General features: G+C 35.6%; 13 protein-coding genes, 1 long non-coding RNA gene and 1 other non-coding gene across 22 annotated transcripts in view; 3 read left to right on the top strand and 12 right to left on the bottom strand.

The window, feature by feature from the left end:
• LOC130970209 (serine/threonine-protein kinase BRI1-like 2) overlaps nt 1-2,208 on the bottom strand; it is a 3,716-nt gene extending 1,508 nt beyond the window's left edge. The window contains exon 1 of the mRNA XM_057896216.1: nt 1-2,208. This exon is cut by the window's left edge and continues 1,508 nt beyond it. Coding sequence (XP_057752199.1) covers nt 1-1,978 — 1,978 coding nt within the window. The 5' untranslated portion in view covers nt 1,979-2,208.
• A 7,349-nt stretch (nt 2,209-9,557) lies between these two features.
• LOC130968839 (transmembrane 9 superfamily member 3-like) lies at nt 9,558-13,497 on the bottom strand. The gene is made up of 7 exons (XM_057894313.1): nt 13,237-13,497; nt 12,820-12,860; nt 11,864-12,449; nt 11,625-11,762; nt 11,360-11,516; nt 10,774-11,258; nt 9,558-10,089 (listed from the first exon to the last, which is right to left on the bottom strand). The coding sequence occupies exons 1-7, from the start codon at nt 13,392-13,394 to the stop codon at nt 9,870-9,872; spliced, it is 1,785 nt and encodes a 594-aa protein (XP_057750296.1). The 5' UTR covers nt 13,395-13,497; the 3' UTR covers nt 9,558-9,869.
• Nucleotides 13,498-13,890: 393 nt separating this feature from the next.
• LOC130970279 (sodium/hydrogen exchanger 8) lies at nt 13,891-21,053 on the bottom strand. The gene is made up of 23 exons (XM_057896311.1): nt 20,546-21,053; nt 20,121-20,171; nt 19,822-19,913; nt 19,584-19,661; nt 19,348-19,505; nt 19,094-19,195; nt 18,900-19,017; nt 18,648-18,700; nt 18,518-18,583; nt 18,288-18,332; nt 18,124-18,176; nt 17,799-17,983; nt 17,608-17,655; nt 17,421-17,528; nt 16,973-17,204; nt 16,551-16,853; nt 16,217-16,314; nt 15,940-16,071; nt 15,617-15,826; nt 15,312-15,518; nt 14,957-15,218; nt 14,558-14,865; nt 13,891-14,430 (listed from the first exon to the last, which is right to left on the bottom strand). Exons 1-23 carry the CDS (start codon nt 20,832-20,834, stop codon nt 14,110-14,112), a joined length of 3,519 nt encoding a protein of 1,172 aa, XP_057752294.1. The 5' UTR covers nt 20,835-21,053; the 3' UTR covers nt 13,891-14,109.
• A 453-nt stretch (nt 21,054-21,506) lies between these two features.
• Nucleotides 21,507-25,221, bottom strand: LOC130970281 (probable potassium transporter 17). Its single transcript, XM_057896312.1, has 7 exons — nt 24,528-25,221; nt 24,214-24,453; nt 24,076-24,126; nt 23,542-23,802; nt 23,186-23,238; nt 22,710-23,079; nt 21,507-22,592 (listed from the first exon to the last, which is right to left on the bottom strand). The coding sequence occupies exons 1-7, from the start codon at nt 24,811-24,813 to the stop codon at nt 21,742-21,744; spliced, it is 2,112 nt and encodes a 703-aa protein (XP_057752295.1). The 5' UTR covers nt 24,814-25,221; the 3' UTR covers nt 21,507-21,741.
• Nucleotides 25,222-51,226: 26,005 nt separating this feature from the next.
• Nucleotides 51,227-51,330, bottom strand: LOC130971260 (small nucleolar RNA R71). Its single transcript, XR_009082488.1, has one exon. It is a non-coding gene; the product is annotated as a small nucleolar RNA R71 (small nucleolar RNA).
• Nucleotides 51,331-76,276: 24,946 nt separating this feature from the next.
• On the bottom strand, nt 76,277-78,577 carry LOC130969780 (uncharacterized). The gene is made up of 2 exons (XR_009081916.1): nt 78,399-78,577; nt 76,277-76,531 (listed from the first exon to the last, which is right to left on the bottom strand). It is a non-coding gene; the product is annotated as an uncharacterized LOC130969780 (long non-coding RNA).
• Nucleotides 78,578-81,820: 3,243 nt separating this feature from the next.
• On the bottom strand, nt 81,821-83,296 carry LOC130969974 (protein XRI1-like). Its single transcript, XM_057895898.1, has 4 exons — nt 83,071-83,296; nt 82,771-82,985; nt 82,613-82,679; nt 81,821-82,503 (listed from the first exon to the last, which is right to left on the bottom strand). The coding sequence occupies exons 1-4, from the start codon at nt 83,168-83,170 to the stop codon at nt 82,001-82,003; spliced, it is 885 nt and encodes a 294-aa protein (XP_057751881.1). The 5' UTR covers nt 83,171-83,296; the 3' UTR covers nt 81,821-82,000.
• Nucleotides 83,297-85,959: 2,663 nt separating this feature from the next.
• On the bottom strand, nt 85,960-89,438 carry LOC130967536 (histone-lysine N-methyltransferase ASHR2). 3 transcript variants are annotated; one of them, XM_057892437.1, is made up of 4 exons: nt 89,377-89,420; nt 89,078-89,133; nt 87,282-88,640; nt 85,960-86,443 (listed from the first exon to the last, which is right to left on the bottom strand). In XM_057892437.1, the coding sequence occupies exon 3, from the start codon at nt 88,532-88,534 to the stop codon at nt 87,302-87,304; it is 1,233 nt and encodes a 410-aa protein (XP_057748420.1). In that variant the 5' UTR covers nt 88,535-88,640; nt 89,078-89,133; nt 89,377-89,420; the 3' UTR covers nt 85,960-86,443; nt 87,282-87,301. The 3 variants fall into 3 exon arrangements, with proteins under 3 accessions (XP_057748420.1, XP_057748418.1, XP_057748419.1); XM_057892435.1 differs by lacking the exon at nt 89,377-89,420 and having other exon boundaries at nt 89,078-89,361; XM_057892436.1 differs by lacking the exon at nt 89,078-89,133 and having other exon boundaries at nt 85,961-86,443; nt 89,377-89,438.
• A 190-nt stretch (nt 89,439-89,628) lies between these two features.
• LOC130965919 (eukaryotic translation initiation factor 3 subunit I-like) lies at nt 89,629-92,487 on the top strand. The gene is made up of 7 exons (XM_057890677.1): nt 89,629-90,129; nt 90,240-90,367; nt 90,553-90,672; nt 90,794-90,883; nt 90,990-91,076; nt 91,193-91,272; nt 92,211-92,487. Exons 1-7 carry the CDS (start codon nt 89,730-89,732, stop codon nt 92,284-92,286), a joined length of 981 nt encoding a protein of 326 aa, XP_057746660.1. The 5' UTR covers nt 89,629-89,729; the 3' UTR covers nt 92,287-92,487.
• A 1,994-nt stretch (nt 92,488-94,481) lies between these two features.
• Nucleotides 94,482-97,203, bottom strand: LOC130969323 (protein NRT1/ PTR FAMILY 8.3-like). Of its 2 annotated transcripts, none has more exons than XM_057894994.1 (5): nt 97,047-97,203; nt 96,693-96,795; nt 96,354-96,571; nt 95,741-96,246; nt 94,482-95,597 (listed from the first exon to the last, which is right to left on the bottom strand). In XM_057894994.1, exons 1-5 carry the CDS (start codon nt 97,095-97,097, stop codon nt 94,751-94,753), a joined length of 1,725 nt encoding a protein of 574 aa, XP_057750977.1. In that variant the 5' UTR covers nt 97,098-97,203; the 3' UTR covers nt 94,482-94,750. The 2 variants fall into 2 exon arrangements, with proteins under 2 accessions (XP_057750977.1, XP_057750978.1); XM_057894995.1 differs by lacking the exon at nt 97,047-97,203 and adding an exon at nt 96,891-96,993.
• Nucleotides 97,204-98,021: 818 nt separating this feature from the next.
• Nucleotides 98,022-103,509, bottom strand: LOC130969202 (protein NRT1/ PTR FAMILY 8.3-like). Of its 5 annotated transcripts, none has more exons than XR_009081813.1 (7): nt 103,288-103,509; nt 102,605-102,710; nt 102,305-102,522; nt 100,834-101,390; nt 99,753-99,824; nt 99,316-99,670; nt 98,750-98,991 (listed from the first exon to the last, which is right to left on the bottom strand). XR_009081813.1 is itself a non-coding variant. In XM_057894840.1 (6 exons), the coding sequence occupies exons 1-6, from the start codon at nt 103,372-103,374 to the stop codon at nt 98,160-98,162; spliced, it is 1,698 nt and encodes a 565-aa protein (XP_057750823.1). In that variant the 5' UTR covers nt 103,375-103,509; the 3' UTR covers nt 98,022-98,159. The 5 variants fall into 5 exon arrangements, 2 of the variants coding, with proteins under 2 accessions (XP_057750823.1, XP_057750822.1); XR_009081814.1 differs by having other exon boundaries at nt 98,755-98,991; nt 99,600-99,670; XR_009081815.1 differs by having other exon boundaries at nt 98,823-98,991; nt 99,604-99,670.
• Nucleotides 103,510-104,723: 1,214 nt separating this feature from the next.
• Nucleotides 104,724-109,210, bottom strand: LOC130968159 (protein NRT1/ PTR FAMILY 8.3-like). Its single transcript, XM_057893266.1, has 5 exons — nt 108,752-109,210; nt 108,034-108,139; nt 107,732-107,949; nt 106,611-107,167; nt 104,724-105,798 (listed from the first exon to the last, which is right to left on the bottom strand). The coding sequence occupies exons 1-5, from the start codon at nt 108,800-108,802 to the stop codon at nt 104,976-104,978; spliced, it is 1,755 nt and encodes a 584-aa protein (XP_057749249.1). The 5' UTR covers nt 108,803-109,210; the 3' UTR covers nt 104,724-104,975.
• Nucleotides 109,211-124,302: 15,092 nt separating this feature from the next.
• On the top strand, nt 124,303-128,688 carry LOC130970687 (SWR1 complex subunit 2). The gene is made up of 10 exons (XM_057896845.1): nt 124,303-124,599; nt 124,758-124,804; nt 124,900-125,200; nt 125,517-125,598; nt 125,705-125,824; nt 125,915-125,983; nt 126,439-126,481; nt 127,136-127,201; nt 127,835-128,032; nt 128,116-128,688. The coding sequence occupies exons 1-9, from the start codon at nt 124,387-124,389 to the stop codon at nt 128,022-128,024; spliced, it is 1,131 nt and encodes a 376-aa protein (XP_057752828.1). The 5' UTR covers nt 124,303-124,386; the 3' UTR covers nt 128,025-128,032; nt 128,116-128,688.
• A 3,736-nt stretch (nt 128,689-132,424) lies between these two features.
• On the top strand, nt 132,425-136,582 carry LOC130968668 (tobamovirus multiplication protein 3). The gene is made up of 11 exons (XM_057894063.1): nt 132,425-132,807; nt 132,980-133,070; nt 133,166-133,218; nt 133,309-133,401; nt 133,503-133,574; nt 134,182-134,254; nt 134,352-134,397; nt 135,085-135,148; nt 135,258-135,311; nt 135,396-135,473; nt 136,090-136,582. The coding sequence occupies exons 1-11, from the start codon at nt 132,613-132,615 to the stop codon at nt 136,180-136,182; spliced, it is 912 nt and encodes a 303-aa protein (XP_057750046.1). The 5' UTR covers nt 132,425-132,612; the 3' UTR covers nt 136,183-136,582.
• A 1,447-nt stretch (nt 136,583-138,029) lies between these two features.
• Nucleotides 138,030-141,778, bottom strand: LOC130968609 (zinc finger CCCH domain-containing protein 17). The gene is made up of 3 exons (XM_057893966.1): nt 141,358-141,778; nt 140,358-140,468; nt 138,030-140,243 (listed from the first exon to the last, which is right to left on the bottom strand). The coding sequence occupies exons 1-3, from the start codon at nt 141,493-141,495 to the stop codon at nt 138,387-138,389; spliced, it is 2,106 nt and encodes a 701-aa protein (XP_057749949.1). The 5' UTR covers nt 141,496-141,778; the 3' UTR covers nt 138,030-138,386.
• Between the last annotated feature and the right edge of the window lie 456 nt (nt 141,779-142,234).

Raw genomic sequence — 142,234 nt, 5'->3', positions numbered from 1 at the left:
GGCCTAATGTTGAAGGGATTTCTCCAGATAACTGATTGTGAGACAACTCAAGAACCTGCAGGGCCTCCATGTCCCCGAATTCTTGGGGGATTCTTCCTCGGAGCTCGTTGTAGGAGAGATCAAGATACTCCAGAGTCTGATACTTTGTGAAAAGGCTAAGAACAGGACCTGAATACAGCCTTGTGAAATCACAGGTCCTCAGTGTTGGAACCTGCAAGAGTCTCTCAGGCCTTATTCCATAGAATTCCAACAAACCCCCAACACCTTTGCACGAGTTTCCAACATTCCTCACAAACACCAAAGTGTTTCCTGACAAAATTCCAAACAATGACTTTGCTCCTTGCTGTCTTCCAAGTCTTGGTGGAATCTCACCTGTGAGCTTGTTGCTGTTCAAGTCTAACCACACCAAACTGCTGCAATTGGCCAGCTCCCCCGGTATCTGCCCGGTGAAGCTGTTGTTTCCAAGCTGCAGAACAGCCAGCCTTGTCAATAGGCCAAACTCGCGCGGTATCTCGCCGCTGAGCTCATTGCTTGTGAGTGATATCCATTCAAGGTTGCTGCAGTTGAACAACTCACTGGGAATTTCACCAGTTAAGTGATTATTGTTCAGTATAAGATCCTTGAGCTTCTTGCATTTCCCCAACTTTGGTGGAATCTTACCTTCCAAGCCATTGAACCATGCTATCAGCTGCTCAAGATTCTCAAGCTGTCCAAGCTCCTCAGGGATTGAACCATTGAGATAGTTGAGACTAAAATCAAGTGTCTTTAACTGTGAGCATTTTGACAGTTGAGATGGAATTTCCCCAGTTATGAGATTATCTGGCATTCTCAGCTCCTCAAGTGATGCTGCACCTGGACATATATCTCTGGGGATAGATCCATAGAATTTGTTTGAGCTAAAATCCACAATCCTCAGTTTCTTGCAGGAAGATATTGAAGATGGGAATGGCCCTGAGATTGCATTGTTTCCCAGCCTTAATTCCTGCAATGATCCGAGGTTATGAAAGATTGAATCCGGCAATGGACCTGACATGTTGTTGTTGGATATATCAAGAAGCTGCAGCCAAGTGCAAGAAGAGAAACTTGATGGTATTGAACCTGTAAGGTTGTTGAAAGAGAGCCTAAGTTCGACAAGGGAAGCACACACATTTCCAAACTCAAAAGGGATCCAACCAATGAGTTGATTCCTTGAAAGATCCAAAGTCTGTAGGCTGTTCAGATTCCCCAAAGCCTTTGGAATCTCACCAGAAATCAAATTGTTCCCCAAGTTCAAACTCTTGAGGCTGGTGCAGTTTGACAAAGAGATTGGAATTGAATCTGATAAACGGTTCTCAGATAGATCAAGCTGCAACAAGGAGTTGCAATCAATTTTGAGGCCAGATATTGAGCCTGATAAATTGTTGGAAGAGAGATCAAGAGACTGCAGCTTATCAGAATTTTGCAAGAAATTATCAGGGATAGGGCCAGTCATGTTGTTGTAAGAGAGGTTCACAACAACAAGATTTGGACACCTTGAGAAGAAGTTGTCAGGGATTGGACCTGAAACTCCGGCAAAAGAGAGATCAAGCTGTGTCAAACTGTAAGGGAGGGTAAGCAAGGAAGTGGAATTTACAGAGAATGAATTGAGAGAAAGTTTCAGAACAGACAACATGTCTAGAGAAGATAGAGGGTCAAGAGTGATGGTTCCGGATAAACCATGGCCACTGAGATCAAGCTGAGTGACTCTTCCATGAGTGCATGAAACTCCAAACCAGGTGCATGGATTCCTGTTGAGCTGCCAACCTGACAAAGCTCCAGTTTCATCTTTTTGAACCATCTTTTTGAACATGAGAAGGGCCTGTTCATCGGTCTTGATGGAAGAAGAAACTGGTGCTGCAGCTTCTTCAGTCACAGGAAACATCATCGTAATAAGGAAGAGCATGAGTGTAAGACGTGGAAAATGGGGAAGTGGGTTTCTTTTGTTGTTGTTGTTCTCCATTGAGGACAACAAGCTAGCTTGGGAGCAGAGAGATGAGAATGTTGATGAGTGAAGAAGATGAGAATTTGTTATGGGAAAAACCTTTTGGAAAAGAAGTTTGCTGCTTTATTGTGTTTGTTCCTTTTAAGGCCCTGTTTGTTATGTATGGTGGTACTTGTATAGAGTATGATACATAGATAATAAAGGATTGAATTTGACTTTTGGTCAACTGAAGAGGAGTAGTGTTGTTGGGATGATGTGCTTGATCCAAGAGTCACTGTCTCTGTCTCTGTCTGTGTCAGTGAGGCGTGAGAATGTTTCCCTATATATATATATATATATACGGCAGCACACTGTAGCAGTGGAATACAATATTGGCATCATGTGCGCCATATCTGCTTCTTTTTCTGATTTTAAGCAGTGTTTCTCCCAGTTAATGTCTTCTTGTTCTAGACACACATGTCATATATATATATATATATATGTATACTTGTTTCCTATATTAGCATATGTGGAATTTTGCTGATGATAAAACTTAGATACTGAACATTATTATTGTATGTACATGATATGCTGTATTTGTATTTTGTAATGAAGATATTTATTTACAAAGAGAAGAGGTTTTGATTAGCGTGATTGTGCTGTTAAAGAGTTGATTGAAATCATAGTGTGTTATGGGAGAAAGATAAAATTAAAGAAATGAATAATAGGCCCACCATATGAAGCAACATCAATGAGCATGAGAAGTGATGATTGTCACTTTTGCAATTGCACCAGGTGCACAAGGTAGTCCTTCCAAATAAATCAACATTTAACTCTTCAAATAGTGACTTGGTTCAACCCCTCCATATTTTAAATTTTTACTTTTTAGCTGGGTTTTGGGACCATGCTTTGCTTTCTTACATGCTACTCTAATTACCAGATTCTTCAAGTCAATCCCAGTTGAGTTGTTTGCATCACCATCTTAAGATTTTGTGTCTGCAACTGGTCATAAATTTCATTATAGCAGGGAAATTATTCAGTCTCCATTTATTTATTTATTATCATATTATATATTACTTTTACAGTTTTACAGCTTTTTTTTTTAATCTGAAAAGTTATTATTAATTAAGTCAGTTCTATAGTGTCTATTATTTATTAATGCTTAATTTTTGTCTAATTTATCTGTTATAATAAATTTTAAATATTTAAAAATTATTTATTTTATACTTTTTAAATTAAATAATTTTTAATATTTTTGACAAATTAGCCACTATAACAATTACCTTATTATTTTAATAATAAGGAATAATAGGGAGAGTAGCAGGTATTCTAACTTAGGATGTCTACAGTCTATAGACTATACGTGCTTTTTATTAGTATTTTTGGAAAAGTAAAGTTAGTGTAATTAATAAAATATCATAGAATTAAAGTTAAGTTAGTTAGTTATATTAGTAAATCAAAATTCAGCGGCAAGCACAATAAATCTCTCTCGTTTTTTAGTGAAGATATTATTAAACATAACTTAGGATAATAGTCTTGGAGGAAGAGGAGATGAAAATCAAATATAAAATATTCAAAAAATATAAAATCAGTAACGTTAGAAAAAAATGTTTTATTTATTATCTATTAATTGATTTAATTTTTTTTTACTAAAGATAAAGAGATTCAAATTCATGACTTCTAAATGAGTATAGAAAAACTATGTTATTTGAATTATAATTTATTGGCTATTAATTTTATTAGTTATTAATGAAGTAGTAGTGATAAAAGAAAGAATATGAAGCTCGGACACATGAAATGAAGTTACAAGATAGAAAGTCATTAAATTATTTGAAAAGATAGTTATCTCTTTTTAGCAGAAACAATATATGTAAGATGATTTGAGCATGAAGCCACCTATCAGTTGATGTGAAGAATGAGATTATTAAGCTTTTTTTTTTTTTTTTGGTCAAGTGGATTGGACAACCCCCAATCTTAGGTATCACAACTCACCCACACTACACACTCACCCACACACATTTTAAGGGTTCATAATCAATACTTGGTGCACTCACCAAGATTTGAATCCGGGTGCAGCATATTAAGAGGCGCATGGTGTTACCAGTTGAGCTAAGCCTCAGCTGCATGAGATTATTAAGCTAAATATGAATTTTAGTGCCCAAGTTGGACAATATGGTAGGCAATTAGTTTGCAATTAGCACAAATAATCCTAGCTAATTCCATGCATTGGGCCTTTAGATCCATTTCTTGCTTAGTTAACAAACAAAAAACTGTCACAACATCAGAACAAAACAAACCTCTTTGCTGCTCCAGAAAAAATGTTTAAAATAATTTGTATTTATATATAAAAGTTGATTTTTTGTGTGTATATAATATTTTTATTAATTATAATCTAGGACTTAAACAAAATTTAAAAATAAATGATTATTTCTACTCATAAAAAATTCATAATATTAATATATTTAATTGATTATAAACAAATAAAACTAACTTTATATTACGAAAGACGACTAATTTTTACTCATAAACATTTATAATCTAACTTTCAATAAAATCAAGTTTGAGTGTTTTTTTTTTTACAAGAAACCATGTTTTTTAAATAGAAAACTAGTTATATTTATTCATAAATACGAATAATAGCTTAATCTAAATTTAATTTATTTATTGGAGAACTTTTATATATAGTAAGTTAAATCTATAAAGTTCGAATACTTTGTTGAGTTGTCAATTGTCATATTTATGTATCGGATACCTTTCGAACATGACATTCATCGATACTGTCCGATATACGTGTCTGTTTTGTCCTATCGTATTTTAATAAAAAATAAAAAAAATTATTCTTAAACACACCTAAATATTATCATATTATTATTTATTAAAATAAAAAATATTTTAAATATTTTATATAATTAAAATAAAACATTAAAAATAATTAAAAAATTAACTTATATTTTAATATTAATAAAATAATAAAATATCATATGATTTATAAAAAATATCTTAATTTATTATATATGATATATATATATATATAGATTCTTATAAAATTTTAAAATTCTTTTCTCAGCGTGTTCTATGTCCGTATCCGATCTGTATGGCATGATAGTAAGTTATACATTATAATTCACAATAAAATACATTTGACTTCTTCTGATTTAATTCTATGATGAGTGGATGGTACTGAACCAATCACTAGCTCACTGCTATATACGTAAGAAGGAGAAAGATGTAGGGGAGAGGGTGATGTTTTTCTAAGAACAGTAAATGAACTTTTTTACGTCCCCAGAGATGTAGGTTAAAAACGAAGGAGTGGCAAGTAGCTAATAAGAAAATGTGTACTTAGCTTATCATATATACTTAAACGAATATGCAAATTAAATAAAGCTAAGCTTAAATGGTGTAGTTATACCAAATTTGTGGCATAAAGTATTAAACTATTAGGCTATTAAAAGAAAAAGACGAGCTTGAGACAAGTTAGATGAAAAGAAACTACTAATAAATAAAACCAAATTATGGCACACTAAGTGAATACAAATTTAAATATATATTTGTATCAAAGATACCCCTTTTGTCCCATTTGAATAATATTACTGGAGAACCGTTACGATATATTATAGTATAAAAGATGATCGGAAAATCGGCTAGTTGTCTCAAGTATATATATCTGTATATTCATGCGTGCTGCAAATAACTATGCTATAACATTCCATTATTTATCATACCTCATGTATTTTAATAGTGCACAGTAAAAAGCAAAAGAAACAAGGGTTGAAGAGAGAGAATTGAAGGATTGTATTTTGACCGAGAGAGAGAAAGAAGTTTATGTTTAATCATTATGGGTAATGATTCCAAAGGTGCATTGCTAGTTCCTACCACCACAGTAATTCATCTAAACATATATAAGAATTCCCTGAAATTCATTGAGAAATTAAAAAAGATGGAGTGAGTGAGTTTGACTTGGTTGCTGTTGAAACACGCTTTGGGCGAAACTAGCCTTAGCAATTGGGTCGGTGGGACCAACTTGTCGTCCATGGCACGCCGGGACCCACTCACTAATAATAAGTAACATCACATTTTTCACAGAATCCAAGTTATAGCTAAGAATAAGGACTTTTCATTTTTCAAATGATCAAAAGATCATTCCCTTGGCGTGTAATGTATCTACGTCCTTCAATTATTCTTTATCAATTCAATTTGACTCCCTTTCCGTCTCTCATCATGCCATATAGATTGAGAAATACACTAACCGCTTATTTCAGAGAGAATTCTGATTCTCATTCACTGAGAGCAGAAAATGGAATAACAGAATTATCAACTAACTGTAACTCAAGCTAACAAGTTACTCTACATAGCAACTACTCTAACCTCTATCTAACTAGGGTTCTAGCAGCTTTAGTTAACTTCTAACCTGATTAACTACATGTTACTAACTTTAACTACCCGTTACTATCGTTTCCCAACTTCCCATAATACTCAAATTACTCAACGCTATTTACTTGTAAGGGTGTCAAAACTAAACCGCTCAATGAACTAGTAAAATGACTAGTTTAATATTCTAATCGAAATTGAATTAGAATTGAACTGATTTAATTAAATATAAAATAAAATTATTAAAAATATAATATATAATTTTAAATATTTAAATTTAATCATTTTTAAATTAATAAAATTTAAATTTAATAATTTTACATAATAATTTATCTGTAATTTATTATTAAAAATTCACAAACAAATTCAAACATTAAAATTTATAATTAAAAAAAATTAAAACACATAAATGATAAATATATATTTTTCATCGCAAAAAATATAAGGTTTAACTAAACAAAAAATACTACTAATCACAAGTTATAATAATAATCATCATGAAGTGTTCCACATTATATACAAGCCACAATAACATAAATTACATTTAAATCAAATTTTGGATATGCTTTGGCTATCAAAAAATTAGCCGCAGTTGGCATGCAATTGATTTCTTTCTTAATAATAATAATATAACCAACTCACACAAATTTAAAGTTATTGGGTTGTTAACAAAGAGAAAAACTCTGATTTTTTTTTTAAATAAAAGCGTCATTTTAAGAAGATTAACACTGAATCAGAAACTATCAAAAAATCAAATCGGTTCACACAATTTATCAATTAACCGTTAATTTGACCAAATTTTTTATCAAATAAATTTTCATGTCAATTGAACCGATCAAAGAACCAATTCTCAATTAATTCAGTCGAACCAACTAATCCAGTTCCATTTTTAGAATCATGCTATTCATAACTGTACTAACTGTAGAAGCACGGTGTATTGTGATGTGTAAGATTAAATCGAAAAAATTGTAAAAGCTTTTTATTTCTCCTTTTCTTTTTATATAGGAACTTTGTTATGATAGTCCCTACGAGTGGTATTGCTATTTGCTAATTGCTAGGATGAAATCATTGTGGTTCAAGCATGTGAATTGTAAAAGCGATAGTGAAAGATATAATAAAATCATTTAAAGTTGGGTTAAATTATCACCTAGTGTCTCACCAAAAACTATAGCTTCCTATCAAAATAATACGGTTTGAGCTTGCAAGATGTGGACAGCAGAACACTATCTATGCAAACTAGTTCACATTTTAAAATTTGTATATAACTAAAAAATAATTTATGATCATTTCTCTTTAAAAAATAAAGCCAATATATTGAAGTGAATAATAACTTTTCTTTTCCTGATTTTAAATTTGTTTAACTTCTCGACTCCACTTAAATTTTGCTAATTTGAAAAGCATTTTATTCTTACCTGTAGTCTAAATGAGTTTAGATTAGTATTTCTAAAGTGTAGGTATTTTTAAATGTTGATAATAGGTATAGGGCACACTTAAAATCCTAAACAGGATTACTCTGTCCTTCCTAATAGTAAAGTTATGAGACACTATACCCCATAATTGCAATAAGGGTTCACAATTTCAACCATCAAGTGGTGAGAATTTTCTTTCCCATTGTTGACTATAAAAAAGTGCTGACAATTATCTTAATCAATGGAAAAGAAATATTTCCTTGCCTAACAAAGATTACAAATCAATGACCCTCGTATGTATATATATATATATATATATATATATATATATATATATGTGTGTGTGGTGTAGTCTATGGTGGCCACAAGTTTTGGTGCCTATGGTGGCTATAGACTTCACAAAATTATATTTTCAACAAAATAGAATAAAAAATTGAAGCACGTTTTAGTTTTATTAATAAATAATGACATGTTTATGAGTGTAAATAAAAAAAAATTAGACCATTTATCATATTTTTTGACAAAAAAATGATCTATCGTTTTCTCTCGTCGTCGGAAATAAAATCGCTACCAATGCCCAAAATTTAAAAAATGATAGTATCTAAAAATACTTACATTGCATTAATTTTGTTTCTCATGTTAATAAATAATTATTTATATCTTTTATTTTTAATTAAAATAATCATTTTATTCTGCAATAAAAATTTTGAAGTCTAAAGTTACTGTTATTAATTAAATTTTAATATTAGTAAAGTGAAATTTAAAATTAGTAATTACAAAAAAGAAAAGTACAAGTAGATAACGAAAATATTAATGCAATGTAAGTATTTTTAGATACTATCATTTTTTAAATTTTGGACATTAGTAGCGACTTCATTTCCGACGACGAGAGAAAACGATAGATCATTTTTTTTGTCAAGAAATATGATAAATGGTCTAATTTTTTCTTTTATTTACACTCATAAACATATCATTATTTATTAATAGAACTAAAACGTGTTTCAATTTTTTATTTTATTTAGTTGAAAATATCATTTTGTGAAGTTCATAGCTACCATAGGTACTAAAACTTGTGTCCACCATAGACTACACCTCTATATATATATATATATATATATATATATATATACTTGGTAAAAGAATTGATGAATATTGAAGAAGAAGAATCATCAATTTACTTTAGTTACCTTTAAGCCCATACTTCTTTTCTAATTTTTTATCATATCCTCCTTTTCTCCTCAACATGGTTCAAGTAATAAATACGGCTTTGGTTCAAGCAGCGTGAGACTGGCTTAGTAAGAATTTGATTACACATTTCATTTCACTTCCGGCTTCAAATTGGGAGTTCGAATTTTTGATGAAAAATTCTGAAATCTTTAATCTTTGTCAGTCAAAACTTAGTCTCTATTTTTAGTGAGATTATTTGATACTCAACTTATACCCGGCTTATCAACTTAAATTTGGAAGTATTCTCTCATTGTGTCCCACAAAACTAATGGATCTCTTGAACTTGTTTTAGTAAAACTGGAAAATCTTTGTAATTTAAGTGTTATTTTATTTCAGACACAAGTCAATGATTGTGATCCGTTATTTTCCCCTAGACAAAATGACTTAACTTTCTCGTGAAAATAAAACACTGGCGCCAAAATTAATTCATATATTTCTTAATGACAATTATGCAAACCATTTTTTCTGTTAAAATAATTAATAAGGCACCTAGTATTTGCTAGTTAGAATATATTTCCTATATGTTATAAATCATAATTAAATAAGCCCTTCAATAAATATCTATCTGGATTAGCATAAAAAATCATTTCCAGTTTCAGAGAGCTAAGAAGAAATTAACTGAACTGATACAAGATACGTCAAATAAATTTCAGTGAACTACAGTTAATTAATCAAATATTAAAATCCCATGGTTACAAAAAGATTCCTATAGTGCCAAGCCTATGCAGTTAAAGAGCAAAGAGGAACATGACACCATTTCAAGGAAGGAGTCGATGCTTCTCTTGCTCTCAGGTACACTATATATAACCTACCTTATGAAAGAGAAGAAGAGGAGGAAGAAGAAGAAAAATCATAGAACTTTTTTCTCTCTTCAGCTAACAGCAATACTATAAAACTTACCAAAAAGTTAAAGTTCAGCCACATAACTACTCACACTTGATGGACCTGTATATATGGCGGACAAAGAGCAGCGAGGCACGAAAGCCTACGCTGCCAAGCATGAGGAAGAAGCCATAGCAGATGCAGGCCATGTAGCCAAAGAAGAACGAAGTTTGCATGAAACCAGACATATCTGATCGTGCATAGTAGTAGTACAAGCAGTAGCCGTAGATGAACAAACCAGTTGATCCACCACACAGAAAAGACCTAAAAAAACATATATCACCATCCCATCAGGACGAGAAAAGCTAAATAAGGGACTATAATGTTTAAAGTGCTGCTATCTTCAAATGATTTAGAACAGCAAAGATTTCGAAGAAACAGAATAATTGGCAAAAACACACATTTATGTGATTAGCTCCTCAGCTCACCCAATACTAAGGCCTTGACTGGTGGCACTATTGGGTCAATGGGCCTCAGATCAGATCCAATACAAGTGTTAGGCCAAGGCCGAATCAAATCCAAAATGCAAACTAAATAATCAACTAATTCCAAGTTTTGTATGCATTAGTCCAGAATGCCGAAATATCAATCCATCAATGAAAACCTCACAATGCCACCCACAAAAGAATACCAAGGTTAATTTTATATTTATCCTATATTTTCTAAATTTCTATTAGGAAAGTGGAACATTTCCCCGTGGACGGCCCCCGGGGGGGGCGGGGGGAGGGAGGGAGGGAGGGAGGGATTAAGATAGGAAAGCTCTTTCTTGTTCTCTATATTAGTACAAATTTTAATTTTCTACTCTCTTCCTAGTCATTGGCGGTTTCCTTTTAAACTAACTGAACTTCTGATTTATGTAAGATAATATTTATATGTGGTGAAAATCATAATATAATGATATATGAACTGTAAAATTCTTAAATTACAACAGAAGGCAAAATTGCATACCTCCACCACCATTCATGATCTTCAGCAGCAAGTTGAAAGTATGTCAAAGCCACAGTGATGAAAGCAGTGACAATCAAGAGAATAATGAAGACAATGAAAAGTATGCTGTAAATAGTATAAATCCTGTGGCCCCAAACACTAGCGAAAATGTAGTACAGCTCGATGTAGATGGCACTGAATGGTAGAAATCCAGCCATTGCCATCTGGGGGATGGTACTCCTGTACCAAGGCAGAGGAGGAATCTCTCGGGGATATTTTGTAGTGCGGACAGGTGCTTGGAACTCGGCTTTGCTATTTTTCCCTGCAATACCGCCCAAGACAAGTAATGGTGAAGTTACCAATGTCCATATTAGGACAATCACCAAAATTGTGCCAAATGGCAGAGCAGCAGTTGCGCTATAAACAATTGCAACTGTGTTAAGGAAACAGAACATCAGGAACAGAGGGCCACAAAAGAGGCATCCTGTCAGCAGTAAGTTTCTAACCTGTAAAACAAGAAAATAAATTTATAAATAATTTCATTCACAGGTATTTTATCAATAAAATCCAACCATTGGCAACCATCAATGCAGAAATCCATGTGTACCCAATTAGTCCCTTCAAGTTGAATATAGAAGGAAGTAGCAGTGTAGCCAGCAATGCCAGACGTGAGAGCATATATGACCACCAGTGCAGTAAATAAAGCTCCTCGGTTATAGGGATAAAATACACCAACCAGTGCAAGAGTGAAAATGAAAATGGTACTGCACAAACAAATGGAAATAGAAATGACATTCGATAAAGTTTACAACTTATATTGGGCAAACAAGCTTCAACATACACAGGGTAAAAGGGCATTAGAAGATTCTTACAGAGCAAACAATTGAGTACCAGAACCTAAGGCAGCTGCAAACAATGATTTATTCTTCGGAAACCGGAAAACATCACCATGAATATATTTCCACCCTGTCTCCTCTTGATCATCAGCAGCTTCCTCATCTTGTGCATATCTGGGGGAAATTATAGCAGATAAGATACAAGAAAAAGAAAATTAATAGAGCGACGCTCTAAGTAATAAGATTATAATCCGTTGCTCAATAACAAGTCATACTTCATAAAATCATTCTTTAAGACACGCATGAGAATGGTGGCCAGAAAACCAGTCAGAAGAAGAACTGTTACACAGGAGTTTATGATTGAGAACCAATGAATCTCTAAGTGATGTGGCAAAGAAGAAGACTGAGAGTATTTTTCCATTCTCCTCTCAAAAGGAATATCTGTTGGCTTCCATTTTGCAGAATAAAGAAACTCAGTTTCAACTTCCTTGTCCTCAGTAAGGTCCACAACAGAATGAGGATCCATGCGGGCACTGATTTCAATCACACGATCTTTGTTGTATAGAACATCGAACTGAATGTGCTTGTAAAGGAAATACTTATACTCGCTGGGGTCATTTTTCCCTTCTTTGTCAATTGTTCCAATAAATCCCCAGATTGGCAAGTCATCATAGTACATTTGGAAGTAATAATCTTTTTTAACTGCTTCTCGGAACCGAGCAACATCCTTCTTTGTGAGCTTCTTCTTGCAGACAGATATCAAGTCCTTATCCTTATTGAAGTCAAGAACATAAGGAGCACTCACAAGGCGGTCTCCATTCAACACCTCACCAAGTGCTTCAGTCTTTTCTTTCTCACGACCTGGCATGCAAATTTACTCATTTCAGGATACATATATTAAGAATCTAATACAAGCAGGAAAATGACTTAAGAAAGCAGCATATTGCCATATTCCCTGTTCAGATAGATGAATGAATAAGCCTTCCAATTTTTTTTTTTTAAAAAAAGAGGAAACTAACAGGGTCTAACTCATCTCTCACATGCTTACCTTGTTAAGTAATCACATTTGTCATTAATACTTACAGAGAGAGAGAGAGAGAGAGAGAGAGAGAGAGAGAGAGAGAGAGAGAGAGATAATGATGCATAAGCTCTACTAAAACCAGTAAATACAGTAATAAAGGTTAAAGGGAGCAATAAATACCAAGAGCTGAAGAATAAATTCAGCACCTACCTGTTGAACAGAATGGCAGGTCAAAATACCGGTAAGTTTCACTGAAAACCAAACAGATAAATAAAATAAGAAATTAGAATGATAAACATAGACAGACCATAACAACCCATAAGAACTTCACCTCAATACCATAAAAAGCAACAAGAATTCTGAAACAATATCACATTTTGAACACAACCAAACACCGAAAATGGCTCAAACCGTTGAAAAACACAAGAAGCCAAAACAAAACTAAGCATAGAATCAGACACCAACGCCAGTCTCACACAGACACATGCACACTCAAGAAACAGAATCATTTCGCAGTTGACGCCTATGGGATCCTATAAATAAGGAATCTTCAATTTCAGAATCAGAGATTCGAAATGAGGAGATTGAATAGGATCGAAACGGATCGGCGGGGGGGAAGGGCCATACCTAGGGTTGTGAAAGGGACCGACTTTGTTGGCGTAGAGAGGAACAGGGTCACCTTCGTTGTAACGGTGGTTTGAAGCATCGGATCTGACATGAGTTGCGAGGAGAGAGGTTAGAATCGCGAGAGAAAAGAGCAGCGTCGAGAACTGGGCCCTTCCCATGGCGCACACACACCCTGCACTTTCTATCTTCTTGTTTCTCTGCTTTCTTCAAGCTTCACAATCAGATAAGAAATAAATCAGAGAGAGAGAGAGAGAGAGAGAGAGATTTTGGTAAATGACCAAATTAATTAACAAAGAAAAAAATTATAAATTTTTACTAATAAGACAAATTTATAATAGTGTTTTGTCCTTTGTAAGTTTGTATTTTTCATTTTTTCATCTTCTTTGTTTCAATAATTTGTCTTCTATTTTCGAAGGTGACAAAAGGATGTGACGAGTCATGTGACTCAAAAGTCGTAAAATTAAAATTATTTTAATATTTATCCAAGTAAAAAATCTAGTTCACGGTTCACCAATTATGTGATACTTAATTTATATTTGTGCATTTAGTGGTTAAAACATTTGATTGGAAATTAATAAAAGATTTTGCAAAAGGGAAAACAACTAAGAAGAGATTAATAATTAAAAGGAAAGTTCAAGTCAGAATTCAACAAACTAAGATGAACAAGATAGTTTTCTTTTCTTATCAAAATTTTATTCATCTGCACAACAAAACGGTGAAATCAACATTCTTTAGAATTGCAAAGTTTACATGATCAATCATAAGCTTTAATTTCACGCTTACAAATATATTATGTACAAAAATGTTTCTACGAAAGCAGCATTTATTAAACAAAACAACTACATATCTCAGCTACTGTCCCATTCCTTCAAGTCAAGAATGGGGAAAAGATAGGGTGCTTGGAGAATCAATCCTGACAAGAAGATCTTCTTCAACAACTGAATCATCATCACTTGAGTAATCTCCATGATGCTGCACTCTACTTTCAGTGTTTTGTAGAGGTTGGTTTGGAGCATTTTGTTGTGCTAAGTCACTCACTTCACGGCCCTTCTTTGCAGTGACAGCACTTTCTGATTTTACTGACAAGAGTGGACGCCCCTGTTGTGGCACAATGCTTGGGTATGACAAACTAAGAGCCGGTTTAGTCTGATTGCTCGTCGAACTTCGGCTCCGGCCAGGGATCCGTAATTCCACCTTCCATCAAAATAAAATCAAGTTAGACACAACAACATATCAGCATTCCATGTTAATTCTCATTGCTTGCTGATCAAGCAACTACTAAACAATAAATGGCATGTTGAATTGCATGAAACCAACATACCATGCTCCCGTAGATGCTCAACTGCATTGCTCTTGCAGACAAATTAGTTATTTGTCGGCCGTTCCCTTCGGAATTGTGCCGATGGGGCTTCTGCTTGTAGAAGTTTTCAGGCCAGCTCATAAGACCGCTGTGTTCTCTGCTACGTAAGGTTCTATGGGGATGTTCCATGGAATGTGATAATAACGAATTTGATCTTCTAGCAGGAGGAGAATCAGCCTCAAATGCTGCAATGTCAAATATGATTACCCTTGCTCTAGCTTCAACTAGATAAGACGATCCTTGATGAGAAAAACTACTTTCCCTGATACCTGTTTGTATAATTCAAGGTAAAAGATTTATCAAATTCATTTTCTACTTCATCCATAATCACAAAGTTTTCAAGACAGTAAGATCAAATACCTGAACTTGACAAACTGTGGAAGCTTAGATTCCCTTGTGAAGAGAGCAGGACTGCTGGTGCTGTTACCAGTTCTTGACGAGCTTGAGTTTTGACATATCCTTCTAGCAAGAATGCGACCGAATGATTCGGTATTTCTATTGTCTCTCCTCTTATGTATATTGTCATTTGTGATCTTTCAGCAATCATGGCTCTTAGTTCTTGCATAGACATTTTCTCAAATATCTGGGGAAGCAATACTTTGGAAAGGAAAATAGCACTTTCCTGAAAACCATGATAAACTTAGTTTAGCATGGCACCAAAACATATAATAAGGGTGTTAATGATTTAATGTCATAGCAAACTAACTAATCATACCTGCCACAGGAAGTCTTCCACGGAAGGGTCTGATCCAAGGCATGAAACTATCTTGTCGGCTTCGATGAAGACGCAGAACACCACGGAATCTGTGAGGACATCACAGATATACTGCCTTCCTGTCAGCACTTCGTAAAGACCCAATGTGATCCCGTGCGAGAAAGTTGGATTGAAAGAGTGCTTGTTTCTTATCACCTTGCTTTCCCACTGAGAGACCGAAATATTTTCCAAGCATTAATCTTTGGAATGTTTAATCAGATAACATAATGCAAACTTCATGAACATAATGGCTTCTTAGTTATTACCTTTACCACTCCATTAGAAATTAACCAAATTCCATTTGATCTTGATCCTTCCTTGTATAGTGTCAAGCCACGCAATTTCATCATTTCCCTGGTACCACTTATAAGTGATTCACGAACCGGAGAAGGCAGAGCGCCCAACATAGGATGCATACTAGTTATTTTAGGAAGCTTCACCAAAGGAGGATTTCTGAGTAATTTCTTTAAATCAGTCTGAAAAATAAACAAATTCATTAATTGATGAACAACACAATTATAATTCCAGAGAAGAGCGAATCGTTAAGGTAACAGATGAAGAGAAAAGCATGAATATCACCAGAGGATACCTGGACAGCATCATGCAGATGCAACATCTCTTTCTCCTCCAAAATCCCAGCCTTCTCAAGGTCTTGAACATATTCAATTAAGTGATTTAGAACTACATATGTGGCTTGCCTTGTTTTCACAACTCCTAAGACCTGAATGACAGCAATCACATCAAATTGAGCAAAAAAAAAAGAGTTTATTTAACCCTCTTTAACAATAAAAAAAGATGGATTATGAAATTTAAATTGATCTGAAACCAAGATAATATTGGAGGATAATTTTTTTTAACTTGCATACCTGAGGATATGTTAGGCGAACGTCTTCCAGGAACTTCCGTGCTTCTTCTCCTTCTGCAATGCTTTCATTGATAACAGCAGAAGCAACATCACTTTCACCTACACAAGAAGTTTTATGCAGAGAAAATCAGCAACTAACTATATATTGTATATTTTTAAACCAGGGTGCTTGTCACCAGGATTTACAGTGTTTATTAGTACAAGATTTGTATTCTATTTTTCACAGCAAGTTAAGGAGAAGAAACTATATGGAATAGAGGCAACAAAAAGAGTAGAAGCTGCAAATAGTATTTCGTAAGATAAAAAGCCAAAACTTAGTGAGGTAAAAAAACTACCTATGAAGTCATGTAATTGTTGTCGAGCAACTCTGTGTGCACGAAGAAACGCAGCACAAATATTACATGCAGATTCCAACCTTTCCACAGTGAAGTATGTAACTAATTTTGGTGGAAGCATACTAGACTGAAGAAACTTGTAGTAATTTGGAAAGTGAACATTAGTTTTTAAGCCTTTCCAGTCACATAGAGGCTCATGTGAAGCCAAATCTATTGCCTCCTCCACAGATAACATTAGAATATTAGCTGTCGTTTGAGAAATTCGTCCTTCATCAAGCATCTCCCAGTAAGCAGCTTGGACACCTAATATGAGCAACAAGCTCTCAAATTAGTCATGATACTAATGTGGTTGAAGCAATCAAGTTCATAATATTAGAAAACTATCATACTCAGACTATAAGGATAATGTAAAAGTTGCTAACCATTGAGAAGGCGTACTCGTATGTCTTTCAAATTCATAGCATCCAGATTAGTATCATTTTCAGATGTGCCGTGAGGATGAACACGTTCACCTTCAATGTTATTTAAGCAGGAGATATATCTCTTCACTGTGGCCCAATCAGCAGGCCCTAGTTCCTCATCATCTCCAAGTTCACCAAAAGCTTCTAGTGCTTTGTTCAACATTTCATACTTTGTGAAATCAAGGATACGTTTCTGTTAATTATACGATCAAATTATTAGGGCAAAGGCCAAATATAACTTGAAAGACAAGACTTCTGAAGGTATATCCTTATATCAGAGTGGAGATATTGTTTCTCAAGTAAGATAGAAATTGAAGCATTAAGGCACCATTTAATGCATGAGATAACAGAATGTTTTATCCCTTAGAGCAAGAAGATAAGCTGAACTTAGAAGATCTGGAATGCTGACCTTTGCAGCTGTTAACTTGTCCATGTCAAGGTAGTGTAAAACAAACTGTGTTGTCGAACCATTCACTATAAGTGTTAAAAACACAATACCACCAGTGAAGAAAACAAACTGCACAAGCAAAAGGTATTTGAGTGATGAATCTAATGTCCTTGTAAAGTCATAATTAAATCCTAAACCCAGAACATACCAGTGTTCCTGTCTCTGGAGTCAATTCAAGTGATCGGCCACTTGAACGCTGAACAAACCCAAAATTTAATAATTAAAAGATTAAACTAATAATAAGATAGTATGTGCATAAAGAAATTCAGAAAATTAGCAATAAAGGAGAAGAAATTTTTGGCTAAAAAATGCAGCTTTCATTAGTCATTGAATACTTGCCTTGACTGATAATGAAAGTGACAAGGCAACTGCCCCTCGCAATCCTGACCAGATTAGAATACAAGCTTCTTTCCAATCCAAGCCATATCCAAAATACCTTAGCAAGGGAAATAATGCACCAACTACGATGCATCTCGACACTTGAACATAAACATAGAGAAGCAAGAGGTGGGTCCATGATGTTCCTTCAACAGAACCAAGAATTTGCAGTGAGTCTTTTAGACTCAACAAACATACATTTTTATCAAGAGCAACTAAATGGAAAAGTGAGAGTATAATCAATGGCCTACTGAGCAAAGAAGATAATTTAAGAGGTAAATACTACCATGATGGAAGACATTGTCATCACCAAGTACTCCTTCAGCTATAACAACTCCACTGCAAAAAGAAGATAACATAAAAAATAATAATAAAAAAGGGTATGAAAAGCTTGATTCACAAGTTATATCAATTGATTGTTATGATTTCAGAATCCATTTATGATCTTACCTCAAGATGAAAATTAATGTATTAGCAATATATGCAACCATTTCCCTGGAGAAAATAAAGTCAGTCAGTAAAATAAGTATTTACTGTTCTACATAGATTTAGATAATTAGATTCCTTTTATCTATTTCCTATTATCATCACTAGAATGAATGTTGTTGAAAATAAGGAAAATCAGAATGATGTCCTATAAGTATATAATTTATATAAACAAGTAGAAGCAAGAAACATACCAAAAGATATGTAAACTTTGTTGACTTTCACCCTTAAAAGCTGTCCTTGCAAATGCAGAATAGAACCTGTAGAAAAATTTCAATAACTAGATTCCAAATATTAAGAGATAAATGCTAAAGATCGACTTACATTCCCAACGACATGACAGTCAAAACACCAGATAGATCAGCACCCTCTTGAGCCTATAGAAGCATTAAGGACAAAAACCAAAGATGATTGTAAGATTTCAAGTTTTTAACAGATATAACCTCTCATCTTACTTAAAGATGCATCATGCATGCAATAAATTAAGGTATATAAACGATTGGATACCACTTGCATAACTATTCATAGTACAAATACAATCTTTCAACTACTAATCCAAGTTTAAAAGCAACTTACAGTGAAGTAAGCAATGTAGCTAACGGCAAGTGTAAGGGAAATCTCTATCACTGTATCATTAAAAATAAACCCAAGCCATAAAACAGATGCTATCCCAAAAGCAACACCAATTCCTACACTGGTGCAAGAGCAGAGAGGGTCACAGAAGCAAAAATAATTTTTGCTGGTAAAACAATAAAGAAGGTGAAACCTACGCTCCAAATGAGACTTGCACTAGAAATTTGATAACATCAACCCAATTGTAGGTGCTACCAAGAACCATTCGATAGAATAAAGTATAAACCACAATAGCCGTCCTGGAAAAGAATGAAGATACAGCTTAATCAAAGAAAAAACTGAAAAGACTTCTCCAAAAGAATATCATTTATCACTTCATTCTGTGTTAAAGGCTTGAAGCCAGTTCCTATATCCCAATTAAATGAAGAGAAAAGGAACTAAATCAGAATACCCATCATTCATCAAGGATTCGCCTTCAATTATTGTGCTTAGTTTTTTACTGGCACCGAGCTCCTTCAACAAAGCTACAACTGCAACAGGATCAGTTGCGCTCAGAAGTCCCCCAAGCAATAGTGATGTTTTCCAACTCCAATTATATGGAAAAGTTAGCTGCATTATGCCAAGGGGGTTACATAATCATATCAGTATCATATCACCGATGAAATATGAACACATTGGTTCACATACCTTCAAAACAGCTCCAAGACAAAAGGTTGAAATCACAACTCCAGGACCAGCTAGTAAGATCATTTGAGCAATACACCTCTACAACACCAACCAAAACGGAAACTGAGGTTCAGTCAATATTCTGAAAGCAAAATAATATTACAAGCATGCATACATATATGAGCTAGGAACTGGCATAACAGTATCACTTTATAACTAAAGTCAGTTTGTAGTAATACAAAAATTCGGAGAAAAGAACCTTGATTTGGTGAACTTCCATTGAGAATGAGCTCTCAAAAAGGAGAGCAGGAAGAAAAACGGCCAGCAGAAGTTCTGGATTAATCTCTGCCCCTGCATATAAAAAAGTAGAATTCCTAGTTCCTTCAATGAATTTTAAAGAACGAGAAGTGATGATCAAAGCTCTTTAAGTTGGAAGATTTTCAAAATGTCATGTCAATACACATGTTTCAAAGTAGTAAAATGAAAAGCACTTGGTTTTCTTTTAATGGGAAGTGCTTAAATTCCAGAATAAATTGAATAAAAAGAGAACAAACTTACAAATACGAATTCCATCCCCAATCTTTCCCAGCCGATGATGAGTACCATACTCTGTTCAGGAGTTAACAATTAATCAGTCATGCACTTTTTTTCCAAAAAAAAAAAATTGAAAGGCAAACGGGTGCTTATTATATAAACAGTGTATAGATTATTACACCCCCCCCCCCCCCAAAAAAAAAAAAAAAAAAACACCTCCTTAATTTGTCCTGATCGTTTTCATACTGATCCAAATGACATTGCAAAGTAGGCAAATATGTTGTCTCCTCTCTATTTTTCTTTACCCCTTTGTACACAGATAAGGCAGCCTATCCTTATCCAGCAAAGTCAACTTTCCCCATATGGGTTCAAAACCTGATGCTTGAAATTCAATAGATAAATACTGAAAGAGAAAAGGTCAAGTATAATAAGAGAAGAGGGGAAGGTACCTATGGAACCAAGGGCAATGCCAATGATGAGCAAGGCAACAGTGTAAGGGACTCTGGTGCCGCGGAGGAGGTGCCTGCATGCAATCCCAAGTACCATACTGATACCAAAGAAGACGACCGCATCAGATGGATTCCCAGTCTCTGCAAAATTACCAGAAGAAGAAGAAGAAGGAGACGGAGAAGAGGCATCAGCAGCAGCAACAGCAGCAGCAGCAACATCAGCAAGGGAAAAAGGTTGTGGTTCTTCCATGAGCTTGTAAGCAATCACCGATGCTGTGACTGCCGCCATTCAAACCAAACTGAGATGTCAGCTTCAGCAGGCAGCAGAGTCACAGAGAGAAGAGAAGGGGGGTGCCAACTTGTTCAATAATGATGTTTGTGTTGTTTGTATGTGTCATATAGATCCGATTTGCACGTTTCAATGGTTTGAGGGACACTCATGAACCAAGTACACGTACAACTACGACACGGCAATGAATAAATAATAAATAGTGAGTGAGTGAATGAGTGAGCGAATGAGAAGATCGTTGACTGAATTAATACTATAACAACAATCCCAGACCAACGAAGCTTTTTTAAGGTAAAGAAATCGACGTCAATCAATATACATGTTATATGAACATGAGCGTGTGATTCCCTTTCCTGTACAGTGGACACAACTCCATGTGTTTCTGTTTTATTCTAAGAACATATTCTTCATTTATTCTTGCGCTTGATTCCATTTCCCCATCTTCTTCGACTCCCTCCCTATTACTGCTTCAACTTTTTTGTTAGACGGTCCATTTAACACTCTCTCTTGTCTTCTAGTATAAAGCAACTCAAAACACACCATCCTTTTTATCACTAGATCAAAAGTCGTTAACAAAAAGAGTAGTAGTAGTAGCATGTGGTTATCTCATCAACACGGGACTTTAAATAACCGACACCTTAATAGATCATAAGTTGACTTGATTCGAGTAAAATTAGCTCAGCTTCAGTTATTTTTGTATAGATTAGTTGAGCTTCAATAGACTTTTAGGTACCAAGGAAGCAAAAATCAACATACTAAGTTAATGGTTTTGAAAAGAAGAAATACAAGTATATGGGTAATTTTGAGTGACGTACATATTAATCCAATTCAGGTATCTTTTGCCCTGTTTATGTTATGTATGAACAAGTGAAGCTACTGAATAACTGCTTCAATATATTTTAACCCTTCAAGCCTCGTATAGCATTCCAACTTCAATCCTTTGCTGTAATGGAACCCGAAGCGCAGGCAAACCGGATCTACAGTTGCTGTGCATGAATTCATAGAAACCAAGCATGATTTTATCAAACCAACCACAGTTCAGGCCAATGTAGAATCTAGTCTTTCCGCGAACATGAACAACCCCGGCACATCTTGCTTCTTCTAAACTGGAAACTTCTTGCTCAATCTCTTGAGAATCAGGTTCAGCATTACCAGAGCAGTTTTTTATATGTAGTATCAAACTACCAATAACTTGACTTACAAAATCATCTTCAAAATGTAGAGCATCTGCATAGCCATATTGGATTACACAACCATACACCCCTTCGAGATTTGATTTCTTGATTACAATCCTCTCATGTGGATCAACCTTAGGGACTAATAAATATCTGAGAGTTGTGAATATGGTGACCTTATGAAGGGATTTCATGTTCTTAATGTAATGGCCAAGAATAGGAGTCAACCCATCTTGAATGTTAGTATAAAAGAAACATATTCCAGGAACCCTTTGAACACTAGGGTCAGCTAAAAGTTCTTCAAGTCTATGAAAGCTTATCTTCTGGGTTATCTCATACTCGATTTTTCTTTGTCTACCATAAAACCAACCGAACATGATGAATGCAAGGACAAATGATATGGCAAAAGGAATCCATCCACCTTCAGAAAATTTAGTGAAAACAGCACTGACGTAAACCCCTTCCATGATGAAAAACACAACAAAGTAAAGGGTAACCAGCACAACTGGGGTTCTCCATATCATGATCATGACTAATGTAAGTAATATAGTGGTGATAAGCATTACTAGGCTCACAACGACACCTGCAATAGATGTCATATACCAACATCAGAGGACAGACAGCAAGTAGTTTCAGTTACAGATTAGAAGACAGCTTTCAAGTTGTGACATAGTGAAAGCTGAAATAGAAACTGACATACCAAAAGCATTTCCAATATCTTTTCCATCTCCAAAAATGAGTATTACAGCAACACAAAGGACCATCAGGATGTAGTTCACTTCAGGAGAGTATACCTCTCCTTCTTTACTGTGAGATGTATGTACAACCTTTACTCGAGGAAAATAATCCAGTACCACAGATTGCTTGATGATGGAAAATGTAGCTGAGATTAATGACTGGCTAGCAACAACTGCAGCTGATGTAGAAATAATAAAAATAGGCCAGTACACTGAAGTTGGTATAAATTTGTAGAATCCATCATCATGGTCATTGGGATTCTTGATCAAGTATGCTGTCTGTCCCGCATAAGTGAGAACTAAAGATGGGTAGATTGTGAATAGAAAAGCTATCTGTTACCAAATACAAAAGAAGAAAAGGTGAGAATTCTGTTAATTGGCTGAAAAGGAATCATAGCTTTGTAAGGCATACCAAAAAATAAAATGAAACAAAGTTAACCTGAATAGACCTCTGATTGAAATGACCAAGATCAGCAAACATTGCCTCAGAACCTGTCAAAGTGAACAATTAAGAATGAACAAAGGGAAAGATACTACGAAAATACACATTGCACATCCACATACAGAAGAAAGGGAAATCTTTCATCTCAAACATTAAGTTGCAAGTCTCTCTTTGCACAATTCTCATATAGCAAATTTAGGCAATAGCCAATCCAGAGCAAGCCAAGTTGATAATATAATAACATGAATTGACAGAGAAACAAAGAAGTCCTTGAATTGAAAGATAATATTCCTACTTCTGTATCAATGGACAATGATGATGAATATTATCAAGATGATAAGAGACACACATACCTGTAATGCAGAGGACAGTACCACCAAGTAAAAGCCAGCCAGCTTTTCCATTTCTCCAAAAGAAATGGAAAATATAGTGAGGAGATATAGCCTTGAAAATACTAGGATAATGGTGTATGATGCTGTAAATTCCTACAAGTGGGGTACAAAAGGTCCATGCACCCATTATTGGGGAAAAGAGGAAACTCACGCGTGATGTGCCAAATTTTTGCAATAAAAACAAAACAACCAAGACAATTGCAGAGAGTGCTTCCACAAGTGCTGCAGCAGCATGAGCCAAAACAGAAATAATGGTTATATAAACCAGGAGAGCAAATTGTCTGACAATGTCATAAAGCTCTAATCTACTCTGCCAAGCAAAAATCACTTCCTATGTTGCACCATTAAGATGTTATAGCTTTGTATTTCACATAAAAAACCAAAATTTCGACAAAAGAAGCAAACCTTCCAAAGTTTTATTGTACTTTCTAAACTATGGAATCTGCAACTTAAGCTCACAAAGTCACAATAGTACTGTATACATTTAAAACTTACATTTGCTTACTGAGGGAAAAGGTGCTCTTAGTCCATCCATTGCTGATAACACTGAGAATGAATTTACAAAGCTGAGTTAATGAAAACATTTTCAATAAGAAAAGCCACCAAATTATTGGAAAAGATTATTGACCAAACCTGAAATTGCAGGCGTAAGTATGCCATCACCGATAATCATGCAAGTTCCTAGCATAGCAAGAAAGAGCAAAACTCGTCGAGCAACTATGCTTCTTTCAAACAATTTGGCAAGCCAAGATTGTGCTTCAACACCCCTTTCTATGCGTGAATAAGTACTTGAATTAGAATATACCTGATTAGATGGAAGGATTCCAATATTCAATCGTCTGCAAAGTAAAGAATACAAGGCAAAAGTTCCACCTGTACCGAACTCAGATAGGTTAAGATTGAAAAATTGATTGATGTGATGAAAAAGGAGTTGTAGTAAGTAATACCTTCACCGTGATCATCAGCATGGATGGCAATGGTGGCGTACTTGACAAGCGCAATGAGAGTGAGAGTCCAGAACATGATACTGTATATGCCGAGATAGTCATCTTCGGTTGGAGAGTTCAACGGCATTGAAGGATAAACATAAAGCGGTGACGTCACGAGGCCTCCAAAGACGACTCCCAGGGTCCTGTAAGCCAGCAAGAGTGTCTCCCTTATCTCCTTCTCCTTCCCCTGAGAAGAAGGAGGAGTGGCGGCGAAGTGGAGGTTGAGTACGACGCCGTCTGACATGATCGCTTGGAATTTCAAGTTAGCAGTTGCAAAGACGTATTGGCGCTCCTCCGGTCCTCCCTCGTTTTTCTTGTTTTGTCTTGTTTGCCACGTCCCCAAAGATTTATGGACTCTCAAAAAGACTTGTTGGTTGAAAATCGTTATGATTAAATTAATTATTAATTAATATAATAAAAAAGTACTCCATGGCTCCCAAACCAAAGTGATTTCAAGGTATGGAGCTCTATAACGGTCCTTTTCCCAACAATTACTGCCAGTGAATTATACAAGATCTAACGAAGCATGAAGGAGATGAGATATTCTTGCCTTTTAAAACTCAACAAATTTTAGATTTGCCCAGCCCACTTAAGTTTAACAATGTAGCTGACTCATTTCACTAGAAGCACTCTCGATCTCGATGTTGCAAGTTACAACTTACAATGTAGGAGGAAAAGATGAATTAGTTGCAGTCCCATTTTAATTTGTCCGCCATGTTGGGAGAAAATAAGGGATTTTTTATTTAAATAAAATAAATATTTTATTTACAAAAATACATAAATAGTGAGGTATTTATAAAATTGCATTACGAGATATATCTTGGATGCTGAGGGTATAATTCAAAAGCGAATATATGTGGCTGGGTGACGCCGAGTCATAACTTAGGTACATCTGAGATATGTATTAGGACAGAGATTAGGTATTGAACACCTAAGATATGCGCAAAAAGCGAATGGAGTCTCAACACCGCGAGATATGTACATGCGCCGTGATTGAGATCTCAACGTCCGAGATACACTCGCATGTTTATATAATGTCACAGCATTCGAGATTGCTGTGCATAACCATCATTTTTTAAGTTTTTGTGACGTTCTCAACGCTTAAGTTCGAGTTCCTTCAGAAAGTATGGCCTCCCAAAAATATGTCCGCGAAGGAGACATCAACAGACTGAATGTTACTTGGCATGTAGCTGGAGCTTTAGACTTTGAAGTTAGTAATTTTTTATTTTATTTTTAATAAATAATAAGTTTAAATGTTTAGTGTTAATAACTTAGTTAATGGGATATGTATGGTGAGTAAATTAAGTTAAAAGATCTATATTAGTTTCATTGGTATACCTAGTATGGTTTTATAATGTACATAGTTGATTGTAAGTAATTGTTACTTAAGTTAAATAAATAAAATAGATAAAAAATTGTGAGTTAAGTTAAATAAATAAAATAAGTAACTCTCAATTAACATGTTAGTCTAATTAATAGGTATCTGTTGCATTTAATATAATTATTTATTTAGGTGGTTTATAATTTTTAGTAATCTGTAGCAACAATTAACGGTTTAGACGAGATTAATATGCGAGAGTAAATGTTATGGGAATTCAGAGACTACAGTTACAGTTGTCACGCCGTGTGACCTTAGGTCTCCCCCCGTTGGACATCATGTTGCCTTATATAAGAGAGGCTGGATTCAGGCATGCAATAGAGTTCAACGATTTCATATTTGATAATTTTTTTAACTCTGTATTTGTCGAGTGGTGGAGGCCCGTGACTCACATGTTCCACCTTTCATGGAGTGAGGTCAGCATTACGCTCCAGAATGTTGCCTACCACATTGGTCTGCGCATTGGTGGAAAGCCGATCGGGGGTTGCATCAGAGACTTCTAGTGATGGCATAGACACCCCACGTGGGAGTGGGTTAAGGATTTACTTGGTGACAGGCCGCTACCACAGTCAAAAGGAGCGAAGTAGGTTTTTGGGGTGAGGATGACCTGGTTGAGGGATAGGGTTGCACACATTGCAGAAGGTGCAGCTCTGGATACATTCCGTCAATACGCCCGGTGCTATTTGATGATGCTCATTGGGGGTTTCCTGTTTACGGACAAGTCTGTTACACTTGTCCCTTTGAGATGTTGCCACTGTTAGAGGATTTTGACCGTTGCAACTAGTTGTCATAGGGATCTACACTGTTCTGACATACATATCACTCATTGTGCACCGCGGCAAGGCGTGATGTGATTGACATTGCGGGGTGTATGCCGCTTCTTATCTCGTGGATCTACTATAGGTCCCCGTGTTTTAGTCCAAAGGGATACGATCTCGTCAGATTCCGTCCGAAGCATTCTATGTTGAGCATGAGGCCGACATGGCCAGGACTCTTATCCTGGGTACCTCCATCCCCAGTCACCACCTGGCTGATGACACCTCCTGGGACCAGGCCCAGTTCGACATTGGCTCAGATGTTAAGATAAACCTCGATGACATGTTCCAAATCGTTGGTGCGACTGGGGATGCGATGGATGAGTTTGCAGGTCATTATCGATAGCAGAGAGACCATATTGACATACCAGGATCATCGAGCGGTGCATCCGTTCAATATGGGTCAGCACCATCATCGTATTATCAGACTCCACCGCCAAGCCACCACCAGTATGGATCTGTGCCATCATCGTATTACCAGACTCTACCTCCACCACCACAACCACTTTTGTTGGGATCAATCTGGCTACCTCCTCCTCCGCTGCCACCCGTGCATGGGCCACATCCTCCACTTTCACTGTGCATGGACCAGCTCCTACACCACCACCACCACAGCAGACACCCCCCACTACAAGCCACCCAGGTTTTTGTCCTCGTCCAGCTCGTCCTCTGAGGGTTTCTTGTCCTCGTAGATGTGGGACTGGACACCATTTGGATCCAGCAGGAGGACGGCATTAGTGTTTAGTATGGATTAGCTTTTTTTATGTACTGTACATTCTGATTATGTATTACAATCATCAGTTATGCTTTTTTAGTTGATTATTCGTGTATGACTCTAGATATTATGATCATCAGTTATGCTTTTTTAGTTGATTATTCATGTATGCTTTTTACGTTAATGTTTTAAGTTGATTATTCATCAGTCATGCCTAACGTTAATGCTTTAAGTAGATGTGAAAACAATAAGACTAAAGAATAACAGATACACTAAATAAAACGACTGATTGTTTCATTACACATCAGAGATGGACATAATAAGTAAAAACACAGATTGTTTCATTATACATAAAACTTACAACCTTGCAATGCAAAGCCCTAAATCCTAAGCCGCTGGTTTTCATTGATCTGATAGTTGTGCGTTGGGACACCCTCATTTCGTGTGTCCCTCCCCTCAGCATAGCCCACATCTCTTCTCTGTTTACTCAACAACATCCATCTCATTCCATAGCCGAGTAGATACTGGCCTTCCCTTGCCTTCCATCGCATGGTCGGGTGGGACTTCAGGCGTGCACCATCTCATATACGTTGAAAACAGATGCCATCCTGCACAAGGGATCGATGAAATGCCCCTACTTAATGCTCGCAGCTACACATGCCGCCAGGCGTGTCGACATGGGTAATGCAATGACTGGAATAGACTGCAGTCACATGTATGCGTGCTAAGCCAAACGTGATACAAGGATGGGGGACACGAGGATCAAACATGAACTATGCTAGTTTGGTGACAGCAAAATCTACATTCGGTCGGGAGATTGTTAGGTACATCAATCTACCAATGAGTCAGCGATAGGCAGATGGGTCTGCCAAGGTTTCCCGTTCACTTGTGCAAAGCTTCAAATTTGCATCTATGGGAGAGGCAGCAGGCTTACAACCCAAGAAATCAGTGTCCTCTAGTAGTGAAAGGGTGTATTTACGTTGGGACAAAAAAATTTTCATGATGGATTTTGCCAACTCCAAACCAAGGAAGAACTTTAAGTCACCGAGCACCTTAAGCTTGAAGACTACCTTCAGTTTTGCTTCAATTCTTTTGATGATGTCATTGTCAGGTCCAGCTATGATAATGTCATCGACATAGAACAATACAAAAATGGTTGATGGATCGTCACCAAACGAAAATAATGAGTAATCATTTTTACATTGGGTGAATCCATGATGGGTTAGTGTTGTACAAAATTTATTGAACCATTGACGTGAGGCTTGCCTCAAACCATAGAGTGGTTTGGTTAATTTTCACACCAAATCTTGATTTATCTGTGGATGTCCAAGCAGCACTACCATGTAAACTTCTTCAAATAATTCTCATTTAGAAAAGCGTTGTTTATGTCTAGTTGCAGAAGATTCCAATTCTTGGCAACTACTATGCTCAAGAGAATCCTAATTGTGGTGATCTTTATCACGGGGTTGAAAGTGTCTTTGAAATTGATCCCTGCCTGTTGTGTATAGCCTTTTGTAACCAAATGAGCCATGTACCTATCGAGAGTGCCATCAGCCTTCAATTTTGCCTTGTATACCCATTTGAAGTCAATAGTGTGTTTGTTGGATGGTAGAGAAACTAGTTGCCAAGTGTTGTTCATCTCTAAAGTTGTAAGTTCTCCAATCATATTCTGCCTCCATTGCTCATGTTTCACGGCCTGATGATATAATTGTGGTTCAGGTATTTTAGTCACATTGGCAATGGTGGCTTGATAAGTATAGTTAAGTTTGTGGTGCCTAAAGTAGTTGGAAATTGGATATGAAGTGTTGGTGTGATGGACATAATCTCGAAGATAGTGAGGTGTTTGATGGGGTTAGGTAGATCTTCTAAGAAGTTGGTGGGTTCAAGACCAGGTATGACATTATTTTTGGCACGGAGGTGGTAACGTTTGGGTAGCTATATTTTCTGGAAGTGGTTGCATATTAGGGGTGGGTTCAGGATCCGAAGCAGGTATTGGTAGCACTATGTCATTGAATGGATCAGAATCAAGGTCATGATTTGGTTTGTTGGTGAATGGAAGAATGGATTTATGAAAAACATCTCTAGATACGAAAAATTGTTTTGATTTTAAATTGTACAGTTTGTATCCCTTATAACCTATTGGGTAGCCAATGAACATTGATGGGTCAGCTCGAGCATTAAATTTTGGTCTTCTATTCGAATTAGTAGCTGCATATGCTAGGCAGCTAAAGACTCTTAACCTCTCATATGTTGGTTGTTACTTAAAGTTGAGTAGTTTTGATGGTGTTCTATCAAAAACAATCCCATGCTGACACACTCTCCCCACAACCGAATAGGGAATTTGGATTGGAAATAGAGTGATATGGCTACATTGAGGATGTGCTGGTGCTTTTTTTCAATTATTGCATTCTACTGAGGCCTGTATGGGCAGAAGAACTAGTAGAGGACTCCCTTTTCATGTAAGAAATCAGTAATAGCCAACTCTTTTGCATTGTCCGATCTGATGCACTTGATCTTGGTATTAAATTGAGTTTCATTAATGTATAAAACTATATGAGGTAACCTGCAGCTTCACTTTTGTTATGCAAAAAATAAATCTAGCAAAATCTGGTCCAGTCATCAACAATACTCAGAAAATATTTGTAACCATTATATGTTGGCACATGGTAAGGTCCCAAATATCACAATGAACTAAATCAAATGCATTCGGATACACGTTGTTATGTGACTTAAAAGGAAGCTTTTTGAATTTTGCCAAAGGACAAATTGAACAAATAGAATTGGAAGAGGGTTTATTGAATAGGGATAAACTTTGTAAGATCTTATTGGATGCATGGCCTAATCTAAAATACCGAAGGTCAAATTGACAGAAATTGGCTTTAACAAAATCAGTAATTGGAACTGAAACTGGCGTAGTGATCTTAGAAGGTGGCTCAGGTTTTAGGATGTACAGTCCATTGCTTAAATCACCCTTCCCAATCTTCCTCAGTGAACTGGGGTGTTGGATGTCAAAGAAGTTGTGGCCAAATCTGATTGTGATTTGTGTATTTCTTAGAAAAGAGGAAATTGATAGTAGATTAATAAAAAATTCAAGTACATATAGAACATTGTTCAATGTAATTTCAGGACTAATAATTACGGTACCTACATAATTTGCTGTGAAAACATAATTATTTGGGAAGATTATTGAAAAATTTTAAGAGGTATAAAAATTCGAAAAGCGGTTCAAGTCACATACATGCTATGTGAATTGTCGCTCCACTGTCAAGGATCCAACAATTTTGAGGTATTTGTTTTCTTGAAAGTGATGAGTTGAGGACTATACCTGCAGGTGTGGCCACTTCAGCAGAATCAGCTGCTGGTGAATCTAGGATCTGCTGATTGCTAAGTAATGCAATCAGTTGCTATATCTGGTTCTGGTCCAAATTTAGTGTGGACTTTGCCTCTGAGATTGCAACATGATGAACTGATGGTTTGGTTCCACATTCTCTGCCATAACCAGGAAGAAAGTCATGGATCTTGTAGCATTTTTTCATTGTGTGGCCAAGCAATCCACAATGGGAGCACATAAACCTGTCCTTCTTCCGCTGCCCCTTGCCTCGTCTATGAAATTGTTGTTGAGGTTGATTATTCCTTGCCAAGAATGCTACTTGATTTGAGGAGGAGTTAGTGCTAATTGACCTGTGCCTTTCTTCTTCAACTATAAGAGAGAGAGAACCTTGTTGATGGCTGGTAGGAGTTTCATAAGCAGAATTTGAGCACAAATCTGTGCAAAAAAAATCATCAAGACCCATGAGAAAACAATGTACATATTCAGATTGAAGAAAGTCTTGCATTGAGCGGGCATTACCGCAGTTACACGGCACTGAACGATAGGAACTGAGCTCTTCTCACAATATTTTGATCCTGGAGCTGTATTGAGACACAATCATAGCACCTTACTTTAGGTTCATGAGTTCTCTCTTTATCTTGAAAATTCTAGGTCCGTTACCATGTTCGAACCTTTCTTTGAGGTCATGCTAAAGTTTCTCAATCGAATCTGCATAAAAGAGTGAGGTTGCAATTTTTTTTTTGAAACTGAATTAAGGATCCAAGTGCTCACTACATCGTTAACACATTACCAATTTTCAAATTGATCAGGATCTGCAGTTGGATATGGACTTAAAATTGTGCCGCTGATAAATCCAAGCTTTCTCTTGGCATTTAAAGCTTTCTTCATAGCGCGACTCCAAAAGTGGTAGTTTTCCTCAGTGAGTTGTTGAGCGACAAGAATCAAACTCCTGTTGATCTATCATGGAGAGTGCAAATGGATTCACCATTTTAGGATCAATGAATTTTGGGGTAGTAAAATTCAAAATGTCTTTTCTAAACTCGTTGATCAGAACTTCTTGCTTTCACTGCAGATAATTGTAAATCGGTGAAACAATCAAACTCTCATCAAATTTTATTGTGTGAGTTTATGAAAAAAAAATATTCCAGAAAAAAATAAAATTTGTAAAAAAATGTTATAAAAGGAAATATCTTCTAATAATATGTTAGAAGGTGAGAGAGAACGAAAAATTGGAAAAAAAAATGAATTAGTTGTATTGATTCAAACTCTAGCTAGTAATATATATATATATATATATATATATATATATATATATATATATATATATAAGTATAGAACAGTAACTGAATTCTAACTAAATACAATTGCTCTAACTAACTTTAATGAATAATCTAGCTATGCTGATAGTACCTTATCATTCACCCCAAAAAAAAAATCCAAATAGCTTATGATGAAAACAAAAATTCCATCAATCACAAGACAAGACTATATGGTGGGTCTGAGTAACTTTCTACTACTTCAATCATGAATCTTACTTCCTTTTTTTTATTGGTCAATCTTCTATCTTGCTTGCTTCTCTGTTTTTCTATTGAAATGTCTTTCTTGCTTATTTCCGTGGGTAGCATTAACTTCTTTGAATATAGTATTAATTTATGTGGAAATTACGTAAAATTAATAACTGAAAATTATTAAACAAAAATTTAGTCAAATCAATCAAATTATTTAACGACTTTCAATTATTAATTTCACGTGAAATTGATTGCATCTGAATTTTCACCATTAATTTATTATCCTCAACTTATTTTTCATTCTCGCACTTCTCAAATTAAGTCCACAAAAAATAAAAAGGGGTTTATCTTAATTCAAGAGTTAGTAAAATCTAATTATTTTACTTTATCAACCTAGATTTTAAATTTAGTTTAGTTTAAAATAATTAGATTTTACTAATATGTATTCTATAGATGCTAATTAAAAGTATTATAAATTTTTTTAAAGTTATTAAAAAATATAAATTTATTATATTTTTAATGTATTGAATATGTTAAAATTTAAACAAAACACTATTAAATCAAATTTTTTTTATAGGAAATGTATTAAAAACATTCTTTAAGCATACCATAAATAAAAAACTATGAATAAAAATCATAAACTTTTAAAGTTTTCAATATATTAAAAGTATTAAAAAATTTTTATTTTAACTTTCTTAATCAATAACCTTAAAACAAATTTTAGATAATTTCTAAAATAAAAATAATTATTTACATTGATGTGCAAATCGATTATAATAAAGGTGATAATGAAATTTAAATGCATATCATACATTAAAAGTTTAAATTGTGTAACTTTAAGAATAAAAAAGTTAATTAATAACCTACTTATTCTTTAAAAATTCGAACTACAAGCTACCAAAGCTTCTTATTACTAACTTCTCTTATGCCTTCTCCACTACTGTATCACTTTAATCAAACTTTTATTTGAATGGTTAGTCGCCTTAACTATATCTTATTTAATTAGTGGATCTTATATTACCCTTAATTATTGTTTTGATAAGGTTACATTATTGTAGAGTGATATAAGTGGAGAGAGTTAATCAAAGATCCCATTCTCAAGAAAATTGCTCTCTCTTCCAAATCCCATTTTAGTCAAGAGAAATCTTATTCTGCATAAGAATTTATTGTTTTTTATTATTATTTAATTTTTAATTTAATTTTTTAATCTATTAATTTAATAATATATTTTATTTTATATTTTGAATATCGATAATAAATTAATAACTAAAAATAATAAATTTTGATGATCTTCTAGTATTTTTCATTAGTCAATAAAAGTTTGGTAAACTATAATAAAACAAAATATTTAATGTTAAATACTTTTAAACATCATTTTCACTACCTAATGGAACTCTTGAGTGGAGAACGAAAGACACACATGCACTATAACTGGGTGGAGCTTTTAATTAAAATTTGAAAATAAGAATTGCACTCAAGCATTGGCCATCTTTAACATAAATATAAAGTAAGTCATCTTTCAAGATTATTACTCAAAGTAATTAAAGGAATAAAGGTCAATTAGTTTGGTTCATAAAAAATAAGTGCAAGTCTGCATGCTTTATTCTATATTAAATTGACTTGGTGGTCAATTATTAAAGGATGATTGTTCTTGAAGAAGTTCAGAGCAAGCTACGTTTGTTTTTTCTGCAGCATAGGTAGGGCACAATCCAAATTATTAATGATCAAGTTTGGCCATTTGTGTAAATGACAAAAAAAAAAAACTATAATCGTGTCAAAAAAAAATAGTAATTTCAATTCCTAAAAAGAATGTAACTTCTTATTGCGAGAACATTGTATGTGATTAACTTCGTCAAACAAGTTTGTAATTTATTCGTTAAAAAAATTGTTGCAATTTAGGTGTAAAAATAGTAGAAACTTCTTAAAAAAGTAAAATAAAAAAATATATAGGAACTTTTTATAGTAAAAAATAGAATAAAAAAGAAATATGCCTCAAAGGTCCATGAAATTACATTCGACTCAAAGTGATTTCTCAAGTTTATAATTATCTAATTTTGTTTTTAAAATTGCATTCTAAAATTCATAATAATCTTTCAACCAGTTTTTATCTAATATTGGTCATCGAAAAACTGAAATGGCCTAATACCTGCTACGCGTTAATATGCCAATGATTAACGGACATAGTGAAGTAAACTATTTTATTTTTTTTAATGTGGTCCCTATCTCCAATTTAAAACTCTAATCCCCAATTTAAGTTCATCAATTGCAGAACTCTCCTTTCTCTTCTCCTTTTAAAATATCACATAAGAGGTTGTGGTGGAAAACAAGAACGCCACTGCTATAATAAACAAAGCAAAATTATTAATACAATTTGTCATCATTATATATATATATATATGTGTGTGTGGGTTTTTATTTTCAAATTGAAAGAAAAAACTCTTGTATATACAATCAATAAATATGTATGTTTATATGGAATAGCATAATTATATTTATAATTTGCGAGAATGAAAAATGCCATGGTCATGCATGCACAAACACAGTTTTATTATGAAAACTATGCATTCACTTTTAACTTTAAAATTTTTCTATGATATTATGGTTGGTTATTGTGAAAAAATGAATAAAAATGTCAAATGAGCACTACTTGAAAAATAATGGTAGAATCTTTTTGCAATAATGTTAGAATCTTTTTGCAATAATGGTAGAATCTTTTTGCCTCAGTTAATCACTTTTTATTGGAGAAAATATTTGCCAAATGTTACGTATACAATCAGGGACGAAGACAATAAAATAATTTTACTTGAAAATAAAAAATAAAATAAATAAAAAATGCCCCTCCAAAAATGTTTACCTTCAATAGTGGTTGATAAGGTAAGTCAAAATAGATTCCATTTCTGCATTATTTCTTCCAAAAAACTCATATTTTGGATACTTATCTAACACACTAAAAATTGAATACAAACTTCTATTAAATTTTATCTACCTATTTATAATAGGTTCAACAGTTAAGCCAAAGATATCAATCTGTTGCACCAAAAATTCTAAATTCCAGAAGGTATTAAGGATTTGATCCTTGAATATCTTCAAAAGCGGATGCAGATCTGCAATAAAATTGATGGCGATCAAGATCTGCAGTAGCAGTTCATCGAGTTGGTATAAAGTATCTTGTACTTTATTTTAACCAACAGATCAAAAGAGAAGGAAAAAAAAAAAACTCTGCTATTGTGAATATAAATTAGGGATTAGAATTTTAAAATAGGGTTAAGGACCACATTACAAAAGAAAGAGTTTATTTCGCCACATCAACTAGCCTTTGGCATGTCAATGTGGTAGGTATTAGGTCACCTCAGCTTTTTTATGACTATTGGATGAAAATTGTTAAGGGATTACATGAATTTTAAAATATAATTTTAAGAATAAAATTGAGTAATTATAAATTTGAGGGACCACTTAGAGTCTCGAATACAATTTTAAGAATTATTGTGAGGTTTAACTTATAAAAAGGACAGCAAAAATGTTATGTGTGTATTAAAATCAATAATTATGTATTTAATATTTATATATAAATATATATGTAATTTAATTTATTTTTAATATATATTTTATATTTTAATGTATATTATTTATGCTAATAATTAATTTTAATATACTCTCAATATGATTAAAATCACAATTATATGAGTTTTATACTATGATTTATTTTTTTCAATCTCCTTCCCGGTTCTCGATCACATTTATTTGAGGTCTAACTATTTTAAAATGAATTTTACAATTTTTATGGTGTATAGATCAATATTCATTGTGTTCTTAATGTTTAGAGTAAGACTCAAAATTATTCTTAATATTTAAATTATTTTATTTAAATTTCTAATATTTTAAAATGATCTCAATGTTGTATGATCATTATTAGCAATGAAGCACGGATATTTTGCTGAGTTATCGTGTTCGCGTGTCGGACACATTTCGAACACAACACTCATCGACACTCGTCTGACATGCATGTCTGTTATGTCCAACCGAGTCTTAAAAACAATAAAAAAAAAATTTCCGAACACACCTGGACACACCTAAATACTATCACGTGTCTGCGTGTCCAATCTTATTCTTAACATATATTCTTAAAATAAATTTAGATATAGTACATATTATTATTTATTAAAACAAAAAATATTTTAAATACTTGATATAATTAAAATAAGATATTAAAAATAATTAAAAATTTTAATTTATATTTTAATATCAATAAAATATCAAAATATCATTACAACTTATCTAAAAAATACTTTATATTTTATATATATGCGTGCCCTCGTGTCATGTAAGATTTTAAAATTCGCGTGTCGGTGTGTCCCGTGTCGTGTCGTGTCCCATATCCGTATCAGTGTCCGTGCATCATAGATTATTAGTAATATATTAACAGAATTGATATGACAGAAAAATATTGAAATGATTTTAACACATTAAAAACTTAAATGGAAAAAAAATGTAGATGGCAAAAACGATAAATTACTCTTAGAAAAATTATTAAATAAAGTAAAATGATAGAGAATTTAACCAAATGAATTATATTACAAATTTAAAATTTTTATTCAAGGTTGTAGAATAACTAGTAGATAAATTAAAAAAAAAGAGTATAATACATATATAATAAAGTATAAATATAAAACTTCTTTAATATTTAATTTAATTTACTTTTTAAATTTTATCTTAATGAAAAATAAATTTACTTAGAATGAAGTAACATGATTAAGAGTAAACTTAAAAAAATAAATTTATTTAAAATAAAAGTAATGTTATTAAGAGTAATTTACTTAGATTGATTAAAAAATAAATAATTATCTACCATAAAATATTGATATTATTGAAGGATAAAATTAAATTTATTTTAAAGTTAAAAATTAAATTTATTTAAATTAAATATTAAAAAAAATTGATACATTAAAGACAAAAAGATATAATTTATAATTCATTATATATATACCATACTTTTTATTTTTCTGCAAGTTTATGTATTAATTATTCTACAAGCATTGAGTACAAATCTTTAATAGTAAAATTAAAAAAGAATATTTAGAATGAAAGTAATGTGATTAAAAATAATTATTTCAATGTGATTAAAAAATTGAATATTATGACGATAAAAAATTAATATTATTGAATAATAAAATTAAAATTTATTTAAAATTAAAAATCATACTTTTTTTTCTTTTCTAAAAAATTTATCTAAATCATTTTATAAGTATTTTATGATAAATAAAAATTTTGAATTCATAATGCAATTCATTCAATTAAAATTCACTTTTATTTTATTTTATTGAATTTGTTAATTCTTTTAAAAATAATGTATTATTTTTATCATTAACATTTTTGTATTATTTAAATCTCTAATGTTTTAAAATTAATTTAATCTTATTTTATTAGCAACTCTGTTAATATATTATTAATGATAGAACAATATTAAGACAACTTTAAAACATTAAAACTTTAAATTATCAATTTAAATATTAAAAATGATTTTTAAATTTGATACGTGTTTTAAATATTCGTGATATGAATAAATCAAATATTATTTAAAAGTTATTAGTTTATTTTGATGTATTTTTATTTTTGTTATTTAGTTACTAGATTGAGTTTTATGTTTATGAACTTTAGAGTTTTCTTTGTTTTAACCCAAGTTGGTTAGCTAAGAAGATATTTATAACCTCTTATTAGATTAAAATAAAGAAAACCCTAAAACGCATAAACATAAAGCCCAATCTAATAACTAAATAAATAAAAATAAAAATATATCAAAATAAACTAATAACTTTTAAATAATATTTGATTTCTTTTATATCATGAATATTTGAAGCACGTATCATTCTCTTCCTTTTCAAAAAATATTCGTCTTCGAATCTTGTAGCTAAAAAAATAATATATGAAAAGGGACAAATATAATGAAGATAATTTCTTTTTTTGGTGTTTTTCTTTTTTTTCACGGTATGTTTTTTATTAATTTTTTGTAAATATAAAATTAACAAAAAACGATAAGTTAATAATAAAATACAAATAAAAAAGATAAAAATATAAAAAAAGACGTGAAAGACATTAAATTTTTTTTAATTATTTTTTTGGATATAAGAAGAATATACATCTGATATCAAATAATACGAAAAAAATAGACAAAATAATTTGAATTGAAATTAAATAAAAAAGATATATTAAAATTGAAATAGAAAATAAAAGGGATAGATTAAAATTGGATACAAAGAGAATCATTTTATTTTTTATCGAATTTCTTAATGCAACAAGGGACTTCTAAATCTAACTTATTCATACCATAGTTTGAAAATTGAATCGAACGGACTCCTCAACTTTTTATTCAATTCTCCAATGCAATAAAAGAGAGACATACTCAACATCATTTGTCCACATTATAATTTTATCACGAAATCAAACAGAAATTTTCAAACATCTAATCACTGACTACTACGACTATAATAGCTAAAAAAGTATTTATAATCTTTTATTAGATTAAAACAAAAAAAACTCTAAAACCTACGAATATAAAATCTAATTTAATAACTAAATAAATAAAAATTAAAATATATTAAAATAAACTAATAACTTTTAAATAATATATAATTTCTTTATATCACGAATATTTAAAACAATATCACAATTTATCCCGAATATTAATTCAAAAATCATAATTTACTCAAACAAATGTTCTGGACTTTTCAGCTGCTAGTGAATGAGCATACTGCATACAATTTAAAAAAGTTGCCCTGGAGGAGGAGGGAAAGAAGAAGATCAGAATTTAGATGGGTAGGCCAGGAGCGTTGACTAATTCAATATGAACAAATTTATAGTAGTGCCCCTATGGTATCAATATTCGTTTTGGCTACCCATGGATTATTATGTTTTTAAGTTTTAACCGTAGACTAGACCATGTCTAATTAATTACATTACATGTATGTAGATGATTAAAGCAACCGTGTCCCTGAATCGGAAGCTTAAATTAAAGCAAGAGCCATGACTTATTCAAGAGTAAACACAAATTTCGATTTCTATCGCCATTTATTTGAAAAATAAGGTGATTTTTGTTAAAAAAAAAAGACATTTCAACTTTTAATAAAATTATTTAAAAAAATATTATTTTTTATTAAAAATTTGTTAAAAAATAACAATTAACTTTATAAAAACTTTATTTATAATTTATGAGAATTTAAAATTTTCACAAACTATTAATAAAATATTTTAAAAACCTCATTCATCAATAATAATTAAGTGGAGAAGGATTTTTGTAAAAAATAATATCATAAAAAAATTACAATATAAAAATTTAAAAAAAAATTGACGGTGGTACAAGAAACGAGAGAAGAAAATAGTGATGTTGACAGTAGTAGAACAATAAATAATATTGATAAGATATGATTTCACAATTAAAATATTAGAGGTAGAAGTTATTATAACAATAATAATAAAAAAATGATAATAGTGATGATGATAATTGATTCTATTATTAAAAATAATTTTGTAGAAGAATGAGAGTTTAAAAATTTTCACAAATTATAAATACAACTCTCATCATACTAATTTTTTTAATTATTTAATGAAATTTTAAATGAATTGTATTATCCTAAAATAATTTTATTAAGAACCAATATATATATATATATATATATATATATATATATATATATATATATATATATATATATATATATATATTGTTACGGTGGGTAACCGGAGATGGATTGGACGGATGGCGTTGAGTAGCCCAAATGTATGAAGGAAGAAGTTTCCGTCTGGGTATGCAGCTCGGGAGACTCCGTCCGACTTGTGCTCACAAGTGAATGGGGGGTGGTACCTGCAAAGACACTCCGATGCCTAAGTTAGCAAGGGTGTGAGCAGGTCTAGAGAGTATTGGGCTTAGAAATACCTGAGGAGTGTCAGTGTACTTATAGTGGTGAGCCAATAACCACCGTTGAAGTAGTGCCGTATCTTTAGGATAATAACCGTCCCATTATCTTAGGGAGGTTAAGATATGGCTTTGTGAAGCGGTTAGAGAGATTTTAGGGGCGGTTACTCTTTTGAATGAGCGCTTATCTGCCAGCTAATCTCATGTCCGACTTCTTTAGAACAAGTCGTGCTGAACACCGACTTCTTATGTGAAGGTCGGTGCTTAACTAGGCTTAATCTATTGGATTAGGCCTTTTAATTGGACCTGTGCCCTTAACGTTGGGCCAGGGTATGAACAGTGCCCCTACTTGAGCCCAAGATCTTTTTTAAGGCTTGGGTTCAAGTATTTAACTCGGGTCCGTAGCCGACTTTCACGGGTTTTGAAACCGACGTGATTTTCGCGACCTTTTGTTTCTGACAGTTACGTCAATTCAAGCGTCGTGTCCGTTAAGGAAGCATTTAGGGATTGAGGGCTTTGGTAACGGTGCAATCTCATTAATGACTGCCTCGTTTTTACCGTTATGCCCCTTAGTATGTTTATAAATACTTTCCCTCTCTTTCCATTTTCCGTTTCTGCAATCTTTCAAACTTCTTCTTTCTTTGTACGTGTCGTGTTTACTCATACTGCATTCTTGTGCTCCGGAGACTTTCGCTTCTTCCTATCTTCATTTAAAAAGAGGTTAGTTTCTTTCTCCTTTTTCGCACTTTTCATATGACTTTGCTTTTGTAGAGAAATAGGCTTGTAGACTTGCGACTGGTTCTTTTTCCTCCTCTTTTAGAGACCTTCGTTTTTTTTTTTTTCTTTCCCTTTTCTTTTTTTCCTTTGTAGGTTTCTTCGTTTTTCTTAGAGAAAGAAAATGGCCTCCGTAGATTGGGTTGACGTTACTGTTCTGGGGGAGGAGCCGTTGGTAGATGCGGAGTTTATTACTCACCTTCGCACCCATCATCGGCTCTGTACTTCGGATGAGGATGAGCCTAAATATGAGTTGCTGGTTCCTGGTTTAGAGGACCGAGTCTGTCATGGGAGAGCCAACGAAACGGCTCCCCATTTCTTCTTTATGTATGAGTGCATGATCACCCGTCTGGGCGTCTTTCTGCCCTTTTCAGATTTTGAGATGTTGGTTTTGCAGCATTGTCGGGTTGCCCCTACCCAGCTTCACCCCAACTCCTGGGATTTCTTGAAAATTTATCAGTTCATTAGCCAGGCTCTGGATTTCCCGACTTCTCTGAAAATCTTTTTCCATCTTTTTCATATGACCAAGCCTTTTAGTGGGCTGAATAACAAACAACAATGGGTTTCCTTCCGAGCCATACAAGGTCGGAGGGTTTTTACCCTTTTTGATGAATCTTTTCATGACTTTAAAAATTTCTTTTTCAAAGTGCAAGCTGTAGAGGGTCATCACCCCTTTTTTCTGGATGATAATTCTTTTCCTCGCTTTCCTTTATACTGGCTGGAGGCCTTTCCTTGTGAGAAATATGGTCTGGATGACCTGGATGAGGTAGAGGTTGCTGTCGTGGGGTTCCTCCGAGAAGTGTGGGGGTGGGCCCCATATTTGGATACTAAAAAATTTCTCCAAGGGTCTCCGACCTTTGTTCAATCACAGCTAGGTAGTTTTTTCTGATCTGTTAAGTTTCCGACTTGTTAACTGATCATTCCGACTTGTTTGATTCTTTAACTGTTGTTTTTCTTTTTCCAGAAATGGCAAAAACAAACGCTCAAGAATCTTTTCAGAGGGTCCAGGAGGCTAAAGCTAAATCTCGCGCTCGGTCTGGTGGCGCCAAGGCTATCTCTCCTCCTCCTCCCCCTCGCAACATTGGGACTTCTTCCAAGCCTATTGTAATTTCTTCTTCAGCTCCCTCTCAGTCGCTCCCCGTCGTCCGACCTTCCCCCGATCCAAAGAAGCGCAAGACTTTAGAGTCTGGTGCTTCTGAGGCTAGGGCGGATGCCCTTGAGTTTGTCCGAAAGAATATCTATCCCCATGTTCGAATAGGCATGGATGATATGTCTGTTCGGGGTCACCTTACCACTATGGTCGAGGAAAGTCTCAAGGCGGCGGGGGTATGTGGTAAGCTCTTGGATATTTTTGAGAAGGCTCCCCTCAGCTCTTTAGGGACGACCTCGAAGGTCGAGGAGCTGGAGGGGAGGCTTCGCTCATATCAGGAGCATGAGGGGGAGTTGAAGAAAGAAATTGCCAAGTTGAGGGAGGAGATGGATACCTTTCGGGAGAAGGGGAAAGCTTTGCAGGCCCAGTACAACATGGAGGTGGAGCTGAGGAAAACGGCACAGGCCAGTTATCAAAGCTTATTCAAGGACCTTGTGTCTGTGAAGAACGATCTGTTGAACTCTCGGAAGGCATATAATGAGTTGGAGGACTCAATTGCTGATGGTGCCGAGGAGTCTTGGAGGATTTTCTTGGAGCAAGTCAGGGTTATTGCTCCTGACTTGGATCTTTCTCCTTTACATCCTGACAAAGTTGTTATTGATGGTGCCATCGTGGATCCTCCTGCCCCCGTGGTGGTTTCCGAGTCGGAATTGAAGACTCGTGGGCAGAGGATTATTGAGTCCCCTCCACGACCTAAGGACGCTCCGAGTTCTTCAAATGTTCCTCCGATCCCTTCATCTCCCATGGATGCTTCTGGTGCTCCTCCCGATTTTGGTGGTGATGACTCAGCTAATTTGAAAAAATGATCTTTGGCTATTTTGGGGGTCCGGCCTGTGGGCCCCCCATTTTTAAACTCTTTATTTATTTCGTTCTTGGTCGTGTAGTTTGAACAATTTCTTTTGGCCTTTTAAGGCCGTTAACAAAATATTTTGGCGAGTGCCCTTTTTTGAATAAGGGTTTCGATTAACAAATAAATACCCTTTTTTGGATAAGGGTTTAAGTTACCGTGTGCGTGCATGCTTTTCTGTTTTTCTGAATTCCCCTTGGCTTTTTCTTGAAAACCTTTCTTTTTTGGCTTGTTTGTTTTTCGGAATTTTTCGTTTAAGGATTTTTTGGGATATCCTTTAAACTTCTTCCTAGGTTTTCCTATCTCTTTTGTTACTCCTCATACTCAACTTTTGTTTTAGCGAGTTCCTATGATTTAGGTTATTTTTGCGACGCGTTTTTCTTCTACTCGGTTCTACGCTCCGATTTAGGGATCGGTGTGTTTCCGAGCTTTCCTACTCGGAATATTGTTCCGACTTATGAGCCGGATTTGTTTCCGAGTTTTTACGATCGACTCATATAACCTCTTTACACCGACTTGTACCTCGTCGTTTTATCCTGACGACCATCTAGGTCGGTTCATGGGATTTTCACGTTTTGTCGAGCTTAAGTCGGCGCGTTTCGTAGAAAGACTTAGAAAAATAAAGAAGGATATTATAAGAGATATTATGAATGAAAAAGATCTTTATTAATTGGGGAGGTACCTTCTTTTGCTACTAAGGGTCTTGATAGCCTATTTTTCCCTTAGTCTCTACTATGATGCCTCGTTAAAAACCCTTCTCCAGAAAAAACCCTTTTTTGGGAAAAAATCATGAAGTTGGGAAAAGAGTACATCAGGGAGTAGAGTTCGCTTTTAACTGTAGTACCTTTTCATATTACAAGCATGCCACGACCTTGGTAGCTCAGTGCCGTTTAGGTCGGTTACTTTATAATAACCCTTTCCTAAGACTTCATTGATTTTGTATGGTCCTTTCCAATTTGCGGCGAGCTTTCCTTCTCCCGATTTGTTGACTCCAATGTCATTTCTGATTAGGACCAGATCATCTGTAGCAAATGCTCTTCGAATGACTTTCTTGTTGTACCTCATAGTCATTCTTTGCTTCAGCGCAGCTTCTCTTATCTGGGCACCTTCTCGGACTTCGGGGAGCAAGTCGAGCTCTTCTTTGTGTCCCTGTATATTTCCGACCTCATCATGGAGAATTACCCTTGGGCTTTGCTCATTGATTTCTATTGGAATCATGGCTTCCACGCCGTAGACTAGTCGGAAAGGTGTTTCTCCCGTGGGGGATTGGGGTGTTGTCCTGTAGGCCCATAGCACTTGAGGGAGCTCTTCAGCCCAAGCCCTTTTTGCTTATTGCAATCTCTTCTTTAGCCCCGCCAGTATGACTTTGTTAGCTGCCTCGGCTTGCCCATTGGCTTGTGGGTGTTCTACCGAGGTAAACTGATGCTTGATTTTCATACTGGCCACTAAGCTTCTGAAGGTAGCATCGGTGAATTGGGTTCCATTATCCGTAGTAATGGAATAAGGTATCCCATATCTTGTGATGATATTTTTGTAGAGAAACCCGCGACTTCTCTGAGCGGTGATGGTGGCTAATGGTTCTGCTTCTATCCACTTTGTGAAGTAATCTATTCCCACGATCAAGTATTTGACTTGTCCTGGCGCTTGGGGAAAAGGACCTAATAAGTCCATTCCCCATTTTGCAAAAGGCCATGGAGAAGTGATACTAATGAGCTCTTCTGGTGGAGCCACGTGAAAATTTGCATGCATCTGACACGGTTGACATTTTTTCACAAATTCTGTGGCATCTTTCTGCAAGGTCGGCCAGTAGAATCCAGCTCGGATAACTTTTCTGGCTAGTGACCTTGCTCCGAGATGATTTCCGCAGATCCCGCTATGTACTTCCTCCAATACCTCAGTGGTTCTTGAGGTCGGTACGCATTTTAACAATGGTGTCGATATCCCTCTTCGGTAAAGGACATTTCTCACCAAAGTGTAATGCTGTGCTTCCCTTCGGATTCTTTTGGCTTCCTTTTCCTCCTTAGGGAGGATATCGAATTTCAGATATTCGACTAAGGGATTCATCCATCCGAGGTTCAGACCGACTACTTCAAGCACCTCTTGCTTATCTTTTATTACCGAGGGTTCCTGGAGGGTTTCTTGGATCAGGCTTCTATTGTTCCCTCCTGGTTTGGTGCTTGCTAACTTGGATAGGGCATCTGCTCTGCTGTTCAGATCCCGAGTTATGTGTTTTACCTCGGTTTCTGCAAAGCGCCCAAGGTGCTCCAAAGTTTTTTCCAAATACTTCTTCATATTAGGGTTCTTTGCCTGATATTCTCCGCTTATTTGGGAGGTCACCACCTGGGAGTCGCTGTATATCATCACTTTTGCAGCACTGACTTCTTCTGCTAATTTTAGCCCAGCAATCAAGGCTTCATATTCTGCCTGATTATTTGAGGCTGGGAATTCAAATTTTAGAGAAACCTCAATCTGGGTTCCTCTTTCATCTACCAATATTATGCCTGCGCCGCTTCCCGTTTTGTTAGAGGATCCGTCTACATAGAGTTCCCATGTAGTCGGCTTTTCCTCTTGGTCTCCTGCGTATTCTGCTACGAAGTCGGCGAGACATTGAGCTTTAATTGCTGTCCGAGCTTCATATTTTAGATCGAATTCGGAGAGCTCTATTGCCCATTGAACCATTCTCCCTGCAACATCCGTCTTTTGGAGGATTTGCTTCATGGGTTGGTTTGTGCGGACTCTTATTGTGTGAGCCTGAAAGTAAGGTCGTAGTCTTCGTGAGGCTATTACTAAGGAGTAGGCAAACTTTTCAAGTTTGTGGTACCTTAGTTCAGGGCCTTGTAGGACCTTACTGATGAAATAGACCGGGTGCTGTCCGACCTCGTCTTCTTTTATCAGGGCTGACGAGACAGCTCTATTTGCTACGGATAAGTACAAGACGAGGTCTTTCCCTGGTACTGGTCGGGTTAAGATAGGAGGTTGGCTTAGAAACTTTTTGAACTCTTGGAACGCCTCCTCACATTCCGGAGTCCATTCGAATTGGCATCCCTTTCTTAATAAGGAGAATAATGGAAGGGATTTTAGTGCCGATCCTGCCAAGAATCTGGAGAGGGCTGCAAGTCGGCCATTGAGCTGTTGGACTTCTCTCAAACAGGTCGGACTTTTCATTTCTAGGATGGCTCTACATTTGTCGGGATTGGCCTCAATCCCTCTTTGTGTTAGCATAAATCCTAGAAATTTTCCTGCCTCCACCGCGAAGGCGCATTTTGCCAGGTTTAATCTCATCCCATGCAGCCTTATGGTGTCAAAGACTTGTGAGAGGTCGGATAAGAGGTCGACCTCTTTCTGGGTTTTTACTAGCATGTCGTCGACATATACTTCCATCAGGGTCCCTAAGTGGGAGGAAAACACTTTATTCATCAACCTTTGATATGTGGCTCCTGCATTCTTTAATCCGAATGGCATGACCACGTAGCAGTAGTTGGCTCGGGGTGTGATGAATGACGTTTTTTCCTGGTCGGGCCCATACATCGGAATTTGATTATATCCCGAGTAAGCGTCCATGAATGATAAGTATTGGTACCCCGAGCTGGAGTCCACTAGGGTATCAATACTTGGTAGGGGATAAGGGTCCTTAGGACATGCCTTATTTAGGTCGGTATAGTCGACGCACATTCTCCATTTACCGTTCTGTTTTTTGACTAGCACTACATTGGCTAGCCATGTTGGGTATTTGACTTCTCTGATAAAGCCGGCTTCCAGGAGCGCCTGTACTTGCTCTTCTACTATTAGGGCTCGTTCTGGGCCGAGCTTACGTCTTCTTTGTTGCACAGGTCGGGATCCTGGATAAACCGAGAGCTTGTGGGACATGAGCTCGGGGTCAATCCCAGGCATGTCGGAGGCCTTCCAGGCGAAGAGATCGGAATTATCTCTTAGGAGTTTAATCAACCCTTGTTTTAGAGTTTCCCCTAGGTTGGCTCCTATGTGAGTGTTTTTCCCTTCCTCTTCACCAACCTGAATCTCCTCAGTTTTTCCTCCCGGTTGTGGTCGCAGCTCTTCTTTGGCCTTTGCGCCACCGAGTTCTATTGTGTTAACTTCTCTGCCCTTTCCCCTTAGGTTTAGGCTTTCATTGTAGCATTTTCTTGCTAGCTTTTGATCTCCCCTTACCGTTGCTATTCCCGCAGAGGTCGGGAATTTCATGCAGAGGTGAGGGGTAGATACCACTGCTCCGAGTCGATTGAGGGTAGCTCTGCCGATTAGGGCATTATAAGCTGACCCCACATCAATGACTATGAAGTCTATACTCAGAGTTTTTGATTTTTCCCCTTTTCCGAAAATAGTGTGAAGGGGTAAAAATCCTAGTGGTTTTATTGGCGTGTCCCCTAGTCCATATAGGGTGTCGGGGTAGGCTCTTAATTCTTTCTCATCTAACCCTAGTTTGTCGAAAGCAGGCTTGAAGAGAATGTCCGCTGATGAGCGGATAATTTGTACCCTTTTTGACATTATTTTTAGTATGTTTTTAGTAGTTTGAGTTGAGTTTTTAGTATATTTTTATTAGTTTTTAGTTAAAATTCACTTTTCTGGACTTTACTATGAGTTTGTGTGTTTTTCTGTGATTTCAGATATTTTCTGGCTGAAATTGAGGGACCTGAGCAAAAATCTGATTCAGAGACTGAAAAGGACTGCAGATGCTGTTGGATTCTGACCTCCCTGCACTCGAAGTGGATTTTCTGGAGCTACAGAAGCCCAATTGGCGCGCTCTCAACGGCGTTGAAAAGTAGACATCCTGGGCTTTCCAGCAATATATGATAGTCCATACTTTGCCCAAGATTTGATGGCCCAAACCGGCGTTCAAAGTCACCTACAGAATTTCCAGCGTTAAACGCCGGAACTGGCACCTAAATGGGAGTTAAACGCCCAAACTGGCACCAAAGCTGGCGTTTAACTCCAAGAAGAGTCTCTACACGAAAATGCTTCAATGCTCAGCCCAAGCACACACCAAGTGGGCCCGGAAGTGGATTTTTATGTCATTTACTCATCTCTGTACACCCTAGGCTACTAGTTTCCTATAAGTAGGACCTTTTACTATTGTATTTTAATCTTCTGATCTTTGGAATCCTTTGTTCTTTAGATCTTTTGATCACTTTGGGAGGCTGGCCATTCGGCCATGCCTAGACCTTGTTCTTATGTATTTTCAACGGTGGAGTTTCTACACACCATAGATTAAGGTGTGGAGCTCTGCTGTACCTCGAGTATTAATGCAATTACTATTGTTCTTCTATTCAATTCCGCTTGTTCTTTGTCCAAGATATCACTTGTTCTTCAACTTGATGAATGTGATGATCTGTGACACTCATCATCATTCTCACCTATGAACAAAGTGACTGACAACCACTTTTGTTCTACAAGCAATCAAGGCTCTAGTGTTTATCTCTTGGATTCCTGATACACGATGCATGGTTGATCGCCTGACAACCGAGTGCTCGCCTGACAACCGAGCCAGCCATTTCGTGAGATCAGAGTCTTCGTGGTATAGGCGAGAACTGATGGCGGCATTCAAGAGAATCCGGAAGGTCTAACCTTGTCTGTGGTATTCTGAGTAGGATTCAATGATTGAATGACTGTGACGTGCTTTAAACTCCTAGCAGGCGGGGCGTTAGTGACAGACACAAAAGAATCGATGGATTCTATTCCGGCCTGACCGAGAACCGACAGCTGATTAGCCATATGCTGTGACAGAGCATAGGAACATTTTCACTGAGAGGATGGGAGGTAGCCACTGACAACGGTGAAACCCTTGCATAAGCTTGCCATGGAAAGGAGTAAGAAAGATTGGATGAAGACAGTAGGAAAGCAGAGAGAGACGGAAGGGAAAGCATCTTCATACGCTTATCTGAAGCTCTCACCAATGATATACATAAGTATCTCTATCTTTATCTTTATGTTTTATTCATCATCTATACCCATTTGAGTCTGTCTGACTAAGATTTACAAGGTGACCATAGCTTGCTTCATACCAACAATCTCCGTGGGATCGACCCTTACTCGCGTAAGGTTTATTACTTGGACGACCCAGTGCACTTGCTGGTTAGTTGTGCGGGATTGCAAAAGTGTGATTGCAATTTCGTGCACCAAGTTTTTGGCGCCGTTGCCGGGGATTGTTTTGTGTATGGACAACTGACGGTTCATCTTGTTGCTTAGATTAGGTATTTTTCTTCAGAGTTCTTAAAAATGAATTCTAGTGTTTCAAGGTGATGTTCTTGTCATCACCAAAGCTGATTGATCCTCATCAATTTAGCTCTTGAATGCAATGTCCTGCTGAAGCTTGGCTAGCTATGTCTAATTCCTTTAGACTAAAGCTTTAGACTAACATTGCATGATTCCTGGAATTCTCATTAAGAATTTTGATACCTTTATTTTCCTTTTCACTTAATTTTCGAAAAATCCAAAAAAAGTTATTACAAAAAAAAAAACCAAAAATATTTCTTGTTTAAAGTCTAGTGTCTCATTTTAAGTTTGGTGTCAATTGCATGTTTCTGTTCTTCTTGCATTTTTCGAATTTATGCATGTGTCTTCATTAATCTTCAAGTTGTTCTTGATGATTTCCTTGTTTTGATCTTTGAATTCTATTGACTTGAGTGTTTTGTTATTTCTCATGTGCATTCTCATTTTGTTAGTGTCAATAGTATACAAACTGCTAAGTTTGGTGTCTTGCATGCATTGTTATTTGATTTTAGTTGCATTTTGATTATTCCTCATTATTAAAAATCCAAAAATATTTTTAATTTGTGTCTTTTCAAGTCAATAATACAGAGAATTGAAGATTCAGAACATACTGTAGAGGAATTATACAGAAAAAGCTGGGCATTCAAAAACGCCCAGTGAAGAAGGACAGACTGGCGTTTAAACGCCAGCCAGGGTACCTGGTTGGGCGTTTAACGCCCAAAAAGGTAGTGCATTGGGCGTTAAACGCCAGAATGTGCACCATTCTGGGCGTTTAACGCCAGGATGGCACAAGGGGGAGGATTTTGTTTTCAAAATCAATTTTTTTTTCAAGTTTTCAAAGTTTTTCAAAATCAAATCTTTTTCAAATCATATCTTCTCAATCAAATGTTTTCAAAATCAATTTCTTTCCTTTTTCAAAGATACTTGCTAACAATTAATGATTTGATTGAACATTTTAAGTATGTTGCCTTTTCTGTTGAGAAAGGTTTAATGTCTGAATCATATCTTTTCTTGTTAGCCAAGTCATTAAATTTTAAAATCAAATCTTTTTGAAATTATTTTTCAAATCATATCTTCTCAATCACATCTTCTTAAAACCATAACTTTTCAAATCATATCTTCTTAATCACATCTTTTTCAAAACAGTTTTTAATCATATCTTTTTGATTTCTAATTTCAAAATCTTTTTCAAAAATTACTTGATTTCTTTCCCACTCTTGGTTTTCGAAAATCAATTCAAGTTTTTCAAAATGTTTTCAAAATCTTTTTAACTTAATTTTCGAAAATTCTCTTCCCCTCTTCTCACATCCTTCTATTTATGGAGTACCACTCCTCCTCAATGCACAATTCGAACTCTATCTCACTAAGTTCGAATTCTCTACTTCTTCCTTCTATTTTTCTTTTCCTCTGACACCTCAAGGAATCTCTATACTGTGACATAGAGAATTCCACATTTTCTTGTTCTCTTCTCTTTCATATGAGCAGGAACAGAGACAAAGGCATTCTTGTTGAAGCTGACCCTGAACCTGAAAGGACCTTGAAGCGAAAGCTAAGAGAAGCTAAGGCACAACTCTCTGTAGAGGACCTAACAGAAATCTTCAAAGAAGAAGAACCCATGGCAGCCGAAAACAATAACAATGCAAGGAAGGTGCTGGGTGACTTTACTGCACCTACTCCTGACTTCTATGGGAGAAGCATCTCTATCCCTGCCATTGGAGCAAACAACTTTGAGCTTAAGCCTCAATTAGTTTCTCTAATGCAACATAATTGCAAGTTCTATGGACTTCCATTGGAAGATCCTCATCAGTTCTTAGCTGAATTCTTGCAAATCTGTGACACTGTCAAGACTAATGGGGTTGACCCTGAGGTCTACAGACTTATGCTATTCCCTTTTGCTGTAAGAGACAGAGCTAGGATATGGTTGGACTCACAACCTAAGGAAAGCCTGGACTCATGGGAAAAGCTAGTCAATGCCTTCTTGGCAAAGTTCTTTCCACCTCAAAAATTGAGTAAGCTTAGAGTGGAAGTCCAAACCTTCAGACAGAAGGATGGAGAATCCCTCTATGAAGCTTGGGAAAGATACAAACAATTGATCAGAAAATGTCCATCTGACATGCTTTCTGAATGGAGCATCATAGGTATTTTCTATGATGGTCTCTCTGAACTATCTAAGATGTCTTTGGATAGCTCTGCTGGAGGATCTCTTCATCTGAAGAAGACGCCTACAGAGGCTCAAGAGCTAATTGAAATGGTTGCAAATAACCAATTCATGTACACTTCTGAAAGGAATCCTGTGAACAATGGGACAAGTCAGAAGAAAGGAGTTCTTGAGATTGATACTCTGAATGCCATATTGGCTCAGAACAAGATATTGACTCAACAAGTCAATTTGATTTCTCAAAGTCTGTCTGGAATGCAAAATGCACCAAGCAGTACTAAGGATGCTTCATCTGAAGAAGAAGCATATGATCCTGAGAACCCTTCAATGGAAGAGGTGAATTACCTAGGAGAACCCTATGGAAACACCTATAATTCTTCATGGAGAAATCACCCAAATTTCTCATGGAAGGATCAACAGAGACCTCAACAAGGTTTCAACAACAATAATGGTGGAAGAAACAGGTTTAGCAGTGGCAAGCCTTTTCCACCATCTTCTCAGCAACAGACAGAGAATTCTATGCAGAACCCCTCTGACTTAGCAACCATGGTCTCTGATCTAATCAAAACCACTCAAAGTTTCATGACTGAAACAAGGTCCTCCATTAGAAATTTGGAGGCACAAGTGGGACAGCTGAGCAAGAAAGTTACTGAACTCCCTCCTAGTACTCTTCCAAGCAATACAGAAGAAAATCCAAAAGGAGAGTGCAAGGCCATCAACATGGCCGAATTTGGAGAGGAGGGAGAGGAAGTGAACGCCACTGAGGAAGACCTCAATGGGCGTGCACTAGCCTCCAATGAGTTCCCTAATGAGGAACCATGGGAATCTGAGGCTCAAAATGAGACCATAGAGATTCCATTGGACTTACTTCTGCCATTCATGAGCTCTGATGAGTATTCTTTCTCTGAAGAGGATGAGTATGTCACTGAAGAGCAAGTTGCTAAATACCTTGGAGCAATCATGAAGCTAAATAACAAGTTATTTGGAAATGAGACTTGGGAGGATGAACCCCCTTTGCTCACCAAAGAACTGGATGACTTGTCTAGGCAGAAATTACCTCAAAAGAGACAAGATCCTGGGAAGTTTTCAATACCTTGTACCATAGGCACCATGGCCTTCAAGAAGGCTCTGTGTGACTTAGGGTCAAGTGTAAACCTCATGCCTCTCTCTGTAATGGAGAAGCTAGGGATCTTTGAGGTGCAAGCTGCAAGAATCTCATTAGAGATGGCAGACAACTCAAGAAAACAAGCTCATGGACTTGTAGAGAATGTTTTGGTGAAGATTGAAGACCATTACATCCCTACTGATTTCATAGTCCTAGAGACTGGGAAGTGCATGGATGAAACCATCATCCTTGGCAGACCCTTCCTAGCCACAGCTAAGGCTGTGATTGATGTTGATGGAGGTGAACTGATCATTCAAGTGAATGAAGAATCCTTTGTGTTTAAAGCTCAAGGATATCCCTCTGTCACCATGGAGAGGAAGCATGAAGAGCTTCTCTCAAATCAGAGTCAAGCAGAGCCCCCACAGCCAAACTCTAAGTTTGGTGTTGGGAGGCCACAACCAAACTCTAAGTTTGGTGTTGAACCCCCACATTCAAACTCTAAGTTTGGTGTTGGGAGGTTCCAACATTGCTCTGAGAAAATATGAGGCTCCATGAGAGCCCTCTGTCAAGCTACTGACATTAAAGAAGCGCTTGTTGGGAGGCAACCCAATGTTATATTTTATCTATTTTCTTTTGTTATTTTATGTTTTTTGTAGGTTGATGATCATAAGAAGTCACAAAATCAATTGAAAAAGCAAAAACAGAATGAAAAATAGAAAGAAAAACAGCACACCCTGGAGGAAGAACCTACTGGCGTTTAAACGCCAGTAAGGTTAGCAGGTGGGCGTTTAACACCCAGTCTGGCACCATTCTGGGCGTTTAACGCCAGAAAGAGGCACCAGACTGGCGTTAAACGCCAGAAAAGGGCAAGAACCTGGCGTTAAACGCCAGAAATGGGCACCAGCCCGGCGTTTAACGCCAGAATTGGCTCAAAACATGATTTTGAAAGCCATTTGGTGCAGGGATGACTTTTCCTTGACACCTCAGGATCCGTGGACCCCACAGGATCCCCACCACTCTCTCTCTTCTTCACCCATTCACCAATCACCTCAACACCTCTTCCCCAAAAACCCTTCACCTATCAAATCCCATCTTTCTCTTCACCACTCACATCCATCCTTCATAAAACCCCACCTACCTCACACTTCAAATTCAAACCACTTTCCCTCCCAAACCCACCCTCACTTGACCGAACCCTACCCCTCCCCCAATCCTATATAAACGCTTCTTCACCCCTTCATTTTCACACAACCTAAACACCACTTCTCCCCCTCTTTGGCCGAACACAAAGCCATTCCCTTCTTCCTCATTTCTTCTTCTTCTACTCTCTTCTTTCTTCTTTTGCTCGAGGACGAGCAAACCTTTTAAGTTTGGTGTGGTAAAAGCATTGCTTTTTGTTTTTCCATAACCATTTATGGCACCCAAGGCCGGAGAAACCTCTAGAAAGAGGAAAGGGAAGGCAAAAGCTTCCACCTCCGAGTCATGGGAGATGGAAAGATTCATCTCAAGGGTGCATCAAGACCACTTCTATGAAGTTGTGGCCTTGAAGAAGGTGATCCCCGAGGTCCCTTTTTCACTCAAAAAGAGTGAATATCCGGAGATCCGACATGAGATCCAAAGAAGAGGTTGGGAAGTTCTCACCAACCCCATTCAACAAGTCGGAATCTTGATGGTTCAAGAGTTCTATGCCAATGCATGGATCACCAAGAACCATGATCAAAGTGTGAACCCGGATCCAAAGAATTGGCTTACTATGGTTCGGGGGAAATACTTGGATTTTAGTCCGGAAAATGTAAGGTTAGCATTCAACTTGCCTATGATGCAAGGAGATGAACATCCTTACACTAGAAGGGTCAACTTTGATCAAAGGTTGGACCAAGTCCTCACAGTCATATGTGAAGAGGGCGCACAATGGAAGAGAGATTCAAGAGGAAAGCCGGTTCAATTGAGAAGGCATGACCTCAAACCCGTGGCTAGAGGATGGTTGGAGTTTATCCAACGCTCAATCATTCCCACTAGCAACCGGTCCGAAGTTACTCTAGACCGGGCCATCATGATTCATAGCATCATGATTGGAGAAGAAGTGGAAGTTCATGAGGTTATAGCCCAAGAACTCTATAAGGTGGCGGATAAGTCCTCTACCTTAGCAAGGTTAGCCTTTCCTCATCTCATTTGTCACCTCTGTTATTCAGTTGGAGTTGACATAGAGGGAGACGTCCTTATTGATGAGGACAAGCCCATCACCAAGAAAAGGATGGAGCAAACAAGAGACCCCTCTCATCATGAGATCTCTGAGATGCCTCAAGGGATGCACTTTCCTCCACAAGACTATTGGGAGCAAATTAACACCCCCCTAGGAGAGTTGAGTTCCAACATGGGACAACTAAGGGTGGAGCACCAAGAACATTCCATCCTCCTCCATGAAATTAGAGAAGATCAAAGAAACATGAGAGAGGAGCAACAAAGACAAGGAAGAGACATTAAGGAGCTCAAGCACTCCATAAGACCTTCAAGAGGAAGAACAAGCCGCCATCACTAAGGTGGACCCGTTCTTTAATCTCCTTGTTCTTTATTTTCTTGTTTTTCGAATTTTAGTGCTTATGTTTATCTATGTTTGTGTCTTATGATCATTAGTGTCTATGCCTTAAAGTTATGAATGTCCTATGAATCCATCACCTTTCTTAAATAAACAAAGTTCTTAATTGAAAAAGAAAAGAATTGCATGAATTTTAAATTTTATAACAGTTTAATTATTTTGATGTGGTGGCAACACTTTTGTTCTCTGAATGAATGCTTAAACAGTGCATATGTCTTTTGAATTTGTGGTTCATGAATGTTGGCTCTTGAAAGAATGATGAAAAAGGAGACATGTTACTGAGGATCTGAAAAATCATAAAAATGATTCTTGAAGCAAAAAAAAGCAGTGAATACAAAAAAAAAGGGAGAAGCAAGCGAAAAAAAAAACGAAAAAGAAAGAAAAAAGAAAGAAATAAAGTTGTGATCCAAGGCAATAAGAGTGTGCTTAAGAACCCTGGACACCTCTAATTGGGGACTTTAGCAAAGCTAAGTCACAATCTGAAAAGGTTCACCCAATTATGTGTCTGTGGCATGTATGTATCCGGTGGTAATACTGGAAGACAGAGTGCTTTGGGCCACGGCCAAGACTCAAATAGTAGCTGTGTTCAAGAATCATCATACTTAACTAGGAGAATCAATAACACTATCTGGATTCTGAGTTCCTAAAGAAGCCAATCATTCTGAATTTCAAAGGATAGAGTGAGATGCCAAAACTGTTCAGATGCAAAAAGCTAAAAGTCCCGCTCATCTAATTAATACTGATCTTCATAGATGTTTTTGGAATTCATTGCATATTCTCTTCTTTTTATCTTATTTGATTTTCAGTTGCTTGGGGACAAGCAACAATTTAAGTTTGGTGTTGTGATGAGCGGATAATTTGTACCCTTTTTGGCATTATTTTTAGTATGTTTTTAGTAGTTTGAGTTGAGTTTTTAGTATATTTTTATTAGTTTTTAGTTAAAATTCACTTTTCTGGACTTTACTATGAGTTTGTGTGTTTTTCAGTGATTTCAGGTATTTTCTGGCTGAAATTGAGGGACCTGAGCAAAAATCTGATTCAGAGACTGAAAAGGACTGCAAATGCTGTTGGATTCTGACCTCCCTGCACTCGAAGTGGATTTTCTGGAGCTACAGAAGCCCAATTGGCGCGCTCTCAATGGAGTTGGAAAGTAGACATCCTGGGCTTTCCAGCAATATATGATAGTCCATACTTTGCCCAAGATTTGATGGCCCAAACCGGCGTTCAAAGTCACCTACAGAATTTCCAGCGTTAAACGCCGGAACTGGCACCTAAATGGGAGTTAAACGCCCAAACTGGCACCAAAGCTGGCGTTTAACTCCAAGAAGAGTCTCTACACGAAAATGCTTCAATGCTCAGCCCAAGCACACACCAAGTGGGCCCGGAAGTGGATTTTTATGTCATTTACTCATCTCTGTACACCCTAGGCTACTAGTTTCCTATAAGTAGGACCTTTTACTATTGTATTTTAATCTTCTGATCTTTGGAATCCTTTGTTCTTTAGATCTTTTGATCACTTTGGGAGGCTGGCCATTCGGCCATGCCTAGACCTTGTTCTTATGTATTTTCAACGGTGGAGTTTCTACACACCATAGATTAAGGTGTGGAGCTCTGCTGTACCTCGAGTATTAATGCAATTACTATTGTTCTTCTATTCAATTCCGCTTGTTCTTTGTCCAAGATATCACTTGTTCTTCAACTTGATGAATGTGATGATCCGTGACACTCATCATCATTCTCACCTATGAACAAAGTGACTGACAACCACTTTTGTTCTACAAGCAATCAAGGCTCTAGTGTTTATCTCTTGGATTCCTGATACACGATGCATGGTTGATCGCCTGACAACCGAGTGCTCGCCTGACAACCGAGCCAGCCATTCCGTGAGATCAGAGTCTTCGTGGTATAGGCGAGAACTGATGGCGGCATTCAAGAGAATCCGGAAGGTCTAACCTTGTCTGTGGTATTCTGAGTAGGATTCAATGATTGAATGACTGTGACGTGCTTTAAACTCCTAGCAGGCGGGGCGTTAGTGACAGACGCAAAAGAATCGATGGATTCTATTCCGGCCTGACCGAGAACCGACAGCTGATTAGCCATATGCTGTGACAGAGCATAGGAACATTTTCACTGAGAGGATGGGAGGTAGCCATTGACAACGGTGAAACCCTTGCATAAGCTTGCCATGGAAAGGAGTAAGAAAGATTGGATGAAGACAGTAGGAAAGCAGAGAGAGACGGAAGGGAAAGCATCTTCATACGCTTATCTGAAGCTCTCACCAATGATATACATAAGTATCTCTATCTTTATCTTTATGTTTTATTCATCATCTATACCCATTTGAGTCTGCCTGACTAAGATTTACAAGGTGACCATAGCTTGCTTCATACCAACAATCTCCGTGGGATCGACCCTTACTCGCGTAAGGTTTATTACTTGGACGACCCAGTGCACTTGCTGGTTAGTTGTGCGGGATTGCAAAAGTGTGATTGCAATTTCGTGCACCATCCGCCGAGCTTCCTTGGTCTACTAGGGTTCTGTGGAGATTGGCATTTGCTAGGATCATAGTTATTACCACTGGATCATCGTGTCCAGGGGTTATTCCTTGCCCATCTTCTTTTGTGAATGAAATGGTGGGGAGGTCGGATGACTCTTCCCCGACCTGGTAGACTCTCTTGAGATGTCTTTTGCGAGAGGATTTGGTGAGTCCTCCTCCCGCAAATCCCCCTGAGATCATATGGATATGTCTTTCTGGGGTTTGCGGTGGTGGGTCTCTTCTGTCCATATCATCTCGCTTTCTCTTACCATGACCGTCCGACCTCTCTATGAGATATCTATCAAGCCGACCTTCTCTAGCCAGCTTTTCTATCACATTCTTAAGGTCGTAACAGTCGTTAGTGGAGTGACCATATATTTTATGGTACTCACAATAGTCGCTGCGGCTCCCCCCTTTTTTATTTTTAATAGGTCTAGGGGGTGGCAGTCTTTCAGTGTTACAAATCTCTCTGTATACATCCACTATAGAAACTTTTAGTGGAGTATAAGAGTGATATTTCCTTGGCCTTTCGAGACTGAGCTCTTCTCTTTTCTTGGTCTCCCTTTTCCTCTCTTTTGTTGAGGGAGGGAGCCCAGGTCGTCCGCTCAGGTCTCTCAGTTTGGCGTTTTCCTCCATGTTGATGTACTTTTCCGCTCTCTCTTGTACATCACTTAGAGAAACGTGGTGTCTTTTAGATATGAACTGTGAGAAGGGACCTTCTCTGAGTCCATTGACTAGCCCCATTATGACTGCCTATGTGGGCAGGTCCTGGACCTCCAAACATGCTTTGTTGAATCTTTCCATATAGGCTCGTAAAGATTCTCCGACCTCCTGCTTTACTCCCAGGAGGCTCGGTGCATGTTTTACCTTGTCTTTTTGAATTGAGAACCTCATCAAAAACTTCCTTGAGAGGTCTTCAAAGCTTGTGATCGATCTTGGGGGAAGGCTGTCGAACCACTTCATCGCAGCTTTTGATAAGGTGGTCGGAAAAGCCTTGCACCGAGTAGCGTCGGAAGCATCAGCTAGGTACATCCGACTTTTGAAGTTGCTTAGGTGATGCTTTGGATCCGTAGTTCCATCGTAGAGGTCCATATCAGGGCTTTTGAAGTTTCTCGGAACTTTTGCCCTCATTATGTCCTCACTAAAAGGATCTTCTTCACCTAAGAGTGACTCTTCTTGGTCGTCGCGGGAGTTGTGACTCTTGAGGGAGGATTCCAGCTTTGAGAGTTTCCTTTCTAACTCTTTCCGCCGTTCCATCTCCTCTTTTAGGTACTTCTCTGTTTCCCTTTGTTTCTCCCGCTCTTGTTCTAACTGCTCCAGACGGCTGTGGACTAACCCCATTAGCTCAGTTATGTGGGATGGTCCACCTTTTTCTGATTCTCGCTCGTCTGAGGGGTTTGCCTTCGGGTTTTTTACCCCGGAGGTGCCCTCTCTTTGCTGATCGTTAATTTCTTGGTGGAGGATCAAGTCCGCATTGTTATTACCTGCGTCCAGATTCTCTTCTTCGGAATCTGTTTCCGCATGGACTTCTTCGTGGGATCTATCCGCCATCAATGGATGATCTCTCGGGTCCCCGGCAACGGCGCCAATGTTACGGTGGGTAACCGGAGATGGATTGGACGGATGGCGTTGAGTAGCCCAAATGTATGAAGGAAGAAGTTTCCGTCTGGGTATGCAACTCGGGAGACTCCGTCCGACTTGTGCTCACAAGTGAATGGGGGGTGGTACCTGCAAAGACACTCCGATGCCTAAGTTAGCAAGGGTGTGAGCAGGTCTAGAGAGTATTGGGCTTAGAAATACCTGAGGAGTGTCAGTGTACTTATAGTGGTGAGCCAATAACCACCGTTGAAGTAGTGCCGTATCTTTAGGATAATAACTGTCCCATTATCTTAGGGAGGTTAAGATATGGCTTTGTGAAGCGGTTAGAGAGATTTTAGGGGCGGTTACTCTTTTGAATGAGCGCTTATCTGCCAGCTAATCTCATGTCCGACTTCTTTAGAGCAAGTCGTGCTGAACACCGACTTCTTATGTGAAGGTCGGTGCTTAACTAGGCTTAATCTATTGGATTAGGCCTTTTAATTGGACCTGGGCCCTTAACGTTGGACCAGGGTATGAACATATATATATATATATTTGGAACAAATACTATCTTGCCTTTCAAAAGAATAAACAGAAATCAAATTAAGCCTTTACTCCTTATTCAAAATGTAAAAGGAGTTACATGCAATGTTTTAACAATTATATTAAATATATACTAAAATTGGTATAGTTATTTTATACGTATAAAATATACTTTAAAAATGATTAAATAATATTTTAATAACTATTTTTAATATAAAAATAACATTTTTTATGTTATAATAACCGCAGGCAGAGAGCAATAAGAACAGTATACATTCGGGGACTTTTCCCATTTTTTGGGGGTTGTGGTGGCGGGTGGATGTTCTTTATTAATATTTGCCTTTTGAAAATGGTTGATTTTGGTTTAAAATTGCGGTTTGAAGAATATTATATGTAAAATAAATTGTCTTGATATTTTGTTTATCATGTATAATTTTATAAGTGAGTATTTATTTGAAATAACAGATTTAATTCACAAAATTTAAAAGTTTTTATTTTATTTTTGACTTTTTTAAATTGAGTAGATATTTTCAGAAGCAAATAAAACTGTAAATTAAATAGTTAGAATAAATATAGTGTTAAGAGTAACTTCAATTATGTTATTTGATCTGAAATCTTGTGTTGATCTTCAATAAATTATGAACTCGTATATAAGATAGTGTTTGCTTTTTTTTTTTTTGTATGTTTAAATACCAAAAATATAAAGTACGTAGTAAGAAGAAAATGTAACTTTTCTGTTAGAAGTTTAGAATGGGTCTCGGGACTTTGGAGTTAGTAATGTTAATAGATGAGAATATAAATTATAAACACTCCAATACGCGGATTTATGTTATTACTCGGTTCACGCGGTGTCAACACTTGTTGTATAAAAACCAAGTCGGCACTCGTCACTAACCACTTTCTTATTTCTCATTTCAATTTCATCACCACAACGAACCATAACCAATTAAATGGCCGGTGCAGCTTTGGAGCCTCGGTTGATCCCAAAGAGGGGTCAAGTTCTTAAAAGGATACTCAAAATGCTGCTCATTCCTGCTTCCTCTTGTTTTTGTTGTGCTTCTTCTTCACCAACCAATTCGCATTATCCTAAAAAGACAAGACCTGTAGTGTTTCCGGCACCAGCATGAGCTCTTTTTCTTCGCATTAATTTCAACTAGCTACGCCAATGAGAAATGAATGGGGAGCATTATTGGCTTAGCTTCTTTCTTTGTGACACATCCAACGTTCTTTCCTTTAATTAGTCCCTACAAACAATAATCTCCAATTATATGTCACTGCCCAACAGTCCCACATTCCTCACAATTTTGTATCTATTCTCTTGTTAACACCGCCATCCCTTTTTTTTTTTTTTTCAATTTTGTCTGTATCTTCTCTGTTAACACCACAATTTTGTTGTTTCTTTTTCTTTCTTTTTTTTTTTTTAATCCCTCCCCACCATTTTTGTACTCATCACTATAAGAAGTTGGAGGAAATTAATTAATGTGATGGACTGGAAGTACATCTTGAAATGTGAAATTGATGTTCCCCCTATGTAAGCTAAAAAGGGTAAATAATTTAAAAGACTCGGTTAAATTTTTATAATTTAAATAATTTTTAAAATATTAAAGATATAAAAATATTATTTTTAGTATTTTTAATTAATGACTTAAAAATACAGGTTAGTTAATTGGTAATTTTAATGGGAAATAAAAAGGCATTTTATTACCCCTTATATTGATTGATCCAAGGTGAATAGAAAATAATATTTGAAGGGATTGAGGGAGTTCCGATAGGATTAAAGAAGCGCACGTGCAGATGCACGTGGGAGTGAGTTCAATGATTGGTAAACGACACATGAACAAGTTTGAGTCTTTTGTCAGTTGTCACCACCACGCACTTTACGCCTCAAAATTCTGAGCCAACGCCATGGTTAAGTAGTTATTCATATTTCATAATCATATTACCCATCTTTTGTTTATTTCCTTTTTCGTGTAGAATTATGTTCCCATCTAATTCAACTATCAACCTTATTAGTTATTACTATTACCTTACTGTAATATATTCTTTTCGTCTTGCTTACTACCATTTTTTTTCTTCTAAATATTTTTTGTTGCTCAGCCTTTCATAATTAATGATGCATGACAGCATGTCAGCACCCTGTCTCCCTCTCTCTCTGCCCTTTTCTTTATCCTTTTTTGGTATCTTCATGAATAGCAAATTAAAGGCCACACAGCCTGAAGCCCACAAGTTATTGGCAGGCCTGAAAAAAAAAAGAGATGTGAGATTTCCAGCACCACAACGTATACAAAAGATAAAAAATAAAATACCGAACCACCACCAAAAATTTGTTGTTCAAACAATTAGAGATGTCAATGGGTCAAGACTCATGACCCAAAAAAAAAGGGGCAAGACTAGGAACTAGGAAGGCCTCCCCGCCCCGGCCCCGCTCCTCGTCCATGAACTCCAAAATCTTTTCCGTTTTCGCCGTGAGAAATAAATAAGCCTCATTTCTCATTCTCCGTATCCCTGCAGTCCATACGAGGATTTGCATTCTCTATATCTCCATATTTTTATAAAAATTTATAATAAAAAATATTTTAAAATATAAAAATATGATATATTGAAACAACATACAAATATATTTTGTCTAAATTTTAAAATAATAAATTAATTAAAATTTAACATTTAAGTTAAAAAAATAAAATAACACAATATAATATAAAAAAATAAAATAAATTTTAATACAAAAAATATATATAATAAATAAAATTATTAAAATACATATACTAACACTTAAAATATTAAAGATAATTAATTAAGTTTGTATTATTTGGATCATGGAAAATAAGACGGAAATTTTCACAGCTGTTCCAAAAAAATTTTGTGCTGAACGGACAAAATTCTCTATCTATTAATCCCATTTAAGATAAGGATTTGACTACGATGCTGAAGTAAAGTTTTTTCAGCACCTACCAAAACGAGGTAGAGGTAAGCAAATCTTGACGTGTGGTGTAGTTCTTGTTGCAGTGGTGACAGAAATTTAGATGGGTTAATTACGGTATAAAATCCCATAATATGAAAGCATTAAAGGGTTGTTATTTGTTAATGTGACACATTTTTTTGTTAGTTTTTGTTCTTATTGAGCATGGACTGTGTGGTTTTTGATGAAGGTGGGTTGGAAAAAAAATAATTATGGTCCATGATAATATGGCAAGAATAAAAACAAAAATAAAAAACAAAAACAAAAGAATAATTATAAAGTATGGTTAAATTTTACTTCTAATATTTTTTATTATTTTTAATCTATTTTAGACAATTAAATTATATTTTTATTTTATTTTAATTAAATAATTAATTAATTCCAATTCTTACAGGAAGAACACAAGACTATCAACTGGAAGAGTAGAAGAGTACTGAGCAAGAACAATGAAAATCAAACTGAGGCTACAAAGGAGGAACCAAAAGTGCAAAAGTAAGATCAAGATGCCTCTGTACCAAGTGAAATTCCAATGAAAACGGAAGTAGTGGAGGAGTACAAGCCCAGGATTCCATATCCTTAGAGACTACAAGAGGTGACTAAGGAATACACAACTTCTTTCCCAAGAGAAGCAATACAAGATCCTACGAAAGAATGTGAGGAAATTAAGTAAAGGAGTTCATACTCCAGTGAATTAGAGAATTCTCCACCCTCATACATAGAAGGAGAGAAAGATGCACAAATAAAGGAGGAAGACATGCACACTCCATGTTTACACATTTCAATAATTAAGCAGAAAGCCATACAAGTCCCTTCAAATCTACACATGCAAACTTTCGATAAGAAAAATCAGAATGCACCACCCACATTTGAATTGAAGTCTTCTCCTCCAACACTTGAATATGCTTTTCTTAGTCTTAGTGAATTAGAGAGTTGTATGAAGGTTTCTTTTTGGTGGGTATCATTTTTCTCCTCATGTCCATTAAAGTCATTTCTCTTAACTAACTGGAAAAAGAGGAAGAAAAAACAAGAACCAAAGCGCTTGTTGAGAGGCAACCTAACGTTAGTTCCGCCTTGCTTTCTTATATCCACTAGACAATCATGATTATTCCTATTTCCATCACCATTGCTTTTCTTTATTGCTTGAGGATAAGCAACCATTCTAAGTTTGGTGTTGGAGGCTATGCTCTACATAGCCTAAAAGGATGATGAGAGAAATATGATGAAAATGAGGACAATGAGAACCAAGGTTGTTGAATTCTAATTGCTTCCTTTCTTTTTAATTATATACATATGTTATCATGTTCTATCCTATATAACGCATTTATGAGTCCTGTTAGTCAAGTGTATATCATTACTTGTCCATCACAACCTACAATTATAATTGTTCTTGCTCCTAAATGTGGGCAATGATCATGTGCCAAGAAAGAGCAAAAAGAAAAAGAAATTGATCATAAAGGACATGATATTGTGAGTTTGGAAGGCCAAACTAATTAAGAATGTTCAACACAAATTGAGCCAAATTGTTTGAGACCTAGTCTAAAGGACTATTATGGGATCGATCTTTACACTTGACAAAGTCTTGAAGGAGTAACATGTAAAAAAAAACGAAAGAGGTTGAAAGTAAAGCCAAAGGCTCTGAGTACCATTGACTAAGAATCCGAGTCAAGTACTTGTAGTGCTTATGTATCAAGCATAAGTTTGAAAACAAAGTATTTAAAGTCACGACTAAACTCAAAGTGCAAAGCAACCCTCCCCCCCCCCCCCCCCAAAAGAAGAGAAAGCCAAAGGCTCCAAGTACCAATGATGGGGAATGTTAAAAGAACATGGTAAGCTCAAAGAGCTCTCCAATCAAGTGCTTGTGGTATTTATGTATCGTACAAAACTTGAGACAAAATATTTAGAGTCACGGCTAGGCTCAATGTGCAAAGCATCCAATGAAAATAAATTGTGGAATGAAAGTAAATAAGCTTGCTTTAAGGTGATGATTCAAGGAAGGATTCTATAATCTAATCCGGACAGAGGTCTTGAAAGATTATAACCATTTGTGTTGAGTTGTGCATAAGTGAAGCGGCTAACCAAACTCATATGAATTGCAATCATTCACCCTTGTATTTTAAGGTTGAAAAATTTGATGGCTAAGTCATGATTCTTTGCTTGCTTGAAGACAAGCAAGAGCTTAAATTTAGTGTTGTAATGCATGAGCATCTTAAGCACTTTTCATTGGCATTTTTTATAAAAAAGTTATGACTTTTGCTGGATAATTATATAATTTTTAAGGTTATTCTATTAGTACTTTGATTTCTATAGTTTCATGATTATTATAGGAAAATAGAAGCAAAAGTACAGGGAAAAACCAAGAATCAAGGCTCTAAAAATCGGACCAATCATTGAACCGCTCTAGTCATTGTGTTCTTAACTCATTGGTGTATATAGGCTTTGATGGATCTCAGTATGCCATGGCTTGAGACTTGCTGCAAATTTTCTTTTTAAGCCCAACAATTTCGCACTTAACACAGAAGCAATCTTGCAACCTTTCATATTTGAAACTCACCCATTTTGGGTTTGTTGCCCTTGTTAAACCAGAATCCAGTTTGAATAGCCTGGGTAATGTTGATGGCAGCTCTGAACCTTGAAAATTTTTTTAAGGTTCCATCTTTTATTAGATTTTTCACTTCTCCTACTATTCTGATCAACTCTTCGATGGTCTTTGCCGTTTCATCATTTAGATATTTAATAGGGATACCATGGACTTGCACCCAGAACTCCACGTGATCATGGCTCACATCCAAGATGAATTCTCTATAGAGCCATTGTTGTAGGTTTAGCATATTCCCTCTATTGCGTTTCATGGATCGTTGTTGATAAATCTCTTTCAAATTCTACTATCCTTGAAGTTAACGAGAATCTTATTCCTTCCCACTTCTGAGATAGAGACATCTCTGGAATTACCCCACATGCCCAATATTGAATTTTTTATGGTTTTGAACTTGAGCTCTTATTTTTTTTTTGGTATTGAAACGGGGTTATGAAAACCCAAGAAACAAAGACCTAAATACAAACTAAACGGGGTAAGATAACCCATGTTTTATCATCACTTAGGATACTAACTAAATCTGAAGGAGGTAAATCCCAATACATAAAATCATCATCTAAACTTAAACTTTTTTTTACTAAGCAATCAACACATCTATTGTCTTCTCTATAAATATGTACAAAACGTAAACTCCAATCCTTTCTTTTTCACTCATTCACTTTTCTAATTACAGGATTTGGATGGGAGCCAATTTCTTTCATCCGTTGAGTCTTTGAACCACCGTCGTAGCATCTACTTCCACTACCACTTTTCTGAAGTCCATCGTCCATGCAAGCTCTAATCCCTTAACCACTCCCCATAATTCTACTGTGAACACTGTCGCTTCTCCAGTTCGATGCGAAAAACCAGCGATCCACCATCCTTCATTATTCCTCAGAAGACCGCCACATTCACTTCTGCCTGGGTTCATCTGTGCAACCCTGTCTGAGTTCAACTTCACCCATTCCTCTGGAGGCGGCTTCCAATTGACATCCTTCTCTATTCTTCTTCCTTGGCGGCCAACCTGGTAAGACCTCTCCATATTTTCTTTAATTTCAGTCACTTGTTTAATAATTTTTGTTTGTGGGTTGGGTGGTCTCTTGTAGTTTTGTTCGTAAATTTCTCTATTGCGCCAATACCATAGTCTCCAAGTAGTTAGAATGAAGACGTCCCTCCATTCAAAATTTAGATTATTACTTATTTGTTGCCTGAAATTGACTTCCATCCAATTTTTCAAATTCAAATGGAAAAATCTTGAAGTTTTTGATGTTTTAATAAGTTTTATTCATATGGTAGAAACTTTAGGACAATCACTTAAAGCGTGCATCAGATCTTCTTAACCCCCCTTATATAATTGACATTCCCCATTTTTTCCAAATAATTTTATTTTTCTATAATTTGTAGTGACTCTATTATGCATAGCTGTCCAAATGAATACTTTTGCTTGCTGAGATCCCTTCTAACTCCATAGCTCTGTCCAAATAGTTTTAATCTTTTCTAGCCAATTTGAAAGACTTTTGTATATTGTGTTAACTGCAAAATCCCCATCAATTAAAAGCTTCCAACCCAACTTTTGTATGCTGTCTTGAGCTCTTTGTCTGTGATGATCTTGCCAATTAAGTTGAAGCATTTTGGTTTTTTTTTTTTTTTGGACATTAAGCATTTTGGTTTGAAGCCAGGACTGGAAGTTGTTCAGGTCTTTAGTTCAGTTTTTTTTTTTTTTTTGGACTGGAAGTTGCTCAGGTTTTACTCTAAACTAATCGCCCGAACCTTTAACTTGAAGAGCAAATTGTTGATAAAGCATGGCGGCCTTCTGACGTCAAGGTGATGTTTAATTTTTTTTTTTGGTGTGGATTGGAGCTTTTGGTGTGGAAGGTGATGTTTAATTTATGTAGTCATTGAAACATTTTTACAATATTGAGAGAATTATTAAAATAAAAAGTGCGAATCTAATTTCCACCGGAAAAGATCTGAAAAAGCAAAAGCTTAAGATATTGTCACGTATATTTTGGATTTTTCTTCACAGTTATGTCTTTTTTATGTTTTTCAATCTTACCATTTACCAACCATAGCAGAGAGTGCTCAACGTAACATAAAAGAAAAGAAAAGAAATAAGAAGCAGCATCCATGATCCATGTGCCAAGATGTAAACACTAATCAATCACAGTAACGAAGAAAAGCTACGCAACAAGCACGCAAAGATTTGACAATGACACTACGACCACAACAACCAATTCTTTTGCTCAAATTTCAGTTTATCAAATATCACTTATGGGAGTAGATTACTTGTTAGAATGTTACAACATATAGCATATATAATGAAATTAAGTTATTTACATACAAGTGTTTTACACTTTTATGTTTATATAAAAAATCAAAAGAAAATTATTTTCATGTTAATTGAAGAAATTAATTAAAAGTCATTTCAGATACTAACAAATTTGTGATCAAATGATAACTGCAATTCAATATCTGATTAATATGATCACTGCCAGATTATATATATGTACTAATTAATTAACTAACAATTATGTTCATTATTTTGAATATTATTTTATGGAGGAACAACTAAAAATTATTAACTATATTAGGTGTATATTAAAATTAGTCATTAGTGTAAGATACATATTAAAATATAAAATATATATTAAAAATAAATTAAATTATATATATCTACATAAAAATATATAATAATTAATTTTATTAACTGATTTTAGTATATAAATAACATTTTTAAAAAACTATAACGATGGAAAAAATGATCCATATAATGTCGTGTACACATATATTTCATATCCTCTTCGATCTCTTAGCTTGCACCTCCTTTCTTCATTAGTCTACTCTACCGACATATATGTTTAATTTTATACTGTATCTTCCAACCAAAGACTAATTAATATAATTAGTAACAAGACTTAATAATTACCAGATTATTATTATTATTATTATTATATGTTTTTTGCCCGTGCCTTCATGTATAATTGTTTTTCTCGATGACAAACGGTTCGTGTTGATTAAGTAGCTAGTAGAAAGGAAAATAGCATTATGACTATGCAGGTTTTAATAAATGGTTAACATCTGTTGAGTTAAGAAAATAAATAACACTTTGACGATGATAAACATGTTAATTGAATTAATAATTCAAATGAATTTTTTTTATTAAGTCCAAAATCAAATTTTAAATTCCTAATTTTTGAGGTTGATTGAAGAAAGAAAAGGAAGAATGACATGTGATTCAAGAATCAATAAGTTGTCTTTAAAGGGACTCTAACCGTGATTCTGGATAAGGTACAAAAAGAAAAATAATTCTCATTATAGCTCAAGGCGAGAGAATCCGAATGAGAGAATAGAGAGAAACCTCACACGTAGAGTTTGAAGTCTTCGAAATATTGCACCTATACTAAAGGGAACACTCCACCAAGATGAAGAACAACGTTTTGAGTTCAAAAGTTGGATTCAGTGCATAGAGTCAAGGTTGTGAATCATCATCTCCTTAATATTTTACTGTTTGTATTTTCTATTTCAATGTATATCTTTCTTTGTTTTTGTCTGAGGTAAAAGGTAAGAAAGTGAGACATTGATAAAAGTCAGAGAGAAAAAGACAGAGTGATACACTTGAGAGAAAAATTAAGAGTAATTTCAGATTTTTTTTTTTGTTGTATTTCTATGTTGTATCAAGTACGAGGTATCCCTTATTAAGTTGGATAAGCAGTTAGTGTGTCTAGTTTAGGTAGTTGCATTACCAAATCAAGTTTATGTTGAAGTTTGACGAGTCTTAAATAGGATTATGTTGAATTCTAGAGAATTGGTGTATGTAATACTTAAATGATAGTGAAAATTCCACAAATGTTGTGGTAGAGACTGGATGGAGGTTGCATTGCATAAGACAACTGAATTAGAATATATGGCTCTGTCACCTTCTTCTTCTTTGCTCAATTCTGTTTTTCCAGTTTTATGAGACAAAACGGAATTGTCTCTGCATAATCCGCTGCGCAGACTAAACAGAAGCTAAGTTATAATTTCTGGTTTTAAGACTTAATTAATCAAAGTTAAAGAAGGTCATAGATTCAACCTCCCTTCTATAAGTCTTCTAGAACCTTCAACATTATTATACTATGATCAAGATTCTGAGAATCGGACTGATCATCAAACCGCTTTAGTTACTGATTTATTAGTTCAATCGGTCTAACCGTGATTCAACTAGAAAATTTGTTTTAGAATAAAATAATAAATAAATTATAAATAAGCATCTTAAAATATAATTATAATCTAATAATATAAATCTTAAAATATTTTTTAAATTTAAAGTACTACATAAAATATAATTAACCAAAATCATATCATCTTATCAAAATATACTAATAAAACTAAAATTAAACATAAAATTAAGTTATCATCTAAATTTTCAATGATAAAAAAAATAAAACAATTCTGATTCCAATGAATCAGAATAAAAATTGAAACTCTATATTGCAATTTCAATTCTACTATGCCACTACAACATTTTTAACCTATTACAACATATGCTATAAACAACAGTTGAAAAATGTTGTTTATAATAGTCAAAAGCAACACTTAAAATTTATTGCAAAAAAATAAGGCTATTACAACTCTTTATTAATAAGTATTCTCTTTGATCAATTTAAAGAACATATAAAAAAACGTTGTTTTAGTGAATTAAAAAACAACATTTATAATATTCATATATTACACTTTATAAGAGTTGCCTTTAAAGATATATAATAAACTTGTAGTGGTAAGCGTTGCTTAAATATTTTTCATCATATTTTAATTTCCTCCAAATATTTTAATAGAATTTACTTTCCCTCCTAAACCAAAAACAAGAAAGGAAACACGAGCAATAATTAATTCATCACCTTCCTTACTAACATGTCAAGTACACTTAGAAACACAACTCAATTCATACCATTTTAGAATCAAAATCCTAACCCCAACCATAGCTCAATTTCCCCAATTTCACGATATTGACTCGCGTTCTGCGTTCCTCTCTCTCGCCGTCGTGGTGTTCTTCACTGCTCTGCTCGCATCGTGTTATGCTTGCATCGCATTCTGCTCTGCTCATGTCATGTGCTTCTTCTCGCATCGTGTTCTGCTCTGCTCCGCCATGTTCGATCTTCAGCTCGCGTCATTTTGAAACATTCACTTTGCTCCGCCGTGGTGTCGTTCACATCTTCCTCTCAAGTTTCTCAGGTATGACAAAAATTTCTCTCAAATTTTACTTACTAGTGGTTAATTTGATTGAATTGTTGAAATAAAAAAACTACTCCAACCACTTTGAATTTTGATTGATGCGAGATTTACTCTTTTCTCTTCGCATTCCTTGTCACTGCTCGCGATTTACTCTTCTCTATTCGATTTCCTCGTCATTGCCTGTGTTCCTCATTGCTGGCGTCGCTGTTGGCGTCTCCGTCGTGTTCGTCGCTGCTCGCCTCGCCTCGCCGTTGGGTTCGTCCCTCCTCGCGTCACTATCTGTTCATTGCCTACTGCTTAATTAATTATGGTCTTGTAAAATCGCTACAATGTTTCATTGTTATGATATATTTATCTGTTGCTGCTTTAATCACTGAATGATGGCAATTTTAGAGACTGAAATTTAATTATTGTTAGTAGAATCTTAATTTGGGAATTTAACAGTGGATATATGCAAATGGCAAGTTAATCTTATGAAAAATATACAGGAATTGTATTGGTAATATCTTGGAGAGAAAGGGTCAATCTTTGAATACTTTGCTTATACATAGACAATACAACCTGCTTAACCAACCTAAGATTGTTGTCTTGATGAAACCAATACAATTTGAGATAATCACAGGTAAGGAGAAATCTTCATAACACCCAAAAATGAAAATTATAAGTTCCACATCGTGCAGAACTTCTATCACGTGTTCGATAAGATTCTCAACAATTGTCGCTTCCCTTTCTGCACTCTTCAACACCCTTAGTCATAATCCTTAACCATCTCCAGTAGAAAATTAATCTCAATCTGTTAATAACTCCACGTCAGTGAATGAGATGAATCGTGATATTAATCAGTTATAAAATGAATCGTAATACTATAATTTGGAGTTTAAGATAATGAATAAATATTTATAATCAGACTATGCATTAATAATCATAACTCGAGTGTCTCGCTCGTCAAATTATAACAGACACACCAGAAACAAAAGTGAAATTTGACTAAAATATTAGAGAATACAAGTTTTTGGTTCTTGAAAACAAAATTATGTGATGTGTGCTAAAAAGTGACGAATTAATAATAAAAGAATCATTTAACAAAGCCGAGTTATAATAAAATCCTTCAGTAGTAACCAATTAAATTAAGACTTAGCTTGTTCAATTTAATGAGATCTAATTAACATGCATGAATGAATTAATTAATGTCATCCGATCCATGCATTATTTATAATGAACCCACAGATCATATAATATATAATTGAATAATCGAGTTGTACAAGGAACGAATATGAAATCAAACATACTTTGCAAAATTGTGATACAATTTGAACTTAAATCGTGTTGGTCGACCCTACAATCTATCTATTCTTGAGTAGACAATCATGAATCATTATTTTTTCTTTAGCGTGGAACCCACTTTCATTATTCATATTGCATTGTGTCTCTTTAATTATGGTCACGCATTTAAGAATTGAGATGATGAGACGACCCCTCACTTGGACCATTATTTATTTGTTCCAAGCTACGTATCTATCTCATTAATATTGCAACATACATAACACTCTTTTGTCTTTGATTTTGGACAAAGTAAATCATTAATCATAATACGATCGAATTAATATAATATTTCTCCCTTACTACTACGTGGAACTTTAGTGCATTCTTTCTCATTTCTCATTTCCTATTAAAATTAAAATTGTTATATTAGAAAATGTAGCTTAACACCGTAATCTCTGTTAATATATTAATTAAATATATAAATTGGTTATTAAATTGTCTTCTCGATCTACTTGTTTCCAAGGCCTAGAAAAGCAACATTCATCATCAATTGCAGTTGTGTCAAAAGAATAATGAATCATCACTTTCCACCCACCAGTGAATTTGATGCATGGTAGAGTAATCATGAATGGGACTAGAAGGAAATCACATCTTTATTCTTTCCAATCTTACTATTTGGAATAATAGCAAAATTTAAAACAAATTATCTAATTAATTACATATGTTTTCAAAATCATATAAAGCATATATTATTAACTTAACCGTTGAGAGAGGAGGCCTAATTATATAATTTTGTACTGTTGTCACGTGCGTGTGATAATCCAACGTAATGCACAAGGAGTGCTTTTCATCATTTTAATTATAATAATTTTATTAGGAGTCAACTAACTGCAACTATTTTATTAGTTAAAAAATATTATTCTAATTTTTTAAATTTTAACATAAAAAATAAAAAATTGACTTAATTGACTTATACTATAGCTAGTTCCCAAAACTTTTTTTTTTTAATTATAAACATCATTTATAATTTGGAGTTTCACTACTATTCATTAGTATAATAATAAATAATTTTAAAAATACCATAATTATTAGTTGTTTATATTAAAAGGTATTCACAAATTTAGTTAATGAATATTATTATTAATATTAATAAACGGTTATCAACCATTCATATATTATCAATTATATAGTACTATTTGACTAAAAAGATATAACTTTTTAAAAATAGTGTATATTTAAAATATTATACTTTTGGTTAAAAGAACACAACTTTTTAAGAATTGTGTATATTTAAAATATTGTATCTATTGATAATAAAAAAGTCACAATAATTTGCGTACGTGACAAATTATAATTGTTTTGTATAATTTATTGTTGTCCACTATTTAAAATACACTAATCAAGTGTGTATTTTAACTATTGAGAGATTTTCTTATTCAAAAGAGTTGATAATTTCTTATTATTTGCTAACTAAGAAATTCTTAAGTTTTATTGTATTATAGGAGAGTATTGTCATTAACCCTATAACAATTAAGTGTAGGGACAAATCTCTCTCTAAAAAAAAACGATCTAATCGTGCCTTAAAATCAAAACACAATTAAAGTTTTGTCATTTTCTTAATCATAATTACCCAACAATTTTACAAAGGTATTTTGAAGATGGCTCAAGATCAAAACACCATGTTCAAGGTCATGAATCAAGAGTTTGTCAAGTTGAATCACTTTGATAGAATGAATTTCAATTGTTGGAAGGACAAGATGATGTATATTTTTTCCATTCTCAATCTTGCATATGTGATTGACCCAAAAACTACACTAATTGCGGATGCCGTTGAAAATGCTACACCAGAAGAAAAAAAAATGTTACTCAATTAAAGAAGAAACATGAAGATATACTTTTGCATGTTGAGGTCATATTTTCAACACTTTATCCGACTAATTCTATGATCTCTACATGTCAATCCAATTACCATTGGAGATTTGGAAGTTTTTAGAAGAAAAGTACAATACTGAATGATAAGAAACAAATAAGTTTATTATGATGAAATATTTTGAATTTATTATGAATGATACTATACCTGTTATGGATCAAATTCATGAATTACAAATTCTTGTAAGTAGACTTTATGATCTACAAGTGGCAATCATTATAAGTTGGAACAATTATTTTAAAATTGTCATCATCTTAGAATGATTATAGGAAGAAACTTTTACATCTTGACGAGGACTTTAAAGTAATCACAATTGAGAAATTACTAAGGCATATACGTATAGAAGAGAAAACTCGAAAATGTGATGTTGTGTATCTCTCTCAAAGGTCTAAAATAAATCACATTGGTGAAGAAAAATCAATAAGAAGAAAAGAAAGTTCTTAAAATTATCAAACAATAATTAGGTCTTGGTTGATTTGTCTCTAGGATTAAAACCTATAAAAAATGTAAGTGAATATTTAGAAGAAAGTATAACATTGATGGTTCATTACAAACCTTTAAAGTAAGGTTAGTAGCTAAGGGAATTAGACAACAAGGTCAGACTATTTTGACACCTACGCACCTGTGACAAAAATGACTTCTATTAGAACTCTTATAGTATTAGCATCCATTCACAAGCTTTATATACATCGAATGGATGTTAAAACAGCTTTTCTAAATAGAAATCTTAATAAAGAAATTTATATCCAGTAACTGAAAGGTTATGCGCTATTTGAAAAATAAAAAAAAAATTGTAAATTAATTAAGTCTTTGTATGACCTAAAACAAACGCCTAAACAATGACATAAGAAATTTGATTTAGTGGTGTTATCAAATGGCTTTTTATATAATAGTGTGGATAAATGTATTTATTCAAAAAGATTATGGAGTAATCATTTGTCTATATGTTGATGATATATTAATTATCGGAACAAATTATTTAGAAGGAATTCATGTAACGAAGGAATATCTAACTTCTAAATTTAAGATGAAGAATTTGAATGAAGTTGATACAGTATTAGGTATAAAGGTGCATAAGAATGAAGTTGGCTTTATTTTAAGTCAATCTCATTATATCAAAAAAATATTAAAAAAATTTGATCATCTTACAATTAAAGAATTCAATATACTCTATGATCCTAATTTTAGATTAGAAAAAAATATGGGAAGAGCTATAACACAATTAGAATATACTAGCGTTATAGAAAGTTTAATATATGCAATGCATTGTACTAGACCTAGTATAGTAGTTATTGTGTGCAAATTATCAAGGTTTACAGGAAAATATAGCAATCAACATTGGAAAGCTATTACAAGAATTCTTGGTTATCTCAAGAAATCATAAACTTAGGATCACATTATATATAGTGATAGATTATCCCGCAGAAGGTTATTCTAACGTAAGTTGGATTACAAATTTTAGTGATAACAAATCCACTTCAAGATAAATTTTCACTTTAAGTGGTGGAGCAATAAGTTGGGACTCAAAGAAACAAACATGTATTACACATTTTACTATGGAAGCTGAGTTTGTAGCTTTATCAGTCGCGGGTAAAAAAGCAGAATGGTTAAACAATTTGTTATATGATATAAGCAGTAACTACAGCAGACAACAACCATTTCAATCTTCTGTGATAGTGAATTTGGTGCTATGTATAATAAATAGGAGGGTGAATTAAAACTTTTAATAGAATGATAATATTATTTATCAAAGAACTCCACCTATATGAATATAGGAGTGGTGCCGCTCTAATCGAGAATTTTAGAAATTTTATTCTTGTAAATATTCATGAAACCAAGATGAGCATAAGCTATATAAGTGTTTAAAATTATAAACTCTTGAATTTGGAGGATATAAGTGATGTGTGTAATTTTTTGTACTAACATATGGAGTATAGGTTTAATAATTAATTAGACACCTATTACTTACTTCGTTAGAATTTTAAATTTTATACAAAAAAATATTTAATCTTAGTGACACATTCTTTATTTATATACTTGTATGATATTTAAATTTTGTAAATAGGAGAGATTAAAAATTATTTACGAATTTAATTAATTAATATTATTATTAATATTAATAAACGGTTACTAATCGTTCATATATTGTCAATTATAATAACGGTACATAGTATCATTTGACTAAAGGGACACAACCTTTTAAAAATGATATATGTTTGAAACATTATACCTTTGGTGAAAGAGACACAACTCTTTAAGAATTGTGTATGTTTAAAATATTATATCTATTGATGACAATAAAAGAGTCACAACAATTTATTTATAACTGCTGTGTGCAATATATATAAATATTGTAACACCCTACCATATAAAGCTTTACGCTTAAGTCGTAAAACAGAGGTGGTGTGGTATTACGACCTCTAAATAAAATAAGTACATATAATAGCAGAAGAATTATAATATGCTAGGAGCCTTGAAGAATAGAGGAAACAAAAAATCGCGAAATAAAAGCGCAACGCTCAAGGAACGAGTTAACTTGCGTGCTAAGAAAAACCATAACTACTAAACATCAGATAACAGAAGTAGGAATAGAGTGCCAAGGATACAAAATAACAAGCTCCTAACTCAGCCTGCGAAGTCAAGTCTGGTCGGAGAATATTTACACATATATACATACATATCCAAAACCCAAAAGTACATATACACAATCCTGCCTCTCCATAAACCTCTAAGAGGATAAAAAAGAATAAGTCATGCAGAGAGAAAGCTAAGTACATATATATACATCATAGCATAACAAAATAACCCAATAACCACTCCGCTTCAAGAGTCAAGACGCCTAACGAGATGCCTCTCGACCTGCATCTGAAAAACAACAACATAGTATGGAATGAGAACCAGAGGTTCTCAGTATGGTAAAGGTGCCACACACATAATATATAAGGTCCTGGGAATGCCAGAGGCAATCCTAGAACACCGACACTCATATTATAGAGCTTAAAGTATTAAACAGAAGCCATAAGAGGTGATTTACTAAGGATATTTAAACCTAACTTAACTTAACCTTAAATCTAAATCCCATTCTGCCATTCCTCCTTACCTCCAACTCCATCATGCATTTTCACAGACAACTAAACAGACAAAGGCAAGCACAAGAAGGTTACAAGTACTGCAGATAACAAATATACATTTAACATGGCAAGTACATTTAGGCACACCTAGTTAATACACAAGCAAGTAATTCAAGTAATATGCATATGATGCATGCCTGTCCTATGGCTGATGAGGCTCATCTGTCGGTTATCCAGCCAACCCGACAAGTCTGAATTGTACTTAGACGGTCCCCCGACGTGCATCCCCATGAGTCTATGCATAGCTTTATCTCAAATAATCAATATTGCTCAATGAGGGTAACATTCCCGGGAATTTATATAGTGCCCGGTCACACTTACGTCGTAGGGTCAACATAGTATCGAGTTTTCAACCTGGTACACGTGGTGGCAAGCCACGGCACTTAATTCAGGGAATCTCGTATCTCAGATTATTCAAATTCATAAGCCATATAAATAATTCAATTATAATTCATCAACATCCACATCATTCTCAATCGCATCTCATTCATCATTATACGTCAATCATATTCAATCCTTATCCTTCATTATCACACCTCCCATTCCGTCCATCAATAGTTCCAATTCAAAACATAATTCATTCTTTCCTAAATGAATCAAACTTAAAACATGCTCATTTTCTTAATAACTCTAAATCAAACCATATATCCTTTGAATCTAAATCTTTTTAGATAATCATATAAACAAAATCTCTAATTTTTATAAAATTTCGGCAGTATCTCCTCTAAAACTCGGACTTTGCCATCCTTTTCGGGTCCAAACCTGCATTCTTTTCAATTCAACATACCCTTCCTTATCATCATAACAATCACCACAATAAATCTACCTCAGATCAACAATTAAACTCATACAATATTCAAATCCAACAACCAAAATTCAACTAAGAATCATCCTTCACAAATCCTAAGCTTTTAACACAAAATACCTCATTATCACAACAATCTCAACAATAGTTATACCTCAAATCAATAATTCACCAAATCATTAATTAATCAACAAGCACTAAACCAACCATGTTCATTAACAGTAACATTCAACCATAATTCTCTCCAAATTACATAGCAACATTCACCATCTAAAATTAATAACTAATTATCCAATAAACTTCAACCAAATATATATTCATCGACAAATTACTAAACATTAAACATACACCTGCATTCCAACTTATCCTATGGTCATCTAGCCTAAGTTTTCACAGAACATTATATATTAAATGCAAGAAACCTAAACCATACATTGGCCGATTTCCACGTAACGACCAAGGCTATTTATTCAAAACCAAGACAGCCCCTCAAAACTCAACTAATTCGCTTCCTCCAAGTTCCAGTATTCACAATTTCAAGCTCCAATTATTTATTTTCAACCTAATACACATTCATAACACATATATACCCAATTTAATACTCAAAGCTCAAATTTAATGAAATTAAAATATAATTATCGTATCTTCACTTTACCCAAGCTTCACATAAGCAAGAGTGAACATTTTTCTCAAGCTAATTGGATCCTAAAACATCAAAAATCAAAGAAATTCAATATTCCCACTTAAAATTTGAAAATTGGGGGAAATAAAGGCTGAGTATAAAATAATGAGTTACCTATGAAATTGTTCCGGTAGAAACGTAGAGCTCGACGCGGTGAACGTGTAGCCGCAAACGGTGCGACGATTGGAGCTCGGACGGAGGAGTTACGGCATGTTGAAGGTTGCCGTTAGGTTTGGCGTTCTCTTCCTCCCTGGGAGCGTTGCTGCTTCTGTTACGTTAATGAAGAGAAATGAGCTTTTAGGCTCATTTAAATGCTAGCCGGTTGGGCCCACGGGCCCGGTTTGGGTCCGGTTCAACCGGTTCGGCCCGTTTGGTCCAATTTTGGACCGTTTTTTTCGAAATTGGTGTCAAAATTCTCGTTTCGATGAGCTCTATCCTAATTTGATATAATATTCACATTTCTAATCCTCCTTATTAAAAACTAATTTATTGACTAATTATCTACTAATTTAATCGGAGTTTACAAATATACCCTTGTCTACTATTTAAAATACATTAATCAAGTGTGTATTTTAACTATTGAGAGATTTTCTTATTCAAGAGAGTTGAGAATTTTTTAGGAAAAGTATAGGGAGACAATGAGTTTAGTGAACAATGCAGTTACACATACGATAACCTCCCTCTCCACTTGTGATTTCCGTAAGGGTGTAGTGTGTTTTTATTTTATTGGGCCAATTTTAAAGCTTATTGTTTACATTGTTTACGAAAGTAATTGTCTACCTAGCAAAACCGAATTTCTTATTATTGCTAATTAAAAAATTCATAGATTTCATTGTATTTTGGGAGAGTATTATCATCAACCTTATAGCAACTAAGTGTGAAGACAAATATCTCTCTAAAAAAAGCGATCTAATCATGTCTTGAAATCAAAACACAATTAAAATTTTATCATCTTCTTAATCATATATATATATATATATATATATATATATATATATATATATATATATATATATGTATTAGGGATGAAAATGAATCGGATGATATCCGCAAATCTACCTATTTATTTATATTTGATCTATAAATTATAAATATTATCCGATTCACAGAGTCATCGAATCAGATCGAATTTGATCCACACTCTAATAGAATCAGATTACAAATATCAGATATATATCTGTAAATTCGTAATTATATATATATATATATATATATATATATATATATATAAAATTAAATAGTATATATAGTTAAGTAGTTTAGTCTTTCTCTTTTAGAAATATAAAAAAGTTTTTTTCTTCCAACGTAGTATCTCACGTACTCCACTCCCTAAAAAATTAATATATAGTATAATAAATTAATAATACATAATTATTTAATAGTATATTTTATTTATAAAAATCATTTGTTAAAATAATTTCTAACAAAATATCTATTTAATTTTAAGTGATGAAATTTTTTTTGATTCTATATTTATATTTTGTATAATTTTTTTTTATGTTCTAAATTTATTAAAAATAAATTTTATAAAATATTTTTTATTTTGCAAATATATCCGATATTCAATAAACAAATGTGTGAATTGGATTAAATTCGAATATAAAAAAATTGCAGATATTGTATCTGATCTTATTTATTGAGTTAAATTTGAATTGAATCAATATTTTTGTTATATTCGATAGGATCCAGTTCGTGTGCAACCCTAGCACTAATCTTACATGTCCTTAATTAGCGTTTAAAGTTGATCATCATCAACTTATAATAAACTAAACATGCTTAAGAAGTATAGATAGTGTTATAAATAATCGCAGCACTGAATAATAATAGTAATGCAGGTAACGGTAGATGACAAATATAATGCTCCAAATTGAAAGAAAATATTTAAAATAGTTGAAAACTGAAAAGTAATAAGAGTGGACTTATTTCTAAATAATGAGACAAGAAAAAAGGTGGTGTATGAGACAAAACCATATGCATGCACATATAGACATCTCACATTCATCACATCAATGGTTCGATATAATGTTAAACACTTTTGCCGTACAGCTGTAGCAGTGTTCCCTTCTCTTCTTCAAATCAAATAATATACCACTAATAATATAATGATGAATTCAATTTTTCAGCAGCACAAACATTTTACACTATATTCATGATATTATTAAAAGAAGAGAATATCAAAGTGACCAATGCGAAGAAATTTAGTTTTGAAATTAGTAGCATTTAATTTAATTAGTTTATTATATGGGTCCCGTGATGTTAGAAAGTGTCTAAAATATTATTATATTGATCTGCGTTTGACCTATGATGCATAATGTCACAACAGCTAGCGCATGAAGAATTTAGGCCGTTTTAGTGCTAATTAAGTGTTAACAACTACATACATTATATAATATTAATTAAATGTATATAATTAAGTTTCTGCAGCGCACTACTGATGATGTTAGAAACTTAGAATCACTAGCTACAGACTATTCTCCCCATTTGTCTTGTTACTTATTAGCACTTAATTATTATTATATCTAAGTTAATAATAATTTAATTAGGTAAAGAAGAAAGTAAACTTACATTACTACGTGGAGTTTGTTAGGAATAATTAGGCAGACAATAATCCAACTACTGATTGCAAAGTTATTGCTTTATTAATTCTTAATAAGAAAGCTAAGAAACCTTGGGGACATATAGGTCGCCTTTAATTGATTAAATTACCAAAAGTCAATTATTTAAACCTTTGAAATTGGTAATTGAGTATCTATATATCTTTTCTCTCTTTAATCTAGTCTGATCTGTCTGTATATCACAATAACAGTAAAGAGAAAAAGAAAAGAGAGAGAATATATATTTGCTTCCACACATGCATTAAATTTGTTCCTAGATACAAAGCAATGCTTTATTATAAAATTCTTAAAATATATATTTTGTTAATATGTGACATTATTGAATATTAATGAGTGAAGCATTTAGCTAAGGATCCTGTTAGGGAGAGAATGGATTAATTGTACAATGTGTATAATGGACTATTAAGTTATGAAATGAACATCCTCTAAACTAACTAGAATAACTATCCGAGTACTAGGGATAATAAATATCTTTCGAATACTAGGGATAATAAATATATTTCTAAATTCTTAACCTTTCGGATCTAGCGCTCTAATACCATGTCATGATACCACTTATTCCAAAAGCTTCAACTGATGGAAAAAAGTAACACTAATGATTATATCTCTAATATTCCATAAACCTCCATTATACACGTTGTATAAATATTTCATTGGCTCTTTATACTTTTCCTTTAGATAATTGAAGGAGATAGAAAGAGTGGTGGGTGGTGCAGAAAGAAAGAATGCAATGCCGTGCCATAAGTATTGGTGTGTCCTTGTCCAACACATAAAGTCCTTAACACAAGAGTGCAAAAAAACCTCTAACTCTATTTCTATGTATGTGCTTTACCATGTGTTGCTGTTCTGATCTTCTTCTTTCTTTCTTTTAGCCACAGACAAACACTCAAATCAGTTAACTCATCTTCAAATAATTGTTAAATAATGTTGGGACCTCAATCTCAGAAAACAACAGCATAGGATAGCAGCTTTATATATTAACACATACAAATACAATGCAAGCTAAGCAACCACATGATATTATATTATATATGATACAAATGGATACTACTTTAATTTACAATTGAATTATTTGAAGCTAAGGTACTAATAACTATAGTATCAGCCTTTGGTTCTGATAATGGTGATGGTGCCTCTTCTTCCAAGAGTGTGGATTCTGGTAAGGGCCACCACAGCTTTCCCTGAAAGGCCTGGGCTACCTTGAACTGCAGACACGCATGGCCGACATGCATAGTCTCCAACTGGGTGCCTCACTGGCCTTGTTGGCGCCATTAGTATCCTCTCGTTTATCTCATTCAGTGTCACATCTCCTTCTCTTCCTCCTGGCTTCACCATTGCAAATGGATACACCACTCTTCTTCTACTACTTCTTGACTTCTTCATCTCCTCCTCCTCCTTCTTCTTCTTGTTTCTCATCATCACTTCTTCATCATTCTTGGTAACAAGTTCTAGTTTGGAAGATGAGGATGAATTAGGAGATTCTTCTTCAGAGCCTGATAATATGGTAGTATTAGTAGTAGTTGTTGTTGTTGTCTCTTCTTCTACAAGAATCTTTGCTTCCTCTCTCATTATTCTGCTCCAAAATGTGCTTATTATGTCCTCATCTAATTAACAATCAGAAAAAAAGTATATAATTATATCAGTATTATTAGTGCTCTTTTATTTGTGTTGTTTGCAATAATATAATAAACATTGTAGCTTAGCATGCAGTACCTGAAAGTCCAAAAATGCTTTCTATATTCTGGTTCATGCAGTATGTGGGGTTCAAGTTCCACAAGCTCTGACGAACAAGAAGAATAATAATATATAGGAAGAGATCATATAATTATTGAAACTGATGATAATTAAGATGAAACTAAAATATATTATACCTTTTCAAGATCACTACTACTAGTGTTGGAATATTGTTGATGATGATGATTGTCAGCATTTGGCAGCAAGCGCCTACGTTTGGAACGATCCCCGAATTCAAGCAAAGCATCTTGAAGATACCCTGTTGAGAAATGATGATCAGCAGAAGAATCCTGAGTAGCAGTTGAGAATGATGGTTCACTACTACTCCCATATTCATACATTGCTGGCATCACTGCATGTTCAACAATAATCATTGCAATTACACACCAAGGAATATAAATAATAATAATAATAAAGAAAGAAAGAAAGAGAAGTACTTAAAGAGAATTTGTCCGCGTTGATAACTCCAAGGTTAAGGTTGTGATAATCCAAACTACTACTACCAAGGAGAAGGGAAGAATAATGAAGATCATTCATGGTTTTGTAGTGTGTGTGAGTGTCACAACAAAATGATGGGAAATAATGGGTGTATTTATGTACAAGTTTGTGGAAGAAAATGTGGGAAAAAAGGGTTATGTTATGGGGGAGAATTGAAGAGAAACACTATTCTAGTATGTGTATGTGTGAGTCAGTCAACGCAGGCTAACAAGGAAAAAGTGGATATATGTTTCTTGGGATTCTCAAAATGTGTCCACTTTAGGATTTTGGTTTGAAATAATTTCATTTTTATTTTATGTGTGGGGGACTAAATAATTGCAAAGGTTATCATATTGTGTGTTGCATTGCTTGCTTCTCTGCTCTTAAATTAAAAGACATGCCCCCAAACCCATAGGGACATAATTCAAATTTCAGCTTTTTCTTTTTGTGTTTTTCTTCCTGGACCCTCTGCCTCTCACCTATGGTTACCAGCCGTTCCTCTTTTTTCAACTTTTTTCTTTTCTTCCTTTATTTTTCTTTTTCTTTTAAAATATTTAAATATCTTATTTAAGATAAAAATTTAAATGTGAAATTGATAATTAAGATTCGTTAAATAATAATTTAGTTAAACCTATTAAATTATATAAAGATTTTCGACAAAAAAAATATTTAATTTGGTCTCTGAAATTACACTTCAAGTCTCAATTTAGTCCTCAAAATTTCAATTGCATCAGTTTAGTCCCTAAACTTTTCAAATTTTAATCACGTTAACCTCTGCTATAATTTTCATTACAAAGTCAATAAAAAATTTTAGAAACTAAATTGAGGCAATTGAAATTTCAAGAACTAAATTAAGTTTCGAGTGTAATTTTACGAACCAAACTGAATACTTTCTCATTCTTGACTATTAACTTAAGATAAAATTAATTACAAGTGAATTCCTACCTAATTAAATATACGAATGTAGTTATAGTATCTGGATCATTAAATAATAGACATAATATTTTTATAATTTAATTGAATTACGAATATCTTAAAATATACAAATCATATACTTTGACTATAAAAGATTGTGAGTTGGAATTTGAATGTCTAGCGTTCTTTTATTTTTCATTTTTTGCCCTTTTCTTACACAATCTTTCGTCTATTGTGGGGGTCGTATCAGTCATATCTTCTGCCACCACTTGGAAAATAGTCTTGGTGGGTGATACATATAACAAAATGGGGACCCACCAGGATGGCATGCTGGAGAGGGGGCCCATGTATAAAAAAAAGGGAGTAGAAGAAGAAGAAGGAAGAAATCATGGGTTTGGTGTTGTGGACCAACTTTTTGATCCTAGGGTTTGAATGGCCTCAATTAAATGTCGAATTTTGTTTGTCACAGACATTGTAGTTTGTGTGGATATTGATTGTTCTACACAAAATATCAAACGGCAACCAAAGTCTCTATCTCTGTGTGTCAAATTTGATTGAATTCCGGTCACAATTTTCCGATAATATAATACCTAACGTATCATCAATTATATTTGTTTCTTCACCTTCATGTATGCGTATAAATAAGCAAGCTACAGCAAACCACTTTTAAGAGTAGTCTAAAAATGAGATATTTTGATAATATATATAAGATTTTATATTTAATATTTAGTATTGTCAATGTGCCAAAAGCAAGCTACAATATTTAAAAAAAAAAGAAAAAGAAAAAAGGAAATCATATTAGTCCATGAACATCAGGATTAGAAGTTAAAAATTCAGATGCAATTAATTTCATGTAAAGTTGTTAGTTAAGACTTAAGAGTTATTACATAATAATTTAATTAAACTTATCAAATTATTTAATAACTTTCAGCTATCAACTTTCTATGTATGAAGTTAATTGTACTTGAATTTTTAATGTCCGAGACATTGGAAAGGATAAAAGAAATTTGAATCCATTTGCACAAAAAAGTTCATTTTCCATTTAAATTCCCAGCAACAAATTTTCTGAGTACTATAACAACTTGAGTATCAGATGAATTGGGGGAAACAATTATGATGCCAAAAAAATTAAATTTAATACTTAGGCTGAGGCATGAATGGGAATTGGAGATTTAGATGATACTAGAATCCAAGGAGTTGAATAAAAACTTAAGGATTGCACGGACTATTTAATTGCTTACCATTCAAAGGGGTAAAAAAGGGGGACAAAACAATGATTTTTATTTTTTTCTTTCGGGTGTCGACAAAGCAATGATTTCTTTCTACCAATTTGTTTCCCTTTTTTTTTTTTTTTAAATAAACTAGTCTCTTGTATGTAACCAAGAAAAGGGGAAAACCAAGACTAAATAGCATATAACTAATTTGAATTGGTTGAGTAATCAGTTCACTCGTCTATTTAGTCAGTGACAGACCATTAAATGAAACATAAATTCGCAACAGATTAATTCTTAGTCTGTCGAGCTGAGAATACCGTAATTAACAAAAAAAAAAATGCATATAATGAACCCCTCAAAAGATAATTTGGATTCTATCTAGAGCTTTGACGAGAACGCCATGAAATCAGTTTTTGAAAACCTTATTTTTAAATATTAACACACTCAAACAACAAATGCATAAACCTTATATATAATTTATAGATAATTTTCTTATTTTCTAAAGAAATCGTGGCCTATTACGGATAGAGATAGCAGGTTAAGTGACCTAACGGAGATGTGATTTCAAAATTAAATAATTTATATTTGATTAATGTCTCTCCAACTAATATTATATTTAATCTTACATGCTTTATGTATTATTTGACAAAAATTAGTCAAATTTTCGTCAATAAGATTCAGATACAAGAAATTCAATTAGTACCAAAAAATGAAAAAAAAAAAAAATCTCATATGCTTTACATTAACATAGAACGGCTATATTGAGATTAATTCAAGCCAACAATCAATCTGCATGTGAGACCATAGGAGTTGGTGGATTTCCTTGTTGGTAGGCATTAATAATGAGAATAATGTGATTCCCTACTTTTAGATTAAAAAAAAAAAAAGAGGTGATTTCTCTTGCATGAATTATATTTTGGGTTTGATCTGGCTTCATTTTTCCCTTGGAAAAGACTTTAAATATCAAAAAAGCATATTTAAAAAAGAGAGGTGCTAGTAGTATGTTTCTGGCAAATTTAAAGCAGATTTAAAATAAAGCAACAAGCTACAGCTTCAGACACACGATTACAATCTTAAAAACAGCCCAAAGAACTGTCATTGGTTCCTGAGTTGTGAGCATTAATCTCCGTTTGTTGAGTATAATTTGAGCATAAATCTAGCATAGGTAGATTGTAGAAGTCCCTCAATCCACATGCAACAATGCCTACAATGACATAATCTAGTGAATAACCCCATACTCAAATAAGACAATGTCGAATGTATAATTGGATGGAAGAAACTAATGGAATATATCAAATTCAAATAGGAATGTTGAATGTGAGAAGACTAATAATAATAATAAAGAATTAATATAATGCTTCAACTGGGCAACAAGCAATATTTTTCAAATTTCCAAGTATAATGACACAAGAAAAGGGTTGGTAGGCGTGATGAGTAAGTTACCTTCCAAAAGGGGGTTTGATGAAAAGTAGACATTTTATTTCAAAAATAAAAAAGGGAAAGGAAATGAAAACTTTCAATTTGAACTGAATACTGACTAGTGACTAAACTCTCACTAAGGCAACTCTTAAACAAAAGGGTTTCAAATTTTTCACAAGTCTTGAAATCCAATTCTAGATTTGTTAATGGTTATTAAGCCTGACATTCTCATATATAAGTTACAACATCTTTCACTAGAGACACAACTTGAGCGAGACTAAAGAGTTATAAATTGGCAGTAATTTATTAAGACATGCTTTATCAAACCAGAAAGAATTGTATATCAGTCTAAATTGTTGATGGCAAAAAAATTGTGGAGGAAAAAGGATTCAGTCTCAATACTCGTTTTGCCAGAAAGAACAGGCTGAGTCTCGGTTTCATATATGAAGACTGAGATAACCAATGCGACAAAAGGTCCATAGAGAAGGTTTTTAGGACTCGAAGAATTTATAAGCAAGATAATACATACTTGGAAAATGCGAGGCACTGAGATCAATGAACACATCACAAAAGGGGAATTTAAAATAAATAAATAAATAAATTATGGAATGTAGGATACTTACAACAGTAGGAACCTGGTGACTCAGTCCTCCATGGGAGCTTCATCTTGCTCATCATCACTTTTCAATTTGCCACAGACATTACATTCCATGACATTAGATGGACTATCAACTTGTGGGGGTAGAGGAGCCAAAGTTCCCCCGCAATTTGGTCTATCACACATGTACCTTAAAAAGAAATATGCATGTGGGAAATCATTATTATTGTCTGTATCTGACGCTGCCATGTTTTCATATTGGTCCTCCTCATCCATAACCTCTTCTCCATCCTCTGCATTATCTTCTTCGATAGTGTCATCATTATCTGACCAATTTGATTCGACATTACACCGATCACAATTACAGGTGAAGCCATAGTCTTCCATCAATCTCTTCTGCCTGCTAGCATAGTTTTCATTGACAGGGAAATAGCTCAAACAGATCTCCCTGCCTTGAGGAACATCATGAATCATCCTAACAATAATGTCAGTATTATTACTGCCATCTGGTGGATTACTATCCACATAATCAAATCTGCAGGCATTGGGAAGGCAATCGTGGTTAAAAAAGGAGGCATAGGGGTATATACCATAAGCTCTAACAGACCTCTGGCCATCATCAACAGAAACAGGCTGCATTAAGCCAAAGGCATTGTGCTTGTCCTTGGCCAGAAGCGCAGAGGTGAGTTCCAAAGAAAATACATTCTGAAGACCAATGGGAGCAATTGAGCAGAGGGATGAAATAAGAGGGTGTAGGAATTGAGCTGCAGAAATTGTAGCGTCATCAGGAGAACCATGAAGAGAAAGCAAGATTTGAAAGTCTGAGGGGGAGATATTGGCAAGATTGTACGCAGCAATGAGAAATTGAGCCTGGACTTGAAGCTCAAGGGGATGTCCAATGAGAGGAGAGTTGGCTTGGAAGTGAGACAATGCTTGACATACCCAAGAAGAATGAGATGAATTCAATGCCTTTGAGAGACAATTAGAGCTGCAAAAACGATAATGTCTACATGAAGGGCACAAAACTGCAGAAGATGAAGAATCGCCCTGTAAAGAGGATGGTAAGGTTCTAAAGCAGTGATCACAGAAGGAGGAGGCTAGGGTAGAGGAGGACGAAGATAAAGACTGCGGGATCAATGGCAAAGCAGAATAGAGCAGGATAGGAGAATCTCTAAGGACAATTTGGCCGGCTTTAAGAGGTTGTGATGCAACCATTCCCCTCCCTCTTCCTTGTATCTCCTCCACCTTCAAAAGGGAACTTGGAGCAGCCACAGACATTTGCAAGTAATTTTGATTTCTGATTTCCAAATTAGATTAGGTAAGCTACGGGAGGCTACACCGTTTTTATTCCACGTTCTTTGTATGTTCCGAGAAGTCAAAGTATCTGCAAGGCGAGAAACAAAGGTAGCAAGGATTTCATCGTGAGTTATCCTACATATGAAATCACTATGCCAGTTCATATTTAGACGAGTAAATACCCCCCCCCCCCCCCCCCCTCCTCCTCTTCCTCTTGTTTTCCTTTCCCAAATGAAGTGCAAAGAAGTCCACACAACACAATTTGAACCAGGAAACTAAAATTCCAGAAATCATAACTGAATCAGATAAATGTTTTAATTTACTCAAATATTCTTCTACTGATGATACCCTTGCAAGTAAAATAAATAAATAAAATTAACTGGTTTAGGATTCAGGTATACTGTTGTTCAAGAGTAATCTAGTAGTTCATTTTTAACTGAGAGTGACCCAGAAAGAAACTAATGTTGAGCTTAGGGCTTAGCACAAGCATATCCAGAGAACATGTAAAAAACAAAGCAAGTCTACCCTGATGGTCCAGTTCAGCTCAGGAGATGATAGCATCCATAGACGAGGTTACTTTTCTGCCACAAAGAGAACAGAATGATTTCCTACACGAGTCACTCTGTATATACCCTAAGCTCAAGCATATAAAGTGATTTCTCCATCAACATAATTAAGACTATGTCCTTCTTTCTTCCTAAGCATGGCACTGGTAATATTGCGAAAAAGAAAGTGGAGATGAATGTGAAATGTGAATACGTGCTTACATTTCTGTCACCCAAATCATCAAACACTTGGCATGCGGTATTAAACATTGGACTCACCTTGCACAACAAGAACAAGTTGCAGTTGCCAACCGCCCTTCCCTGCAATCGCGCATTTCCCGGCAGGGTTTTGCTACATTCCTTCATTACTACTGCTATAAAGGCCCAGTAAATATATGGGCCAGACGCTTTCCATTTGGGCCCATAAACCCTAGTAACAACAAAATTTGGGCCTAAACAAAATGATAAGCCCAAGATCCGATAGCAGGAAACAAACATAACCACCACCGCCATCAGTGTCAGTGGCAAAAGGAAAAAGCAACCAGAAGCATAAGCAGAACCCTAAGTCCTAACCCTAACAGAGGAAGAGGTCGCCAGAAGCGAAAAACAGTTACAGAAGCTCACAACACAAGATGAGGCCGATTTTGATGAAGGGCCACGAGAGGCCATTGACTTTCCTAAAATATAATAGGGACGGCGACCTCCTCTTCTCTTGCGCCAAGGACCATAATCCCACCGTCTGGTTCGCCGATAACGGAGAGAGATTGGGAACTTACCGAGGCCACAACGGCGCCGTCTGGTGCTGCGACGTTTCACGTGACTCCACGCGTCTTATTACAGGCAGCGCTGACCAGACCGCCAAGCTCTGGAATGTTCAGACCGGCCAGCAGCTCTTTACATTCAACTTCGATTCCCCGGCCAGGTCCGTTGACTTCTCCGTCGGTGACAAGCTCGCCGTCATCACCACCGACCCCTTCATGGAGCTCACATCCGCTCTTCATGTCAAGCGCATTGCCAGGGACATCTCCGATCGTGAGTTTCTGTGCTCTTTGTTTTGCCTAATTAGGGGTTTTGGAAGGTTTGGTCTAAATAGTTTTGGTGATGTCTTGTGATCTGATTTTTTTTTTAATTTTTGTTTCCAGAGACTGCGGAGTCCTTGCTTGTTCTTAAGGGGCCTCAGGGAAGGATAAACAGAGCTCTATGGGGACCGTTGAATAAGACCATTATTAGCGGCGGAGAAGATGCCATTATTCGCATTTGGGATTCTGAGGTAAAGTAAATTAGCCAACTGATTATGGTGCTTGTTGTGATTGGTTTATGCATGGATCTTTAATTTGTTGTTATGGATTTTGCTGTATTGTGCTTGATTTAGAGTACTTTAGGGTTTTGTCTAGAAGAGGAGAAATTGGTTATTGCTTATGTTTTTGAACCCAAATTGTTTTCTGAACTTTTTAGACTGGAAAACTGCTCAAAGAGTCGGATAAGGAATCCGGACATAAGAAGACGATAACATCACTTGTCAGATCTGTTGATGGTTCACATTTTCTCACTGGCTCCCTCGACAAGTCTGCCAAGGTATTCAACATTTTAAATCTTTGTTGTGATTTTCTATCCTCGTTAATACTGGTTGCTGTTTTTTAATCTGCACTAGATATTATTTTTTTTATCCCCTAACATCAGTTACCCGTGTGTTTAGCTTTGGGATACAAGAACGTTGACACTTATCAAAACTTATGTGACTGAACGCCCAGTGAATGCAGTTGCAATGTCACCTCTTCTTGATCATGTATGTATTCTATCTCCCATTCATGTGGTGTTTTGCAAGAGAAATTGATTTTGCTTGGGAGCTACTTATATGGTCTTCTAAATATTTTGTCCTCTGTATCTTAAAGGTGGTAATTGGAGGTGGTCAGGATGCATCAGCTGTTACAACTACTGATCATAGAGCTGGGAAATTTGAAGCCAAATTCTTTGATAAGGTATATTTACTTCTCTCTCTTATTGTCTGTTTCAGTTCCATAATGACCTGAGCTGCATGATTATCCAATTATCATGCTTATTATTTGTATGATGTATGCCTTTTCTGTTTACCTAGATTCTTCAAGAAGAAATTGGTGGTGTTAAAGGGCATTTTGGACCAATTAATGCATTAGCCTTTAACCCTGATGGGAAAAGGTATGACCGCTGTTCTTCCTTCCCCTCCCCTTCCCGTTTCAAATTTTCATGTTGCAACATGGATTCATGGAATGCTAGTATTCTTTCATTATTGGAACTTTACCACAACTTAGTTATGCTAGTTAGCACTTCCAATGTTGAAAACTATGGCCATGATTATATTACCCTTACCATTTTAATGGTTAATTGTTGAAAATGATTAGTGATATATAGAATGTAATATGATTACTTAATACATGTACCCAACCGTGGGAATTGGTTTAGATATCTATAGTGCGTATATGCGAAATATCATCATTCGTATAATGGTGATAGTGTTGAAGTCTAGCATTACGCTATTTAAATATTCTTGGCATTTCTAATCTTATTCTAATGCCATATATATATGATGACTTGATAAATGATATATAATATGTAAGCCTCAACATTTGGTAGCATAGATTAAAATTTACTGTTGGCTTGGATTATATACCTCTATTGCATTGTAATGGGTTAGTTTGTAAGTGCAACATTCTTAGATATTATGACCGTTTTATCCAAGTGAAGTTCCTTCAAATGCATGTAGCAATTGTTCAGGTGAACAACTCAAACTTGATTTCATATAATATGTAGCATTGGATTTGTAAGAATGGATGTAGGTAGTCTGTTGCTTATTTTTTTTTAAAAAATATTCATATATTTCAAGTTACTCCCTCAAAATAAGTGTATTTTTGAAAAATTAACGTATTTAGACAATTATATATGAATTTTTCAATGCACCTACAAAGTAACTTGTTTTGATAATGGGGGAGTAGTTAATATTTTTGTTTCATCAGTGTTTAGTAAATTGTTTTAACTTGCTATCCTTCATGTATAGTGTGATACATGGTTCCGGATTACTTTTGAATTGTTTCTTTCATTTATTTTAATGGGCATCTGATATATCGTGTGTTTTGTAGTTTTTCAAGCGGAGGTGAAGACGGTTATGTACGGTTGCATCACTTTGACCCAGATTATTTCAATATCAAAATATAGGCTTCACAAGAGTAATTTTTTTATATTGGCTGCGGATAGTAGAATTTAGCCTTCAATTGCTTTCATAGCAATTAAAATGGCAATGTGGTTTCGAAAGCCCATCCATTGTAATGAAGATATACTTTAAATTTTGATCCATGTTTTGATTATTACACTAAAATTAAGAGTTATGAAAAATCTTGTCCAAGTTTTTCAGTGTCATCATATGCTTGGCGTAAGTGATTTTGATCAAAGTTCTTGTTTCGGTTAATCACCAAATTATTAGATGTACCTATGTGGAATTCAGCCAAAATCCGGTTTTAGTATTATTATTTTTTAAAAGTGTTTCGACGAGCCTTTTATTATTTAATGCCCTTATAACACAGTTCAAGTCTCAGAATGATATACTTAATCTAGTAACCCAGCCATCAATGCATACACTGCCTTTGAACCAAATATAATAAACTTAAGCACACAAGGATCCTAGTAATATGAGACTTGAAATATGAGTATAATGGTATTTGTAACTTTATTTCATAAAGACGAGGACATTCTTGGGGACATGTCGAAAGTTCAATACCGCAAGTGGGGACCTTGTATACTATCAAGCCAGTGTAAAGAAAGAAAAGAAAGAATGAATGGAGGTTACTCTGCATTTCAGTGTGTATCGAAATATAGACTGCAGTGAGACGAATGTAACATAAATTTATGAATTAAACGTATTGATGATAAACTAAAAGCAATCCAGGAAAATGTTTAGGGAACTGGGTATGGGATGACTTGAAACCTAAGTTAGATTCAACCTGATAACAACAAATTGTTGTCAAATTTTCGAGTTAACTCGTAAACTCGTACGAGTTTAGATATGGAATCGAGTTGACTCGGGCATAGACTCTATCTTGAGTAAGGCTAGACTCAGTCAAACTCAGACAAACTTGTGAGTCTAAGACCGAGTTAGCGAGTTTGTGTTTTCTTCAGTTTTGCTAAAAAAAACATCATTTTGAAAAAAAAAATATTTTTTTTTATTAGAGTTACAATAACATTCCCAAATAATGAAAGAAAACTCACTCACAACTCACTCATCTGCGTCGTTTCTCTCAAGTCTCACTTTCTCCATGTTCTGCGGTAGTTGCCGTTTCCCATCGAGTTGCAGTTGTTTGCCTGCGTCTGCTACCTCTGTTCTGATTTGCGCCATTATCTTTGTGAATTTTACCTATGTTGCCCTCTACTTTGTATCTCTTCACATCTCCACTATCCGCAACTCCATCGTGCTATCACCATTCACGAGTTCGACTTCTTCTCCTACAGTCCTATCTCTACTCTGGTTTGCACCGTCGTGAAATCCATGACTATTTGTCGCCGTCGTTTTGTACTGCTGCTTCACCTTCACCACTGATGTCTGCTGCACCCTTGTCTTCAATCTGCTGTTGCTGGGACTTTGACCCTTCTTCTCTTTTGTATCATCTATTTTTTTGTATGTCTTTTGTCGTTTCTTTCCGCCTTTGCTTCTTGATTTAGTTTTTTTTTTTGCTTTTTAATTTTTATTGCTTCTAATTTTAGCCTATTGCTTATGGTTTATGTTAGATGGCCAGATGGTTCATCCCTTCATGTCTGATTAGTAATTAATTATTTTGATTAGAGTTAATTTAATTATTTGATATTGTTCAATGTTCAATTAAAGATTTATTATTACAGATTTAGAATTTTTAATTTTGTGTGTTCTATATTGTATTTGTAGAGGAATAATTATAGAGGATTTGAATGTGTTCTATAAAGTATTTGTTATAATGTATGCTATTATTTTAATTTAGGTTTAATTATTCTGTTGGTCCTATAGTTTCACGAAATTTTCAATTAGGTCCTTATATTTTTTTTCCTTTTAATTGGATCCCTGCACCAAATTTTTTTTCAATTGAGTCCCTATACTTTTTTTTTTCCTTTTATTTGAGTCCTTACACCAATTTTTTTTAGTTAGGTCCCTATACAATTAAGCCAATTACTACTAAGAGGGACCTAATTGAAAAAAAAATTTGATGCAGGGACCCAATTAAAAAGAAAAAAGTATAGGGACCTAATTGAAAATTTCGCGAAACTATAGGAACTAACAGAATAATTAAACCTTTAATTTATTATGTGTTTTAAGATTGATATTATTAATTTTGAAGAATTAGAATTGAGTAAATATACAGTATGTATTATATGTATATAAACTTCATAACAGGTAAACTCGTATGAGTCTATGAGTTAACTCGCGAGTCGAGTCTAGATCAGCTCCACGAGTTTACTTAGACTCGCGATTTTGACAACCTAGACAATAATAACAACTTCAGCAGTGGGGATACAAGATCCTCTCATTCCGTTTCATTATCTTGTAGTGAGTACAGTGGTTCACTTCTTACTAGTTCTTGGATTAGTGACCAAAATCTCAAACAGCTCTTCTAAGACTAGGATCAGAACATCTCTTTAGAATTCTACCAGACAGAAATTAATTAAGCCTTTGAGAAAGGTTCCTGCAATATGTCTTCTGTTTGTACATTCTAGCATAGACAATGTAAACCAACATATTTAAGAAACTAAGTGCAGCTAGAAGCCAGAAAAAGTAATCAAGATGGCCCTCATTCAAATTATCTGGTAGCCATCCAGGACTTCCATCCTTTCTTGTGAGTCTAGCAACAATTGTGACAACAAAAGAACTCAGGTAATTTCCCAGTGAATTCGTCAGAAGCGCCAACGCGCTGCAGAAACTTCGCATCCTATCCGGCGCTTCTTCATAGAAGAACTCATGCTGTCCTATAAAGTTGAACACCTCTGCAGCACCTAGCAAAAAATACTGAGGTATTTGCCACAGTATGCTAAGTGGAATAGAAACATCTTCATCTACCAATCCATGTTCTCTTGCTATTTGTAATCTCTTGCTCTCTAATATAGCTGCAGCTGACATGCAAGTCATGGAGAGAAACAGGCCAATTCCCATTCTCTGCAACACTGTGAAGCCTCTTGCATTGCCAGTAAAGTGTCTTGCAACTTTAACAATCACTCTATCATAGATGAGAACCCAAATGATGACACCAACTATATTAAAAGTTGAAAGAGATGCTGCGGGAATTGTGAAAGAACCGATAGTCCTGTCCATCATTTTCCCTTGTTCAATGAACAGCGAGGACATTTGAGCATAGACAGAACTGAAGATGATTCCTGTTGCCCAGATTGGAATCATGCGGATTAGAATCTTCAGCTCTTCCACCTGTGTCACAGTGCAAAGCCTCCAAGGATTAGTTACTTCCTCACTCCCTTTTTCTATATCTGATTTCACTGCAGCTTTGTCAAGGCACCTGAAGACAAAAGCAAAGCTTAGCACTGTAGGATGTAACACAATTTCGAAGAGGCATAAGTAGTACTATCAATGATTATTCAGATGAACACAAGAAAAGTTCAATTCAGTGTTAAATAAAGGATATTTGAGGCTTTGACATGCCTCAATCCATTGGTATGCTCGAGTTTAAGACTTCCTTCAACAGATGAATTCTCTGCCACAGTTTCATAGAGGAGAGAGGTATCTTGAGGTACCTCCAATTTCCTCTTATGTAAAGAAGCAACAACCACTTGGCAGATTCTTGTAATAGGACTTCCCCCTGGCCTAAGAAACCGGTAGGTATGTGTACCGAGGAAGAACACTACCACTCCAATACCAATAAACGATGCTGCAATGCCATATCCAAGTCCCCATCCTATATTTTCTTCGATCCATACCAATATGGTGGTTGCTATGAGTGCACCAATGTTGCTAGTGAAGTAGTTCCAATTGAAGAATAATGCTTTACTTGCTCTTTCCTTATGATCTGTATCATCAAACTGGTCTGCTCCAAAGGGCCATATACATGGCTTGATCCCACCAGTCCCTACTGAAATCAAATAGATTCCAAGGAAGAATACAGCACTTTGAGCTGAAAAGATTGCTGAAAGGGTCAATGTGCAGATTCCCTGTAAAAAAAAACCTCAATAATCAACTAACTAAAGAAAAAAAATAATATAATGACACATATAGGCAATGATATTAGGCCATGATAATAAGGCTTAGTTGAGTTTACAAAGAGATAAATTCCATAGAACACAAGAATTGTCCAATATCTTCCCCAGTATGCATCAGCAAGGAAGGATCCAAGCAGAGGTGTAAGGTAGCATGTTCCCTGAAAGGTGGTAACATTTCTTGCTGCAGAAACAGGCCCTTCATGAAGTCTGGTTGTTAGATAGGTGACAAGATTACTGGCAATTCCATAATAGGCCAACCGTTCGCAGAAGAAAGTACCTGCATAAATTATAGAACCATATACAAAGATAAATGTGGTTGGTACATGGAAAAAATAAGTATAAAAAAGCACCATGTATGTAAAACAGTGAGAGCAACACAAGTTTTCATAAATGATCACCTAGAACAAAGGGGCATGCTTTCCATGTCCCGCCTTCGCTCTTGATGGCAACCTCTCCCTTGATGTTCACTGTCCCATCTCCAGTGTGAATAGAGTCTTCATTCTGCAAATTAACTTTAATTAATGAACATGGAAGTGAAATGGAGAGGCATGGCTCCTGTAGCTTCTACATATTTCACATATCATATATGCACGTACCATGTTTGATATGATGAATGCTAATATGTGCAAGTTTTTTCACGTTAATATGTTTTCTGAACCTTACTCACTACTTGATGCAATATGAATTATGATATGCAAATGACATAGGACAAGATATATATATATATAATTGGTAACTAAGTAGGCATGAACCTGCAAAAGACCATCTTCCAAAAGTGTTACGGATTCCTCCAAATGTTCCATTTCTTGTTCTCTAATGGCTAAACAGTAAACACACCAGAGCCAAACATATATGACTCAAGTGCGGAGAATCTAGTTATTCTAGCTACCTATTTTTGTCGTTGACTTATATTAGTTGATCCGTAATTCGTTTAATGATATATCATAGGCACGTACCCTCGACCAACGAATATTTATAGGTTTTTTTTTAGTGACTTAAATAAGCAAAACAAAAAACAAGAAAACAAAGGTTAATAACTGCTTAAACAGAGAGTCAGTTTCGCTTAAGACTATTCTCAAACTCCTCTCAAGGAGAGGAAAGTTCTACTTGATGAAATTGTAACCTCATTGCCATCTTAATGAATCATTTATAGCTTTTGATCCACCATAAATAAATTCCACAATTTCTGAACATAGAACTAAATTCTTCATAGTTTAGGACCAACCATAAAATGTCTATTTTTTACAAGGCTTGACCCATGCTTCAAGTAATCGGTGACTAATAATCAAAACCAGCCGTTGATGAATTTAAAGACATCATCATCGTTTCTTATCCAATGGCCACATGGATGGTGGATACATTTTTCGTGTCGTATGAAAGCTCCTCATTGTCACTATCATCATTTTACTTTACTTTTGTAACCTACAATTCCTACAAAGAATGGTAGGCAAACTGTTAGGTCCACCATTCTCATAACTCATGGGTTGAGTGCAGCTTTTAAATTAATTGAAGTTAGGAGAATCTATAATTTGAGGGTATAGCACGCTTATCAACAGTCTCTATGTCCCTTGGCATACGAGTAACGACCTTAACCTATCATAATTGTGAAAACAACTATGCATGATTAAATAACTATCCTGTAAAATTTAAACCGTTACCAGTGGTCCACATAGTTTTATCACTATGTAACAGATATTATTAACTAAAAGATGTTCTGTCCCTTAAACTTTAATGATAAAGAATAATATATTAGATGATTTAGGCTGTGTTTATGAGCTCGTTCTCACATAAAGAATAATCACCAAAAGGAAAAAAAATGAAATGTCATAACATGCTTCCACCCTAGATAGATATGCCTGAAGGCCTTAAAAAATAGCAATAGCCTTCTTCTTCTTGTACTTTTTGGCAGTGACAATGTACACCAACAAATTTAAGAAACTAAGTCCAGCCATAAGCCAGAAAAAGTAATCAAGATGACCTTCGTTCAAGTTATCCGGTATCCATCCCGGTTTTCCGCCTTGTGTCGTAAAGTGAATTACCACGGTAAGAATGAAAGAGCTCAAGTAGTTCCCCAGTGCAAAACTCACAAGTGGCAGTGCCGTGCATAAAGACCGCATAGCATCCGGAGATTGATCGTAGAAGAACTCAACCTGTCCGGCGAACATGAATACCTCGGATGCACCCAATAAGAAGTATTGAGGTATTTGCCAGAGCACACTAATGGGTACAGCAACATGTTTGTCAATAAGGTCGAGCTCTCTCGCACGCTGCAGACGCATGATCTCCACCACAGCTGCGGCCGACATGCATGCAACTGAAATAAGAAGGCCAATTCCCATTCTATAAAACACAGAAATTCCCCTCTCCGTGCCGTTAATTTTCTTGGCAAGTGGAACAAGTATCTTGTCATAGATGGGGACCCACACAACAACACTTATCACATCAAAACATGAGAGGGAAGCCGGAGGCATCTTGAAGGAACCGATAGTTGTGTTCATCATCGTTCCTTGTTCCACAAACAAGGTTGCCATCTGGGCATAGACAGCAGCAAAAATGATTCCTGAAGCCCAAATTGGGAACATGCGGAGCAAGATCTTCAGTTCCTCAACTTGTGTCACAGTGCAGAGTCTCCATGGATCAGGAAAATAATCAATTTTGCTCTCAGCATCAGACACTATAGCTGCTTTATCGAGGCACCTACATTGTATTCAAAACAAAAATCAATTGGAGTTATAGAAGGTGCTGAGCAGGAAAACCTGTTCTGAAGTTAATTGGCCTGTGAAAAATAAAAAGGGTAAAAAGGAAGAATTCTAAAGCAGCTTGGAACACTTGAGCCATTATCAATTGCATATTCTTGATCAGAAGTTACTCAAAAAGAATGTCACAATCTTCAAATTTTAGCATACAATTTTCTGATGCAATAAAAATTTTAAAAGGAAAAGAAAAATGTTAACATACAAAACTGTCAACCGACAAGATTAAAAAAACAAGGTAAACGAAAAGCAAGAAAGAAAATGAAACCTTCCATTAGCCTACATGGGGTAGGTTAGGTATGACATTGTTCAAGTTTTTATATCTGCCATACATTGAGGATAGTTGTGATAGCAAAGCGGTTCTAGCAATGAAGGAAGCAGTAAGTAAATAAAAAACTTAAGTCCTTGATTTATTTAGTCTCTGAATTTATTATGTGCATAGCAAACTAATGATTCCTTTATATTTTCTTTTAGGAGATTAATTGGTAACCCCTGATGTTGCATTGTAAGTGTCTACTTGGACATTTAATTCCTCAGGACAGGTAACTGCACCTGCCTAGCCATGTGCCCCTCAGCCATGAAGCTTTTTAGATAGGACACTTGAACCCCCATTCATTTCTCAACTGCAAACAAGGGACAGATCACAGAAGCCATCAGGGAGGTAGCATACAGCAAAAGAAAGATAGGAAGGTAGCAAACCCTTACCTGAAAAACCTATCATTACGGCTGATATTGCACAAATAATCAACACATAGAGCCTGGTAAAAGGCACACTGTCTGGAATGATTTAGCAAAAGGATCAACTAAGGAATCTGCAGTACATAAAGGACAAATAGAATTTGGGAAGGACTAATTAGAAGAAAATGCTTGGTCTGTCTATTTTATTTTTCTTCAGCATATACATTTATTTTTCTACAATGTTTAGATTGCAGTATCAATTATGGGCTTAACATCTTGTAGTACTACATCAAAAACAATATTTTGCTAGGGTTAAAATTCCAATTTGATGCTGAATTTGTATCACAATTCCCAAGTTGATGCCTATCTGCAGGATGCAGCAAATCTTCACAGCAAAAGTATCGGTGATAACAATACTACATGAGCTATACACAACAACTTTCAAGAAAGATGGTTCAGATAGTCCAAAAAAACCAAATATTAATATAGACTAACGGTCTTAGCTCCTTAACACATGCCGCTAATTCTCATCCGAGTTAATGGTGAAGTGAAAGATTATCACGTAACATTCTGATATCCATTCATTTTTTCTTCTTGTACTACTCTAACATTTAAATGAGAAATTAATCCTTACCTTCTTTCACTCCAAATTCCTCCTTCTAATCATGCATGCATCTAGGGGACAAAACAGTGACATCAATTTGAAGGAGCAAAATAAAAAGGAAAATTTTGCATAATCAGCTTAAGGGGCATAGCGTTTGAAAATTCCTACCTAAAGAACATGGCAGAAGTACAGGGGCAGGGGTGTGCATGAGAAATATAACCTGCATATAGCTTGAGTTGACAGTACACAGACACTTAACATGCCACATCAGGGTTACACTATTTATTTCGGTTAATGAGAGATAACAAAAGACTTAACTTGTTATGGGTTTAAAGATTTTACGTAATATTCAGTGAGTAAATTGCAACTCCAGGATATTTTTCACAAAAAATGTTGCCTATGAAGAAGTAACAGCTGGAGAAAAGTCAAAACTAGCCCCAATGCTGTGACAATGAAAAAAGCTATTAACTCCGACAGGAGAACTCAAAGGTATATAAAAATCACCTCATGTCATCACTATGCTCCAGTTTGCGGCTCCCTTCGATAGCAGATTTCTTGTCTGCTGTCTCATACAGGAGACTGCTATCCTCAGGGACAGCCAACTCCTGCTTTCGGGCAGATGCTACCAAAACCTGGCAAATTCTTTTAATGGGGCTCCCCCCTGGTTTTAGAAACCTATAGATTGGTGTGCCTAAAAAGAAGCTTACAATCGATACTCCCATAAATAAAGCGGGAATGCCAAAACCAAGAGCCCATCCTGCATTGTCTTGAATCCACACAATGAAGGTGCTTGACGCAAGAGCACCTAGGTAAATAGAAAAGTAATACCAGTTGAAAAAGGATGCTTTAGTAATTCTTTCCTTAGAATCAGTATCATCAAACTGATCTGCCCCAAAAGATGACACACATGTTTTTACACCTCCAGTTCCAAGGGCAACCACATAGAGACCAAAGTAGAACACAAAATATTGTGCAGGAGTAGCTGGAGGACAATGAGAACCCAAGCATTCAGGAGGCTTCAAAGCAGGAACTGATGCAGAAAGAGTCAATATACACAGCCCCTGCATGAAACAACCATTCACATATTACAAATATGAAAAGACAATTAACAGCAACATGCAAAGCCGTAGTAAAAAAACATAATAACAACGAACACTAGCATTATAACAATATGATATAAGAACTGATTTTTTCCTAATAATAAAACTTATAACTTTTTCCAGTGTGAAACATTTGAGAGTATATTCTGTGCTCAATGTGGAATTCCCTTATTCTAAAGTGGGATTAAAGCGATGCTCTTCCATGGTGAGAAACCTAGATTTGAAGTAAAAGCAGTGTAAAAGAATGAAAAAGTTTAGATCACAATGCACCTAAAACTGATATTCTGATCCTTGTTTTTGAAGTTTCTTTGAGGGCATAATATTTGTTTTTCTTCCACATCTTTCACCTTTTCCTAACCATGTACAATGACATAGGAGAATTCGCACTCAATGCAAAGAGCCGACAAAGAGCACCTAGAAATCACCTAATATCATCCTATACACATTACAAATTTACTTGTGCAAAATACTGTGCAGTGCACATGCCTTGACTGCACTTACAATTCTTATGCAAGGATATATCTTTCATAGATAAAATCCATTTATGAAAACTTGAATTATTCAACACACTGAAAATTACTATCTTCTATTCACCAATTTTGCTCCAGATCCCTGTTAAACAATCATCATGCTTTCTACTAGCAACGAAGATGATAACATGTATTTTTGTATAATTTATAGCATGTCGAAATCAGAATATAGCGAGAATAACATGCCAACAATACTAATCTTCCATCAAAGCCACGGAAGTACTACTAGTACTAGAGAAGAAGAAACTTATCATAAGAATGAACTCGTTTAATAATGTCTGTGAAGAGAAGAAAGTTTCAAAATGGATATATGACTAGAAGAAGAAAGCTGTTTCATCCTATTACCAAGAAATAAATAGTGGAAAAAACACCAATTGTCCAATATCTTCCCCAATATGTATCTGCTAGAACAGCTCCAATCAGAGTTGTAAGATAACAAGTGCCTTGCCAGATGGTAACATTTTTTGCAGCAGAGGCATTTCCTTGATGTAGTTTGTTGGTAAGATAGGTAACAAGATTTGTTAAAATACCAAAGAAAGCCAAACGTTCACAGCACTCATTTCCTGTGATTTATATTAGATAAAAATGTTATAAACAAAATAGATGACAGATTATTTGTTACATAAGGGTAATGTAAAAGCTTACCAAGGATAAATGCACATGCTCTCCACCCGCCAGTATTCTCCTTAGGAACTGGGTTGCCTTCATAGTCAACTGTGCCATCTCCTGTATATTGCCTCTCCAATGGATCCTTCGGAATAAAATAAACAATCATGTCACATATTAAAAAAAAATCCAATTTTGGAAAAATAGAAAAAGACAATCAAACGGGAGCAATAACAATCAGAAACAATTTACATGTTTTCCTGTAATAATAATTGAAAGATTTTTTTTTTCCTCCCTAAACTATCTACTATTTGAAATCCACTGGACCCCAAAAATCTTTATTCTATCTTGAGGTGAGTCCACACACTAAGGATAATTTTGTTTTGCCGTGAATAACCACAAGTAATATTCAGAAACCAGAAAGAGGGCATATGCAGGGGTAAAAACCAGATTAGCTAAATTGTGAGCAAACAAGTTTTCAAAAGAGACTCCCTTAATCAGCCATCAAATCACAAATATTTAGGATTCTCCTCCCCCACAGCAAGTTTCAATTTCCTTGTTTTTTACCCTCCTTTTCAATCCATAATTACTTCTTATCATGATTAGGGTTACCATAGTTGTGTTTGTTGTTATCAGAAAAACAAAAAAGCCAAAGTACCAACTAACATCATAGACAAGGCAAAAAGATATGAAGTTTGAGAGAGAGAGACAGAGAGAGGAACCTGAAGAAGAGGTCCTTCTTCGATTAGTGCTGCATCATCAAAAGAACCCATACTCCCAGAGGAACCCGTTTCCTCAAAGGAACCCATTTCAACGGTTTGTTGTTTCAGAACAGAACCCTCTGTTCTGTTTTCGTCACAGAAAATTAGAGAATGAGAGGGATGATGAAATATTGAAATGAGTACAAGAATGTGTAATATTTATAAGAATAAAATATTCCTTTCCAACAATAATAATAACAATAATAATATATTGATAAAAACGAACGAATACAAAGTACCAACCAAAAATGAAAAAATAAAAGGTGTAATTATATCTGATAATAGTGATAATTGAGAAAAGTATATAAAAAATGAAATGGTGTCACGTGGTTAAATGTGAATGAGACGCCGACCTTTCTTTGATAAAGAAGCAAGTAGCAACAGTAAAGCGCAAAATCTCAGGGTGTGACTAACAAACTAAGAAAATTTATAGCTTATGCCTCTTCATTAAAGGATAGGAGTATTATACAATCATCCAATTTTCTCACTATTATATCAAATTCATTCTTTTTTTTTTTTGCAATTACTAAAGTAATAATTCTAAAAAATAATAATTTATTCACGTTATATTAAAATTCTGAGCATCCGATTGTTGCACGCATGTCCCTTGCAACCACAAAATGAGGCTCCGATTTCACTCGAAAACTGACCGTCTGATTTCAGTTTCACTAATCTGACCCTCGGATGTCTTTGTAGTTGACCTCCATAGTTGGATAAACACACCAACCTCTAATTTATTCTATATTATCATCTCCATTATTTATTAACTAACAGACAGGATTCGCAAATGTACTAAATTTATATATTTTAAATAAAGATAGGGATTAACTTGTAAAGTTGTAATTCTAAACGGAATAAAAATAAATTATTGTTGAACAAAAAAATTGTAAGGTGAAAAAGGCGATCTTTCTCTGAAAAAGATTGTATAGCCTCAACACGAGATATGATTTCAGCGTGAACACATGGTTACATGGGACCTTAAGAGATCAACAACGCCATACACATGGTTAGGTGTGTTCTGTTCCTAATTTGTATTAACATGTATTGATTGTATTCACGATTATTAACCCCTTTCACATCACCAACTATGTTTGATTATTCCCATTTATTCTCAGCGTTATATTTTAATTGAAAAACAAAAATACTAAGTAAACAACTACTCTGATAACATGCATTATGTATGGCTAGTTGGTGGCACATGAAACATCATGTTGGTCTCATTTATGACCATGTCCCACGTAAAAAGCTGTCACAAACATTTCTCTTTACCCACAAGTGTGTTATGTTAGGTAACATCTACATCTACTCTTGTGCTTGTAGGGTTGTAGTTCAATCTCCTTGGCTTCTCGCTATGAACACACATTAGCCATAGCCAAACACTGCAAATGCCAGATTGATGAAACACTAAAAAGGTTGAACCACCTTCACTATATTACACAGCTTTAACATGCAGAGGAAGTTGACATCAACTGAATACAATTTCACCTAAGCATTGTAGTAACTAGTAAGCAATGTTTGCCCTACTAGGTATACAAATTTCCAGGTATTAGTGGAAGAACTAAGAAGTGTACATAAAAAACAACCACAGCAGTGACAGAAACAAACATCAGAAGATGCTCCAACTCCAGATGAAAATGTCTGGGAAATCTTTAAGTAGCCTTCTTCTGCTTGTACCTTTTGGCCGCAACTATGTACACTAACATGTTTAACAAGCTAAGTCCAGCTAAGAGCCAGAAGAAGTTATCAAGATGACCTTCATTCAAGTTATTTGGAATCCAACCGGGCTTTCCGCCTTGCGTAGTTAAGTAAGTGACTACAGTAAGAATGAAGGAGCTCAAATAATTTCCTAATGAAGTAGTCAAGAGTGAGAGTGCGCTGCATAAACTGCGCATGGCATCCGGAGATTGATCATAGAAGAACTCAAGCTGCCCTACAAAGGTGAATACCTCAGCTGCACCCAACAAGAAATACTGAGGGATTTGCCAGAATATACTGAGGGGTACAGCAACAGGTTTATCAACAAGGTCAAGCTCTTTTGCAAGCTGCAGACGCACAATCTCCACCACGGCTGCTGCTGACATGCACAGGATTGAAATGAAAAGGCCAATTCCCATTCTTTGCAACTCTGTAAAGCCCCTTTCCTTGCCTGTAAATTTCCTTGCAATGGGAACGATTACCCTGTCATAGACTGGGACCCAGAAAATGACGCTAATGACGTCAAAAGTTGAGAGGGAAGCTGGAGGAATGCTGAAGGAGCCAATAGTGGTGTCCATCATTGTTCCTTGTTCCACAAACAATGTTGACATCTGGGCATAAACGGCTGCAAAAATGATTCCAGTAGCCCAAACTGGGAACATGCGGATCAAGATTTTCAGTTCTTCCACCTGTGTCACAGTGCAAAGTCTCCATGGATTAGAATAGTTGCCAGTTTTGCTCTCAGCCTCGGACACTACAGCAGCTCTATCAAGGCACCTTCATTTAAACAAGAGAATGGCATTTTAGAGGGCAGAACGGTAGGCATATGGTCAAGAGAGGTAAATGAATTAAGTTGAAGAGTTTCATTTAAGTGTTGACTTAATTTGACAAAGCTGAAACGCAAAATAGAAAAACTCTAATCAATGTAAGATGAACATCCCAGTAATTCACTACAGATGCCTTAAGTGGATCATAGTCAATGGGTTCTCATACAGCTCAGTCAGAACAACATCACTGGATTCCACTTAGCCAAGCCAGATAGATAACCCATTAATATAAAGTAATTTAAATGATAGGTTTTGATCCACATAATATGCTAACTGGACTCTAATTTTACCATATTTACCAATGTAAACAATTAAACAGAATCCTCACATAAATTCATACAGAAAATAACGAAAAATTAGATAATCCACAATTTTACATTTACAGCAACCACAGTTCATATTCTATCAAGAGAGTCATGGCTAACCATCTGATGAAAGCAGATAGCAATTTGCAATCTGTCATGCACTCCAGACACCATGTATAGCCGTATAACATTATTTATCATATCCTGTCAGGCCTTATCTGGTGTGCCATCTTAAGGTACTTGCCAGTGAGAACCTCTCGTTACAACTTCTATTTCTATATTGATCAGTCCTAATGTTTCAAACTACCATTAACAATTTTAATTTGGCAAAAAGACAAACTATATTTAGCAAGAACTTTAGAAAGTTACCATGTGCAATAATGTATTTTTTTTCTTATTTTTCTGTGTTATGTTTATAGCACTAGAACAGAAATACCAAGTCAAATCAGTCAATTACCTCAGTTCATCGCTATGCCCCAGCTTCCGACTTCCTTCAATTGCAGAGGTCTTCTCAGGTGTCTCATACAGCAGACTACTATCCTCGGGGACAGCCAAATTCCTTTTCTGGAATGATGCTACCACAACCTGGCACATTCTTGTAATAGGGCTTCCCCCTGGCTTTTGAAACCTGTAGAGGGGTGTGCCGATAAAGAAGCTTCCAATAGCTAAACCCATAAATAATGCAGGAATGCCAAATCCAAGTCCCCAGCCTCTATTTTCTTGAATCCACACGATTAAACTGCTTGATACGAGGGCACCAATGTTGATAGAAAAGTAAAACCAGTTGAAAAAGGATCCCTTTTTAATCCTTTCTTGGGAATCAGTATCATCAAACTGATCTGCCCCAAAAGAAGATACACATGGTTTTATTCCACCAGTCCCAAGTGCAATCATGTAGAGACCAAAGAAAAACACAGCATATTGGGCAGGAGTAGCTGAAGGGCATATCGAACCCACACACTCAGCAGGCTTCAATGCTGGGACAGAAGCAGAGAGAGTCAATGTACACATCCCCTGCATGAAACAAAGATAAGAGATTACAACATGCAATGATAATTGAACAAGGAAGCATGTAGAAGCAACTCATCCAAGGAAAACAAATTATGCCAAAGGATACCAAAAGGTCGATATAAACACCATATTTCCTGTTATTATACCTATAGCTTCCCGAAAGCAAGGATGAATGATGAACTTAAGCACTATAGACAGTGTTCAAGTGGAATCTTTTTTACCGTATAGAAAGGGAATAATTTCCACAAACTTTGTTATCCTTCACCATTTTCCAATCATTTACTAAATCATGTCTAAAAAGGATTCATATTTCACATAGAAACAAGACCTGGATGTAATCCAATGACATCACATCACAATTACAAATTTCATTATGTAAATTGAAAAAAAAAAACTGCAAAATGCATATGCCTCAATTATGCTTATGCATTGCAATATTGGCATAATGCATGTATGCATTTGCTTCAGCTATCTAAGAAGTTCGGAAGGTTCAGCAGTATATCAAGACATCTGTAGGTGGAATATTAATTGATTAAAGAGAACAAAGCTATATTGGTTTGTAATTACAATGAAGTAAATCATGGAGAAACCAGCAATTGTCCAGTATCTTCCCCAATAAGCATCCGCCAGAACAGCTCCAATGAGAGGTGTAAGATAACAAGTGCCTTGCCAGGTGGTGACATTTCTTGCAGCAGAGACATTTCCTTCATGTAGTTTGGTGGTAAGGTAGGTAACAAGATTTGTTGCAATGCCATAGTAAGCCAAACGTTCACAGCACTCGTTGCCTGTAATCCATATTACATAGATATGCAATGAACAAAATAGATTATGTAATGCATAAGAAAATAAATGGGAAAAAAAATGTTTACCCAGGATAAATGGGCAAGCTCTCCAATTGCCAGTATTCTCCTTAAGTACAGGCCTCCCTTTAAAGTCAACTGAGCCATCTCCAGTGTATCTTCTGCTCTCTTCATCCTTCAGATATGAGATAAACAGTTAGAAGTTATAACCTCAAAAAGTCACAACATAAAACCACTTTCTAGTACAGCACTCACCGACAAAAAGGAAAAAAGAAAGATATAGTGACGTGACCTAAGCACTGTTTTGGATACTACCAAACTGCAGACAAAGGAAAACATAGTACCACTGGTTTTCTTTAATAGTTCTTAATTTCTTATCCTTAATTCCTCTTCACAAACATGAAGTATATCGATATTTTAGATCTGGAATGTAAAGCAGGTCAACTCATCACACCGATCAAAATGAACACTAATAAACAGAGAAGGGATTTTCAGCAAAGCCAATCCTATGATTTAACAATCAACATCACAAAATATTAAAAGCAACCAGGATCCTCATTAACTCTTTTGCACTCACAATCTCAAATTTCCTTAAAACAAACCTCAACAACAAAAATTTAAAGATAAAAAACACCTTTTTTTTTTTAGAATCTAGGCCAAGTCAAACTCCATTTACAAGCTAAATGATCCATTAAGAAACCTAAAAAATTAATGATACAACTTCAAGTTCCCATGTTTAGTCAGAATACGTGGTATTTTGGGGGAAAAGAGAAGAGAAAGGAAGAACCTGAAGAAGACCCTGTTCCACAAGCGACGAATCATCATCTACAGAACCCATATCTGGTTGAGAAGAAGCCTCTTTCTATCTCTCTCCTTCACACTTCAGCCCTCTTTCCTTGGAGGACAGAGAATGAGAATACAGAGAGCAAATCCTTAATTCTTATGGATGATGAAATAACCGAATGACCTCGGAATGCTAAAAAACGCCGAATTTGTTTTCTTATTATTGGAAATGGGGTGTGTCAGACGCTCACAGAAAGAGAGAAAAATCAAAGGATTGAGGAAAGCAAGTTGGATAAATGATAACGAAAACAATAAATAACTGAAATTGAATGGAAAGAGTGAGAAAGGGAAAGGTTTGGTGGGGCTGTGAAGGTGAGCAAACCGAGAAAGCAAGCAAACCCAGGTTCCCAAATTTTGACGTCAGAGTTCATCCTTTTTTCTAAAATCGCAATATTTTTCTGCCTATAAAATCGCAAGTGGAACAACAAACTCTAGCAACGACTTGTCTTCTATTGCTATTCAAAATTGCTATTTCATGGGGTCAACACATTCTTCTTTTAAGGATGTTATTTACATATTAAAATTAATTAAAAGTTAAAGTAAACTGTGATCTTAGTCAAAATTCTCCTAGTGGATCAGTAGATTTTAGTTATCTTATTAACAATTTGGATAAGTGTTGAATGGAAGGTTGTTCTGAAAAATTAAAAAATGTTAATATATATTTTTCAGGTTAAATTTTATATTATTTTAAAATGTTTAATTTTTATTTAAAAATGCCATTTTTATGATAATTTTTTGTGAGACTAATTGTTTAGATACTTTTTTATGGTGTATAAGAAGAAGATTGAGGATATTATTTTAAAAAAAAATTAATAAAAGAATTTAAGAGTCTCTGAGTTAAAATTAAAAGACTTACATCACCTTAATTTAAAAGATATCTAATTATGCAAGTGATTTTATGACTAAAAATACTGCTTTAAACTTGAAGGAAATGACTTTAGTTTTAAAATAATCTTTATCATTTTATTTGCCAAAATAAAAATTAAGCCAATTAATTTAGTTTTGTTTTCTTATTTTTTCTATTTTTTTTCTTTTTTTTTTATGTGTAGATAGAAAAAATATCATAAAAATATATATTTATGTATATTTATACATATATATTGATTTACACATATTTTTCGTTAAATTATCAATTATCTGAATAATCAAATATGCAATAGACAATCTTATTTATAATAGTATAATAATATTTTTATAAGATGTAAAATAAATATATTATATATAATAATTGATTAATTATTAATTTTTTATGCGTATAATATGATTAAATTTAAATATAATTAATATCTTGTTCCTACCCTGGCCCAATAATAAAGGCCCAGGTCCAAATAAAAGGCTTAGTCCAGAGGATTGAGCCTTACTAAGCACCAACCTTCACACTAAGAAGTCGATGTCAAACCCGACTTACTCCCAAGAAGTCAGGATGGAGAATAGTTGGCAGATAAGCACTCATTCAAATGAGTAACTGCCCCTAAAATCTCTCTAACTACTTTATCGAGCCATATCTTAACCTCCCTAAGATAATGGGACGGTTAACACCCTAAAAATATGGCACTACTCCAACAGTGATTATTGGCTCACCACTATAAATACACTGACACCCCTCAGGTATCTCTAGGTCCAATACTCTCTAGACCTGCTCACACCCTTGCTAACTTAGGCATCGGAGTGTCTTTGCAGGTACCACCCCCCATTCACTCACGAACACAAGCCGGAAGGAGGCTCCAACGTGCAAACCAGTCCGGAAGCCACCACCCGCGGGCGATTGGGCCAACAAAAGCCATCTACCTTATTAATCTCCGGTTACCCACCATAACATTGGCGCCGTTGCCGGGGACCCGAGAGATCATCCAACGATGGCGGATAGATCCCACAAAGAAGGCCATGCGGAGACAGATTCCGAACAAGAGAATCTGGACACAGGCAACAACGACGTGGACCTCACCCTCCACCAAGAAATCGATAATCAACACAGGGAAGGCACTTCCGGAATAAAGAACCCGAAGGTAAACTCCTCAGAAGGGCGCGAGTCAGGAAAAGAAGGACCACCCCACGTAACTGAACTCATGGGAATAGTCCACAGCCGCCTGGAGCAATTAGAGCAGGAATGAGAGCGGCAAAAGGAAACTGAAAAGAGCCTAAAAGAGGAGATGGAACGACGAAAAGAGTTAGAAAGAAAGCTCTTACAGTTGGAATCCTCCCTCAAAAGTCGCAACTCCCGCGACGAACAAGAAGAACCACCCTTAGGTGGGGAGGATCCCTTCAGTGAGGACATCATGAGGGCTAAAGTTCCGAGAAACTTCAAAAGCCCTGACATGGACCTCTATGACGGAACCACGGATCCAAAGCATCACCTGAGCAACTTCAAAAGTCGGATGTATCTAGCTGATGCTTCCGACGCTACACGATGCAAAGCTTTCCCGACCACTCTATCGAAAGCAGCGATGAAGTGGTTCGATAGCCTCCCCCCGAGGTCGGTTACTAGTTTTGAAGACCTCTCGAGGAAGTTTTTGATGAGATTCTCAATCCAGAAAGACAAAGTGAAACATGCACCGAGCCTCCTGGGAATAAAACAGGAGGTCGGAGAATCTTTACGAACCTATATGGAAAGGTTTAATAAAGCATGTTTGGAGATTCAAGACCTACCCACCGAGGCAGTAATAATGGGGTTAGTCAATGGGCTTAGAGAAGGTCCCTTCTCGCAGTCCATATCCAAAAGACACCCCACCTCTTTAAGTGATGTACAGGAAAGAGCTGAAAAGTACATCAACATGGAGGAAAACGCCAAATTAAGAGACCTGAGTTGGCGACCCGAACCCCCTCCCTCGACAAAAGAGAGAGAAAGGGAGACCAAGAAAAAGGAAGAACTCGGTCTCGAAAGGCCAAGAAAATATCACTCTTATACTCCTCTGAAAATTTCTATAGTGGACGTATATAGAGAGATTTGTAACACAGAGAGATTGCCACCCCCTAGACCCATTAAAAATAAAAAAGGGGGAAGCCGCAACGACTACTGCGAGTACCATAAAATATATGGTCACTCCACAAACAATTGTTACGACCTTAAAAATGTGATAGAAAAGCTAGCTAGAGAAGGTCGGCTTGATAGATATCTCATAGAAAGATCGGACGGTCACGGAAAGAGAAAGCGAGACGACATGGATAGAAGAGACCCACCACCGCAAACTCCAGAAAGACATATCCATATGATCTCAGGAGGGTTCGCGGGAGGGGGACTTACCAAATCCTCTCGCAAAAGACATCTCAAAAGGGTTTATCAGGTCGGAGAAGAGTCATCTGACCTCCCTACCATTTCATTCACAAAAGAAGATGGGCAAGGAATAATCCCTGGACATGATGATCCAGTAGTGATAACCATGATCCTAGCAAATGCCCATCTCCACAGAACCCTAGTAGATCAAGGAAGCTCGGCGGACATCCTTTTTAAGCCCGCTTTCGACAAGCTAGGGTTAGATGAGAAAGAATTAAGAGCCTACCCCGACACCCTATACGGATTAGGAGACACGCCAATAAAACCACTAGGATTTTTGCCCCTTCACACTACTTTTGGAAAAGGGGAAAAATCAAAGACTCTGAGTATAGACTTCATAGTCATTGATGTAGGGTCAGCATACAATGCTTTAATCGGCAGAGCTACCCTCAATCGGCTCGGAGCAGTGGTATCTACCCCTCACCTCTGCATGAAATTCCCAACCTCAGCGGGAATAGCAACGGTAAGGGGAGATCAAAAGTTGGCAAGAAAGCGCTACAATGAAAGCCTAAATCTGAGAGGAAAAGGCAGAGAAGTTCACACGATAGAACTCGGGGGCGCAAGGGCCAAAGAAGAGCTGCGACCACAACCAGGAGGAAAAACCGAGGAGATACAGGTCGGTAAGGAGGAAGGGAAAAATACTCATATAGGAGCCAATCTAGGGGAAACCCTAAAACAAGGATTGGCTAAGCTCCTAAGAGATATCTCCGACCTCTTTGCCTGGAAGGCCTCAGACATGCCTGGGATAGACCCCGAGCTCATGTCCCACAAACTCTCGGTTTATCCGGGATCCCGACCTGTACAGCAAAGAAGACGCAAGCTCGACCCAGAACGAGCCCTAATAGTAGAAGAACAAGTACAGGCACTCCTGGAAGCTAGCTTCATCAGAGAAGTCAAGTACCCAACATGGCTAGCCAATGTAGTGCTAGTCAAAAAACAGAATGGCAAATGGAGAATGTGTGTCGACTATACCGACTTAAATAAAGCATGTCCCAAGGACCCTTATCCCCTACCAAGTATTGATGCCCTAGTGGACTCCAGCTCGGGGTACAAATACTTATCATTTATGGACGCCTACTCGGGATATAATCAAATCCCGATGTATGAGCCCGACCAGGAGAAAACATCATTCATCACGCCCAGAGCTAATTTCTGCTACGTGGTCATGCCATTCGGATTAAAGAATGCAGGGGCCACATATCAAAGGTTGATGAATAAAGTGTTTTCCCATCATCTGGGGAGTCTAATGGAAGTATATGTCGATGATATGCTGGTAAAAACCAAGAAGGAAGTCGACCTCTTGTCAGACCTCTCTCAAGTCTTTGACACCATAAGGCTGCACGGGATGAGACTAAATCCCGCAAAATGCGCCTTCGCAGTGGAAGCAGGGAAATTTCTAGGGTTTATGCTAACACAAAGAGGGATCGAAGCTAATCCCGACAAGTGTAGAGCCATCATAGAAATGAAAAGTCCGACTTGTTTGAGAGAAGTCCAGCAGCTAAACGGCCGACTTGCAGCCCTCTCCAGATTCTTGGCAGGATCGGCACTGAAATCCCTTCCACTATTCTCCTTATTAAGAAAGGGATGCCAGTTCGAATGGACTCCTGAATGCGAGGAGGCATTCCAGGAGTTCAAAAAATTTTTAAGCCAACCTCCTATTCTAACCCGACCAGTACCTGGGAAAGACCTCGTCCTGTACTTATCCGCAGCAAACAGGGCTGTCTCATCAGCCCTGATAAAAGAAGACGAGGTCGGACAACATCCAGTCTACTTCAACAGTAAAGTTCTACAAGGCCTTGAACTAAGGTACCACAAACTAGAAAAGTTTGCCTACTCCTTAGTAATAGCCTCACGAAGGCTACGACCCTACTTTCAGGCCTATACAATAAGAGTCCGTACGAACCAACCCATGAAGCAAATCCTCCAAAAGACGGATGTTGCAGGGAGAATGGTCCAATGGGCAATAGAGCTTTCCGAATTCGACTTAAGATATGAAACTCGGACAGCGATCAAAGCCCAATGCCTCGCCAACTTCGTTGCAGAATACGCAGGGGATCAAGAGGAAAAACCAACTACATGGGAACTCTATGTAGATGGATCCTCCAACAAAACGGGAAGCGGTGCAGGCATAATATTGGTAGATGAAAGAGGAACCCAGATAGAGGTTTCTCTAAAATTTGAATTCCCAGCCTCAAATAATCAGGCAGAATATGAAGCCTTGATTGCTGGGCTAAAACTAGCAGAAGAAGTCGGTGCTACAAAGGTGATGATATACAGCGACTCGCAAGTGGTGACCTCCCAAATAAGTGGAGAGTATCAGGTAAAGGACCCAAATATGAAGTGGTACTTAGAGAAAACTTTGGAGCATCTCGGGCGCTTTGCAGAAACCGAGGTCAAACACATAACTCGGGATCTAAACAGCAGAGCGGACGCCCTATCCAAGTTAGCAAGTACCAAACCAGGAGGGAACAACAGAAGCCTGATCCAAGAAATCCTCCAGGAACCCTCAGTAGTAAAAGTAGAAGACAAACAAGAAGTACTTGAAGTAGTCGGTTTAAACCTCGGATGGATGAACCCCTTAGTCGAATACATGAAATTCGACATCCTCCCTGAAGAGGAGAAAGAGGCTAAAAAGATCCGAAGGGAAGCACAACACTACACCTTGGTGAGAAATATTCTCTACAGAAGGGGGATATCAACACCACTATTAAAGTGTGTACCGACCTCAAGGACTGACGAGGTGTTGGAGGAAGTACATAATGGAATCTGCGGAAACCATCTCGGAGCAAGGTCACTAGCCAGGAAAGTAATCCGAGCTGGGTTCTATTGGCCGACCTTGCAGAAAGATGCCACAGAATTTGTGAAAAAATGTCAACCATGTCAGATGCATGCAAATTTCCACGTGTCTCCACCAGAAGAGCTCATCAGTATCACTTATCCATGGCCTTTTGCAAAATAGGGAATGGATTTGCTAAGTCCTTTTCCCCAAGCGCCAGGACAAGTCAAATACCTGATCGTGGGAATAGATTATTTCACAAAGTGGATAGAAGCAGAACCATTGGCCACCATCACCGCCCAAAGAAGTCGGAGGTTCCTCTACAAAAATATCATCACAAGATATGGGATACCTTATTCCATTACTACAGATAATGGGACCCAATTCACCGACGCTACCTTCAGAAGCCTAGTAGCCAGTATGAAAATCAAACATCAGTTCACCTCGGTGGAGCACCCACAAGCCAATGGGCAAGCCGAGGCAGCCAACAAAGTCATACTGGCAGGGCTAAAGAAGAGATTGCAGGAAGCAAAAGGAACTTGGGCTGAAGAGCTCCCTCAAGTGCTATGGGCTTACAGGACAACCCCCCAATCCGCCACTGGAGAAACCCCCTTCCGACTAGTCTATGGCGTGGAAGCAATGATACCAATAGAAATCAATGAGCAAAGCCCAAGGGTAATTCTCCACGATGAGATCGGAAATACACAGGGGCACAAAGAGGAGCTCGATCTGCTCCCCGAAGTTCGAGAAGATGCCCAGATAAGAGAAGCAGCATTGAAGCAGAGGATAACTACAAAGTACAACAAAAAAGTCATTCGAAGAACATTTGCCTCGAATGACTTGGTACTAATCAGAAACGACATTGGAGTCAACAAATCAGGAGAAGGGAAGCTCGCCGCAAATTGGAAGGGACCATACAAAGTCAATGAAGTTTTAGGAAAGGGTTATTATAGAATAATCGACCTGAACGGCACTGAGCTCCCGAGGTCGTGGCATGCTTGTAACATGAAAAGGTACTACAGCTAAAAGCGAACTCTACTCCCTGATGTACTCTTTTCCCAACTTCATGATTTTTTCCCAAAAGGGTTTTTTCTGGAGAAGGGTTTTTAACGAGGCATCATAGTAGAGGCTAAGGGAAATAGACTATTAAAACCCTTAGTAGCAAGAAGGTACCTCCCCAATTAATAAATATCTTTTTTCATCTACGATATCTCTTATAAAATCCTTTTTATTTTCTAAGTCTTCCTACGAAACGCGCCGACTTAAGCTCGACAAAACGTGGAAATCCCATTAACCGACCTAAATGGTCGTCAGGATAAAACGACGAGGTACAAGTCGGTGTAAAGAGGTTATATGAAGTCGATCGTAAAAACTCGGGAACAAATCCGACTCATAAGTCGAAACGAGATCCCGAGTAGAAAAGCTCGGGAATACTTCGATCCATAAATTGGAATGAAGGACCGAGTAGAAGAAAAACGCATCGCAAAAATAACCTAAGTCATAAGAACTCGCTAAACAAAGTCGAGTATGAGGGATAACGAAAAGAGATAGGAAAACCTAGGAAGAAGTTTAAAGGCTGTCCCAAAAGTCCTTAAACAAAATGCTCAGAAAAACAAACGAGCCAAAAAGAAAGGTTTTCAAGAAAAGGTCAAGGGGAATTCAGAAAATCAAAAAGGCATATGCGCACAAGGGTATTTATTTTGTTAAGTTAAAACCCTTATTAAAAAAGGGTACGCATAAAATATTTTGTTTACGGCCTCAAAAGGCCAAAGAAAATTGTTCAACGCCATCAACCAGAAATAAATAAAGAGTTTAAAAATGGGGGCCCACAGGCCGGACCCCAAATTGCCACAAATCATTTTTTAGAAGGATCACCACCACCGGAATCAGGAGGAGCGCCACCAGAGGTATCCATGGGAGATGAAGAGATAGGAGGAACTACTGAAGAACTCGGGGCGTCTTTAGAATGAGGAGGGGACTCAATAATCCTCTGCCCCCGAGTCTTCAGCTCTGACTCGAAAACGATTACGGGGGCAGGAGGATCCACGATGGCACCATCAATAACAACTTTGTCAGGATGTAAAGGAGAAAGATCCAAGTCGGGAGCAATCACCCTGACTTGCTCCAAGAAAATCCTCCAAGACTCCTCGACGCCATCAGCAATTGAGTCCTCCAACTCATCATATGCCTTCCGAGAATTCAACAGATCATTCTTTACAGACACAAGATCTTTGAACAAACTTTGATAGCTGGCCTGCGCTGCTTTCCTCAACTCCATATCCATGTTGCACTGGGCCTGCAAAACCTTCCCTTTCTCCCGGAAGGTATCTCTCTCCTCCCTCAGCTTGGCGATCTCCTTCTTCAACTCTCCCTCATGCTCTTGATATGAGCGAAGCCTTCCTTCCAGCTCCTCGACCTTCGAGGTCGTCCCCAAAGAGCTGAGAGGAGCCTTCTCAAAGATATCCAAGAGTTTGCCACAAACCCCCGCCGCTTTGAGACTCTCCTCGACCATAGTGGTAAGGTGGCTCCGAACAGACATATCATCCATGCTTATACGAACATGGGGATAGATATTCTTTCGGACAAACTCAATAGCATCCGCCTTAACCTCACCAGAAGCACCAGACTCTAAAGTCTTGCGTTTCTTTGGATCAGGGGAAGGTCGGACGACGGGGAGCGGCTGAGGGGGAGCTGAAGAAGAAATTACGATGGGCATGGAAAGAGTCCCAATGTTCCGAGGAGGAGGAGGAGGAGAGATAACCCTGGCACTACCAGCCCGAGCGCGAGACTTGGCTTTGGCCTCCTGGACTCTCTGGAAAGATTCTTGAGCATTTGTCTTGGCCATTTCTGAAAAAGAAAAATAATAGCTAAGGAATCAAACAAGTCGGAATGATCAGTTGATAAGTCGGAAATTTAAAACAAGAAAAAGCTACCTAGCTGCGCCTGGATAAAGGTCGGAGACCCTTGGAGAAACTTCTTAGTATCCAAATATGGGGCCCTCCCCCACACTTCTCGGAGGAACCCCACAATGGCAGCCTCTACTTCATCCAGGTCATCCAGACCATATTTCTCACAAGGGGAGGCCTCCAGCCAGTATAAGGGGAAGCGAGGAGAAGAGTTATCATCCAGAAAAAAGGGGTGGTGACCCTCTACAGCTTGCACTTTGAAAAAATAATTTTTGAAGTCATGGAAGGATTCATCAAAAAGGGTGAAAATCCTCCGACCTTGTATGGCTCGGAAGGACACCCATTGCTGTTTGTTGTTTAGCCCACTAAAGGGCTTAGTCATGTGGAAAAGAAAAAAGAAAATCCTCAAAGAAGTCGGGAAGTCCAAAGCTTGACTAATAAATTGATAAATTTTCAGAAAACTCCAAGAGTTGGGGTGAAGTTGGGTAGGGGCAACTCGACAGTGGTGCAAAACAGACATCTCAAAATCTGAAAAAGGAAGAAAGACACCCAGACGGGTGATCATACATTCATACATAAAGATGAAATGAGAAGACGCCTCATTGGCCCTCCCAAAGCAAACCCGGTCTTCTGGACCCGGGACTACCAACTCATACTTCGACTCGTCATCCTCAGAAACACAAATCTTGTGGTGAGTGCGAAGATGAGTAATAAACTCCGCATCGACCAAAGGTTCCTCTCCTAGGACTGTGACATCAACCCATTGAGAAAGAGCTTCTACAGAAGACATTTTTCTAAAAATACGACGAAAACCTACAAAGGAAAAAGGAAAAAGAATAAAAAACGAGAGTCCCTAAGGGGATACGAAAGCCTACAACGTCACTTCTCCCTCTCCAAAGAAAATAAAAGCATGCAATCACAAAGCATGTCATAAAAGTAAAACACTAACCTTTATCCAAAAGCGAAGGTTGGAAGAAGCAGAGGTCTCCGAATGCAAGAATGAAGCACGGACAAAGCAAGAAGAAATTTGAAAAATTGCAGAAACGAAAAAATGAAAGAGAGGAAAAGTATTTATAAACATACTGAGGGGCATAATGGTAAAAGCGGGGCAGTCATTAATGAGAATGCACCGTTACCAAAGTCTACGCACATCCCTAACGGACACGACGCTTGATTAGACGTAACCGTCAAAACCGAAGAGACACGGAAAGTCACGTCGGTTTCAGAAAATCACGTCGGTCCTCCAACAAGTCGACTACGACCCCGAGTAAAATACTCGATCCCAAGTCTTATAAAGATCTTGGGCTCAAGTAGGGGCACTGTTCCTACCCTGGCCCAATAATAAAGACCCAGGTCCAAATAAAAGGCCTAGTCCAGAGGATTGAGTAATGGGATGGAAGTGGATTTTTTCAAAAAATTTTTGAATTGTTTAATAAAATGTGATTTTTTATTATTTAATATATTTTTTTACATATTTTTTTTTGTCTTACTTAAAGAATATAAGATAAGAAGTCACACTTTACTAAATAATTAAAGAAAAATTAAAAAAATTAGATGATCCATTCTCCATATGCAAGTCTCTGAAAAAGTTTTATAATAAATTCATAGATTTTTCTAGAAAATAAAATATTAAACAAATCTAACAAAAATTTGAAAAAGACTGAATAAGTAAAAAAAAATATATCATATAAGTTGTCAGAAAATTAACACACTAAAATTATCCATAAAGATTTGTAGCTTATAATATTATCATTCATCTTTTATTATTGCAATTTTTAAAGGCTTATTTAACACATTTTTTTAAATCCATCGCAAAATTTTTAAGGATTTTATTTAAAATTAATAAATTAAATATTATATTTATAATTATATATTTTTTAAATTATTTATATTTTTATTTTATTTATCTCATTTGCACTAACAATAAAATAAATATACATATAATTTAAGTATAACATAAATAAAATTTGTATCTCGTTTATAATTATAAGATCATGCTATTTGACAATTAAAATAGATATAATTTATTTAAATTTAAATTATGTCAATTTAATTTAATTCTTTAATATATCTAATTTAATTCAAATTGTTATAATTTGCTGTTAAATTCTGCATATGATAATTTATTAGTCAATGATAAATTTTTACATAGAGCTTAAATTTATGACGAATTAGTTTTTAGTATATCACATTAAAAATATTGTGAAAAATAAAAAAAAGTTATAATTTACATAATTACATTATATCAATTTGAATTTATTTTTTAATCCAATCTAATTCAAATTATTGTGATTTGATTTTATTATTTTATATCCTTTCAAATTTTATAATTTTTTATTAGTAGTTCTTTTATAGAATTGAATTACATCCTATTCAAATTGGTAATGTTAGAGAGACAAAAAAAACTAGGCAGAACTTCTCTTATTTAACTTTTATTAATTACTGCAGTAATTAATAAAAATTAAATAAGACAAGTTCTGACAGATTTTGACTAAAATTTTTTGTTACCAAATATTTTCAATTTAAATTTTAACTTTTAAAAAAATTATAATTAAAAAATTCTAAATCATTGATTGATTTTTCAAATCTAAATAAATCGAGTCAAAATAAAATATAATAATTTAAATGTAATAAATTAAAAAATAAATTCAAATCATATAATACCATTTATAATCTATATAATCAAATCAAACAAAGAAACACCATAAACCCTTCGTCTTGAGTGTTACCCTCTCCGAGACAGAAAGAAAGCGAAACTATCAACCACGAAGATGGATAGGATCAGTTTGTTACCGAACTCTATCCTTTGCAACATTCTCTTATACCTCCCAACAAAATAAGTTGTGACTACCAGCATCCTCTCTCGCAAGTGGCTCCATATTTAAAAAGATCTTCAAGTCCTTGACATAGATGATACACTCTTTTGGTCCTTTCTGAAATGAGAAGATCGATTTGATTCGTATGTGAATGCTATTCTAGCTCAGCGCAATACAGATTGTCCCATTGAAAAGTTCCGCCTCACTTGCTATCAAATTGCAGAGAGTCTCATATTAACATGGTTTAATGTTGTCATTGGTCCCTATCTTCAAGAACTGCATCTCAAAATTAGTCTAATATTTAGAACTAACTTACCTGAAGCCATACTCACTTGTCCATCACTTAAATTCCTTGCTTTGAAACGAGAGTCTTCTTTGTATTCGAGAGTTTTTAAATGTTTATCTGCCATCCCTCAAGAACTTAGAGTTGGGTACCCTTTTTATGGATCCCGCAAAATTTTATCCGACTGTTCTTGAAAATCTTAAACTCTTTCTACAAAGTCACAATTTTTCTTTTGTTTTTTATGTACTCACAATCCAGATGCCTCACACATTGAAAAGTTTAATCTTTGAAGATAACAGTACCGTGTGTAATAATATTAGCCATCGTGTGATAGATACGCCATTTCTTGAATACCTCGATATGAAATAATCGCGAAATCTAAGGTACACGTTTCATTTATTAATTTTCCTAACATGGTGGAGGCACATCTTGATATTCTTCATGATGGTGTGATAAATTTTATTGGAGATGTGCCGCAGAAAAAAGAACTATAAATTTCAAGGTGCCAGAGGTTATTTGGAGGCAGGTATTACCACTGACTGTTAAAATTCTGTTTCCCCTTTTGTGCACATATTATGGCGTTAAGTTTTGCGACAATTGCCTGTGTCACGGACTGGTGGTATTCTTGACCACATCGACACGTATGCACGGACGGACGCAATCAGGAAACCATATATATGACTAGTTTCTAGATAATGTCGGATTGCGGGTAGTCAACCGACGCATAAGCTCATGGCCTGCATAGGACTATGCATGCATCATACTTGATTGCTGCATTTATTTGTGATTATGATTTATCTCTACTTCATGTACTTTGTGTTTGTTTACTATTCTGCTATATACTTGTGTTTGTACTTGTTTATGTGACTTACCGACCTAACTGCGCAAAGTCTTAGACTTAGGCTACGGAATCTCTTAGGATTCCTGTGTTGTACCCTGTTGGGAACCTTAAGTTCTCATCCCTTACGTTCCTGTTTCTGCAGATACAAACCGGTGAGATCTTCTTTGAATTTCCAGCATTGAGACTAGCAAGGAGCAGTAGCATTACTGGAGAATCAGAGGCTCAGAGCGACTTCTTTTACATCTACACAGTACTTTTGCGTTTCTTCAGCTACCAAGAATCGATGTCCAGTAATAGTTATAATAGTAGCAGTAGTAGTAGTCGTATTTGCCTTCGCTATGTATATACTTTTAGAGGGTTAGATGCTTTTATAAATACCTATATAAATAAGTTAGAATGGGTTCCAGAATAGAGTGACTCTTGTGAGTCGAGACCTGATAATATAAATATGGAGTCTGTAAATATTTTCATTAATAAGCAACGACGTAATCCGGTGTGAATTATGATGTACTAAATAAGCCTTCGAACATATATGTATGATATTACTATATTTTCTGTATGTTCTATGTTTCATGTGGATATTATCTATTTAACTATTACTTATTTCATTGTATCTATATATCTGATACGTGATATTGACTAGTGTTACAGGCTCATATGTATATATTTAATATAAGGTATAGAGTCTCTAAGAAAAGTTGTGTAGTAGCGTCTGGCGGCTAGCATTGGTCATGACGTACTAGAAATTGAGTTGTTACACCAAAAATAAAATGACGTCGTTTTGGCAGTCCAACGTAGCTTTCAGTGTGGCCTCCGTCCGTTCATGTCATCTTTTTGTCATCAAAAAGTATTTTCGGGACGACAGCAAACTAACATTGCTAAGTTCAAGGAGAAACGTGGGGCATTTGAAAGTTGAGGGACGACTTTTGAAGTTCGATTGTAAGTTTAAGGACCACTTTTATATTTAATTATAAAATTAATTACTATATATTTATAATTTATTCATAAATATATATAATTTAATTTATTTTTAATTTATATTTTATATTTTAATAATTGGTTTTAGTGGCCGTTGATTTTGTTTACAACTGATTTTCTTTTCCCCCGTTATTTTAGTATTTCTTTCTATTTTTAAATTTGTTTTCACGTCTCTAAAGATTCTTTTTGAAAGGATTGATATATAATATGGTGGGTTCTGTACTAATAAAAAATTATAGGTTTTGCTTAACTATATTGTAAGACCATATTTCAAAAGCTCTGTAATCTGTAAAATGAAAAGTTTAACTAACAATTATTAAACAATTAACTATTTTTTATATTTCTAATACATTTAATATATTAAAAATTTGAAACTTTTTATTATTATATTTGTGTCCTTGGAATATAAATTAGTTAATTCTAATATAATACTTTAAAAGATCATTTCACGTGATATTAGTTTATTGTCAATTTTAATTTGATAAAATATATATTCTAAGCATAAATTAATTTAAATTGATCAAATAATTAACTCTCTCATCCATTCAAATAAGTATTATAAATTCAAACATTGTATTGTGTATATAATAATTATTGACCAATGACAAATATTTAAATTTTATTTAGATCCGTAATAAATTAACCTTTAATCTATTAAAAGATATTGTGTACAATAAAAAAATATATTCTAAGAAGTTAACCAAGACATAAACATGAATTTAATTTGCTACACTAGATCAAAAAGTATTTTATACAAACAATTAATTACAATATTGTTGTATATAATTAATTTTTAAATTTAGTATTTAAAAATTATTTAAATCTATAATGCATTAAAATTTAAAATATCTATCAAATACATATTTTAAATAAAAGTAAATAGACAAAAATAAACATAAAAAAATTTAAAGTGAATAAAAATACACTCAAAAGGTCATAAATATCAGAGTATATCCTAAAAATTATTTTTCATAGACAAAAGCAATATTCCGTTAGTAGATTTGTAAAACTAGTGTGTATTTTTATTTATCAAAATCAATTTATTAAATGTATTTTAATATTTATGAACTTTGATATGTATTTTTATCTATCCTAAACTTATTCATGTGTATTTTTATCCATATATTATTTAATTAAAAACCAAACAAAGAAATCTTAATAAAAAATATTCAAATAAAAATATCTTTGTATAAAAATAATATTTGAAATTCAGTAGATAATTTAATATATTTAGCTATTTAACTAAATAACATGTATTTACATATCAACTAGAATATATTTTATTTTTGTGTACAATATTCTTCAATTTAACAAGTTAAGAACTAATTAAAATTTTAAATAGGATATCATTTTCTTTTAGCACTGTAGTGCTGGACCTATTACCTAACCTTTGGTTGCAACTGTCCTCACCCACAAATTTTCAGTTGTGTTTTTGGCAACCACAATATTTGAGTAAACTTTTGGTAAATTGAACGGGCCCAAAGCCCAACATGTTTGTGAGGCTCCAAGCCTGCAATCCACCGGTTCAAACTTCAACCAATAATACCGGCCCAAAAAAAAAGTTGTCGAGCTCCACTACTAGTACTAGGACAGGTTTAGGCGTTTAGCAGACTTGAGCGTGCCATTTTGATTCGAGTCCCAATCCCCGAATTACCAAAGAAGTGTTGCGAACCCCCAGCCATCGAGTCCCTTCCGTCTCCGGCGAGCCATGGAGAGCTCGGAGCCGGCGCCACCGGTTGTGCTTCTGGATCGTGCGTCACGCGCCACCAGAGGCAAGAGGATGACGAAGCTTCTCGACGACGAGATTCAGCAGGACGATCTCTTCTGGAACCAGGACGCCCTCAAAGACGAAGAGGAAGACGACAACTACGTCGAGGAAGCTGAGGTTGCCGACGAATTCGATAGCGACTTCAATGACGAGGTATGCCTCTCTCTCTCTCTCTCACACACACACACACACTTAATTTCAACGATTGTGGTTCTATAAATTGTTAGGAAGTAGGAACTCTCAGTTTAGAATTAGGAGCTAACGCTTTCTGCAATGACTTTTGTTCTCACCCAGCTGTTGCTCATTCGTAGGAATCTGAACCTGATGATCAGCCTGATAATGATATTGCTGATGAAAGGTTTTATCCTGTTTCTCATCATGACTAGGGTTCTTTTAAACAATAGCATTTTATAATTCTAAAGGTCTTTTAACCCCAAATATTCGCATTTTTAGGGTACATAAAAAGAAGCGGCTAATATTTCCGGGGAAGAAATTGCCAAAGCCGAAGAAGAGTAAAAAGAAGCAGAAGGTTTTGTCTAAGTTGGAACGTTCTCCCAATGATGATGATGATGACGACGTTGAGGACAATGACGATGATGATGATGATAAACCAGACAAGGAGCCAGTTCCTGAGGAACACCATGATACACGCGATGATGGAGGGGAAAAGATAATCAGGAAGTCCACTAGAACTGCCGTGATTGTTCGGCAGGCAGAGAGAGATGCCATACGTGCTCTGCAAGCATCCATGAAGGTTGGCAATTGTGCTTCTTGTTAATCAATGCGTTCCCTGTTTTTTGTTTGGTATTTGTTTTCTCTTTTTCAATTATAGTTTCAGGCATGCTGTGGCATTTTTTCACTTTAGAGCCTAGTAACACTAGGATAGTTTCCAAGAGAAATTCGATTAATTTATGGTGTAAACATTGTAAGTTATGCTCAATGGTCTGGCAATTATATTTCGCAAATTCTGTAATCTGTATTACGGGTATTACCTGGCCTATAATATTGACTCCAAGGCAGTGAGGCTTGTGCTTATATGTTCTTGGTTTGAATTGCTATTCATTTTCCAGCCACAGACAGTCAAAAAAAAGAAGGAAGGTGAGGAGAAGAGAATGACACAAGAGGAAATGCTTTTAGAAGCTGCTCAAACAGGTCGAGATTATATCGCTTAACATATATTGGTTGTTTTAATGTTAGTTTTCTATCTTGACCTTCTAAAGGCCCAGCACAATTCTCAATTGTAATTTTTACTTTGCAGAAATTATGAACCTGAGAAATTTGGAGCGTGTTTTAGCTAGGGAGGAAGAAGTTAAGAGAAAAGCAATTGTGCATAAAACTGTCTATAATGGACCACAGATACGATACATTTCAAAGGATGGTAAGAATGATTCAATGCATAACAACTTTCACCTTGGACACTGCATTTTATACGCATTTCACTTCATATAGTAATCTGTTAATTTTTCAGGTTATACATATTTAGAGTTCATTAAGGGATCCTCATTTCACTCTGATATTGCCACGACACCTGTACAATGTGAGTTCCTTATATTCTAACAGTAAAAGATTACATGAGTTTGACAGTTCAGTTCATTTTTTGTTAAATAAGTTTACATAAGCTGTTTCCCTTAGAAATTGTTGTTGAGGACATATTCGTTATGATGGGTCTTGGTGCATTCTTTTTGTTGGGGATATTGTTTCACTGGATTAGTAATAGTTAATGCTAAGATTGAATTGCTTGGAGTTGCATCTGAATTGTTTTGTTGAGCAAGGAATTTGTCTCAGGGAGAGGGGGGAGGGGGGGGGGGGGGGGGAGGAAGAGGAGAAGAGAGAGAGAGGGGGGGTTCACATAAGTTTCGTTGTTTGTTTGTTTTTCTCTTTCTTTTTTATTTTTATTTTTTAATATCTATTCTGATAAACAAACATTGCCGAAATACTGTTATTTTGAAGGTATCCTTTTATGTATATGATTGTATTTATATTTGTTTTCAGATCCAGAGCAACCTCTTTGTGCAATTACTGGTTTGCCTGCCAAGTAAGAGCTCATTTCCGAGTTTGATGGTTACTATGTTATTTCTTTACTATCCTGGTGGGGATGACAGAAGCATATGTGTGCCATTTGGAACTGCAAGTATAGTGGTTCTTCATACGACATCTACTGGACATTCTTTTAGGTTTTACCCTTGCTTGTCTGTGGGTTCATCTATAAAGTCCCTGGGTGTGTTTTTCTCCCTCTAATAGGATTTGTTGTTTAACTTGAAAAATTGATTTAGTATAAGACGAGATGGTCTTCTGAAAGCTTATCAGTGTGTTTTTTACATGGAATGATCAGTTTTATGAATTACACCAAATTGCTTTCTTCCAGTTTGTTTGTTGTAATAAAATCTCAGGTGTTATGCCCTAGGTTATGTTTTCTTCATCTTCTGAACTTCTGGTGTATCCTTCTTCAGTTTCCTTCTCTCCTGGAAACTTGAATTCCCTCCAGAAAGCATTATACTTTCTTGTTAAACCCTAGCTGATTATTGCTTGGATTTTCTAATTCCATTATGCCAAACTCAACTGGGAAAATGTGAACATAACCACTGCTGTAATTGTCATGCATTATCAGTAGGTCACTAGAAATATTTTTCTGAGCCTTTTGCCACTACATTCCTCATGTTGCTAAAGAATTCTCCCTGGAATAATGCAGGTACCGTGATCCAAAGACAGGGCTGCCATATGCCACTAAAGAAGCTTTTAAAGAAATCCGACAACGGTATGACTATTATTGGTTACACATCTTTCTCGATGAATGTACAATTTTGCCAATTCTCCTTTTTCAAAATTTTCAGCATTATATATTTCAATTTGTTCTTTTTTTAAGGTTACATGTGTGCAAAACTTTGAGACTAAAGTAAATTTCTGAAGGATTTTTTTGTTTTTGGCTCATCTCTTTTTCCCTTTTTTCCCCTCCTAGGATGGTTTGGTCTAGTATTCCATAGAAAGACGATCGCTAGCTAGTTCATCCTGAAAGTTTAATACTTAGCAAGACATCAAAAGCAATAAATAAGCACACATGGCATCTTAAGAGGAATGGAAAATTGTTGCTCAATATTTTCTTTATTTGGATTTTATCTCAATTTATTTATTGCTTTTTGTTTTCCATTATGCATGAAATCTATTCATACAGTGATGGGAAAGCTAAATGATGTTTTGGCATGGCAATATCAATCAAATATGTTGCTTATTAAATAATATTCTAGGGGCTACCCTAGCTGATCATAATAGTGGGCAACTTGCATGTTTTTGTACTTTTATCTTGGTATCGCTTAGATCATCTTGTGGAAAGTAGGTATTGGAATTGATTGTTGGCTAGTTGATTTCAATCAACATATTTTTTCTTTTGCAGGTTTGCGGAGGAAAATGCTAACAATAGAAAGCAAATGGCCATGGGGATCTTGTATGATTCAGTTTCTGGTTGTGGTTTTTCACTTAAGCAGAAGAGATCAATGGTGCCAGACAAAAGTGTACATACAAATTTTAGGCCATATGCCCGCTTCCGAAGAATGCCTGCTTCAGAAGACGAAGATTCTGACTAGCTTCTTTGGTAATTGAATTTTCTTTTTCTTCAATGTTTGATTATATGTCATTATCTACTCTAATGTCACAATGGTGGTGCATGATTTTCAGTTCTACTTCATGTATCTGGCTGGACCTTGGATTGGCTCAATTATAGTACCCCAGGATTTAAGGTCTGGCTCCGTTTGCAAAGAACAATTTACCTTTGGACACTCTTCTCTCCATAGCATACTCCTATCTGATAAGATATATGATAGATAAGAAATTCCTTTCACACTTTATCATATACATCTTTGGGATAAGCATTGAGTGTCGCGGTGATAGGTTTTCATGGCTTTATGAAATAGAGAAAAAAAAAAAAAAAAGAGAAAAGGGCACGCCACCCTTACAATATAATCATCTATGTAACATAGAATGGCCATCCTCAAAACAGGAACAAGGGGTGAAGATTGAGACATCCATTCATTAAGAATAAGAAATTATTGATAAGTCTTGGACGAAAAGCTGTACAGCCAGAGAGGCAACAACATGAGTAAAAGAATCAGCTAGTTTGTATGGATAGAAAAATATTATTATGACCACGTGACACATGCGAGTGAGTTGTAAATAGATTGAATTCCATATATTATAGACGTTATAGTTATACTTATTTAACTATTTGTTAATTAAAAGTTTAATTTTAAATGAGAGGTTGAATTAACTTAAATGATTATTCCAAAACTGTACGATTTGTTTTTTGTGATAAGGAAAGCGTATAACCTATTACGACAGTAGCTAAACTAATTTTATACAACATGTACAGTAAAATTCATAATTTCATATTTATTACAACTAAAAATACATAATTATTTTAGCAATTATTAATAAATTTTAAATAAGATCATTTTAAACTATTTCTTAAATTTTATTGAACTTTTTAACTTAGGTGTACATTGTGGTTCATTTTTTTCTATACAAAAAAGATATGTAGATTTTTTGCAGGTATTGCAGGTTTAACACGCACGTTACGTGTTAATTTAGCATGCATGAAGTGTGATGGACACGTTGTAAGCATCAGAAGCAAGTTGGTGCGAGCTGCTGTTTTGGAATGAGTGCGAGCCACGACATTCACTCCTATGCCAAATAAACCACAGGTTAAGCAGGCCATCTATCTCTTTACAATCGTATCATGATGCACAACATAGTGACTTGTAAAGATGTGCAAGAGTTACAAATGCGAATCTACTCAAAATTTTGGAAATGTGATAGATACTTCATGTGTCAATTTATCTATGAAGAGGATGGTACCTAGCCGACAGAAGATGTGACATCTAACATATCGCTGAACAGACTCCCAAGAATTTAAAAGCTGTTTGTTTTTGATATGAAGAACTTAGGACAACTTTACGTAACTTTTGGAGGAACTACTCACAATGGGTTCGTTGTCAAAAATCACGAGGCTCTAGTTGACCAAAAAGTTACAACTGCTATTGGTTCAACGGCCACAACCTCTCCATCAATCGGTAGGACATATATATATGCCACGTTTTCGAGTGTTATCGTAACCTTATCGACCAGTAAAACGAAGGTGTGAGTTTTCGGCCTCTATTAATAAGAGTATCTAGCAACGTGAAATGTCCTCTGATCTTCCCAATTCTTGAAATGTGATAGAATCTCGTTGTCTGTAAGGCCTGATCAATCGCCAGATGCTACATCTTTGGTGGATCAAGTTTATGGGATAGAAGGTTCCTGTAAACTTGGTACAACCAAAATACACAAAATAATTAATATTAAATTTTATAATATTTATTAATTTTAATAATTATAATAAATAAATTAATAATATTAAAATAGAAAATAAAAAATATATAAATTTAAAAAATTTTAATTTTTATATTTATATTACTTATTAATTTTAATAAATGCCAATTAGAATAAAATACTAATATTTTAACAAAAAATAAAATAAAAATTAATTACAAAAAATTCAAATTTTTATTAATATTTATAAAAATATTAGTTTTAATAATTACAAATTAAAATAAAACAAAAATAATATTAAAACAGAAAATAAAATATAATGATAATAAATTCAAAAAATATTTTTTATATTAATTATTCATACCCTAGCTCAAAAAATATAGTCAAGCCCAAAATGAATAGAAGCTTACTCAAGAGATCCAACTACTACACCTATTGGACTTCATAGAAGTTGGGCGCGATGATGCCAGTTCACCTCTACTTATATGAATAAGTAACTAACTCCTAAGATATCTCTTAAAAGGGAGATCTCAATAACTTTCCTAACAAAAGAGAACGGTTATCCTCCCTCAAAAAGGAGGAACTACTCTAAAAGGTAATTATCTATTCTACTATAAATACACTGATATCCTCATGTATTCTTCGAGCTCAATCTGCTAAAGAACCTACTTTGAACCCTTGCTAACTTAAGCATCGGAGTCCCTTACAGGTATCACCCTTCACCTCTTCACGAGAAACTCGGACGGCGACACCTCGGCTCCTATACAAGTTGGATACTGTCACAGAAAAAGCCTGAATCTCACGTTCAAATAATTCTCGGAACATTTATATTTGTTATTACTTTTAGTACATACAAATGTAAATTAGAATAAAATAATAATATTATAACAGAAAATAAAATAAAAATAATTAAAAATTCAAATATTTTTATTAATATTTTTTATTATTTATTAATTTTAATAATTAAAAATTAAAATAACATAATAATATTATAATATAAAATAAAAAAATTACTATTGAGAATTTCAAAAATTTTCTTTTTTATATGTATATTATTTTTTAATTTTAATAATTAAAATAAATTTATAATATTATATTATAACAAAAAATAAAAAAATTACAGCATATCTAAAAAACAAATTTATTAATAATTATTAAAATAATAACAAAAAATAAAATAATTATAACAAAAAATAAAAAAATAACAATATTATCATCACAGAAAATCTAAAAAACATAAATCAAATAATTAATTATACTAGTATTGCTAATAATAATATTAACCAAAATAATTACATTCAAGATATTAATTAAATAATAAATTTTAAATTAGCGAAAATAATAAACTTATGAAATTATATTGACTCAAATAGTTGATAATATATTCTATTTCCGACGTATAATCACGCTAAGTACACTAAATACGTTCAATAAAACATTAAACTCTTCATTTTTTAAACTCTCTGAACTCAACACTCTCTCAACTCTTTTCGCAATGTGGAGTTTTAACGACTCAGAAGGGAGCTCGGGTGGGAGAATTTTAAAGCCATCTTTTATTGCGGTGCGTGTTTCCGGAGCAGCCATAGTCCCTGCATGCCAACACTGACAATACGCATCAATCGTGTTGGCCAAAAAGTAAAGAAAATTTCGAAGAAGCTGTGCAGAAGTTATCTCTATACCACCTACTGCAACACATTACATGCGTATTGGCTCAGACAATATTATAATTTTATATTATGACATAACACACCATGATAAAATATAACTCTATAACACATAAATATTGTTCATATCGAAAATAATTTCTGAAACACTGTATTGAATTTATTCAAATAATAAATGCCTAAAATAGTACTACTTTGTAATGACTCTTTATCTATCAATATATTCTGACTATACTATCCATGAAGATTAATTGTTTGGGTCACTATTCAAGCTAAATAATCAATTTGATTTGAATCGCATAACCAATGCAGTTATGCAGATGAGGAAATTTGGACAAGCTCATTTAATGTCTCATGAGATTCTAAAATCTAAACTATAGCTTTCAGTTGATCTTCTTGCTCGGCAAATTATACCTTTTTGCCTTACCAAATCAGTCATACTCATATCACTGTCTTTAATTTCTGTTCGAGTCATTTTTGGGAGTCTATCTTTCTAAAGATAAAATTTTCCATTCATGTAAGTTCAACAATTGACCACATTTCAACAATCATGGGTTTAAGCACGATTACATTACATGCGTAATTCCTTTCATGATTACCTTCAACTTGCTCAAAATCTAGTTGATCAAGTTCCACTTTTTAGGGGGGAAAAAGTCATTATCCAATCTTCATTTAAAAAATAAAAAAAATTATACGTGTAGCGTTTTCAATTTTGTTTTTATTTTTATACATAGACAGGTAGATAAAGCAAACAAAAATAAAACTGGGTACAGGATAACCACGTGTTTGTCATTATAAAATAAATAAAATAAAATAATACTAGTAATAATATACCCAAAAATAACAAAAATAATAGCAAATGGCGAGAGTTGCATAAATGATTACGTGTGGGCACCGCTATGCTAGGATATCGGTTTCTCTAACATAGGGAACAGTGACCTCAAACCGGCTACCTCCGGTCACCACCAAAACCAATCCATCATAGGTGCGCCCTCTCCCTTTATTTCCCTCTCGGCTCCCGCCGGCTCTGTCCACAAAGCAAAATAAAAATCAATTATTAAAAAACAAAAAAGAAAAAGAAAAATACAATTTGAATAATTTGATTAGGTTGTGCCATTCTGGTTTCTTCTTCATTCATCATAGAAAAGAGATTGAATCCAGCGCCCCTTCCGATTCCGCATACAGAAGATTCCATTCCGTCCCGATGGTGGCCAGAGGCGTGCCGGCGGAGGTGGCGACCACGGCGGTGTTCTCGGTGGCCGCCGCCCTTAACCTGACCAAATCGTCCTTGTCGTCGTCGTCGAACTGGTGGCACGACATCAACGCATCGTCTGTCTGGCAGGATCGTATATTCCACATCCTCGCCGTCCTCTACGGCATCGTAGGCGCCGTCGCGCTGGTATTCCTCTCTCTCTCTCTCTCTCATACACACACGCGCACAAAACAACCTATTCCTTTTTGGTTCCTCGATTTTTGATCGGTTAGGTTAGGGTTTTCCTTCAGATATAAGATTTATTAAATTATTTATTAATTATCGTAGTTACTTTTTTTGTTTTGTTTGTAATTATTAGGTTCAACTCGTTCGGATACAATTGAGGGTGCCGGAATATGGATGGACGACGCAGAAGGTCTTTCACTTTCTCAATTTTTTGGTGAATGGGGGTTTGTATCATTCAATTCTGAAAATCTCTTTTCTCTTTTTAGTTTGATTGGTTTTTATTATGTGGGCTAATGCATGCTATTTTCTGGTTCTGCAGTTCGATGTCTAGTTTTCGTCTTCCGTCGGAATGTGCAGAAGTTTCAGCCGGAGGTGAATGAATTATTTCAGCTGTTTTCATAATCATAATGTGAATTCTCATAATTATAGCATCTAATAATGGGTCAGGCTTTTGGTGTATAGATTGTTCAACATATCTTACTAGACATGCCAAGTCTTGCTTTCTTCACAACTTATGCACTTTTAGTTCTCTTCTGGGCGGAAATTTATTACCAGGCAAGTTTGATTTGACGTTGATTGCCCTTTTTAAATGGCGTTGTGTTTTGCTATTTCAATGACCTGATTGGTGTTTACCTGCTTTGATGAATGTTTTGTAGGCACGTGCAGTATCTACTGATGGACTCAGACCAAGTTTCTATTCAATTAATGCTGTAGTTTACGTTATTCAGGTGAAAACTCTTGCTCAAGATTTTCTATCTGCTCAGTGCACTAGGTTTGGCTTTTATTATAGGAGGGCCATGGTTTTATACGGCCCTATTCCTTTTTCTGCTTCTATTTCTCAGTGGAAGTAAAGAATAGAATTGACATGAAAGCTACAGTTTTAGCTGTTAAGATTGGTCAGTCTGCCCTATCCTCAGCGGGACCTGTCCCAAACTTTTTCTCAATAGATAAAAAAATGCGCCGACTCCTGTTTGACAAAATATAAGCTCGCCATCCCTCAAGTTACCTGTTATTCCTCGCCCCCATTATTTCTCTCTCTTATAAAAATCATTGGAGGAAAATTAGGAGTTTAGCCCTATGGATGAATGGCATTAGGGATGGCTGTAGTTAAAATGTGTTGGAAGTCAGCTAGTTGAACTATCTAACAGTAATGCACGTAAATCTTTGCAACTGAAAGGTTTAAAATTAATAACCTTTGAGATTTAAATGTTTTGAACTTCGTGTCATCAGTTTTGATGCTCGATTAACATTGATTTGAGGTTTTAAATAGGTGCTACTCTCAGGTTGACTAGGTTCTGAAGCTACTGATAACTCTTCCCCCTTCTTGTGTTTCAGCTTGCTTTATGGTTGTTATTATGGTGGAAACCTATTAGGGTGCTGCTCATCCTGTCTAAGGTGTTCTTTGCAGGTTAGTTATTAAAGAGTTCTCCACCTCCAAAAAGAATAAAATTTAGTATTTTATCGATCATGATTTAATATTCTTGGGTGCATATATTTTGCAACAGGAGTCTCATTGTTTGCAGCCCTTGGCTTTCTTCTCTATGGTGGAAGGTAAACCATTTGTTCCAATTTTCAATTGGATGTGACGTGGTAAGGATTTTGGGATCATTATAACCGATGTTTTCAAAAGAAAACTGGCCGTTTAACCTGTTAATGGAGAGGCTTGTGCTTTAAGATCCAACCAGTCAATATGAGTGCATTTTTCCCAACCAAATATGCCAAAACACTGGATAAACTGGACATTAACCCAAATAAAAAGAAATAAAGGATCTGCTTCAGAAACTTCTTCCTTTCTTTGACCAAAGCTATGAAGTAGGATGCCCTTTGCTAATTAACGCAAACAATTGTTCCTTCAGGAAGTAGTTGCTTTGCAATACAGAAATAAGTGGTAAATGGATTCAGATGTTGAGACTAAAACTAAGTTTCACAACAGATGTTGCAAATAGTATGTGTTGATCCAATGAGCGCTGCAGTTCTAATAAAAATGTTTAACTATAGAGGGGCTTTCAATTTCCTAATGGTTTTGTTGAGGATGAAGATTTGATTGTTTGGAAAATGAACAGGAAGAAGGGATTTAGAAGAAAATTAACCATAAAAGTTATTTTGCCCAAATAAGACACTTATCATGGATTATATTTTACACATCATCTGTGTATTTGCATTGTGTGTATACAACTTTAAATTTTCTTGTTTTCCATCCAGTTTTTGTATCCTATTTTTGATTTTGTTCTTTGACAGACTATTCTTGATGCTGCAACGCTTTCCTGTTGAATCCAAAGGTCGACGGAAGAAGCTGCAAGAGGTATGCAGTTTTTCAATGAAAATTTTCCTAGATCCACTAAGCTCTTCCCTTTCCTCCATCCCTCTCTCCATTCTCCAGGATTTTAATCTACCTGATCTTTCTAATGCAGGTTGGCTATGTGACCACAATATGTTTTTCATGTTTCCTTGTCAGATGTGTTATGGTCAGTTCCTTTTTTTTTTCTTTTATGTACCTTGTTGATTTCATCTTCAATTAGCTTTGATAACTTTTTTTTTTATTGTGTTAGATGTGCTTTGATGCATTTGACGAAGATGCTGACCTTGATGTCCTGTACCATCCCATCCTAAACTTCATCTATTACCTGGTTAGTATGTTTATATTTCATTGTGGTCCTTAAATTGCCATGTTTCTAATTATTCCTTGTTTTTGTGCTTGCAACTCACTATATATGTGGATCCATTTTTTATGCCTCTGGACACTCTTGTTTTGAGCTCATTTTTTGAAAGGTTGGACATATTTCCTGCCTGAGTTTGTCAGACTGATGCATTTCTGGTTAATCTACCTGAGTTTTGAGCTCACTCGTGGGAAGATTGTTTTCAAATAAACCTAATTGGCAAGGGGAAAAATAAAGTCATTGCAATTTCGCCAAAAATCCCATTTGATTTTTGAAAGCGGATAATCCACAAAAGACTTATCCCCCGCGCCACCCCCCCCCCCCCTTTTTTTTTTTTCTTTTCCTCTTCTTCTCTTCTCTCTCTGTCCCTCCCCCTACCCTCTATTTTTTTTTTTTAATTTATTGAGAGCATTGATTGTCACCCTGATGCCCGTTTGTATTAATGATTGCAGTTTTCCCCATGCTTTTGAAATACTTGTGAAAAATGGGAAACTTGGTCTCGTAGGGTTTTAATCTATTGAACGGGTATTTGTAATATTGGTCTTTCAACTAACACCCCTTTGTCTTTTTCACAATTTTGCTGCAGTTGGTGGAAATATTACCTTCTTCCTTGGTCCTTTTCATTTTGAGGAAGTTGCCACCCAAGCGTGGTATCACACAGTACCACCCAATTCGTTGAAAAGTTTGAAAATACGGATAAAACCTAGTCAGGCCATCATTAGTGGCTCTCTGGATGTTTCTCACACTAGAAGGATAACTTCCTGAGGGCGTTCAATCTTTTCTATGTTGAATGACAAAGCTAATATCATGTACTTTATAGTTCTCCCATGAGGTTTGTAGATTTTGAAGTGACATTTTATGGGTCGGTGAACGTGTTGAGCTGTGTTACATATGTGATATTTGTTGTCTCTAGGTGAATTTGGTTGCTCGTTGAGGTTCGGAGATTTAACATTAATGAGCAACCATTTGGGGAGAAGGGAACGCTGATGTATTGTATAATAGAGTTCAAGTCTTGTAACTGCCTCCAGTTGTTGAAATTAATTGTTCCTCTGATTTTTTAGTCAACCTTTCTTTCCTTACTTGTATGAAAGTTTAATCTTACTTTGGGCAAGGGCTTAACAAGGGCTGAGCATAATGAAGATTTCCTTTTCGAAATTACTATACATGTTTGAATGATTAATAGTAGCCACAAGAATCTCAACATTCAACATATTTCATACCATATGGAACAGAAGGATTTCAGTGTGTATAAGAACAAAAGGAGATCGAAGAATTCATACCGGGATTCATATTTTGCCGGAATTTGATAATGCCATGAATTGGAAGCATGCTCTTGGTCGCGTGATCCTGAGGCCATAGCTTGACGAGGAATCACTGTGTTCTAGTGAAATTGGAACATGGCCTATGATTCCATCTTCAATTAGTATTAATATCGAAGATCAACCAGTCCAAACTTGAATGTTTGGTTTGACTTGGTTAACCTAGGAATGGTAGGTTTGAAAATCCTACGAGTTCTGTTATATGTCATGAATAAGATTCGGTTCTAATTGTTACGAAACAATGTGGATAAATCTTATTGGTTACTTAGTGGACACTAACAGAAATCGAGGTTAAAGTTGCTGCCACACTTAGTGCGAAAATTATTGGTGCATAAATAAGTGTGTTTTCCTAATCAAACTCATCTTAGGTTGTTCTTTTTCTAACTGAACCTCTATACCTTCGTATACAGCACCGTCCACGGGGAAACAAACAAATTACTTACTAGAGGCAGCTTTGTGTATTCTAAAGAGAGTTGAGTGAGTGGTCCATGATTTTTGTATATTTGATAAAACGTAATCTCTGTTCAAATTGAATATATATTTTTGCTGACAAATTCCAAGATTAGCGTAACAGGATTTATACGATAATACTGTTGGATTTTCATTCAATAAAAAAACTCTCATTACTGGTGACTGGTGAGCTTTAACCTTCACAGCTTAAAGTCATATTGTGAGTCTAGTTGGATATTTTATACTGCCAATGGATCATAGGTGCATCCTTTTTTTTTTTTTTGGTGAATTCCTAAGTACCCTTCTTTTTTTGTTTTGGTTTGTATTAGGTATCTATTAGGTCGGAAGTCCAATGACTATTCCCTCAGGTATTGCAGAGGTACAAAATGGGCAATCCTCCCAAGCAAACTCCAATTCCATTTCCCATTGAGTATCAAACCGGGAGAGATAGTTAAGAGCTAGACCCTCATCCATGAGTTGGTATTCCAAACTCCAAAGTACCCTTTAATAGGACGTTTTAGACCCGTTTCTGAGTTGGTTAGGGCCGAATACTGTGGACCAAGGTCTAATCGCATGGATTATCCCAATTAACAAATCAATTTGAAGATCTTAAGGGGCTTGTATCCGCTAAAATAAGCTTCAATCTTGGCTGCAATGTATTACAGCTGACTCTCACATTTTTTGCTTTGTTACCCGCTTCGGGTTTCTCTCCCAGGTCCAGGTCGTAACAGCACTATGTGTAACAATACAACAAAGATACAGGAAAAACTGTGGCGTGAATTCGAATATTATTATTAACTTTCTAAGTTACAGGCTTGCACTCTGCATGACACTTGTATGCAGAGAGCATAAGCAAAATGCCCACTGCTTAAATAGAAGTGTCCACTCAATCAGATGATAACACAGTGAAAAAATAGAAAAGAAAAAGATTAATGATCAATACAAGGAAGAAAAACCAAAACAAAAACGATAATGATACCCCACTTCTACAAGCAAATATTAAGCAGAAATGCTGCTCAGTCAGAGAGGGAGAGACCTAGATAAGTTGAGATCCACCAGAACCATATTCATATCAAAGTGCAGATGTTCCATCAGTTCCTCAGCATTTCCATAATTATGTAGTCATCACACCAATCTTCTTAGCAAAGTCATCCCCATCTTCATCCTCCATGTATTCTTGCTCTGGATTTTCCCCCTCATCAACTTGTTCATAATCATATTCCCCCTCGTCAACTTGCTCATAATCATACTCTCCATCCCTCTGATCATCCCCTTCATACTCCTGTTCCTCTGCGGCTTCATCATAGATCATTCCATCCTCATACGACTGATCACGATTTCCCTCATTATTATCTATCTCCCTTCCAGCTGTATCAGTGTCCTGAAGCTTGGTTTCTTCTTCATTAATTAGTGAGTGGTTCTTGGCACCTTCCTTGGCCTCAGGCAATGCTCCATTTTGCGTGTTGGTGACAGCTGTATCATCAGAGCTATGAACAATTTCACTCTGTGAGGATACACCAGCTCCAACTCTTCTCTTTTCCTTCAGAATTTCACTCAGAGGCTTTGGACCATCAAACTGAAAATCACCTTCTGATTGTGACTGTTCCCTTAGACTCTTCCTCTTTCCCAGTGATTGATGCTCCTTATAATCAGAGCTCCTCCCATTCTTAAGTTCAGCAAGGCTTTTAGGTCCGGAAAAATCACTTCTGTCCCCCATTACTTCTCTCCCTATTGATCGTTCCCTGAAATTTCTCCTCTCATCATCCTGCACCCTTCCTCTAATTCTGTCTTGGAGCCTTCCTTGGTGCGGGGTTGGCAACCTTCCAGTTGATAATCTGCTCCTAATTCTTCCTCTGTCTGATTCCCTCTCTGGGTTATCGTCGGCACCACTTGCTGGAAGTTTTATTCTGCCTCGGAAGCGATCATTCAAAGGTAACTGATGCGAATCCTTCCTAGAGGAGAACTGGTGACTTTGTTGATCACCATGGCTGTCAAAGTCATTAGAGACAACAGATTTCAAACCGTTAACCCTTCTGCGCTTAGATAAACGATGTCGGAGATCTGAGACCTCTACATTGTCAGGACTATCAGATCTGCGGTGAGACCTTCTTTCTAAATGGCCTGGGGCCTTTCTATGCTGCTCCCAAGCGTATGGCTCCTGCATGTGATCATATGAGTCGTAGGATTGAGGAACACGAAATCTTTCTTGATCAATATCACGCGCTAAACCATAATCAGCAGAATGCCCCAAGTCATAATCATTCAAAGAGTCCAAGTTCCTTTCATCTGGACCTCTTGCATTACCAAATTCATCTTCCCCATGATAGTAATCAGAATTTCTAAGCTCGTCAGCTACAAGAACATCGAATCCAGGAGAGGATTCTCTGAGGAATTCATCACTGTCCTTACCATTGTGGAAACTATTATCATCTGGCATACGGACTTGATGCAGTCGATTTGAACGGGCAGCAGTAGGCCCGTTAGCCACTGGGGAAATACTTCTCATTTTAAATCTTGAAGCCTCATCATCAAATCCTGCAGGTGGTGGTGCCACATGCTTCTCCTTCACCAATTCAAAATTATTTCTTTGTGGAGCAGTTTCGACCTTTGGGGAAGGTTTAATTTCAAGACGTCCAACTAATTTTGGAATGTTTCCTTGGGAGCTTCTCCTTTCTTGTGCATTTTTATCTCTGCTGCCAAATGGCTTCTTAAGACTTGGAGTCTCAGTTCCCTGGTTAGACACTGGGACCTGATTAACAGCTTTGTTACCAGCAGTAGGATTTGGTCCATGCAAGAAAGCACATCTGTCACCTTTTAAGCAAAGACCCTTCTGAAAGAAAATACAAGGGACAGCCTGTTTAGTGGAATTATAAGGCGCTGCAGGTGCTGCAGGTGTCGCTGCAATCTGTGACGAGGGAACAGATGGCCCAGCAGCAGTGGCTGCCGGTGAACCTAACAAGCCATCAAGTGGCTGCACGTCAAAACAAAAGAGTTATCAGAAGCATAATAAAAAAAAATAACACAGAAAATTGAAAATAGCACACATATTAACAAGCATTATATGATTGTCTACATAGACACTCACCGGATGACGGAAAGCACATTTGGGGTTCAAGCAATTTCCATTCAACCAATACCAGCAATCTCTAGGATTTACCCGAGCATACTCACTATGGCGGTACTCACATTCATTTCCCTGTTCAAATGAAGAAAACAGCAAATCAAAATCATGGATTCTAGATAACTGCTACTTTGTCTGTTAACATAAGATAAAGCATAAAAAGATCACAGTCACGCAGACATTCCAATAAAAGTCATAATTTGCACAAATACAAATAAGGATTTAACCAAATAATCATAAGCGTGGGTAATTAATTACTTTGACTAACGGCATTAACGATAACAGCTTCAAAAATATCTCAAAAGGCAAAGCCCAGCTACTCCAGTGAACAACAACCTTACTAACAGGACACTTTTGCACACTAATCTATCATCATGACTCACATGTACTCTTGTCACTGCCAGGTAATTGTGTTTCATACTTTTACTTTAATTAAAAGGTTCAACCACTAAGCTAATAAATGCTTGCTTTCAAATGCTATCAGAACATAATCCCATATATTGTCACAAAGGCCAGAGAAAACTAAAACAGCAAAGTTTTATTTGAACCAATCGTATATGTTTCTTATACTTTTCCACCTGGATCCCCACAATTCATCTAATCTAATATTTTTTTTAGACAAAAAGAGACAAAAAATAACAGAATTTATTTTTCTCAAACATGTAACATAACATAACAGAATTCTTTATAACTGCCAACAACAATAACGACTTTTGGGAATTTCCCAAACAAATTTCCAATAAAGTAACAAAATTTAAAGACTCCTTTTTTATCGAGATTCATAAGAAAATAAAAATCGCTAAACACTGCACGAATCTGAAACCCTAAAAAGGCAGAATTTGGAGAAGAGGAAACTGTTCCCAGTGAGAGAAGAAGGTAAAGAAAAAAAAAATATTTTCCTTTTCTTTTTTTTTTCCCTCTAGTTTTGAATTAGAAATTAAAAGGAAGGGGTGTGAAAGAGGACCTTTTTGCATGTCAAAGGAGATGCGAGAAAGTAGACGCAATCGGTGTTCCTCTTCAAAGCCTCGTCTTGTGCAGACGAAGGAGGTTGCTGTGGCTGTGGCTGTAGCTGAGGCTGAGGCTGAGGCTGTTGAGCAACCATCGCGGTGGTGGTGGCTGAATTTGAGGGTCGCAAAGCACCCCAACAGAGATCGTGGGAAGAAAGTGGAGAGATCGAACCGAATACGAGAAAAGGAGGTAGATTCGGATACCCTTTCGAGCGAAGAGACGGATCCAATCCAAATCTCACAAAGAGAACTAGAGAGAGAGCCGCCACACAAAATTGGGGTGGAGAGAGAAGGAACTAGAGAGAGAGAGAGAAAGAAACACTGAAACAGAGAGAGAGGAAGAGAGAGAGAGAGAATGTGATGGGCTTTAAGCTAAAGTGGTGAGGTATGGGTTTGGCCTGGTTTGGTTTGCGTCTTGGGTTTGTGTTTGTGTCTATGTTTGTGCTTTTGTAGTTTTGTTATTAGTTGTTACCCCTTTGTAGTTTGTACAGTTGTATCTGCTTTTATTATTATGGATTGTGTTTCTCTCTTATATTATTTACGATTTTGTTTCAGTTGGGGGTTAATGATTCGATTTCGATGTTCTCAACAAAAAGGTGTAACGGAACACTTACCTTTTTTTCTATTGGCTGTTGATTTTCTCTCTCTACTCTAGAGCTAATTTATTGGTGTTTACTTCCTTTATTTATTTTTTTATATATAAAATTATAAAATAAAATAAAATAGTAACACTAAACTACTAATGCTCTAATAGTGGACAAATGAGTAAATAGTTATTTCTGACCATAAAAGATTTAGATGCGGGCAATACTGACCATAAAAAATTAAAACTAA

The sequence above is a fragment of the Arachis stenosperma genome, chromosome 3 (assembly GCF_014773155.1).
Source record: "Arachis stenosperma cultivar V10309 chromosome 3, arast.V10309.gnm1.PFL2, whole genome shotgun sequence".
Lineage (NCBI taxonomy): Eukaryota > Viridiplantae > Streptophyta > Magnoliopsida > Fabales > Fabaceae > Arachis > Arachis stenosperma.
Note: the sequence above shows the minus strand (reverse complement) of the source record. Positions and strands in the feature narration are given on the sequence as shown.

Coding starts and splice junctions, on each gene's coding strand:
- LOC130968839 (XM_057894313.1), bottom strand. CDS start 13,394: ATGGGAAGGGCCCAGTTCTCGACGCTGCTCTTTTCTCTCGCGATTCTA. Junction 11,763..11,863: donor TTAAAGAATGATTTTATGAA/GTATGACTTGTT, acceptor AATTTCCCCCAG/ATATGCACAAGATGAGGAAG. Junction 11,259..11,359: donor AACTTGAAGGGACTAATTGG/GTACACATGGAT, acceptor CTTGTTTTACAG/GTTAGAAACTTACTGCTGAC.
- LOC130970279 (XM_057896311.1), bottom strand. CDS start 20,834: ATGGCGGCAGTCACAGCATCGGTGATTGCTTACAAGCTCATGGAAGAA. Junction 18,584..18,647: donor ACTGTCATGTCGTTGGGAAT/GTAAGTCGATCT, acceptor ATTTTTCTACAG/GTTCTATTCTGCATTTGCAA. Junction 16,854..16,972: donor ACGAGTACGCCTTCTCAATG/GTTAGCAACTTT, acceptor TGCTCATATTAG/GTGTCCAAGCTGCTTACTGG.
- LOC130970281 (XM_057896312.1), bottom strand. CDS start 24,813: ATGTCAGACGGCGTCGTACTCAACCTCCACTTCGCCGCCACTCCTCCT. Junction 24,454..24,527: donor TGCTGATGATCACGGTGAAG/GTATTACTTACT, acceptor AGTTCGGTACAG/GTGGAACTTTTGCCTTGTAT. Junction 23,239..23,541: donor TACTGTCCTCTGCATTACAG/GTATGTGTGTCT, acceptor TCACTTTGACAG/GTTCTGAGGCAATGTTTGCT.
- LOC130969974 (XM_057895898.1), bottom strand. CDS start 83,170: ATGAATGATCTTCATTATTCTTCCCTTCTCCTTGGTAGTAGTAGTTTG. Junction 82,986..83,070: donor CGCGGACAAATTCTCTTTAA/GTACTTCTCTTT, acceptor TTGAACATGCAG/TGATGCCAGCAATGTATGAA. Junction 82,504..82,612: donor AAGCATTTTTGGACTTTCAG/GTACTGCATGCT, acceptor ATTGTTAATTAG/ATGAGGACATAATAAGCACA.
- LOC130967536 (XM_057892436.1), bottom strand. CDS start 88,534: ATGTCTGTGGCTGCTCCAAGTTCCCTTTTGAAGGTGGAGGAGATACAA.
- LOC130965919 (XM_057890677.1), top strand. CDS start 89,730: ATGAGGCCGATTTTGATGAAGGGCCACGAGAGGCCATTGACTTTCCTA. Junction 90,884..90,989: donor TGTCACCTCTTCTTGATCAT/GTATGTATTCTA, acceptor TGTATCTTAAAG/GTGGTAATTGGAGGTGGTCA. Junction 91,077..91,192: donor AAGCCAAATTCTTTGATAAG/GTATATTTACTT, acceptor CTGTTTACCTAG/ATTCTTCAAGAAGAAATTGG.
- LOC130969323 (XM_057894994.1), bottom strand. CDS start 97,097: ATGGAACATTTGGAGGAATCCGTAACACTTTTGGAAGATGGTCTTTTG. Junction 96,796..97,046: donor TGGAAGATGGTCTTTTGCAG/GTTCATGCCTAC, acceptor GTTAATTTGCAG/AATGAAGACTCTATTCACAC. Junction 96,247..96,353: donor TCTATGGAATTTATCTCTTT/GTAAACTCAACT, acceptor TTTTTTTTACAG/GGAATCTGCACATTGACCCT.
- LOC130969202 (XM_057894839.1), bottom strand. CDS start 103,374: ATGGGTTCCTTTGAGGAAACGGGTTCCTCTGGGAGTATGGGTTCTTTT. Junction 102,711..103,287: donor AAGAAGGACCTCTTCTTCAG/GTTCCTCTCTCT, acceptor TTTATTCCGAAG/GATCCATTGGAGAGGCAATA. Junction 98,992..100,833: donor GAGCATAGTGATGACATGAG/GTGATTTTTATA, acceptor AATACAATGTAG/GTGCCTCGATAAAGCAGCTA.
- LOC130968159 (XM_057893266.1), bottom strand. CDS start 108,802: ATGGGTTCTGTAGATGATGATTCGTCGCTTGTGGAACAGGGTCTTCTT. Junction 107,168..107,731: donor TCTCCATGATTTACTTCATT/GTAATTACAAAC, acceptor TGTTTCATGCAG/GGGATGTGTACATTGACTCT. Junction 105,799..106,610: donor GGGCATAGCGATGAACTGAG/GTAATTGACTGA, acceptor GTTTAAATGAAG/GTGCCTTGATAGAGCTGCTG.
- LOC130970687 (XM_057896845.1), top strand. CDS start 124,387: ATGGAGAGCTCGGAGCCGGCGCCACCGGTTGTGCTTCTGGATCGTGCG. Junction 124,805..124,899: donor AATGATATTGCTGATGAAAG/GTTTTATCCTGT, acceptor TCGCATTTTTAG/GGTACATAAAAAGAAGCGGC. Junction 125,201..125,516: donor CTCTGCAAGCATCCATGAAG/GTTGGCAATTGT, acceptor TTCATTTTCCAG/CCACAGACAGTCAAAAAAAA.
- LOC130968668 (XM_057894063.1), top strand. CDS start 132,613: ATGGTGGCCAGAGGCGTGCCGGCGGAGGTGGCGACCACGGCGGTGTTC. Junction 133,402..133,502: donor GGGCGGAAATTTATTACCAG/GCAAGTTTGATT, acceptor AATGTTTTGTAG/GCACGTGCAGTATCTACTGA. Junction 135,474..136,089: donor TAAACTTCATCTATTACCTG/GTTAGTATGTTT, acceptor ATTTTGCTGCAG/TTGGTGGAAATATTACCTTC.
- LOC130968609 (XM_057893966.1), bottom strand. CDS start 141,495: ATGGTTGCTCAACAGCCTCAGCCTCAGCCTCAGCTACAGCCACAGCCA. Junction 140,469..141,357: donor CTCCTTTGACATGCAAAAAG/GTCCTCTTTCAC, acceptor TCATTTGAACAG/GGAAATGAATGTGAGTACCG. Junction 140,244..140,357: donor AATGTGCTTTCCGTCATCCG/GTGAGTGTCTAT, acceptor TTTGACGTGCAG/CCACTTGATGGCTTGTTAGG.